The sequence below is a fragment of the Coturnix japonica genome, chromosome 31 (assembly GCF_054131305.1).
Source record: "Coturnix japonica strain WE chromosome 31, WE-NBRP24, whole genome shotgun sequence".
Lineage (NCBI taxonomy): Eukaryota > Metazoa > Chordata > Aves > Galliformes > Phasianidae > Coturnix > Coturnix japonica.
In genome coordinates this window covers 5,746,279-5,874,841 of record NC_140693.1, presented here as the reverse complement: position 1 = coordinate 5,874,841, position 128,563 = coordinate 5,746,279, and the positions used below count along the sequence as shown (strand labels likewise).

Below are 128,563 nucleotides of genomic sequence, written 5' to 3'. Positions count from 1 at the left end.
AGGTTGGAAAAGACCTAAAGCATCATCCAGTCCATCCACCTACCACCAGTATTTGCCCACTAAACCGTGGTAAGAAGCCATTCAAGAATTAAGTACTTTCCCAAACATCTAAGGTTGCAGATACTACCAGAGTCAAACACCGTAGGTTTTCAAACCTCAGTTTAATTACATGTAGATTACCTCACTGTACTGTAGGTTTTCGAACATCAGTTTAATTACATGTAGATCACCTCACTGTACATGAGCTCAAGTCCTTTGTTCTCCAGCCCAGATTCACTTAAGGAAGCAGATGGTGTTTCTCTGTGGTTCACAGAATCACAGAATTATCAAGGCTGGAAAAGACATGGAAGATCATCCAGTCCAACCATCACCGATACTTCCTGGCTAAATCATATTCCTCAACACCACATCCAAGCATTTCTTGAACACTCCCATGGTCGGTGACTCTACCACCTCCCTGGGCAGTGAATTCCAATGCCTGACTACCCTTTCCGAGTAGTAAAATTTCCTCCCAAAGGAGGAAATACTGTTTTCCCCAAAGGGGAAAAGGAGCCCTGCAAGGGGAAAAGGAGCCCTGCAAGGGGAAAAGAGCAAGGAAAAGCAGCCCTGAAAGAGAAAAGCATTACAGAATTGGAAAAGGAGCCCTGCAAGGGGAAAAGGAGCCCTGCAATGGGAAAAGAGCAAGGAAAAGCAGCCCTGAAAGAGAAAAGCATTACAGAATTGGAAAAGGAGCCCTGCAAGGGGGAAAGGAGCCCTGCAAGGGGGAAAGGAGCCCTGCAAGGGGAAAAGGAGCCCTGCAAGGGGAAAAGAGCAAGGAAAAGCAGCCCTGAAAGAGAAAAGCATTACAGAATTGGAAAAGGAGCCCTGTGTAGAGAGTGTTTTTTACAGCTAGCTGAGAAGTGTCGTAAACACGGTGCAGTTAATCAAGCAGCCATGCCACCTGCAAGGACAGTGAGATCAACAGGATGCCCTGGGATGGTGAGAAACTAACCATGGTTTTGTGAACTTGGCAAGGGAGTAACTTTCAGGATGATAACAACAAGCTGCAAAGATACTCGGGGATGGTATGTAATTGGGAACCAATGAAGAGCTCCACTTTTGCAATATGTATGAGCTAATTATCCGTATTATAAAGGTACACGCAGCCAAGGAATAAACGAGAATAGCTGATCATATGTCAATGACAGGTGTGGTCGTCTGCTTTTCTCCCGCCATTCTGCAACAATTGGTGACCCCCGACGTGGCCTACCAGGAAGGATCGCAGCAGCGAAGGTGTTCGGATTCTTAAGCAGCGGGGATAGCATACACCAGGAAAAGAAGGTGCAGGTGCTCTACATGACCTTATAGAAGGGCCTAGCTGATACGGGCCGACGACGTCCTTTAAGGCTGCAACAGCGCGCTGACAAATAGGTATGGGAAGGCAAGTGGTTTATGAATTATTTTCTTGCTTTTTTAAAAAAAGGTGTCAGGTATTTTCTTGTTTTTTGAAAAGAAAGCGTCAGGTTAAGGGGACAGACTTGCAAAAGGAACTCCCCGAGTTATTAGCGTATGGGTATGCTAAATGGTTATTTCAGAATCCGCATTTAGTGCATGATCTTTTTGAGTGGCGTAAATTTGGAGATGCAATTTTTCAGGGAATATTAGATGGGGATAAAACAGCTAAAAAATGCGGGAAGTGGTGGCGTATGATTTATAATGATGTGTTGCTACATCAGGCAGAAAAGAAAGCGGCAGAGCAAGCTAGTGCTGTGCAGGGGAGGAATAAGAATTATAATGAGTGGTTGGATTGCCCGGTGCCCCCTGCTGTGTCCACTGTACAGTTGCCGCTGGCCGCCGAGCCTGCATTGCCGGTGGCTGCGGAGCCGAGTGCCCCGTCTCCGTCTCCCGGCACGTCTGTATCAGACGAGCCGCCTGCATCGACCATGGCGCTACAGCCGGCCCCCTCGACCCCCCTTTGCAATGAGCCGCTCCCTGGGGCACGGAGTGCCCTGGTGGAGGCCGTCGCGCAGGAGTGGGAGGGGGCTTGGGCTGCGCTGGCGCGGGCTTGTTTAGAGGCGGGAGACGGTGAGGCGTTGGAAGCGGTGCAACAGATGGTGCTGCCGGGGGGGTATTCGCCTAATGTTGCAGGCGGGACAAAGGCTACTATCAGTGCTTTAGATTGGAAGTTGTTGTCACAATTGCAGTCTACGGTCAGTCAGTTTGGAGTAAAAAGTGAGCCAGCGAGACAGATACTGGATTATACCTGGAGTACTCAGGTTTTGTTGCCATCTGATTGTCGTTTGATTTTTTCGCAGCACCAACAACTGCTATTTAATGCTTATTGGGAAGAGATGTGCCAACAGAGTGCTGCAATACTTAGGCAGCCCGGAGATCCCTTGTATAATGTCGCCGTTGAAGAACTTTTAGGGGTGGGTCCTTTCATCCGGACGGAGGCCCAGGCTTTATTAGGACCAGTTAAATGTAGGGAGTCAATGTATCTGGCCAGGCAGGCTATGGATAAGATCAAGGCACCAGGTGGGCTGCCGTCTTATATGGGAATCCAGCAGGGAAGAAATGAGGATTTTGGAGCGTTTCTAGATAAGGTAGCTGGAGCCATAGAGAAGGCTGGAGTACCAGAGTACATGAGGGAAATAATGCTAAAACATTGTGCACTTCAGAATTGTAATGCTACAGCTCGTGGCATTCTAAGTACTTTGAGGAGTAACTGGACAATAGAGGAGGCGTTAGACAGATTATCGAGTGTGCCCACAGGGGCTCAGGCTTTCATAGTTGAGGCTATTAAAGAGCTAGGGGCAGGATTAAAGGCACAGGCTGAGGCTTCTCAGAATCAAGTGTCAGCAGCTCTTGCACCCTTACAAGCATCTGTGGTAACCAGTGCAGGCCCAAGCACCTCTTTTAAATGTTTCCGGTGTGGCACTAAGGGACATTTGCGACGGAATTGCCAAGCTGTCGGTGTGTGGTGCCAGAACTGCCGCTCGGACAACCACACCACCGTCACCTGCCGTCACCGGTCAAGAAACCTCCAGCCCAGCGCACGAAAGAACAGCGGCCGCGCTCCGACACAACCAGCCATTCCCAGCCAGCGGCCGCCTGCCGCCCCCCCCACGTCGCTCACCGCGTTGTCGGTCTCTACGGCCCCCCCGCCCTTCAGTCCGCCTACGTCGCTCGTCGCGCCCCCGCCCTCTGCTCCGCCCACGTCGTTCTCTGCGCCTCGCCATGCCACCCCCCCCTCGTCGTGCACGGCTGCGTCTGTGCAGCCCATGTGTAACGTAGTTAAAGACACGGACGGACCGAAACCAGAGGATCATTGTGATCCCGGTCCAGTAGATCCAGAAAGAGAATCGGACGCATTTCCTCCTGATGATACTTTGAAGGGAGCAGGAATGACAAATTTCCCTACAGCGTACTGTGATGTCTTAGAGCAGTGCAGAAAAGAAACTATATTAAGGGGTGATGCTGACACGTTGCAAACCTTTCCTAATCAGGTCCCCCATTTGGAATCCCTGCTTTGTGAGGCAGTGAAGGAGCTAAGGGAGTCAGTGAGAACATACGGAGTTCAGTCAGCCTTTACATACAATCTTTTGGTTGCAAACAGTGACAGTTACTCTATGACCCCTCACGATTGGAAAACTGTGTTAAGAATGATCCTCTCTCTTATGCAATACACCATGTTTATGACTGAATACCAGCTACATAATTTGACTGATATCTTTTTGCCTCAAATTGGGACAAATCCATGTGGCACAGCACCTCTTCAACTGTGTCAGACAGATGTCACTCATGTTCCTGAATTTGGCTGTCTAAAATATGCACATGTAATAATAGATACTAATTTTTCTTACGTATTTACCACAGCACATACAGGTGAACACAGTCATGACACCCGTAAACACTGGTTATCTGCTTATGCTGCTATGGGAATCCCACATACTACAAAAACAGATAATGGGCCTGCGTATACCTCTAAGGCCACTCAAACTTTCCTCCAAGAAGGGGGTGTTAAACATACTACGGCCATTGCTCATTCTCCCACTGGACAAGCTATCACTGATCACATTTATCAAACATTGAAATCCATTCTTATTATTATTAAACAAAAAAGGGGGAATATGGGAGACACGCTACAAGAAATATTATGCAAGGTTTTGCTTGTTTTGCTTGTGCTGAATTTTTTGAAAATATTATGTAAGGTTTTGCTTGTTTTGTTTGTGCTGAATTTTTTGAATCGTGATCATAGAGATACAGCTTATGTGGATTGTCATTTTGAGGCTTCCCCAGTGCTAAAGGAACAGCCTATGGTTAATGTTTGGAATATGGCCACAGGACTTTGGGGCTGTCCCCTACCACTGACAACTTGGGGTCATGAATATGCTCGTATTTCCACAGGGACTGGCCCTATGTGGGTTCCAGCATGATATCTTCGGTCTCATCTGAAGGCAGAAAATAGCATCCAGCCTTCATAGTAATTGTAATTGTGTGTTTCTTACTTAGTGATATTGCTTTGTACCTTGCTGTGTTATAGATAATATTAGTAATAGTTTGACATAGTGTGTGATTTTCTGTTTTACCAATGCAGTCTCAAGATTTAGAGTTTAAGGCATTAGCTAGGATGTTGTGTGCTTCTTCTATTTTAGTAATAGATCAGATGTGTATTAAACAGGATTTGATCTAATCAATGCTAGAATCTACAGGAATAGCTCTTTTAATGTTTTAGTACTGTTTGGTTATGATATTATTAGCCTATTAATTAGCTTTTCTTAATTTGCAAAGACAAAACCTGGAAAGGAATCCCAGGCAAAGAGATGACCCTGTATCATAGAATAGATACCTCTCTTACATCTAACTAACTGGGATTTTTGAAATATAACCATGCATCATTTTAGACAAAAGTGCACGCTAATAGAACTAAATTTGATAGTTTATTCTGTTTTCCAAGCAGGTGTTCCACTTGGGCTCTATATCACGCACTGGCCATGCGGATGTGGTGTACAACTGGAAGAAATCCTTCAGACCCTGAATGCAGGAGAGAATCTGTGATGGGTGAGAGAGGAAATGTGCACCTTGAAGCAGGGGACGCCCTGCTGGCACTACCTGTCGCATCCTCCACCAACATGGCTTGCTGTTTCTCAAGGGTCAATAAGTAATAATGCCCCTAGTGATACTCTAGTACGTTTGTCCTCTAAAATTGGTTCTATTTGACATGTTACTTCATAAAATTGCACGATCATTAATCAATTATTAGCCCAGATAACTCAGTCGGTAGAGCATGGTTATGAGCATCTTAAAAGCATTTATTGCACAAATTTTAGTGGTCATTAAAATCAATATATCAGAGTATATGAAAATTGAAGACTTTTCCTGATCAGTTACAGATTAACACAATTGGACCCTCATGGATTTATTTTCAGTTTACAGAAACTTAGGTTGCAGTACAAACATGTTTGTTCTTTTTAGTGGGTTTAACAGTAATGTTGTTATGTTGTATTTGACTTGTCTCTTTTTTCACTTTTAGAGTATTGTCAATCGAGGCCTTGATTGAGTTATAATAGTTATGTTATTAATTTAAGTAGTGTTGCTATTCTATAGGCAGTATTGTAAGAAGAATTCTATGGAGCGTCCGTCATGGATCCAGATGAGAAGTTCACAGAACAGCAGCTACGAAGCAGTATAAAACTACATGAGAACTGATTGAACAAATGAACTGAACTGCTTGTTAAATATGATTAATCGGTCGTTAAATCAAACCCCTTTTCAGCCTAAAAGAAAACGGGGGAAATGTAGAGCGTGTTTTTTACAGCTAGTTAGCTGAGAAGGGTCGTAAACATGGTGCAGCTAAGCAAGCAGCCATAACACCTGCAAGGACAGCAAGAACAACAGGATGCCCTGGGATGGTGAGAAACTAACCATGGTTTTGTGAACTCGGCAAGGGAGTAGCTTTCAGTTGATAACAACAAGCTGTTAAGATACTCGGGGATAGTATGTAATTGGGAACCAATGATGAGCTCCACTTTTGGAATATGTATGAGCTAATTATCCGTATTATAAAGGTACACGCAGCCAAGGAATAAACGAGAATAGCTGATCATATGTCAATGACAGGTGTGGTCGTCTGCTTTTCTCCCGCCGTTCTGCAACAAACATCTATATACAAATTTAAGAACACAAAGGAGTAACTGTTACTGTTTATTAACAACCAGTTTTAATAATACGATAAAAGTATGTCCTGAGAAAGGGGAACAAACATGCTTCTTCAAGGTTTTTTAGCTGTTCTGGATCTCAGCCGTCGCTTGATGATCAGATGATCACTTTCCTTCTTTTGTTCCTCAGATTCCTGAAGAAAACATTTCAAAAGTTACTCATCTTTTTACACAAGACTGACAAGCTCTTCTTGACCCACGCAAACATATTTCTTCCCCTAAATGGATTTCAGAATGGAATTGGCTTATTATATTTTATTCAGAAAACTATGGGATACCGAGATCATTTTAATGCAGCTTAATCACAAGGAACAAATATGGAGAATGTACAAAATCCTGTTTATCTTAAAAAAGCACACACATCTGAGGAAAGCCTGAAGGCAGCTTTCATTTTGAAATACTTGTTTTCAAAAGAGTATTATAATACTTGTTTTGTGAAACATGAAGCGTTCAGAAAACATTTTTAGCCTCAATCCCTGTAGCTATGACTTGCCCAGAATTTCAGTTCTCGGTTCAGTTCCATGTTCTCAGAACTACAGTGAGAAAAGAAATTCTCATCTTCTTCATCCTCTAACAAAAAAAAAAACATTTTGGTTTCTGCCCCTATCATTCGTCAAATCATCAAAAAATTCAGAGGGATATTACAGTATGGGCAAATGATCACTATGCTGAACAGAAAAAGGACTCTAATATAATTAAAAGATGCAGTTCCAACAGAGCAAGAATGTTCTTAACACAATAGCTGCCGACAGAGTCATGAAACTGGCACATCAGATCCTTTGCAAGTTGGCTTAGACAGGAGATCATAGTTTAAGCATACCTAAAAAGCTGTCTAAGTTGTGCTCTAGAAAAGCGTGTAGTAGAAAAATCCCACTCCGACACACTGAAATTATCTATGACTCCAAATTAGAAGACATCTCCGTGATTGCTACATCACCTACTTAGTAAACTGTAAGCCAGCCAAACACAGAGATCTTTGAGGACAAAATAAAACAGAACAGCAGGAAGACCAACAAGAATGACTTGGTAGAATAAAGAAATACCTCAGTACTTTCAACCTCCCCCTGCAAACAGATGAAACCTCCAGTCTGTTTGGACTCCTTAGTAGTTTATTTTAAGCCAAGACTACAGTATAATCGCTTACCGAAGAAGCAGGTATATCTAGAGGGCCAGAAACGACAGTGGAATACAGCTTCCTTTTGCATCGTTTTGGCTTGGTCTCTCCTTCTTCGAGACTTTCAGGTTCGTTTGATTTAGGAGAACTTACTGCTGACATCAGCTTCTTGGCTAGAAGAAATTTGTTTTGATACATAAACCAATCAACTTACTGGTTTTGTGAGTCTTTAAATCAATGAATGCAAAAAAAGCTTTGTAACAAACTTGGTTTATAAATGACACGTAAAATTTAAGTGAAAATACTCAGAAATTGTATGTGTTCATCGAGGTTCTTTATTGCTTCTATAGCTGAAACTGTTTATAGGTTCAGGTACGGCAGCTTAAAGCACGCATTAAAATGGAGTATGAAAGACAATCATGGCTCAGAAGTCGCTGGAAGTCAGAAACTTCAGCAGGAGTTAAACAACAGGCCTAACTTTCGTGCTGACAGAAGCACAAGACAGAACCAACTTTCTCTGTATACTTGTAGGTTTTCACAAATGTAATAATGAATCTCTGAAGAGACGAATAAATGCATTTACTTCATAAATCAAAGGACAACTTAACATGGCAGACAAGTCTAAGAACACATACATTAATAGCCTACAGCAGAAACAAGCCATTCTACAATTTCTAGAAAACATGGAATAAAACTTATTCTACACCAACCTTTAGAGTGTATAATAGAAGGAGAGCTTTGAATAAAATCTCCAACTTTTTGCAGTGTTTCATCCTTCTTTTTAGTCAGTCTTGAAGCATGTACTCGCTTTCTCAGGAAGTAGTCTTTTCCGGATTTCTGTTCAACAGAGATGTGAACATGTGAAACAAGAGCATTGTTTAAACTTCATTTTAGTTCAACGTTATTTTAAGTTGACATTTTGAGCTTTACTACTGACACCTCTGTTCATTATGCTGATGATACCACAACGGCAAGTAATGTAGACAATTTTATACCCTTTAGGGAGTTGTCAAAATCTCAGCTATTTCAAGGCATACGTTTCTTAAAGTTTCTTAATAAGGCAGTAGTTTCTTTAAAAGTAGCTCCCAAGCTGTGGAGTTGTTTCTTACATAAGCTGTTCTAATTACATAAAATAAACAAACATACAAAACAGAAGACAACAAATGGGAAAAATCTACTACTCATACTCTGACCATGCCAAGGATACTGCTATCACATGTGAACGTCTGTTTTTAATAACTGCCATGCATATTAATGATATGAACCTTAGTTTAATACAAGGGCTTCACTTACAAAAGCACACGATAATACACTAAAGCTTCTCTTCCCAACTATTCAGTGTGCAATATCCTTCCCTCCAAATCATTACACAGTACAGCCATTACACGCTCTGGGGACAGACTGACTTGCCCTTTGGTTAGCTTATGGAATTTAATAGGAAGAGCTCATAAGCATGTAAGATTCCCATTCAGGTATACACATAAGGATAAGACACTGCTTCTTTCGTGTGACCACACAATTACAGGAAGTCCCAAGCTAGCTTCAAAACTAGAACAAAAACCAACCATTTTCTCGTTACTTGCAGAGGGTGAATTAAAAGCCATGACAGATTTTGTATTTTTCGTGTTCTCACTTTTCACAAAATCCTGGGAAAATAAGACAAGTTTCAGCCATGATTCTTTTGGAAAGAACAATTGATGTCACAAAAGTGAACACTTTAAACACTTTTGCTAATAGTAGGGAAGTATCTGCTAGTGGTAACTATTCCACTGTAAATCAAATAATAAATAAGCATTCAATTATAAAAACAGGACATTAAGATATCAGTATTAGACATCTCATGATGTCTAAAAAGCTGATTTATGTCTACAGGTTTCAAAGAAAATACACAATGGAGTTAAGAGAAATTAAAAAACCGTGGAATTGCTGAACCTGAATATACACAAGGAACAAACTATCACTTATCTACAGGCTATGGTTCCAAAGGTAGAACATCTCCTCTAATTCCTACTCAAACTGGTTATTTCTCTTTTAGATTAATGAACTATTTCTGTCTTCTACCTTTCACATCGCATAACTCACCTTTGTTCTTCTGCATCAGCTCTTCTTCAGTTTTAAGTAGTTTGGTGTTTTTCTCTGTTAGCTCTTCTTTGGTCTCCATCAGTTCAAAGTTAGTTTTCTCCAGCTGCTTTTCAAACCAGCCAATATCTTCCTTCGGGTCCTCCAGGGATACAATGGAACTATGTGCTGCCTCAGCTTGCTCTTTAATATCCATGACATCATAATGCACAGAATCAAGAATGCCCTCAGGATCAACACAGGTGTCAGGCACTATGCTATGTTCTCCACCCTGAAACGTAATTTATAATCAGTTAAAACTGGTGAATAGCTGACTACATAATAGCTGTTATTTCTACAGATAGTCTGGATAGCCACTATGAAGACAGCCATACAAGAAGTTTTTAATTTCAGCTTCAAAACCCACCTCACAAATTCACATACAACATGACAGTGATTCGTATGGGGGGAAGATAAGTGGCATTCTAGTAACAGCTAATATATTTTATAGTATTTGATGACCACACTCCCCCTTTTCTTTTTTTTTTTTTGTTTTTTTAAATATTACCCCAGATTGATCTCCTTCAAATTTAACGTACAAGTTCGGACTCCCCTTTTCTTTGTATACAACGTAAATTTTCATTTTGTGTTGCAGAAACAAGGAAAACGCCCAAATTCCCAAAGCTTTCTGAAACTGTTCTTAAGGCTCAGCAACTATTCCTGCTAGATGAAGAATAGATGTATCTTGCTCATCATACAGCAACACAGCATGCACTTCTTTGTAAACAGCCTTGTGTTTCTATAAGATGTGCCCATAACATTTAAATAGTAAAAAGGAAAATATTTAAGGAAAAAAAAAAAGGAAAATATTTAATAAAAAAAATATACCAGGGTGTCATGGTTTAATAATTTTGTAATTTTGCTATCAGTATCACTCCTGTTAAGGAGCTATCTTAGGTTTGCGATTCTGCACCTGTGAGCTTGACCTTGAAAGTCCAGGCGGACTGCCAATACTCCGGTTTATTTTATAAACACTGCTGAGCTTTGGTTTTTTTTTTTCACTTTTTTTCCCTCTCTATTGAAAAAAAATAAATAAATAAATGTTCCCTCTACTAAGTGTGCATTATAAGGTACTGCATTTCATTAGTTCCTCTTTTACGGTGCTCCAAACATATTGGACCATGTTTAAGCTAGCCTATTTTTCCTATGAAGTTATAGGAATGTATAATACATTGAAAGCATGGTTAGCAACACTTATTTGGTATTTGCATGCAGCTCCAGAGGGAGCAACTAATGCAACCAATAGTACGGATATGGTGGTTTTTGAGCGTGCTTTTCCTTTTTTCTTTGCATCTTTTAAGCAGTCTTCGACTGACCAATTGTCCCAGTGGACCACACTGTCAATCGTATTAATCTCCCTGAATTTGCTGTTGGTTATTGTAGTGATCTCACTCGGTATCTGGATTTATAACATCAGGAGGAAGTCTTCCTTACAGTCAGAGAATACTGAGTGGCAGGGAGTGTGGAGAAACTTTGGAGAGACTTTTAGAGGACAGACATCTTTAGTGTCATGGAGCTTTACTCCTGAACACTTAAAGAATCCTGAGAGTTTGACTGCATATTTGAGACAGGAATGTTGTGGCTCAGGCAGATCTAAGGAGGCACAAATGACTTGGGGCCTAGCTAATGCTTACCAGGCCTTATTCAATACCATTCCTGAGAGGGAAGATTTTGAGGTTGAGAGAGAGAGTCTCGGGGCCGAGAATGAGAGTATCCAATCCAAACTCGACACTCTCCAGTCCGAGCATAACGTCCTCCGGTTCGGGTACAACACTCTTCAGTCCAACTACGACAGCCTCCAGACTGAGTTCGGTGCTGTCCAGAAATATAAAGCCTTGGTGGACACTGGTGCACAATGCACCCTAATGCCCTCAAGTCACCAAGGGACACAACCAATATATATCCATGGAGTGACTGGGGGTTTACAAGAACTATGACTATGTTGGAGGCCGAAATAAGCCTCACTGGTAAAAACTGGCAAAAACACCCTATTGTGACTGGTCCAGAGGCTCCATGTATACTGGGAATCGATTACCTTAGGATTGGATATTTGTAGGATCCCAAGGGGTATCAATGGGCCTTTGGGATAGCTGCTGTTAACACAAATGGTGTTTATCTGCTGTCAGCTTTACCTGATCTGTCAGATGATCCTTCTGCTGTGGGGTTGCTCCAGGTAAAAGACCAAGAGGTACCAATTGCCACCAAAGTGGTTCACAGACGGCAGTACCGCACCAATAGGGACTCATTGCTCCCCATTCACAAGCTAATCTGCCAATTAGAGAATCAGGGAGCGATTAGCAAAACTCACTCGCCTTTTAACAGCCCCATATGGCCAGTGCATAAAGCCAGTGAAGAATGGAGGTTGACGGTGGATTACCGTGGCCTAAATGAAATCACACCTCCATTGAGTTCTGCTGTACCAGACATGCTAGAACTCCAGTATGAACTGGAGTCAAAAGAAGCTAGGTGGTATGCCACCATTGACATTGCTAATGCCTTCTTTTCCATCCCATTGGCTGCAAAATGAAGACCACAGTTTGCTTTTTCCTGTAGAGCTGTTCAGTATACCTGGAACCGTTTAACTCAAGGGTAGAAGCACAGCCCAACAATTTGCCATGGGTTGATCCAAGCTGTCTTGGAACAGGATAATGCTCCCGAACACTTGCAGTATATTGATGATATTGTCGTGTGGGGCCATACAGCAGCAGAGATTTTCAAGAAAAGAAAACAGATAATCCAAATTCTTTTGCAAGCTGGTTTTGCCATTAAGCGCAGCAAGGTGAAGGGGTCTGCCCAGGAAATCCAGTTCTTAGGTGTAAAATGGCAAGATGGGCATCGACACATCCCAGCAGATGTGATTGAAAAAATCACTGCTATGTCTCCGCCCACCAACAAGACAGAGACCCAATCTTTTCTGGGAGTAGTGGGCTTTTGGAGAATGCATGTCCCAAACTACAGACACATAGTGAGCCCCCTCTATCAGGTAACACGGAAGAAGAATAATTTCTCATGGGGTCCTGAGCAGCAGCAGGCTTTTGAGCAGGTAAAACAAGAGATAGCCCGTGCCGTGGCCTTGGGGCCAGTACGGACAGGACAGGATGTAAAGAACATCCTCTACACTGCTGCTGGAGAGAAAGGTCCCACTTGGAGTTTGTGGCAAAGAGCTTTAGGAGAAACCCAAGGCCAACCCCCAGGACTTTGGAGTTGAGCATATAAAGGGTCTGAGGAGTGCTACACTCCAACTGAGAAGGAGATCTTAGCCGTGTACGAGGGGGTTTGGGCTGCTTCTGAAGTAGTTGGGACAGAGGTTCAGCTCCTTCTAGCACCTCGCTTGCCTGTGGCCCCCCTGTCACGGACACAGGTAGATTTTTGTTTAAACCGTGACAACTACCCAGAATGCAGCATCAGGGAATTTTTGCCTAGAACTCTGGAGGACTATTTGTAACTCAGAAAGGTCAGAGATAGAAAGTTCACACTGATTTCTGGGTCACCAGCCTCACCGTACATCAGCATTTTTGGTTTTTAAATGATACATAAAGTTCTCAATGGCACTGCTCTAGTCGGTAGTTCTTTCCCTTTCTGTGCAGCTTGCTCTGTGCATGGCTTGTGAACCGCTATTCAGGCCAGACAGCTGCAGCCCCAAAGACCTGCCATAAATGTACAAATTCTACCAGGATAATGTCTTGGTAGTGGAGAAACAGGATGCGCAGTCATATGCCTCTCACACATACCTTGTACAACCAGCTTGGCTCTGGACTGGGCATCACCAATGTCACAGGTGTACACGTCACTGTCACTTTTCTCCAGATTTTTTATGCACAGCTGCAGGTCTCGTCCTTTCTGTGCCCTCTTGTATTTCCTGCCAGGCCTGAGCTAAGCAATGCCTTTCCTCCATATGACGAAGGATGCGGCTTTCTCGCTCTGACATGTAAAAAGTGCACTTCCACTTTCTTCAATTTTCAAATCTGAAAGCTCCTTGATAAAGTAATTAGGTTTTTCTGGAAGGAAAAAAAACAAAGGATGAGGGTGTAGGACAAAGGGATTTGTTACCCCAACAAGTCCCAAGCATACAGAGGTGTCCTGAATCTCCTTTGCCCTCATTTCAGAATATCACATAGAGATGCAAAGAGTCTAAGAAGACCACAGAGTCCACCCATTTACATAGGTTTGATAATTCCAGTAGATATCTGGAAAGTTCAATACCATTATACATGCGCTGGTAGGATCTCATCTGATAAACTGCATATAGTTTGATTACACATATTCAATAGAGACTAATTCAGATTGCCATCTTTTCTTGGCTCACTAACACCCAAGATCATAGAATCATAGAATGATCACAGAATCATAGAGTGGCCTGAGTAGAAAAGGACCTCAAAGAACATCTAGTTTCAAACCCCCTCCAAGGGGTCACCAACCACCAGACCAGGCTGCCCAGATCCACATCACACTGGAGAATCATTCAGTTTCCAGATTATTTTAAGGAAAAGATTTTAATCCATCATATTTTCTGAAAACTAAGAATTGATCCTGCTCAAGGAAACAGAAGAGAAAAACATCACCCACAGGCTGCAGATATTTACCTCGACTTCTCTACATGCCATCCCCAGTGTGCTTTTCAACTCACCTTGCACAGTGACCCTGGCTTTTGTTATGGAGTCCTCTGTCTCACAGGGGTACTCCCCACTGTCCTTGGCAGTAGAGTCATGGATGATCAGAATGGCCCCAGTTCCCTCCTGCTGCAAGTCGTACTTCTGGCTTTTTCTGATTGCTTTGCCATCCTTGTACCACCTGATGTTCAAATCCGGTTTTGACAGCTCACAGCTCAGGCTGATGTCCTGCCCTGCTGCTGCTGTCTTATCCTCCAGCTGTTTTGAAACCTCAGTAGGTTTTCCTGGAAGAAAACATTGCTTTTTGAGTAACATACACTTAGGGTAGGATGCCTCTCTCAAAATACATGCATCTACATGCTGGAGATAAGTTAGAGAGGCACTTGCAACAGACGCCATCCTACAGCCAGCAGTAATCTGCAAAGTACAGACAATAGAATTCCAGGCAGCATTTATTCTCTCTTAAATCTACCCAATTGAGGATGATGAACCATGTCTGAAAACTGCCTCTTTCTTCTCTCCACTCATCACACTGGGAGCCTCGGATGATGCTCTCAGATGCACATGCTCTAGATAGGAATTTGTTGTACAGCTAGATGATGTGAAGGCCATCCCTTCAGCTTATACTTAGAGGATATTTGCTCCCACAGTTCCCTCAACAGAGCATTCCTGATTTACTGTTAATGAAACAAGCTGTAGTCAGATGCCCATTTCCAACACTACCCCAGTGCTTTGGGTAGTTCTCACATTTGTGTAAAATGTTTCCTCCTTTTACTTATTTTTAAGAGAAATTCTCAGTGCTTCGAGGTTCAAGTAGAAGGTTGCTATTCACTTTAACCATATTATGAGTTAACTCTCACGACAATCTTATCAGAAGACAGTTGAAGGAATCAGGCCCCAGAATCTCTCCCATCTCATTACCTTTCACAGACAGAGAGGCTTTGGAGGTTAGACCACGGGCAGTAAAAACAACTTCCCCAGCGTCAGTAGGAGTCACACTTTTGATAATGAGAGTATATTTCCGACTCACGTTAGAAGCTTTAAATCGCCCACCATTTTCCACTCTGCTTCCATTCAGTGTCCAATTGAACTCATCTATGCTTTCATGGGACAGAATGCATTCAAAAGTACAATCTTCTCCCTCCTGGATTTCAGTGTTTTTCAGCCGTTTGGTAATGCCAATATTCAGCTCTGGAAGGTAAGAGATAGGTTAGTATGAGGTTTATATGGAGAAAAGGCATTTGTGACTGACATGAGTAGCTGTACTGGTGTTTTAACTCAGGATTTGCAGAACATGGCTGCATTCCTTACTGATGTATTCTCTAAGACATTCTCCACTCAGAATTACCAGAAAGCTATAAAAAAAAAGAGACGTGAATCTCTTGTCTTTGCTCTGGAAGAACTACAATTAGAGCAGCTCAGTCCATGGAGCAGAATGAAGATTCAATGAGCTACAGAGGGAAAAACCTAACAGAGAGGACAACTCTAGGATGCTGCGTGAGAAAAAGGGTTTTGCCTATGACAAGAAATTAAATGTTTCTATTAGCTAATTTCTTACCATCCTGCCCCTACACCATTTCTCCATTTTAGGGATGTTTAGAAAGGAAATATTTCCAGGACATTCTTGATGTGTTTGGTGATTTTCAAGGCAAAATGAGATACATTTACATGAAAAGCAATGGGAATTTTCCAGACATCACTGTGCTAAATTGCAGTAATACACTTCTATTGTAGAAACTATTAAGGCTCGTGGGGGAATAGGTGTAAGACATAGTGACCACACTGAATGTGCTTTCAGCACTCCTTTACTTTCCACAGTACTTACCCTGAATGCCGACCTTTGATTTGGCAACATCAGTGCCAATATCACAGGTATAGAAACCTGCATCTGACATCTCCAGGTCATGGATAAGGGGACATAGGGTCTTCCCAGACTGTACCAGCTCATACTTGTTGCCAGAAGTGAGCAGAACACCGTCCTTCTTCCACACTGGTTTGACCTTCTCTTTAGAGACTTCGCATTCCAATTTAATCACACCCCGCTCCTCACCAAAAACATCATCCAAGGACTTCATGAAGACAGCAGGCTTCTCTGCAATTAAAAAGGCAAAACAGAACAACGTGATACAGAAGTTGAGACATTTCCAGTTGCTTTCAGATTTTTAAAGAGGGATAAATAAATCTTTACCAGCACTGACAACACCAATATAGAACATAAAGCGGTTTCATGTGTGTTGACTGAATTCACTTTATGGAATTCTGAACTAATGAGTAGGAGAATACAGGGAACAGGAGGGACAGCCTGCATTGCTTTGGGTGGGACTGATATCATATGAAGTAATTGGGATGCAGCTCTTCTAAAGCTGGAGAGCTGGCATTGCCCTCACATGGAGCAGAGCTCATACAGCAGGCCACAGGATTAAGAGGATAAGCTGCTGAACACTTTTCATTTTCCTGTTTTATTGACTCCTCTTATCTATCTTCTATTTCACACATCAGATGTTTATACTGGGGAAAAAACTTCCACCAAATGCAAAAGAAAGGAGAAAGAGGAAATCCTTCAAACTCTGAGCGCATAGAGTAAAAGAGCTTAATTGCTGGGGAGAGCAGATTAGAATCACAGTACCCTTAGAATTGGAAGAGACCCTTCAAGGCCATCTAGCCCAGCTCCCCTGCAATAAAAAGGGACATTCACAGCTAGATCAGGTTGCTCACAGCCTGGTCATTAGTCATCCCAGAGGCAAAACACACACTGAATGATCTCTCCCTGCAGTCATAAATCCTTGGAGACAACAGCATTGACACTGCATGTTACTGAAGCAGTAAAAGAAATTGCTCTTGTAACTCTCCTTGTGCTAAATAAAATGATGATAAAAAGCAATGGAATGCTTTGGCAGGACACCAAAACCATCCTCCTCCGTTGATATCTGCTGCAATGGAACCTTCCACTGGAAGAAAGCCTCTGATGACTTGTCACTCCATAGAGGTGAGCTTTAGAAGCAGGACTGCTGCACAATAGAATGAACTGGAGCTCCTTAGCATCTCTTACATCCAGGAGGGGTGTGATCAGACCCACCTATCACTTTCAGGTGCGCTTTCTGACACCGTGTCTGACTTCACTGTCACTGTGCCAGCATCCTCAGGCTTAACCTGCTTCATTGTCAGTGTGCAGCAATTGCCAACGTTCTTGATGTCATTGTAATTGTTGGTGTAAAGGAGGTTGCCATTCAGGAACCATTCCATGTCCTCGTCATTATGGGACAGCTCGCAGGAGAAGACAGTAGAGCTCTCTTCTTCAATTTCCACATCCTGCAGGTGCTTCGTTACTTCTACATTGCGGGCTGTGGGGAAACAAGGTGAACTGTTACCACTGTTACTATAAATCATACTGGGATGTGGTAGAATGGTTGGACTAGATGATCTTTGTGTAATCTTCTCAGTGAACATTATATATTTATAAAGTTAGCAGGAGAGAATGGCAGAAATCAACCTCAAGAAGAGAAATCTGAGGTGAAATAGGACATGGAAGAGGCCACCCTCCCTGCTCATACCTTCAGCTGTCAGCGTGGCCTCAGTCTCTGCAATTCCTGCCTTGCACTTGTACACACCAGCATCATCGGGCTTCAGCTTCAGAATCTGGAGCTCTGCTGAATGCTTATCCCTCTTGATCTTGTACTTCTCAGAGGGCTTGATGAGTGTGTGGCCTTTGAACCATTTCACAACCTTTGGAGAAGGCCTGAAGTCACAGGACAGGATGACAGAATGACGTTCCAAAGCTGTCTTGTCCTCCAACTTCCTGGTGATTTCTATATGGTAATCTGCAAAGCAGGGGTGGAAGAAAGGATGAGGACAATTGGAAGAAGAGGAAAGTCTCTTGCGTGTATTCCATTCCAATTAATGTCATGTTCACAATGGTTCTTTGAACGACTCTAAAGATAAAACAAACGATTGTCTATAGGGAATGCCATTGACTACATTTCTATAAAGTAATACTGTATATTATCTACCAAATGCAAGGTCCAGCTCTTGTTCTGTGCTTATTAAATTGCTCCCAATTGTTGAGGCTTTTATTCAAATAAGAGTGAGTTGAAAATATAACAAGTACTTTAGGATGTGAATGGAGACTCTTATGCTGGGGACAACAGCAGATAAAAAGCCTGCAAGTTTCTTTCAGATGAAATCAATGACAAACTGCATCAAATTTAGGTGCTACCAAACTTAAACTTGTCTACTTCAGAAATACAATTAATTTCACCTGATTTGACTTCTTTGGTATAGCCAAGGACAAAACCTCAGCTCTGTAGATCTGAATAGTAAGCACATCACAGCTATTCAAACAGATCTTTTACTGAGATGCAGCTGTCTCATTTAGTGTCCAACGGCTTTGAACTGGAAATGGAGCAGACCCTCCAGACACACACACAATATTTCAAAGACCCCAGTGAAGGAAGACTGTACGTTAATTAATTCTTCATCTTCATGATGTAAACCAAGCCAGGATATGTTACCTCTGACAAGCAGACTGGCTGTGGATTTTGATTTGCCAATTGAGAACTGAATGGTGCTTGTCATATCAGTGGTGGTTTTCGGTATGGTCAGCTGGTGGATGGTGCCTTCTTGCTGCATAATCAAGTTTCTGCCAGCCTGTAAGACTTCCCCACGTAGGAATACCACTTGGGAGGTTTCACAGAAGGAATGGATATCTCGCATTCAAATTTGGCTTCTTCAGGCTCAGTCACATCCTCATTACACAGCTCCTTTACTAGATTAATGGATTGCTCTTTAAGAAGGATGGAACAAGAGAAAGCAGAGATCTAGAAGGAATGTAAAAAACCCTTACATTATCACTCCACTTACTCATGTCAGCATTACTGCACATGAACACTACACCTATCAGCTCAGAATGCCTTGAAACATCATTAAAAAATAATAGAAAGAAAGGAATGTTGTTAAGAAGTCAGACAATAAGATTGACAACCTGAAAAGTGCCCAGATCTTCTGATTCCCAGTCCAACATCTAAATCAAACCATGACCTTCCCATCCCGTTATCAAACCCCTCACATTACAAAATGGAAAAGAGGTTCAATGAAACACGGACATTGACAATTACTTTGGTTAAATACAGCATCTTAGCTCTGAACAACAAGTTTTCACCTAGTAAAGGTCTCTGTAGCTCAAATGTAATGACTCTACTTAGGAGAAATTCATTTTCCAGGAAGTTCTTGCCCTTATAATGGTAACAGTGGCAAAGCTGGGGACTGAACTCTTGAGTAGTGTGCTAACTCAAATGTCTCCCTTTTCTTTATCACACTTAACATCATATATATACCCTAACATTGTATATATTAAAAAAAAAAACCAAAAACAACCCTGTGCTCTTTTCAAACAGCAAGAGAAAATGAAGAAAAAGTCAAGCTATGTGTTTTATCCCTCAACGTTCAAACACAAATCTGAAGTTTAAAAGTAGAAAATCAACCTCGTAAGAAAATAATCTGTTCTACTTAGCAAAAGTAAATTCCAAAAGAGAAGCTGGATATTTTGTGGGCAGAAAGGTAGGTAGGTAGGAGTTTTTATTTCTGTGAGAGGTCCTGGTGGCGTTCAACTTTTTTGACATTCTTGCAAATGATGTTAGCTTGTTCCACATCACTTGTTCCACCCTAACCTCAGTCCCAAAACAAAAGGGGAACTCCCTTCTGAACCTTCTTCACTTCATTTCAGATGTCCTTTCTGCTTCATCTCCAACCCACCCCCCACTCAGGAGAAAGATCTCCGTCTTACACCCTACCATCTTGCCGCATTCTGATGTTGTCATCAGCCTTCAGCTTGTTGTCATCTTTGTACCACTGGCTCTGAACCTCATCTTGTGAAATCTCACAGACAAAAGATGCACTCCCATATTCATTCACTTCCACATCTTCCAGTGCTTTAACAATCTTGATATCTCCAGCTGTGAAGCACTAGAGATATATTTGTCAGGGTATTTCCAGAACTGAGTGCAGAATCTTTTCCTTACACATATTTGCATAGAAAATAAGTAGGATTATGTTTTATTCTAAACCATCATCCATTCCTGAGTCATTTCCCTTTTCAACACAGTCAATGCATTATTGCCCTTGAACTTAAAGATAGACTTACTAGCTACAATGGAGCTCCCTGCAAACAGTTTTCATGGAAACCAGAACCTCATTTATTCTAAAAACTTTCAAGCAAAATTAAGGGTAGAAAAACAATAGAACTGACTGAATCTTTAAGGTCATTTAGTTCCAGTCCCCCTGCTATAGGCAGGGACACCTCCCTCCACACCAACTCTTCTCCTCAGGGTCAAGGCTTCTCTCAAATCATTCTCCTCTAAGCCTGTGCCTGTGCTTGGGATTGCCCTGGCCCAGGTGCAGGGCCTTGTACTTGGCCACACTCAAGTTCATGAGGCTGCCAAGGGCCCACCTCTCCAGCCTGTCCAGGTCCCTCTGGGTAGCATCCCTTCCCTCTAGCACATCAACAGCACCGCTCAGCTTGGTGTCATCTGCAAACTTGCTGAGGCTGCATTTGATTCCACTGTCCATGTTGCCTACAAAAATATTAAATAACACTAGTCCCAACTCCACCCTCCACCTGGACACTGAGCTATTGACTGCTGCTCTCTGAGTGTGACCATCCAGACAGTTCCCTATCCTGCAACTGGTCCATCCATCAAAACCATTATTCTCCAGTTTGGTGACCAGGATGTCATGCAGGACGGGATCAAATGCTCTGCACAGGTCCATGTAGATGATGTCAGTTGCTCTCCCATTATCCACTGATGCTTTTACTCCATCATGAAAGGCCACCAAGTTTGTCAGGCATGGCTTGACCTTGAGGAAGCCATATTGGTTACCACCAATCTCCTCATCTTCATTTTCCAAACTATGCCAAGGAGAACTAGACAGAACTCTACAGTGTCGTGTCACTACAAACCTGTCTGAATCATTGGCTTCTCTGCATGCTCATCACTCGTCTCTCCTTAGCTTGTGTGCCCACAATGCATGGGGAATGTCAGCCACAAATCTTACCTAGGGGACATCTTTGCTTCAAAATCCTTTGAACATCACACAATCCCTTTTAACTGTCCAGGTCTGCACTTATTTATGTCAGAATCAGACCATATTTCTGTGCTGCTATTTCCCTTTCCTTCTGAAGGGCCTGGATACAACTTGGATTAACCTCAGGAGCAGAGTTCCTGCATAAAACAGCCTGTACTGAAACAGCAACCCAACCTGGTTGCAGACTGAGAGAGAAAATGAGAGTTCACCACCTGTGAATAATGAGACTTCTCTTATTTCCCTGGGAAGTAATGCCCACTTCTTTTACTGTGACAGAGCTCCTTCCCATCCTAGAAGGGAAAATATCAAGTCAAATCTACATTAGTCCTTCCATCTCTGCACTGGGCAAAGGCAGCCTTCAGATCTATGCTTAATTCACCCAATTCCCTAGAATTAATGGAACTGTGCTTACTGGAACATATGCTGAAGCTTAAGCACAGTGCAGTGTTTTCAACATGTAGGAATGGCTATAGAACATGCATAAATTCTTGCTGACATATGACAGCTTAAAGCACTGCAGAGGACTGTTAATAAGCCCGTTTGGACATCACCTTGAATAAATGACGTTATCCCCAAGTAAGGGAAGGAACAGCTGAGCACCGGGGAGGTACACAAAGGGCCAGAGCAAATTCTCACACTGTCAGGTGCAAAGAAAACTGAGATTTCACCCTAAAACCCAGTTCACAACAAGGCTACAAAATCCTGGCTGAGAATTTCTGAATGCTCACCAGTTGTTTCCAGCTCGAAGGTCATCTTCTGGCCAGCAGCCTCGCAGATGTATTCTCCAGCATCTTTCTTCTCCAGCTGCTCCACAACCAGACGCCGTGTTTTGCCCACACATTCCAGTTTGAACCTTCTGGAGGAGGCAAGCAGTCTTCCATCCTTGTACCATTTTACTTCAGTTGGATCCTGTGCTACTTCACAGCTGAGGGAGGCACTTGCTGCCAGGGCAACACTCACCTCTTTCTGCACCTGCTCCTGGTTTATAAACACAGGTTTTGGCTCTGAGGGAAGAAAAGAAAAACAGAAGGACTGAAATGAGACCATCTTGCAGGTTTTTATGTACAGGTTGGAACAGGTTTAGGTTACCACTTGTGCCCAAACTAATAGCCTTCATAGAGAATATCAGCTCTTCTGTTGAAACAAAGTGTCAAATCTAGGCAAGAAAGAACCTAGGAACTGAAGGAACCAAGAGGGTCCTTGAACACCATCCCATGGTTGCAAGTCACTATGCAAACATATTGAACCCAAAAGAACATCTGTCCTGCAGGCAACCAAAACCTGAGTTCCTTTTGCTTAAGACCCACTGTGAAACATCAAAACACATAAACATGTGATAGTCAAACCACTGGCTGCCTTTTCATGACCCAGAACAGTACTCCTGGCTTCCTGAACAGACTCCTCATGGCCTCTACCATTGCCACAACTGTGACTGTCAAAGGCACAAAGGAAATATGCTCACCAACGCAGTCCTTTGTTCTTTGTGTGTGATTTGCAGATATCTATCTTACTTTGAGCTCTGGGAATAGTCAGCTCTACCAGGTCTCTTACTGTGAGTAGCAGACTCACCTATCCAGATGCAGCCTCCAACATAAAGGCATAGTAAAAAGGCAGTGTACTACTAGGAGAAGTTCCTGCTTCTCCTGCCATGAAAGGCTGCACGTAGAACATGCACTCCAGCCTCACTGCACATACTTATCTTAGTCAAATGTTTCTGTGAACAGGAATTACAGTTTGGGATCTCAGGCACAGGAGAGATTTGAATAATATCTTGAATATTGCTTCCACTGTACATATATCAGTAATTATTATTCTACAGACAGACTGAAACAGGTCTTTGTGCCATACTAAAACCAAATACTTTCTACAAACCCAGGCAGTCAAGTATAGGGAAAAAACCTCAGTACAGACTACTGCACCTGGATCACTGTATAATAGAAACTAGATTTTACTCTACTGTTCTCTGCTGTATTTCAGACAACACCTGTCTTACCTGTGACATGAATCTTGAAGGTGAGTTTCTGGCCAGCAGCCTCGCAGCTGTACTCCCCTGCATCTTTCTTCTCCACCTGGCTCACCACCAGCCGACGCTGTTTGCCCTCTGACTCAGCCTTGAACTTCTTGCTCGAGGTGATCAGTTTCCCCTCCTTGTACCACTTCACCTCCGTCTTCTCCTGGGTCACCTCGCAGCTCAGCGTGGCATTTTCTGTTGGTGCAGCCTTCACCTCCTTCTGCACCTTCTGCTTGTTGATAAAGGCATCCTCTGCTTCTGGAATTGAACTGGAAAACATTGGGTAAAATATACATTAGATATGAGCAACTTGTGACTGGAAGACATTAAAAGTTGCTTCTATGTTGTATTGGACCATTTCCTGGAGCAACTCTGCTTCACAGTGTTTATCACACATTATAATGCATCCTCAGCACAGTCCCTATGGTCATCCCATCCCTCTGGGTAGTCTTTACTATCAGCTCGGACTCCTAATTTTCAGATTTCTTCTAATGAAGACAATGACAGATCTTCATCTGTCTGTCTTTTTGATATTGCTCCACTCTGCACTGGAGATCAGCCAAATACAGCTCAATTATGAAGTGAAGACCTCAAAATCAGGAAACCATAGAAATTTAAGAGCAGAAAACCATCTTTTGACTCTACCCTATGGCAATGATATAGCCCTTAATATGGTGAATATTTGGCCTACATTAGATTTTGTAGCTCGGTTTTATGCATAAAGCATGGTTTTCTACTCTCAGCAACCCCTGATTCTTCAGAGAACTGGCTGAGGTCATCTCCTCTTAATACCTAACACATATAGAAGAAAGTGTTTAAAGCCCACCTTACCCTTTGTGTCAACAAATGGAGTTAGCATCAGAAAGATAGCAAGTGTAATTAGTTAGGCATACACACTTCAGTTAAGGTGATTCAGTTAATCACTTTGCTAAGTGGGATCGATTGATACATTGAATCTTTTATTGATTAATTTAATGACTGTTTTATCTGATTCTCCTTTTACCAACAACTGGTTGCTGAGAGCGTTCATGCTAGTTCCTATTTGAGGCGTGGGAGAACAGATAAACCCTAAATAAATGGGCTTCCATTTCTATTCCATGGTTTGCCCTACAAAAGGCTGTAGAAGTGCAGAATATTTCTGACGCACTTACATCATGGACTTCTCTAGTGCTAGCCAGCTTCTAACAGCAGAGCAATTTTGAATAAGCTTCCTATGCTTGTTTGGGTCCCAGGAAAGATCCCAGGGTCCTGATGCTGATACCAAGATAGAGGCTCCAAGCATGAATGCAGGACTAGCAGTTGTGAGGGGGATTGACATTGCCTTTTATTTGCAGTGGAGACATGGAAGACCACTCATTCAGATCATTCATGCAAGCATATTCAGGCATACCCAGCTCAGGTGACCGGGAAGGCTCCTGCTCCCCAGCAGTCATGGCAAACCCTTCCAGGACCTGTCCCCTATCTCCTTCCTCCCCGCTGTCACTCTGTGAAGCCTTCTGCTGCCATCCCTTTCCCTTCCTTCATGACTTTCTCCTCTGCATGCTGTCTGAATTCTGAGTGGCAGCAGCTGCCCCGGAGGGTAAGTTCAGCTCAAGTTGCTGTGCTGCTGACCGTTGCAGTACGTGCAATCCCAGGATTCACACCACAGCTCTACCACCAGCACTGCAGTCCACTGAAGGCGAGGGAGCAGGGCAGCAAGTCAATGCAAGAATGCAGTTGATACACTCTACATTTGATCTCCCTGCTTGTATTGACTGCAGAAGCATCATTCTCTCCGCCCATCTTCAACAGCCCCTGTTTTGACTGATGATTTTCAGGGAAGGTTCAAGTTGGATGTTAAGAAAAACTTCTTCTGAAGAGGAGTGGTGATGTGGTGGCACAGCTTTGCAGGGAGCTGGTGGGGTCACCATCCCTGGGAGTGTTCAATAACCATGGAGATGTGGCACTGAGGGACGTGGGCAGTGTGCATGGTGGGATGGGTTGAGGCTGGATGTGGGGATCTTTGTGGTCTTTTCCAACCACAATGATTTGATGAAGATCAGAAGGGTTGCTTATTAGCAAGACAACAAACATGGCCTAGACCAACCAGGTGATGCAAAACTTCTCACAAATGCAATGGAGCTTTGGCCCACTTCAAATAAGGATTTCATCGTGCACCACAAATACTGAGACAATGAGATGGCAGAATCAGCCCTTTTTACTCTAGTTTTCTATATGTTTCCAAGGTGTGCAGCACTTGTTTCTTTTAAGCAAGAAGGTCTAATCTGCATCCCACAATGCTCAACACTCAGCACCTAACATTCAACATGTCCTTAAAATGGGATTGTTCTGTGCTGCCAGTGGAACCCTGGGGTAGAGGAACCCTGAAAAGCTTTCTGAGTGCAATGGTAAGAGGACAAATTAAGACTCAGGAAGCCATTGCACTTTGGGAGAAGCTAGTAAGATGAGGATTTCTGTAGTGAAAGAGCCAACCACTCCAAGAGTACTCATAATCCCTCCTGACTTTCACACCACATCATTCTGCAGTGAGGGCTGGACTTGCACGTCATGTTACAGTGGTACACATGAGAAATACAGCAACGGTAGCTAGGCAAGCACTCCCCACGTATGGCAGAGGAGGAGGTATTACATTACCCTGTGCAGCCATGAGCTCATCCGGTCTGAAAGAGAACAGAAAACCTTTGGTTTCTGAGGCAAACAGTTAATAATAGCCCTCAGCTAGCAAAATTCAAGTGTAAAAGCACTACATTTCTGGGTTTTCTCCCTACACCTCTGCAATAAGACGTGGGCTGGCTTTGGCTGCTGAGGATTAACTTGGTTGATTCCAGCTGTTGCCATAGTCTTTCTGTCATTGTTCATATTTCATTTTCTCTGACAGATACCTCCCAAATCTACCCTTTCTGTAATCCACTATTTGCTGAAACTGCCAGTTTCCTGAGCCAAAAGCATGAGCTACACAACTCACGGAACAGATCCAAAGGCCCCAGAATCACATCCACGTGGTGTGGGAACAGTAAGAGCTGATGGTTTAGAGTCTACACCACAGGCAGCAGCAAAACTGTCTACTACAGGAGCAGAGATACATTGCACACCAGGGACTGAAGGAGCAGAATGCCCCAAGATGGAGAGAGCAAAGACTGCAACCTTTACAAGGGAACAGAACGCAAGCTATGCCCTGCAAGGACACCAGGTCTGTGTGAGCAGAAAGGCAGTAGACTCCCAGTACAGTTGCTCCTCCACATAGCTGATCAAATGCCAAACCTTGACCAGGATTAAGCTCCAATGTGTTCACTGCCATAAGAAAGAAGAGGAGAAAACAGATTCCCTGTCCTGATCAGCTCAGAATACAAGACAAGAACTGTAAAGTTAACAGAGAACAAGCTGACTTATGAGCAAAAACCAGCAGAGTGCAGCTACAAATAAAACAGAAGACAAACCCTCGTCATCAGCCAGCTCACTAATGGTCACTCAGAATGCAGCTGATGTGCCCATGGCTATCTGGAGTCTAAGTTAAAATTTACCAGATCTTGTGCAGAATATACTGACACCAGAGCAATCTCTACTGCAGCTGGAGTGAGAGATCTGCCTCCATGCTAAACTCTCAGACTAATGAGAAACGTACAATTAGAAAGGTATCAATGGATTCATGACTGGTCATTACATTTACAGAACATGGAACGAATGGTCGTCAACGTGCGATTCAACAAGCCAAAGGCAAGTGCAATGCCTCTGACTAAAAGTTCTTAGGACACCAACAACCAAACCTCAGTGCAGCCACAGTAGAGATCTGTAACTACTACTGTTGAAATATCAACTGGTAGAGCAGTGTTGCACATTGTACAAATCACAGTTGGACATCCATGGACAGCTGATGATAAAAGTAGTCGTAGGGGAAGAGCTGGATGAAACACTGTTAAAAACAAATAATCATTTTAGCTGCACGTTTGTAAGCATTTCTTTTCATCCTCCCCAAAACAGTTTCATGGCAGAATCAAGAGGACACATTCACACAGGCGTTTCCACAGCCAGACTATGGAATAATCAAAGAATATCAACCAAAATGTGTTTCCTACCAGTTACATGAATCTTGAAGGTGAGTTTCTGTCCAGCAGCCTCGCAGCTGTACTCCCCTGCATCTTTCTTCTCCACCTGGCTCACCACCAGCCGACGCTGTTTGCCCTCTGACTCCACCTTGAACTTCTTGCTCGAGGTGATCAGTTTCCCCTCCTTGTACCACTTCACCTCTGTCTTCTCCTGGGCCACCTCGCAGCTCAGCGTGGCATTTTGAGTCAGTACAGCCTTCACCTCTTTTTGTACCTTGTCCTTGTTTGTAAACACGTCTTCTTTCTCTGCAGGGACATCACAACAGTCACACCGTTTTCCTGTAGTCTGCTGCAGACCTTACTCCAGTTCCCCGTTTTCACTATACTTGCCCTTCACTGGGAGCATCGTGATGCCTCATTAAGACAGGAAAATGCTTTCCCCTCTATTTTGCCTTGGGAAATGATAAGCATATCATTTCATTTCATATCATATCACATCATATCACAAAGCTAAACATTTCGCAGTCTGATTGCAGATTTGGACATGAGATTTAGAACACCTGCATGCACTGCTGAACCTCCTCCCTTATCTTTTTTTCTTCTGATGTCTCTCTACATTTCCAGTACATCAGAAGGGAACGGCCCTCTAGAACAGGCTGCCCAAGGAGACTGTGGATGCTCCATCCCTGCAGGCATTCAAGGCCAGGCTGGATGTGGTTCTGGGCAGCCTGGGCTGCTGCTTGGCAACCCTGCACATAGGAGGGGGTTGGAACTGGATGAGCACTGTGGGCCTTTGCAACCCAGGTCATTTATGAGTCTGAATAGTGGCATTTTCCACCTAATTGTGTCATGCAAATTTTGTAACCAGTTCCCTTCAAACACCTCCCCTTTTCTCACTCCTTGCATGCCCGGTGTGCTCTTGCACTGTAACCCTGCAGACACCAGCTGACTACAAGAGCTGCACAAGTTACCCTCCTTGCCTATGGTTTGTTGCAGTAATTCATTCCTGGATGGAAAAGCACATGTAGAAAAGTGTTGCTATGACACTAGATGACAAAGAAAGTCCTATAGCCAAAATGTTTTGCACCAGAGAGGCTGTCAGTTGATCCTCCAAATGCAAGACACACCAAATGAAGCGTTCCTTTATCTCTGGGATTCCAAGCATTTTCTCACCTCTGACTTTCACTTGGAATGTTGCTTTGTCATCTTTTGTTTCACAGCTGTAGCTCCCTCATTTTGACCATGAGCTTGCGGTACGTCCCCTGGGAGATGATGGTTGTCCTCTGGTCCTGCTTCACCTCTGTTTGATCTTTCTTCCATACGACAGCTCCGCTTGCAGCTGACACCTCACACACCAGCTCCAGGTCTTCAGAAGGACTGACTGATATTTCTGGAGTCGTTTTGGGCTTGTTGACAAAATTAATGGCTTCATCTGAAGAAAAAAAGAGAAAGTGGTTTACATCCTGACTCAGGCTTATTCAGCACAGCATGAAGATACAGTTAGAGCTGATTGTAATGTCTCTGCTCATTACATTTGGGTGATCGAGTTTCACCTCTGGAGGTACTCACATACAAACGTGTGCTTGATTATCCTGTGTAAGGAAAGAGTAAGTTCTATGCAGACAGTTCTGATGTGATGAGCACATCAGTATTTCATGCCCTTCATTCCATCCAGACAGAACCTGCCTGAGGAGCAAGCTGATGGCTGCCAGCTACAGGCAGACCTAGCTTAGCATTGCATTTCTTAGAGCAACAACTGTTGCTTTCATTCACTGAATATACCAAGGCCAATTGCTATGCCAGGAACATTTATGGCATCAGTGAACAAATAATTCGTTAAAAATTGTAATAGACAGGAGACATCTATTCTTTTAAAACTAGGTGACCAAAGAAGAACAGTCCCTCTAGAGTCAAGCTGTGAAGAACTAATAGCACCAACCAATATCACATAGATAGATTACTTCCCTGCCCTAAGACCATCTTGCGACCATTTGGTGCTCCTAATTAAGCCCTCTTGATGGCATTTTGTCTGAGCCATGCAAAATTTTGTGATAGGAGTTACTGCTAGTGTTCCCTTAACCCAACACCAAAGTAGGAGGTATCCATTCTCAGGGAATCATGCAGGCTTCCTCTGTATTTGATGCTCAGAGACAGCCCCAGAACTTTTAAAATCTTAGCTTAGCTCTCATCCAATAATGTTCATCAAACAGTGCAACTTGTCCTTTGGGGATGCCTTTGTTCTGCATCAACCAGTTCCAACGGAGTCTTCTTGGCTTGTTTTAGATCAGTTTTTCAACAGATAAAGCCAGGGTCTTTGAATTACAAAGTGAAATTGCAGAATGCATGATTCTCAACCAAACAGAACAGGAGGTGGGATGCAGGGTGAATACCTGAACCAACACCACCTGCAAGCAATCCTTCAATATCTTAGGAATCTCTAGCCATCCCAAATCCAGTGTTGTGCTTGATCTATCATCTCTGCTGAGTTTTTAGCTAGCTGATGGTGAGCATCATGGTGGTGATGGGTGAGCAGTCGGACTAGAGGGTCTTAATCAACCTTAAGGATCCTGTGATCAGAGGAACGTGAATGTGCTGTTAAAGGTCACAAGCGCTGTACTGCAGCATGAGCATACACAGCGAAAGGCTTTCAGTAGAGCTTCAGTTCATAAATGAAAACTGGGTTATGGAAAATAGGCTCAAAATAGAAACCAGAAAACAGATCTTAACGCCAGGTTCTGTGAATGCAGCCAGCTGAATTTCACAGATATTGAATTTCAATGACAATTTCTTGTGTTATTCTACCCTCCAGCTCCACCCTGAACAGGAACATGTCAGTGACAAGCATTACTCCTCCAGGCTTGACCTGACAGTGCTTGACTTGTACTATGAGCTAATGCCAGGAAGAGCAGGAAAAGAGTTTCATCCACGTGCCTTCTCCTTCCTTAGTAAAACCAGTGTGAAACTGCAGCCACGTCAGGCTGAAGGAGACGTCTCAGATGTCCTGCCTGGATGCAGGAGGTCACGTGTCAGAGGATGTCTGGCACGTCAAGTCTCATGGCAGTGCAGTGCATGACAAACTGCAACAACACTTTCCTGTGGGCTCCTTTGGGCACGAGGCCCAGCGGGTGACACACCTCTGGCTGCAGCTCTTCAGAGCCTCCCAGCAGCCACGTGATGCCCATGGGAGAGACACAGCTGACCCGCACAGCAGATGATTTACCAGCTAGCTCTGGTTTACAGCAAGAGAAGATACAAGTGGCGATGCTGAATGGTGAAATACTGCGAGTGTGTGGCATGGGTATAAGATTGGTGAGCCTGAGGATGTTCAAAGTCAGGCTGGACAGGGCTCAGAGCACTTGGTGGAGCTGCGGTGCCCCTGTTCATTGCGGGGGGAGTCCAACTAGCTGACCCTTAAGGGTCTCTTCCCTATCTATGAGATACACGAAAGCTGATTCTGCAGTAACCAAGCTACCAACAGCAGTTGTTTGTCTTACAGCTTGCCAACACAGATTTTAAAATAACAGCATTGATTACTCATTTGATAGTCACATTACAGTGCAAAGCACATGGAAACGTCCATCACCTAATTCAATTCTGAGGGCAGACCTGCCAGTATGAAATATTATGCTAACATGACTGAGAGAAGAAAAGCAAAATTAAGACTAGCTGACAAGCCTTGGCAGGAAGTTCTGCTCTCCATCAATTTAGTCCCATTATTCAATTCTGTTTGGAGCTGTCTCCTTGCCTCTCTGGAGTTTGTTCTTTGAGAAGAAGCAATTAAGTAAGCTCTCCAGTGCCAAAGTGCATACACTACTCTAGGGCTTTGTTGTTTCTCCATGGACCAACAAGGGTGACAAGCCAGCAGAAGATGATGAAGAGCCTCATGCATACTCAGTGTGAAAAAAAAAAAGGCAGTTGTTGCTGGGAAGAAGGTGCATTTGCATTTGTGTCATCTGCAGAGGGTACTGCAGAAATGGAAAGTCTTCCACTGGAGCAAACAAAGGGCTCTCATTTATTGCAATCAAGGCCCAGCGTGTGGATCTCAGAGATCAGACCTACACCCTGCAGCAAAACAGAGACCTGCGTGGGAAAGTTCAGTTTCTCTCTACATCTGTGCAAGAAAAAGCCCACCATGGAATGACAGCTAAGTAGACATCCCTGTGAGTATTCACAGGTCTCTTCTACATTTGGGATCACTGCTACAAAAAGAGCTGTTGACATCATCTCTCGTGGCCACCCTGAGAGAAGAGCAGGAAGGCTGGGATGCTCTTTTTCCTATCTTTCCCTTGATTTCCTCTATATCTTAGGGACGAATCACAGGACAGAACACAGAAATCAAATGGCTCTACAAAGCAGATTGGCCAGTTCAAGTCAAAACAGCCACTGAAAACACCCCAGATGCTGTCTGACAACAGCTGGACTGTTGGGGAGTCAGGTGAATGCAGTCTGCTGGCCCTGGGCAGGAAGAGGACAGCCCAGACTGTCACATACCTTTCACTGAAAGCTGATAGAGCATTTTATCCCCCTCACAGATGCACTGACAACTTCCAGCATCATCCATTGAGACGTTGTGAATTTTCAGGGTGTGTTTCTTCCCCACAATGTGCAGTTCATATTTTTCACTGTCCTTGAGCTCCTTCCCATCCTTCATCCACTCCACAGTAGCACCTGTGTCTGAAAGCTCAGCCTGCAGTTTGGCTTCCTCACGCAGCCGAGCGCAGATCTTTTCTACATCTTTGCTCTTCTTGGTAAATCTCACTGCAGCACCTGTCAGGAGCAAAGGCCTCGTTATTTCAATTTATATCAGGCTAACGTGGTCAATGTTTGCTGCAACATCTCTGAAAAAGTATCACCTTCTGTTCCTGCACTCATCATTGTGTCAGTGCTGAGCAATTCAAGATATTTCATTTGGTCTTCTTGCCGGATTTACTAAGTAAAAATCAACCAAACATCTCCTTCTACTGATTAAGAATGCTCTAAACATGCTTCTGCAGAGGTTTCCACCCAATGACAAACAGCTCCTCCCATCATGAATGTTTATTTGTTCTATTTTGTCATGCAAAGCTGATTGATAGAGATATTATTGGAATGATTGCTCCCCTACTTCTAAACTATTCCAGTGCAATCAGAAAGGCTGTCTGAACCTGGAGCTGAAAGTACTGCTCTATGGTGATGCAGTGGTAAACCTGCTGACTGAATGCACTGGCCAATAGCTGTGAACTGCAGACATTCATCAGCTGGCATGAAGCAATCTGGTTCAGATACCAAGCAGCTGGGTAGATTGGCTTACCCTACACTCAGTGCTATCATGTTTAGGTCATTACCAGGACTCACGTCAGTCCATGTGATGCAATTTCAGGTATTTGGTACAGTCAGTGAATGCCTACAGCCCCAGTTCTAATCATCAGATCACAGCAACTATGCCTTGACTGTAAGAGGAAAGGAGAAGGATCAAAGCAAATACCTCTCACTCTCATCTTGCTGCTGACATCAACATTTTTGGCAACAAATTTCACTTCTGCTTCATCATCGTTCTTGGGGACGTTCTTTATGATTAGGCTGTGAGTAGTTTGGGTTCTCTTGATGATGCAGGTCTCACTTTCCTGTAAGACTTTACCACTGAGGTACCAAGTGCCGCAACACGTTGTTGTAAGGTCAATAGTAAACATGGCGTCCCCTCCAGGTACAGCTTCACCAGTTGTTAGGGGGGATTTCACAGCCAGGACTGGGTCTGAGGAAGAACAACATGTTTGTCTTAATGCTCTTTAGATGCAAGTCTGGTATCTCATTTAGAGATGGAAGATTAAATCATAAGTACATTTCTACTTCTCCCTTTGCATGAGCCCTCAGTACAAAAAAGACATAGAGATTTTGGAAAGGGTCCAGAGGAGGGACAGGAAGATGATCAGGGGGCTGGAGCACCTCCCCTATGAGGACAGGCTGAGGGAGTTGGGTTTGTTCAGCCTGGAGAAGAGAAGGTTGCGGGGTGACCTCATTGCAGCCTTTCAGTACCTGAAGGGAACTTACTCCCAGGAGGGGAGTAAACTCTTCGAAAGGGCTGATAATAGCAGGACTAGGGGAAATGGTTTTAAGTTGAAGGAGGGAAGATTTAGGTTGGATGTTAGGGGGAAGTTCTTTACTAGAAGAGTGGTTAGGTCCTGGAACAGGCTGCCCAGGGAGGTTGTGGATGCCCCGTCCTTGGAGGTGTTCAAGACCAGGTTGGACGGGGCCATGGGCAACCTGATCTGTGGGGTCTCTATGGGGATCTATGGGGTCTCTATAGGGATCTATGGGGTCTCTATGGGGATCTGTGGGGTCTATGGGGATCTATGGGGTCTCTATGGGGATCTATGGGGTCTATGGGGTCTCTATGGGGATCTATGGGGTCTCTATGGGGATCTATGGGGTCTATGGGGTCTCTATAGGGATCTATGGGGTCTATGGGGTCTCTATAGGGATCTATGGGGTCTCTATGGAGATCTATGTGGTCTTTGGGGTCTCTATGGGGATCTATGGGGTCTCTATGGGGATCTATGGGGTCTATGGGGTCTCTATAGGGATCTATGGGGTCTCTATGGAGATCTATGGGGTCTTTGGGGTCTCTATAGGGATCTATGGGGTCTCTATGGAGATCTATGGGGTCTTTGGGGTCTCTATGGGGATCTATGGGGTCTTTGGGGTCTCTATGGGGATCTATGGGGTCTCTATGGGGATCTATGGGGTCTATGGGGATCTATGGGGATCTATGGGGTCTCTATGGGGATCTATGGGGTGTCTATGGGGATCTATGAGGTCTCCTGGGCAACCTGATCTAGTAAAGGTGTATGTTTGGTAGCCCTGCTAGGCAGGGGAGTTGGAACTACATGATCCTTGAGGTCCCTTCCAACCCAGGTCATTCTGTGATTCTGTGATTCTGTGATTCTGTGATTCTGTGATTCTGTGATTCTGAACACCCACTGCTGTTACTGCTGCCACGGCTCAGCTCTACTTGTGACGTATTTATTGACCACTCAGAAGCTACGACAGCAAATCAGCAACAAGTACATTCGACTTTCCTGCCACAGGAACTGGTAAAAGGACTTCAAAAAGATGGAGAGCATTCGCTCACCGGGGTTGTACCTCTGCAGCACGCACTGAGGATGGCCAAGCTCAATAAAAGGACTCTGCATCTCATGTTTGTTTTGTTTTGTTTGTAATTGTTCATATATATATATTTATTTTAAGGTGCGTATTAAAAGTTTATATTCCGCAAACTACCTGGGTTTTTCCTTGCATCCTGTGACCACAGTGTCTGCTGACGGCACATCAGGCACTTCAAGCAGAAGTGCTTATTTCACAGTGGACTTTAGACATTTATCGTTCAACCTGGCAAGTGTGTAAAGTTGATCACGCTTCTGTCTCATTTCAGTCTCAATAGCTGAACTCTTAGCCGGACTTCAAATAAAAGCCTGTTAGAAGAGAGAGCAAAAAACTGATAATAATAGTGCTAGCAGATTCAATATACTAAATATATCTGGTGATAACTGGAAGAAGTATTTACTTTTAAATTATTTCTAATCAAAATTGCCTACGTCCCAAGCTGACCTCCCCGTCTGAATAATCCCATTATTTCAACATACCTCACATACTGGACGGTATCTTCTCTTGTTATGCAGAGAGTGCTGGGGTCAAAAAAGAAACCTCTGCTTAAAAATACAGCAGCAGGGAGCACGCAGCCCTTTCAACAGACAGGACCACTTTGAAGTTTAATACAGAAAATCTATTTGATATTTATTAAACTTAGTTTCTCCAGTTACAGTTTTGCATTGTACAAAGCATTTTAATGACACAGTAGTTAAAAAGATCTTTACAAATTGAAATGTGATACCCTTTTCTCCAAATATTTTAATTGCCATAAATTTGTTTAAAAATACACATTAAACGCATGTTTCAGACACTAAACTTTCTATAATCTCAATACCACAAAATACATAGAATATACTATACAGATGTGGAAAAAATCTAGTTAGTATATAATACTTTGCTCACCATTAACAGCTTTATTACGTGAAATGCACATACTGACTTAGAAATCCTAATTTGAGCCCCAAAGTACCCTTTGAAATTTCAAATGTATTGCAACAAATAAAATCACAGTTGGTGTGTTTCTTTAGGTTTTGGTTGAAGACGGACGCCTAAATATTCCCACAGAAACAAAACGTAACACATGGACTCGTCATGTACAAAGTGTGAAACAGAGACATCCCATTAGTTACTAGCAGTACCTTTCTGTATGATTCACAAGGGCTTCATTTATGAGAGACAGGTGAAAAGTTACCTTCCCTCACCCACAAACCCTCCCCCAAAAAAACCCTTCTTCATCAAATAATAATTTCAATTAAGATAAAGGATTTTTAATAAATATATAAGCACTTTATCCTCCATATACAAAATTTCTTAAAACAATTTAAAAGGGGGACCAGATACAAATGTCAGGAACTGTGCTTGCAAAAGTCACGCCTGGTCCTTAGAGTTGAGTTTTCAGATGTGTAACATCAATGCAGCCGAAAAGAAGCGCTGCAGAAGTACTGTGCACCCAACAGCACCGATTCCCCGGGCTGCATATAAAAACCAAGTCGGGGAACACTGCATTCCAATTTGCCCGTATCAGCTCCAATAGCAAACGCAGAGAGGTATGACAGGAGTAGGTACGTTTCCATTAAGTTTCCAGATGAAATTAAAACTTTTACATAAAGATGGCCTATATAAACCCTAACGCTGTAACACAGCATTTCAAATTGTTCAGTATAGTGTATTCGACTGAAACTCAGCTGAGATCGGCAGAGAGCAAAGAACTAATGCTGTCGATAGCTGATCTAGCAACGACCAGAGCTCGTATTGAGAGAAAAATGTACTTATTACATCGCTAAGCCCTCCCTCCCTGCCTCCCCCCACCCCCAACACTGCTGCTTTCAAATGGCATCATGGCATCAGAAACCAATTCCTTGAAAAGTAATGGAGTTTGACATACATCACGATTCCCTGATTGATTGATTGCTTTTAGGTAACTTTCACACTGTGGAGATTTGCCTCCTGGAACAGCTCTGTATTTGTCTGAGTTGGCCACCAAAAGCTTTGGCTAGTCTTCACACTTCAAGATATCCAGCATTAACATACAGGTTTCCATAACACTGTTTCATTAGATGGAATAATTTAAACCCTGACCAAAATTTTTGTCAGAAATCTAGAAATTTGGAAGTTGCTTACTCCCCAATGGGTAATTCAAACTTGACTTGCTCAGGCCCTTAACATAAACGCTGCGGTGACAGTAAATATCTGTTAGGTAACTGAAATATTAAATACAGCAAAGATAGTCTCTTTTTCCAATAGTTTCCCATTCTGGAAAACTACATCATTATCTGCCTACGGCTTTATTTTACTTGCCCCGGGCAAGCACAACATTCCCATAAAGTACTGACTCTGTATGTTGGGGCCATTCATAAATACATTTCAGGGCTTTTTTTTTTCTTCTTCTTTTCCTTTGTTATCACAGCAATCTAAAGGAATATACATTGCACTCCTGTATAATATGCAAGATTTATCACCAGTAAGATGGTGACTCAGCACTCAATAAATAATATATCAATATAGTCAGTTGCACCATAATCTAAAAACAAGTATAACATATACTTTGGACAGACTGATTTCATATATATATACATATATATTAAAAGACACATACAATACAAATTGCATACTGCCATCAAAAGCCAAGAAGAGCCATTCACACGCTCTACTTTATGGCTAATAGTTTCAAATCAAAATAAAAGTATCGGGCTGTTTTACTCTGGTGTCCTGAAGATTTGTTTATAAGTATAAATGGTTGCACCTTACCATCTAGGAACCTGCAAATTTCACAGCAAATCCAAATAATAGTGATATCTGAGCAAGCCTAGTCTGATTAAGCCATTTTTAAGATTCACCAACTGGGACCACGTTCAGTAAGGGAATTAAGATCTCAGTGTTGATATGTGCTTAAGATCCAATCGTCTAGGGAATCGTTGAGGAACCTGGGAGTGAGGGATCCCCTCCTCAGCCACCAGCGCAGCCTGCCTTAGTGCTGACGCTGTCTGCATTTCCACTGCTGTTGTGTAGAGGTTAACAAAAGGACAGAGTTGGACTGTTAGTCTGCATCGTGGCACCGGGATGGAAGCATATTCAGTATTTGCATTTTTTTAATTGCTATGAAATCTGACAAAGTACACAACTTCTGTCTTAGAAACAATGGTAAAGCCCAAATCAGATATGCTTTTGGAAGCGTGAAATTTAAGTGTCTCTGATTGAAATAGCCACAGATGAGTAAGGCATTTTTCAAATAACAAGACCACTGTGTATCTCCCATACAGACAGAAAACCTGGGCAGCACTCCAGGGAATGTTTCCCTGTGACGGATTCTGTCAGCCATTTCAGGTCCACATTTTAACACAATGTAAGAAGTCTTTCAGTTACCCAAAGACCCATTGACCTGGGGACAAGCAAAACATTTTTGTAAGAGACAACTGCGTGTAACACCAAAAGGTATTTGTGGGACTCTAAGGAAATAAAAAGAGAAAATAAATGCCCAGAGATGAGACCATTCCTGCTTACAGTCATGGTCACGGTGCACAAAGGAGCAAGCTGGAAGCAGCCGCACCGGCCGGTGCAGCACTACACAAAAAAAACCAATTATGAATGCAACTCCTACAAAGGTATTTTTTATATAGCGTCAAAAGAGTGCTAGGCACTTTAGAGTATTAAAGGAAAAATTAGTTGACAGTGTCCTATTAACCAGGATGCAGAGTCTGAGGGTACAGAGTTTTGTCTCTAACAGCAAACACGAAAAGAATGCGATCTTGCACAGTGATTTAATAAAAAGGATGCTCCAACCAACAGACCTGATCAGTGATTCAGCTCTAACGGGAAAAGTCACAGGTCCGCTAACCAAACACATGTTGGTTCGTATGTAGCAAAGCTCTTCTGGAAGTACAAAACACGCTGGAACACAAAGGAAGCTCTACGAATATGCAGCTACCTTTTAGTAGGTTACTCATTTCAAAACTTCTAAACTCTTAAAGCCCATAGGACATACTGCAGTACTAAGTAGCGTAGAATTCTATTCCTTCTTTCGAGGTTGCCATGATTTTGGCACTTAACCACGACGACACAAAACTTTAGTGCAATATTTTTTCCTGAACGTGCACGTTCATCTCTGGTACAGAACTAAGGGTTAAATGGGAGATAAAACAAAGCAGCATTCCACAATCGCACTCTAAAGTATTCAGAGCTTGACTCTTTAGAAGACCACTGCAATGAGAAGTCAGTTTGCATGACAGACACTGGTACTTTTGAAAAAGAAATGGAATTTTACCCAAGTACTGCAGAAGACCACTGCATACAGTACACCTGGTCCTGCTGTAAAACATCTTGTAAACAGTTCATAAAATCTTCATCTAAAAGTAAGGCATAAGGCACACCAGACATGTTAGGGGCACTAAACAATACTGAAAGCAGTAGCATGTTAAACCTTTGACTCAGACAAGCACCTCATGTGGAAAGGTACTTTGGTTTTGAGAGTAGTCGACTGCAACTCCACAAACTGTTTCTGTTACACCAACTCGCTTCCCTCTCAAATGAATATTCTGCTCCATCAAATGCATCAAACACGAATGGGACCTTCATTAACATGGGGTAATATAAGTTTTAAATCCATTCTGCATCAAAACGATTAGACAACTTCCCTGTAATAGCAGGTGTGCTCCCCCACCCCACAATGGCTGTTGCACTGTCATGCTGTAGTGTCCATTAACCACCAGACATTTTTTCAGGCAGAAAAAAAAATGGACCTCCGTCTCTACTTAAGATTCCTGATTTTCCAGTCAATGAGAAAGTTGCAAATGGCAGTTCTGGTAGGAATTTAACTACTGTTGGTTTTTTTCACCACAAAACTGCTGATTTTGCAAGTGTCAAAAAATGACAAACAAAATGCATTTTAAATGAAGAGAGATTAAAAAAAAAGCACAAGATTGTCCATTTCAGAAACCTTTCCTATATGCCTTTCCTATCAGACCGAAGTTCATTCCTACACCATTACTCTGATATTACATTGAATGCAAATTGTTTCATGATTTGCTATAGTGTTAACCAATGGTTTGAAACTGCCTTGAAAGCAACCCAAGTCAGAACCAGCTAAATATTTTTCCATATAAATTTCTTTAAAATTCATTTAAATGAAGTATTTTAATACGTAGAAGAATATCTGGAATTTTTTCTATTTAGTACAAATCCTGCAATAATAAAACTCTAGCTGTCATTTATTAGTTGATCATAGGCATTAGGCATGAAAAGTATGGTGTTTCTACACGTTAGAACCTATCAATCCTAATTCCTTTTACAGGTTCTACCACCACAAGACATTACAGAGTAACAAAGCTCACGGAGTACTTAAATAAAGTGTCTATGTTTAATTTTTCCTAAGTACTTGGAAGGGTAAAATTTAGGGAAGAAACAGCTAAAAACTGCCCAAAAACTGGGCTTTTCAAAATTAAAATTAAAAAAAATTAAAATAAATAGGATTTAAACCGACTATTTACGTATTGTGACGGGAATTCCAATGACTGATCCATCCATGATAGATTAGCCAAGCTACACCTTTATATGTCGCAAATTTTAAAATATTTAAATAACTTAAAAAGGGAATACTGAAGGAGTTCATTAACAAGATCGTTTTGGGTTAAAACACAAAACACAAATCAAGATGGGAGACATGTGAAAGCATTCTTTGTTTTTAGTGTCAACTAAGCAATGTGTTATGGCAGTCTTCCTTATTGACATGACACAGTGTTGTGGAGATAAATCAGAGGCAGCGAGAAAAATGTGTTCAATTTTCCATTCCTTCAGTTCGAAGTATCACTTGGCATCCAGGCGCAACCAGTGTAGTCCCTGACGGGTGTAACGCACTAGGTCTGTCATGATGCTCGAGTTAAAAACCAGAGGGCCCATAGCTTTATCCAGTTCGGCAAAGAACTCTAAAACAACAGAAACACAAATTAGGCACAGTCGTTCTCATTGGCTGCCGTAAGTGAAATATTGCTCTCCCTAAAAGAACACCACCTCAGCACAAACATTGCAGATCAAGGCAAAAGAAATGAAAGACAGCTGAAGATGGCAGAAGAAAGAGAAAGAGATCCTTTCTAAGCCCATTTCTTTACTGTTTTGCAGAAGGTAAGCATAATTACACTGTGGCCTAACTGTTACAAAGCATTCTTGGCCTTCTCCCTCGAATGTGTATATTCACTCCAGGATTTCAGAAAAGGAAATGCACCAAGTTCTACTTCCTAAAGAGAAAAACTTGCAGGAAATGCAAGACTTATTTATTTATTTTAAGCATAGCTGGTAGGAAATGTTATATCTCCAACACCACCTGACAACCAGGACAGCCAGCCCAGAGCATCGCTGTCACCAAAGGAATTACTTTCCATCTTTCTTTTACAAAGGACCCAATTATTTATCATTATGCACTGTTAACTCCAAAATTGAAAACCTGTTAGAATTTAACACAATGTATACATCTTAGGTTACAACTTGCCTTTGCCTACCCTTACCTTTCTGTTCTTTAGACAGCTGTTCAGCTTGGTCCCAAATTTCAGTGGCATAGAGGAAGTTGGATGTAACTTGGACGTAGCTGGCTGCCATCTGATGGATCCTCTGGGGGATCGTCACCGAAGACCCACTCCCTGAAGGGTTGGCTGCCCCAGAGGAGTAATTTCCTGAATTCCCTGGAGACAGCTTTGGAGAGACTGGAGACGGCATACCAACAGGCTTGCTGCTTATCCAAAGGAAAACATTACATTGTAAAACACGCACACAGATATGTCAGGTGTGTCATGCAAATGTCTTCCTACAGCTCAGAACATGGGATGCTAAGGCACTCCTGCTTCACACACTGAGAACTCAGGACTGGCCCTAAAACAAGTGAGCTTTTGAAAACCTCTCATGTTCCTCCAGCTCCTGTATTTTAGCCTCACAGCCAAATCAACATGCAGCATCTTTCAATCAAATCTGTTGTTTAAATAAATTGAACCTCACATAGTAATAATGAAAAAATTAAAGCAAGGCAATTATACATTTATATACATATATATATACATATATATACATAAATATACATATACAAACTGCTGTTGTATTTTCAAATAACATGATGCATATCTGAAATGCCCTCCTAAAATTCTGGTTTTTGTTTTATTTTGATAATCTATAAAAAGTCTGTTGTCAGGTTTCAAGAACAGAAGTAAACTGCTGTATCATGGAAGAGCTTACTGTGAAAGCACTTGTAGCCATCTGGGCTACAAGTGCATCACTGCAGCACTAATAAAGCTATTGTTTTGAGAGCAAAAGCATTACATAAAACAACAAACCACTGAGACAAGTGACCTGTGTGTTAAGGACACACTGAGAAGTTTTTTGTTCATTCCTCCCAACAAGGAGTTGCCTGAGAATATCTCTGTACAGCACATTTCTCAACCTCTTATCAGAACACTTACCTGAACAAAGGGATCAAAATCTAGACCTTAGAACAATTAGAAATTAGAACAAAAACAACAGAAGCTCAAGAAAGTAAAAGCTGCTCTTTGAGCACCTCAAACTCACAGTTTATGTGGAGAATGAGCTATAAACATAGAAATACAGGTAAACTTTTACTACCTACCTTCCCATACCAGGTGACGGTGCTTGAGAATTATTATAGGAATTCTGTTGGGAAAAAGTAAACGTATGTTTATACCTCAGCTAATTATATTTTATCTGGTTGTTTAATTGCTCATTTCTGAACATGAGTTCTCATGGCTTTTCTTTTAAGCATATAATAATATCAAAATATCCTAAATAATATCAAAGTACTTTCAAAATTGGGAAAAGCATCCATTTCACTGATGACTAAGACACAAATCATAAAAGTTTTAACTTTGTTATATCAACAACAAAATTAAAATTCTCTTTGAAGCCAACTAAATTTACTAAAAGCTGCACCAAAATATTAATAGGAAGCTATCATTAGGACCAATGGGTTGATGACATCATAGTCATGCTGTATCCTCCCAGCTTTAAACTGCTCAGCTTGAATGTACTTTCAAGGTGCATTCCTAAATTAGGGCATACTGGAAGTTCACGTGCAGCAATCTGAATACCAGGCAGAGGAATTTTAAGTAATGTAGAGCTTCAATTTGATTAGTTTTTTAATATTTGAAGAAAATATATATCCAATTACCTTCAGATGTTCAGTCAGAGTTTTAGAATATTTCAATGCACTTTCCTTTTTCAGTTTGAAAAGCCTTAGGTATAGTAGAGATTGGCACCGAAGACTAACCAAAGACAGAACAACAAAACATTTCCAGTTAAAGTCAAGCTTATCACAACATACCAAAAGTCAAAAATGGAGTACCCATGTTTTTAAAAGCTTTTCTCTCCCAACACTAAACAGCCAACTGTCAAACTGTAACTAGACAAAGTCCCACACCACCTTTACTTCTCAAGAAAGTAAAGAACAGTTTTGTGCCTTAAGCTGAAACTAGGTTGCAGTGACTTTACTGATACAGCCTTCACTTTTTTCTCATGTCAGGACACACTGAATCTGGTGCATGCTGCTATAGTCCCCCCTCCCTTTTCCACCTGACACAGTCAGCTTTGTTCAACTGCTTGCTGCAGCCATTTAATTAGTCCAGAAGGCAAATGACAATTCTTAACAGCCATTTCAAGTTTTGCCATATCACTGTGTGAACACACAGCAAAGACCCCAAACCCTCCTTCTGCTACTCCTCCCAAATCCAATAGATAATTTCCTTTCCAAGAAAGTTTCAAAACAGAACTGGAAATTCATTCAAATGAGTAAAGCAGTGTGCTCTGATTATGTTATTTTACTAAAATTAAAGCCAAGACCAGACAACAGTTTGCTTGTTAATGTAATCTCAAAGTTTCCCGAAGCATTTAGGTCACAGCCCAACATCAGCTGACCATGCAACCAACTCAACAGTAGTCTGTTATTTTGGAACACTATAATTTACAAAGAGAGCAAATGAAAAGCTCAGTTCATCAACAGTAACTTTATCAAAACACTAAGGATAATGAAATTCACAAAGGCACCTCTATCATTTTTAGCCATATTAACAATTCCATTTCATGCGACAAGTTACCTATGACATCGCGTTCTAAAATAAAAGCAGTAACTGACAGAACATTATGGAAGTCAAAGTTGAAGTCAGTCAGTCATTTTCTTAATAGCTGAAAGACTTTGCTGTTGTTAACAAGCCCTTACAGTAATCGATCTATAGCATCAATGGTACTGAACAGTCAAACAGAAAACTCCTATTTGGTTCAAAACACCTGAAAACTCAGTGTAAGACAGCATTTCACAGACTGAAATCTGTGTGTGTAATTAATCAGTGTGTAATATAAAGTTCAGGATACACGTACCAAAGCACTGCTAGCCTTTTGTCTGCAGCCGTAGCATCTGGTGCCAAGTAATTCTTCAGTTTCATAGTGTACCTATAAACAAATCACCAACAAGAAAACTATCAAGTAAATGAAACATTATACAATCATTTATCAGCCACCAAGTTCTTATGAAATTCAACTTTCAACTCCTTCACTGTTTCAGGTCTTTCCCTCAGACCCTAAACAGAACGTGGCTAGGCAATAATTGGAATAGTTCTGCTCTGCACATGTCACAAATTGTTAAGACATCACAAACTTTGGAATAAAGGATCTCAGCCCTCAAGAACACACTTGAAGCTTCAGTAACTGGAACAAAGTGGCTAGTGATCCGTTCTTAGTGCAGAGCAAGGGACTCCAAAAGTTAGTGGCAGAACATGAGTAAAATGCAGAAGCTTTGATTTCCAGCCCTCTTCCCCAACCATCTGAGTTCTGTGTGTGCTTTACAGCGCTTACTTGATTAATTCCACAGTTTCTGAATACATAGTGAACGGGGACTTGGATTCCTGAGCATTTTTCTCCAATGCATTCCCACACTCAATGAATGACACCACTGCATCTAGGTAGTACACAGCCTTCTCAAACCTGTCAGACTGAGAAGATTGGATAAAAAAAAATAAGGAAAATATTGAGAGGAAATACCAGAAAGTTCTAGTACAGACAGGCAGCAACACAGCACAAGCAGTAAACAAACCCCAGCATAATGTGCAAATACTGGATAAACATTGTAGATTTGCTTACCAATGCATCTGCATTATGTTTTAACTTCTTTGCTTGCTGTAAATAATGATCAGCTGAGTAAGTCCTACAATAGAAGACACATTTAAGGAGTCAGACCACCTACTCTGTACTTCCTTTTATGACAAAAGTTTGTTAATGTTACAGCTTTCACTTCATCCCCCTCTAACTCAAGTTACAATAACAGGAGGTACTGCATCACAATCCCATTTGGGTTCAAAAAATGAAGGCTCCTCTTTGCTACCAAAGACAACAACTGCTCACCATGGGCAAAGCAGACTCTGTTAAAAGAGAACAGGCAGCAGTGATATCCTGAAAGTGTGTGATGGATACATCAACACTTAAAAACAGGACAACCCTGGACTGTTTAGATCTACTGTTTGGTCCATCCACACTCTGCAGGAACACACAGGGCAGACTAGAGTTTCTCCTCAAGGAGTGCACCATCTGCCAAATATTTGGTGCACAAAGCAGGCAAAGAAGCACGTTGCTGCAGAACAGCATGCAGATCTCCAGAGCATGAACTAGTATTCAGCATCTTTTGTGAAGCAAACAGGACAACCCTTCTCCACAGAAGAGCTCACTGTGCTGCAAGATTAGCACCCCCAAAAAGGGAAAGGCACCCTCTGCTTTTCTTACCTGTCATCAAAAACAAGTTTTGCTCTTCTGGACTTTGAGCTCTCTGTAGATGGAGCAGAAACAGGAGGGCAGTCCGATGAATTGTTCAGAATCTTCTCCTGAAAGGAAAATGGTCACCGAATCATGTCAAGACTTTTTTTTATTTTTATATTCTCAAAGACAAAGAGGAATTTACTGTACACATTTTTCCCATGATTTCACACTCTGTAAGCAGTAAGTTCAGTTTAGTAGCTGCTTTAGCTGCCATTCACCATACAATAACACAGTTTCCCTGAGGCTTTCATCTCATGCTGGCACAGGGGATGACACAGAGGCTATAATTAAGCTGAGCCCTACTACACGAGGAGATCTCCCTTATTGCTAAATCATGATTTTCCACTCTGAACAAAGAGGCTATATATACTTCTATGACTTCTCATGTCTTTCAACAATAAACTACTGAATGTCTCTGGGTAGAAAAGATTAGTATTTCAGAAACACCAACTTCAAGGAGAAATAACAGCTGTCTTCACAACATGCTGCCCTTGCTCCCCTTAATTTTACATGGCTCAATGTGACACTTCAGGCTAAAGAAGGGACATCAAAACATCTTGTGAATTCTAAGTGAATCTCTTCTCACTAGATCAACAGCATAAGGCAATTTCCCAGCTTCAGTGTGCTTTCAGTTCTTTGGAGTCATCGTGACCAAAGGCCAATTACACAGAGTATTTAATAACCTGCCTTTATCAGATCCTTGCTAATCACAAGGATCTCAAAGTTGCGAGGCACTGCACTTGCACAGCAATGCCCTAACTACCAGTGTAACATAAAACACCACCAAAACATGCAGGGAAATGCAGCATTTCCAAAGTATGAAAAGAAAAACATCAAACAAGTTAACAGCTGGTTTAGGGACAGTTCTATGCTGATGAATAAGGAAAGGCCAGAGCAGCAGTCTATGATGCAAATCTGCTATCTACAGGCTTCCTGTAAGTGCAGACACCGATGCACACAACCTTCCCAGGTTTCTAAAATTTCACAGTAATGGCATGTAAATTAATCCAGCAGGTCTCCCAGTTTAAATATTGCATGGACTCCACCCTAATGACTAAGCTACTTTCTGCCACTGCCGATGGCAATTTGCTGCTTCACTCCTCCCCAAATCAATTACCCTTCCTGAACACTTCAGAGCAATCAAGGAGAAATGGTACATTTGGAATCCCAAAGATAAAGGTGAAATCCCTCCAACTTGAACATATTACACTCAAATCTGGTTATACAACAGAAATTACTCTATGAAGATACCCAGATGTGCTCACAAGTTTACTCCTGTCCAGTAATACACAATTATATACTAATGAAAAAGCACATTACATATCATGACCTTACACTATCATCATCTTATAATGTTTTTGAAACCCTTCAACTACATATGTTCTTAATCTAAGTTGCTTAAAAAACACTTTCTGCATCACCTTTTCCACAGTGTTTTCTCTACTCTAACCACAGAGAGCTCTGTACCATCCTGATCTGGAATCAGATGAACCTTTCTAGAATCCTAGGGTGAAAAATGAGAGCCACAGCTTTGTATCTCAGCACTGTGCACGGACCCAGCTCCTGTTCTCCTTAAAACGAGGACAAGATCTGTACTTGCTCCAGCGACATAAGAGTAACCTCATTATTCATTCAGTGTGAGCAGATTTGTAGTGATATTTCTCATTAACAAATTAAACAGCAAATACGCAGCATCTGTCATCAAAAGATGACTAAATGCACTTTAGTAATTAACATAAATATTTGGTAGGAATAAACATTAGCATTCGACAATCTCTCCTAAGTTATTTTCCAATTTAGAGTCTAAGCACCATGGTACGAAACAAGGCAAATCTGAAACTAATTACATTTCAACAACTGCAAATTATTTAGATGACACTGCACGTCAAAATGCAAAGCCAAGAAATAAGTTCAAGGCATTCACAGAACAAGCCCTTTACCTTTGTTTCTTTAGCACTGCCAGAACCTTTTCTCTCTATCTTCCTCTGTTTAGAAGATGAGCAGCTTTTACTGCCACTGCTGCTGTCCTTACTAACATTGCTGCTGGACTTCAAGGATGATGACTGACTGGCTGTCCTCTTCCGGGACCCGTGCTCTTGTTTGGAATCCTTCTGAAGGACTGGGGCAGCAGGAGATGGCAGTAAATCCTTCTCTTTAACAGCACTTGGTTTTAAAGACCTGGACAAAATGAATACATTCAGTTTTGTTTTTTACTTTTCAAAATAGAAATAAAACAAAAATCCAGCATCACTTCTTTTTTTCTCTCCACACCCTTCCCCCATTTAAGCCTTTTCCCTCTCCCTTCCCCCCCTCCCCCAAAAAAAAATAATAAAACAAGATTTTTAATGTTAAACATAGCAAGACAGATTCAGAGGAAGCAAATTATCACCACAGTAACTAAACGTTACGAAGCCTGATTAAACTAGTTTTCACCACTTTATCTGTTCTGACCTGAAAACGCAGAAGGCAAGTTCTAACCATAAAACCACATCCCTCAACAGTTCTTAAAAACACCCTAAACACTTGTAATGTTAGAAATGAATGCCAGCGTTAGCGCCAGTCTGTCTATTGCAGACAAGTCAGCCTAACAGCTCAGAAAAAAGATGGCCCAGATAACTGTTCTCTAGAAGCCATTGGCCTTTTGGTACAGTCTTACCTTGGCTGCTGAGGATTCCAGTTGCTAATTCTGGCATCCCTTTTCACAGAGAACAGTACACAAAATAACTACTTACATGAAGTTTTTGAAAAACCATCTTGTTGCATTTAACCAAGTGCCCTTCAGAAAATCACACCAGCAACAAAACAAAATATCAGGACTAAAGGAAAAAAAACATGACAGACGAGCATCCATTTTTTCTACATTTCTTAACAGAAACAAAGAAGGCATTTAACTCAGAAAGACTTCTAGCATCTGTAGCCAGAAGCTGCAGCTTCTCACACATCAGTAATTCAACAAATATTCGCTGTAGAGAATTTTTTTTCCATGATATAATTATACCAGCTGTCTGTTGTTTGATCTGAAAAAGGTGAACCCTTCATAGTAGGGTTTACCTAGTCAATATTTTCAGTTATGGATATGAATTTCCACCAACAACTAATGGAAACTTCAAACTGAAGAATCAGAAACCATGAAATATTACCCACTGATTAGTAAGGAGACATTTTGTTGTGGAGGAAGGAGAAGAAGGTAAGGGAGAGATGGATACAGGCATGAGTCTTCTCCTTGATCACTCTGAGCCTTCAGTGCTGAAAAGACAGGCAAGATACTCACTCCCTACTGCTAGAAGTCTTGTGTCCTGATGGAGCTTTTTCTTCCAGTTTTGTTTTCTTGCTTTCACTGGCTCTGTTTTCATCCTCATTCTGAATACAGCAAACAAGAAACACATCCAGATAAATGTCTACATTTACAGCTTCACGAAGACAGTAATTTTTCACATTTAACGGATTTAATTCAGTGGGCGTCTTGCAGCGTACAGAATAATACCTGTACAGGCTACAGAAACATCCCCTGAAGCAACTACCTTGTATCATATATTTGAAAAGTGGCAGTCTCAAGTTGTTCATTTTATAACACGCATATCACTATGAAATAACAAAAATCTGCCAAAGGCTTTGGTACGAAATCAGATTTTATGCTGGGGAGTCAAACACAGGTGTCTTATGAATGCCAGGAACTGTAAAATCCATGGAGTCTGTAAGAGATGTCGAAGACCAGATTTTTATATAAACCTAATCCTAAAGTTGAAGAGTTTAAGAGGATACACAATCTGTGCTACCTCCAGGAATGCAAGCTACAGTGCTAACACATCTAAAGGTACAACCCTCTGCCTTTCATGAATGAAAACTCCAATATTCCCTATTACAACGGCACAGGAAGGATCAATTTATTCTACATAGAATAGGTAGGCAAAGTAATCTCCTAAATTACTGAGCCACTGCAGTGAGGTATGACATTGGTTACTGGGCCATATGCTTAACCCCTTTAGCAAGATACTAAAAGGCTAAGATAACAGGCAAGATTTTATTTACGATACTGTTACCTGTTTATGTTTCCTTTTGCCTTTTGTGGAACTCTTATCAGAAGGCTGCTTCTGAGATTCTCTTGCATGCTTCTCTGGCACATTTTTCTTTTCCACTTTGGGCACACCAGCATCCTTGTAAGGCTTCCCTGGTATTCTTGATAAGAGGCTCAGGTATCCATTTTGTGAAGGTACCCACTTCACAATAAGTGGGTACCTTTCATCAGGATCGCTGAGTGGTGAAAGAAGCTCTTTCTCTTCCATAGGAGAGAACATTCTTTGCCGAAAAAAGCTGTCATCCTCCTCCATGGAAGATTTAACAGGAGTCCTATTGCTCTCGGAGTATTTGGGTGTTTGTGATGAAGGAGGCAGGCTTTCATTTTCATCTGAATCAGAGGATGAGGTATCTGTTTCTATGAATTCCCTGGATTTCTGGGCAGATTTGCTTGAAGCCTTGTATTTCTTTTTCTCTGTTGTAGGCCAAGGGGAAGATTTGGGCTCTTTCTTTATATTAGGTTTTCTGGAACCTTTAGTGGCTGCCTTATGCCTGTTTGAAGGTATGTTTGTTGCCATGTCTACTGGGGTTTCACTTTCTATTTTAAGACCTCCTCTAGGCTCTTCAACAGATGTCTTTTCTGCTTTCTTGGGCTGCTTTTTACCCACGGTCCTCCTCTGTGTTGAGCTGTCACTCTGGGCAGGTGATTTCTGCGTGCCACGACTGCTCTCTGAGCCCTTTTGGGTGGGTTTGGAATCTCGCCCTGGTGTTGAAGAAATCGAGTCCTTGGATCCGCTTTGATCAGCGTACCCACTTCCTGTTCCCTGATCCCGTCCCTCTTTTTTGTAGCCTTGTGAGGATGGGATGTTGCTGTCCACAGAAGAAGCTGGTGACACTTTATGTGAATTAACTTTGTTCAACCAGTTATCCAGTTGCCACTTGTTTGTTGGCGGTGGCTCCGGCTAAAAACAAATTTCAATAAAGCACTGTTAGATACAGTGTTTCACGTGGCTTCCATCTTTTCTGCAGCCCTACTGTGCTGCAAGCCAAAGCAAGAGGTGCACTTGAGCATCTGAGGTCAGTAACTAATGAAAAATGCATATAACTACAGATAGCAGGTCTGCTTTTTCCTTCAATCAGAAGAACTGCAGTCCACAGGAAGCACTTGCTGCCATGGCATTCCAGACTAAAAGCTACTGGTTTTTAAGCTACTGTTCCCATGTCTTCTGCACTCCAACAGATAACTATGGTAAAAATCACCTCAAATAGCAAATGTGTGCTTATAGAAAATATAGTTATCATGTCAAATTACAGGTACTTTAGCAAAAGAATATGTGGAAATATGTGGAAATAATTCTACACTTGACAAGTTTTTGTTAAAAAAAAAAAAAGAGACCGAGAACATGTTCATTTTTTTCTGCTTTTAAAACTCAGGATTAATGCCTGATGACAGCCCAAATGCGTGACAAATCCTACCTCAGGGGATGCACTCTGTGATGGTTCATTAGCTTCACTATCACTGGAACTGCTTTCACTTTCAGAGTCAGATCCTGAACTGCTTTCAGACCCACTGTGGCTGCTTGAGTCATCCCTTGAATTATCTGCTCCTTCACTGTTATGTTGTGAAGGTTCAGAACTACTGAAAACAAAAAGGAAGAAAAATAAACAAACATTACTCAGTGCAAAGGCATCCTGGAAGTTCTTCCATTAGGAAGAATAAAATGTAATATTTTAACTAACATTTGTTAAAGAGTTCAACTGAGCACAATTCACCTTGTTCCCCTCCCCCCTTCACAATGTTGTCAGTATAATATTTGCAGAATATGTGTTGGCCACTGATTAAACTCTAATCACCTTCTGGTCTAATCAAAGACAAACAACTAACACTGATTTTAGAAACGAGAGCAAGCCAGAAGCGCTGACTGGACCAAACATCACTACCATTGGATTGCAGCATAGAAAGTAAAGGAATGCCTACCTTCCAGGTGTGCTCCTTGGAACTGTTTTATCACAGTCCTGCAATTAAGAAGAAGAGCATGAGGCTTCTAGAAGCATATGCAATTACACTGCAAAGTATTGATATCAAGTCTTAAAGATTCTAAATACTTAGCCTGAAGAGTGCTCTAATTCAGAAATACAGAGGTTTAAATTTGCCTGCCTTTGGCTTGTACAAAAGGAAAAATAAATCACAGTTCTTTTATCCAAGCTTTTACCACAAACGTGTCATCTCAGAACCCTCCATATTCTGACAGTAGTTCTGAGATTTCCTATTTTCTCCACTCCCCCATGCCATGTTTTAGAACCAGATGATACAAATTTTTACTGTGCTATTCCAGAAATGTTCTATGTCCCAGTAATTAAACAACTAAATGCACCATCTTCAAGTTTTCCATGTGAAAAAATAACAAACAGCGGAACTGAGAACAGCAAAAAAAGCAGCATGGACTTCTGCTGGGTAGCACAGACTCAAGAGGTATGTTTAATTCAGCAGGCTGAACACCATCTCTGGCTGGAGATGCACAGAGTTAATATTGCCAAGGAGCAAAAGATACGATAAAAATAAAGGAGCTGCTAGACTTATAGTTACAGAAACAACCTGGGAGTAAAAGACACACACAGCAGCTCTTATCCCGAACAGTTGCTGCATGGACATCTGTGTGCCATGCACTCTTTAGCCAGCATAGAACATGAGGGGCTCTCCCTTAGGTGTCAGCCCATTGTGTGTGTTAGGAAACTGACTCTGTTTCCATTCCACATTTAGAGAAAGCCCATTTGAAATCATCAAAGCATGAGTCCCTAGGTAAAAAAAAAAAGTACTGTTCTCACAAAACCAGATCATTTTCCTCACATTTGCATTTTAGAGTGCCTGAAGTTTGTTTGAAAACTTGCTAATTGTTTTTCGTACCTCAATTGCAAATTCTCCTTCAGCTGTTCAGTTTGCTGTTGGACTACTGAACATTGCTGATGTAACAAACCATCAATACACTTGGTTTATTCTACCGAATCTTTGGTATCTTGTGAACATACCTGCTCTCCATCGCTGTCTTCGCTACTGCTAAGTTTTAAGTCATCTTTCAACATACTAAGTAAGTAAAAGGGAGAAAGTGAGACAAGTTTTTCCATGTAATTTAATTACATTCAAAGCACTCTTCTATATTCCAACAAGTTACTGTTTATGCTACAGAGCTGGGTGTGTGGGTGAAATCCACAAGTTACCATTTAAAACATTTAATGTCTAAGAATGGCAAGTTAAGTCATTCTTTAAAGAAAACTACGGGCTGTAGTGCTTTGATTCCTTTGTTCGTTCTTTAAAGTTTAGAAAGGAATTCTGACACGTTTTACTAATGCAGGTGGAGCTAAAACATCTGCGTTCAACCTCTTACACACCACGGACAAGAATACTGTTTCCCATTGAATTAAGAAATGTGATTGCTTCATGTCTTGTGGCAAAATCCCAACTGTTCGACATCATAAATTTTCTACTATTCTTCAAAGGTATAATTGCTCCTATTTAGGGTAGTCATACATACACATACTATTTCATGACACTGAAAGTACAGGAACACAAAGAAAACATAGTGGCGTATTTGTGCTTATTTAAAAACACCTTCGTTACAAAAATAAAACGTCTTACTCTGTCTGGTTCAATTCACATCTGGAGAAAGAAGATAAGAAAGGATTAGAATACTTCCCAATTTCACAGTACAGCTGTTCTACTTATAATCTGAAAAGAAACAGCAACCTCGAGAATCTACTTAGACATCTATTTTCAGCTGCTACCCTTATCAAAAGATGCATTTATCTCACTTTTTAACACTTTCTTAACAGAGCACAATCGCTTTATCGGAAATTCTATTGACACAGCAAACATCTCCTCACCCCTCTTCCCATGCACCTCACTTTAACTAATGTGAAGTGCTAACTCCAGTTCTTGCACCTTCCTACACCCTCCCATTCTGGAACCAGCACAGCCCTTTCATAGAGGACTACACTGCTATAACAAAAGAAAAGCCAAATGATGAACTCCTACTGCTACCACTTATTGAAGTGGCTGTGTATAAACATCTGAAACCTCATGTTTTAAGGAACTGACATAGTCTATAATAAATAAATAAATGAACAAGCCACTCTTCAATTATTTCCCATTTCTTTCTCACAGATGATTTGTTTTTTAATCTTATTAATACTAAAAATGTAAACAGAAAAACTAAACTTCATTTCGTAACTGCATCACAGCAAATACTAACTTAGAATACCTTCAGAATCTGCAGTTGCTTTCAGTAAACATTCCATCAGGTGGAATGGGCATTTTTTGTTTGGAAATTGTATTTAAACAGAATGTAATCAATTTTCAGGTATGAATAGGGCAGAAGACAGTTAGATTCTTCCTGCTGCTTTTTTATTTTTTCTTTCTGATGTCTGATTAATGAAGCATAATGTTAGGTCTGTGTACGCAACTAATAAAAATGCCTGTCAGTCACTTAAGAGAATGAGTAACTACTCGTACAAACTTAACTAGATCTCAAACTTAATTTACTGTCTCCTCTAATAACAGAACAGTTCCTCATCCTATTTGTGCAACTGCAACAAGCTGCTTCCAGCTGACAGCTTAGCAATGCACGTTTAGTAAATCCTGTCCCATCCTGCCCATTCTCACACACTGATACACTTCCAGCTCACCAGCCAATTCCTAGGGCCAAACTCCTGCTCAGTATCCTACAGCTGAGAAGAAAGCAGGGGGATGGAAGGAAGGCACAGCGCACCTGTTACACCGGTGTGCCATTATTTGCCCTACTGTTCCTGAAAATAGGTTGAAATCAACTTTTTTTTCCCTCTCCTGTCAGTTAAGTGTAAAGCATGACAAAGAGTGTGCAAGAACTGACACATTCTGGTAAAGAAACAGCTACTTCCAGAATCTTTTAAAAGTTGACTGTTACGTGAGAAATGTTTTCTCAACTGCTACTTACGATTTGGATTGATGGCCATTGGATGTTTTTGATGAAGGATTATATCGTTCTAGAAGGAAAAAGAAATAACGCTGTACTCTTTTGAACACAGACAGCAAAACAGTCACTGCAAAGTGGACAGAACTAAACAGGCTTAGCCAAACAAACTCAAGAATGGCGGAGTGAACAGGAGAAAGAGGGACCAGCTGACGTCAGGTGCAGCCTCTCACACATTGACCAAGTGAGAGAGGAGCAGAGACAGACTGCCAAGAGAAGCAATGACCTTAATCAAGAAAATCTAGAAGGCTTTTTTAAATCGTTGCTGTCTAAACCAACACACACTTAATATGTTTCTGAAGGTGTGAAAAACTTCTGCTTCTATCAAGGTAGGATACAAGTGACAATCCTGTAGTAAAAGAGGATAGGTCTAGCTTAGATATTAGGAAGAAATTCTTTAGTCAGCGTGTGGGGAAGCCCTGGCACTGCTGCCAGAGAGCTGTGGGTGCTCCATCCCTGAAGCCAGGCTGGGTGGGACCTGGGCAGCTTGGTCTGGGGGGAAGCTTGGAACTGGATGGCATCTAAGGGACCTTAGAGCCCAAACCCTCCCATGAAAATTATTCTATTACCCTCTACATGCTGAGGAGATCAATTAAATCAAGTTTTTAATCTGTTTCAGCATTCCTACGCAGCTTTTTAGTGAATGAAAAGTCTTTAAATCCAAAAAGCAAACTCATAAACCAAACCCTACAGTTAGAACACTGTGATATAATCTGCTTTTTGGTTTGTCTTCTTTTTCCTTCCCTGTTCTTTAGTTCTAGTAAATTACTAAACATAGCACAACAGAAACAATATCTGAGGTTGTTGGAAGTGTCACAGAAAACTGAAAATGGAGCTGAGAAATGGTTCTGTGTTTTTATCTATTTGGCCTCCCTGATGACATACCTGAAGATCAGCTGTTTCCAGAATGTAACCTATTGGCTAGCCTTATGGAATTAAGTTTTAATTTGTTTCCTTAATTCCCCACTGTATTAGGAGTTTAGATTAAGCTGCTTGTGAATACCTAAGAATAAACCATTCCGCTTTTACTATTTAATCTGTTTAATCACTTTGACAGGGACTGGTAAGACTGTTGGAAGGCAACAGCACAAATCTAATTCATTTTTGCCAGATATGTTACCTGGTTAAATGCTTCATTTCAGTAATATTCAAAATGAAGACACAGTCAAATAGGAATAAAAGGTGCATTTGTCTAGACTTTGGAAATACATTCTGGGATAATACACTCAAGAATATTAACAATTCTTGAGCAGTTCTCTTCAATTTTCATATCCATAATGCGAAAGTGGACAAGAAAAAGGAAGAAAATGCATTGTGCTTTTTCTATTAAAATATGAACTTCGTTGCTTTCCAGCATACCCAGGGGTTTTCTCTGTGGGTGTTTTCACACTCAGCTATTTTCAATCATATCAACCAAGGAAGCCTATTTTTCGAGAATTAAAAAAATAACAACAATTTAAAGAAACAATTTTATTTTTTTCCCCTTTTCTAGAAGTTATGAGTGAGTTACACAACAGTTATTAACTTTCCAGTTCTCAGCAAGAAGCCACAAATAAAATCAAGTGTTTATTTCATAAGTCTTGAGAAAATACGGACAATTTTTACGTGCAACCCATTCCATTACCAGCCTGGAGAGGTCTCATGATCTAATGGCCTGACTTCTTAAGGGGTACTAAGAATACTCAGTTGTACCAAAAACACTGCACATAGGAAAGGAAGTTTAATGTACTTACTCTGTTCTCCAATGCCAAAACTGGACTGTTGAGACTCCTAAGGGAACAAAAGATCACAGGAGTTTTTTCAAAGGGAATTTTAACATCTCAAAAATCATGCCATAATCAAGCTATTGTTCTGACTTTAAAGGATGGCACATATCCTTTAAAAAACAACAACAAAACAAAACCAACACCTACTCCCAAAGAAAACCAACATGCTAAAAACAAAACCCAGTGGTAACAACCAAACAGAAACAGGGAGCCCTTTCCTGGGCCCAAGCTGCCTTCCCCAGCAGTGACAGAGCAGCGAGTACATGGGAAGAGCATCCTTAGCTCATCTGTCCCACTGACCCATCTGTCCCTGCTTGCTTGCTTGGAAGATGGGCCACGTGCAGTTGTCATACACAGTACCTGAATCTCCAGAAACTGTGCAACTTCTGCAAACCCTATCTTCCCTTTCTCACCTTCATCCAAATCCTCATGTAACTGAGCAACCTGGCTGTATAAAAGCCAACAGACAGTGATAAATACCTGCCTCGATATACAGTGGATTTGCTGTCTATGAAACTAGCCTTGAAAGACAGAGCCTCGCCAATTCTAGCACTGGTAAGATCTCTGTATTCCTGTTCCAGAAAACCCAATTCTGCCTCCTGAAACACAGTACGTTATCAAACACTTGAAATGTTAAAAAATAAATAAATAAACAAATAATCAGAGAGTATTGTGTTACTGAAAACCTACTTCTAAGCTAGTGTGCCATTTTAAAATAGGACCTTCCTGACCTCCTTTTAAAATGAGGACAACTGCTGACCTTACGCATAAAAACAGAGAATGTTTGAGTCAATTCACCAAGCTGATAGATGTACTCTGTGACAGTGAATTGCAGGGGTTTGGGGCACAGCTGTACAGCAGTCTTCACAAACAGCCAGCTCACTGACGTGATGCAATTTATAAATGCAGTTTCCAATTGTAACTTCATGAACACACAAAAGCTCTACCTGGCAAGGCATACTTACATATATCTGACTTCCTTTAACATTTTTATTTCAAAAGTGGCAGCAGTTGAAATCATGACTTGAATGAGTATTGTCAGTGGAATGGAGAAAGAGTGCAATTTTCTCAAAAACAAAACCTCTTAGGGAACTTTAAGATGTTCCCAATGCCCTTCATCTTTACTGACTGAAAGAAGAGACATTAAAATCAACCTATGGTTAAACTGCAAAGACAAGATCAAGTTGCAGAAGTCTTCTTACTTCAACAGAGAGCAAAAGCCGTACTCTCTTCAGAATACAAACTGATTCTTATCTTTCACACAGGTTCAATGAGTACAAGCATGATTCCTCAGTTTCCTTTTTCCTGTCAACTAAGACAAGTAGGTAAATACTTGATAAAAGTACCTGATAAAATGTAGGTAAAACCAAAAAAAAGACCCTACAGTAATCAAAATACCACATATGCAGAACGACTGCGCTGTGCTGAGCACAAGATGAGTAACTGGGACTGTTCTCATCAATGTACATACCATAAATTCTACAGAAAGTGTCTGCCTCAGTGCTTACCTCAGCCAGCTTCCTATTTCTAAGGCAGTATTCCAGTTAAGGGCACTTTAACGAGGTGTTATGCTTAAATGTGCAACTTCTTCCAAATAACTCACCATCTATTTTGCCTCTGAATACACGTCTCTCAGAAACTCAAAGATTAATAAAGAAATAAACAGAAATATATATATTTTCAAGTCCAATTTCTTGAGAAAGAAGAAATTAAGAACATTTTGAAGGATGGAAATGCTTTCCACAAAAGCACAGCAGATTGCTGAAGTTAAGTGGAAGACACTTCAACAGGTAAGAAACCATTGCTTGGACTCTGACACAAAATGGTGATTAGAATGGTAGTCAGGTACATAATTCTTACCTGTCCATTTTTGGTTTGGCTGTGGTGAATAGGATCCATTTCCATTTAATATCTGACAACCCAGGTCAGACCTCACTTTTAATTCTCAGAATAAAGTTTCTGGATCACAAGGATCACAAGGGATCGACGCAACTGACTGCTGCCTTCACAACTACTACAGCACGGGACACTGAGCAAACCCAGAGACCAGTGCACCTCTTCAGAGATGTCTGCAGGTCACCGCTCAGGTACACAGACATAACAGCTGTCAGTGACATCACACTCCCTGTTCTATGATGGAAAGATTCCATCCAATAAGAAACAGCTGCATTTCTGAATATATTTTACAAACACACCAGTCCTCCTGCTCTGCATTTTTTGACTGTGAACCCCTGGCTTTAAAGACTTACACAGGATGAAATTACAGAGCGTTAGGTGATGGGATAACATTTTTATCAAGAGTCAGGAATCTGTTTTTCACAGCACCCATAAAACTTTTTATGACCTATTTTCATGAAGTTTTATCTTCTGATTCAAAGACTTCCTGATAATTATAAGATATATTTATAGTAATGCAGACAGGCCCCAGTCAGGATTTTGGGTCCCTGCAAACACTTGCTGCACACAGGGAAAATGATCTTATGCCAGCAATCTTAGACATAAAATCCACCCATCCACCAAAACGAGCCTCATTTTCTACATGTAGGCAAAGTGTACCAGACTTCTGCACACAAGAGAAATGCTGTGAGATGCTGCAGCATATAACTTGTAAATAAATAGAAAGTTAAGGAGAATAAGATTTTCTAGAACAGTGTAGCTTGATTCAAGTAAACCAGCGCTGTGTTCAGCCTTCTGAATTCTGTTCCGGGTCTAGGCTGTACAAGCCTACGGCTCACTAACTTGCTGGAATTTGGAGAAATCCCACTGCCAAGAATGACAGAGGGGAGAAGGCAGAGGAAATTACAGACTTTGGAAACAGAGAATTTGACAAAGTTCCATGGCTAAGATGTACGCACACAAAATAAATAGGCTGGCAGAAAGTTGAAAGGCTCAGGGCAGCCATACATGGAATTTTTTCGCAAACTTTGTGAAGAAACAGAATCCAAGGTTGACAGATTCAGAAAGAAAAACACAGCCTCCCTTTTGTGTTCAGACGTCAACAAGGCTGTGCAATATTATGCAGTTCCTATCTGCAGCACAAAGGCCTTTGTATTTCTGCACACTTTCTTTCCCCCCCTGAATCAAACAGCCACTGAGAGAAGAACGTAGGCAACACAGGTTGCTGACACCAAAGCTGCCCATAGCTCTGGGCTACCCAGGCAGTGACAGTACCAGGACCATCCAACCTTCTGTCAGCCTGTGGCACTTTGGTGGATGTGCACTTACAACACACAGCCTGGAACATTTGGCCAAAAAGCAACCATGAGTTGTAGTCGGAGCCTTTTGGAAAGCTCCATTCACACACTGCTCTCCTGGTACATCACCAGCTCCAACATCTCTCCCACCCTGAGATAACTGCTATGAGGCACTCATGAGAACATTTACTTGTGGCCAAACATTCTAAATTACAGAACAACTTTCTTTTTAAACTGGATTGTTATTAAAGAGTAATCCAACTTGTTTATTTGGGGGTTTAAAGCTGATTTTCAAATGGGAAAGTAATTTCAAAAACATCCCCATGTTAAGAGGACAAGAAAGTTGATGACAGAGCATTTACGTAACAGCAAAAACTGTTACAACATTTCATTAGAGATCTCAGGGAGAAAATCTTAAAGTATTTCACTGAATGGTTTGGGGAATAACTTGGATCAAACAGGAAACAAAGAGCAGTGAAATGGTGATTCAAAACCAGGAACAGTGGAGTCTTCATGATTAGGAAGGCAAGTTTTAAAAGGCATCCATAACTTCTGCAATACAGCGTTAGGCCACATCAGCAACCCATTTCAGAGATATGTTGAGTCTTGAGAAGAATTCTATTCTCAACTTAAATCAACTGCTGATAATCAGTAGATACAGGAAGTAAAACATGATTTCATATATTAGTCAGCTGCCTCAAACCAAACTGTACTTGCTAAAGTTGCAACCCACAACTATCTCCCCTGCACACTCATCAGCCAACAAAATACTTCAGATTACAGAGCAGCTTTTCAAGGCAAACAATCACCAGTGCCAGTGTGACTGAAAGCACTGCTGCTGAGGGTGCAAGACCCAGCCCTGGGAGGACTTCGAAACTATGAGGAAAGTTCAGTTTAAGCAGAAAAGTACATTTAGATTTCTTAGTATTTACCACTGCTTGCCAGATAGAGGTAAGCAATACTTGCTTCTGTACACAATGGTACAAAGTATCCCCCCTATAAAGAAAAAGGCTCCATGGCATTTTAAAATTTCACAGTTACCTTTAAAAGGCTTGAATTTATGAAACAGAATTTAATACAAAAAGGAAAGCTGCCCCACATGTGTCTTTGCAAATCACTCTGTGTGTGTAAACCAGAGGAAACAAAACAACATTCTTTGTAAGAACATTGTTGTGAAGATGCGACAATGTTGTGAAGATAAAAAGATTCCAGGTATGGAAACAAACACAGAACTACACAGAACTCAATATAAAAGAGTTCCAAAATCCTGACCTCTAACAGGATCTATTCTTTTAACAGCATTCAGTACTTGACCACAACACTGACCTTCGTTGGAAAAGGAAATTTTGATGGTTCAGTTTTGCATGGTGTATGAATAGCAGTCAGCGGAGGAGGCCAAGAATGGGTCATCTCCTGTAACCAGAACAAAAAAGAACAGCTATTAGCAAAGCAAAAGCACAAAGATTCCAAGTTACAATCCTGGTTTGAACAGCAACCACCTCTCAATTCGCAGTTCACTGCTCATACTTCACTAAGCTTTATATTCAAATCTTCATTTCCCAAATGTATAATGAAGATTTTGCATAAAAAGAATTTCTACCCATGAGAACAGATAGTTAAGACATAGCAACCAAACAAGAAAGGCACAAATCAATGGAATTGATTTGCCCGAACAGAAACTAAAGTCTGATTACTTCAGGCTGTGAAGAACATATGTGAGACTAAGGGTAAAAAGAAGAAACCTGGAAAAGGGAAGCACAGAAAGTTTGAAGAGAAAAGTGATAAATCAAAAGCTTGAAGCCAGAAAGAAAGTGTGTTGTGTTCACTCAGAGCATCTGCAATAACCGTGGAGTAATGAAGATCAGAGCAAGTCAGTGATGCAAATGCTCACAGGGCATCCAGTGACACCTTTGTGACAGCAGACATGAACAAGGGTCACACAAGGGATAAAAAGATTTGAGAAAATAACACAGGTAGAAGAAGAAGGGTGTGCTGCTGGATAGAAAAAAAATATTATAATCTAAACTGATACTGGAATGTAAACACTCTACTTTGGTGGAAGAAATGGTTAACTCTGGGTATAATAGCAGAGGGCTGGGATAGAAGAAATGCAATTCAACATGGAAACCCAGGAGATGATTATGCCCAGCACACACAGCTCTACTTCCAGTGTTCCCCAGTCTACCTACTTTAGAGGATTGATTGAGGAGTCCTCCTGTAATGAATTGCAGTCAAACCAATTTGAAAGGTACTAATCCACTGTAGAGCACTTTCCACCTCCTTAGTAACGTTTGTGTATTCAACAAATAAGTTATGAACAAAGCCCAGAGAACTTACTTTTAGAATTTCATCCACGCAGCTCACATCACCAGATGCTGATGCCTAGAAATCAAAACTCAAGATTAATGTCTCCTATAACAGACCTTCTTTAAAAGATCCCAGGGGTATGAAGCAGTTAAAAATAAACTTCAGTCCTTATCATGATTCATCTAGACTCTATAGAGATACAAACAGATCTTGCTAATTCTTTTCAGCAACATTAATTTTAATATCAGATAGATTCAGATTTTTACAGGATGAGTCACATCCAGTTATGAAAAGCAAATACATCAGATCTATAAAACTGCCACAGTAATCTCTTACTTTTCATTTGACAGTTAAAGTGATCTTAAGCAGTCAGAGACACTAAAAACTTCTGTGAGAGGGGGAAAAAAATCATAGCTTTCAATCATTCCTGTTAAGACGCGACTGGATAATATCTGAACTCAAATGGATGACCATGAATATGCAGTAATGACAAAATGCATTATCAAGTAAAACATAGATGACAGCATGAAACTAGAAACAGCAATAACTATGAAACTATAAATCATTTGCATCCCTGACACTACAAACAGAAAGGAAGCAAAGTTACTGCACATTTTACTGCACTAATGTTAACATGTGAAGTCTTCCAGAATATGGAAATAATTTATTTTTCAGCTCTCCCTATCTGTTTCCTGGATCTTATTTTGCTCTTTATTGAAATTCCAGAAACAAATGGTTGTCAAACAGTACAAGATGCAATGACATTTTATTACTAAGGCACTCTCCTTGTATGTGAGCTACAGTCAATTTCTGTGCCCAACAGTATTCTGTATTCAGCACACCTTATGAGAAGTCTGAACCTTTTTCAGTTTGGTGTGCTTTGGGGTTACCTTAGTTTGCTTAGGCGAGGCTATCTATAAATTATTACATTCTTCAAATGAAATTCTGAGTTAAGCAGAGGATCTCTTGTCTAGGACAACATGGCTCCCAGAGAAGACAATACACGCATACAGGTTGTCAAAATAGTTGTGAGTATCCTACTATTTTACCAACTTCTGACTATAATTTAAAGTACTCTAGGAAAACTTGTTAGTCTGGGTTAGGTTAGCCTTTCTCACTACATCTCATCGGCTTTGCTTAACAAAAGCCACAATCTCCACATGGAAGAAGCATTTGTGCATTTCCCAGTGAAAATACAGGCCTTCACTGTGGAAATTTAAGATGCTTTACTTAACAAAATATAAAATTTACAATAAACTAAGTTTATTGGGATTTTAAAGAAGCTGGAAAATCCCAGCCCAAAGGGACTGACATTCAAGAATCCAGTAAATAGATAACAACTTACATCGAGTGGTTGAGAAGGTATTTTCAGCTTGGTTAGATGTGCCTTGCTGCTAGGCTTCAGCTCATTCACACCGCTGCTGTGAGTCTGACTACTGTAGTGTTCGGAGGATAACTTTGGTTCCATGGATTCCTGTCCATCCATTGGCCTTACATAAGCAGTGGGTTTCTGTAACATTGAACTGGACTTGGACATGAGTGAAGGTGGAAAAGACTGGTTAGAGTGCTGTCCACTTGAAAATGAGGGTACACGTGAAGGGGAGTCCCAGTTGGCATCCGGATCCCGGGGAGATTTTGAGCGTTGATGTTCTTTGCTGTGATGATCGCTTCCATGAGATCTCGAATGACTGGAGCTTAATGAAGAAACAGCAGGAGGTTTCCCAGGGCTGGAAGAACGGGATTTGGAGTGTTCCGATCCATGCTGGCTTTTTTTGCGACTGCTGCTGCTACTGTACGAGTCACGGTCATGCCTCTGGCCACTACTGCTAGTGTTATTGCCACTGCCACGCTGACTGCTGTGGCCGCTCTGTAAACCCGAGGACCGTTTCTGAGATTGCGAGGAAGTGCTAGGTGCTGGTCCTACAGGAGTCCATTTGCTACTCTGATGTGAACTAGTATTATGTCTCTGATCACCAAAGAAACTTTGGTTTGATTTTTCATCTGCTGTTGATGGTACGGTAGGTTTGGGAATTCCAACAGGCTTTGGTAGCGATCTATCTCCTATAAGATCATCCATTTCATCATAATTACCAAGCATGCTCTGAATGCGACTAGATAATTTGTCTTCTTTGCTGGTCTGTGAAAAACATTAAAGAAAATGCAAAACACAGCTTTAAAATACACAATTTCATTTTTGGTTAATTGACTTGACAACTATTGTAATTAATCTAAACTTTAAGGCTAAAATCATGGCTAACATCCAAGTCTTTTTTTGTTAGTGCTCCCAATTCCCAGGTTTTGTTCTTTAAGCAGTAATTTCACTCCCTGTGGCATGAAGAAAAGATGTACTTCAGTAGCACTTATCCTTTTCTTATGCTGATCTCTAATTACTGAAAAATCACACTGGTGTTTTCCACCTTCCCCACCCTTTTATGGGAGAAGCTGTTGCTCCCAGTATGAACTGACTGCCCATAGTTATCCATAATAACAGAGCCATGTAAGGAACAGATTATGCCCCACATTCTTAAACCTTTTAGTGTTATAAAAACAGCACCAGTGTACACCAACACCATCTCAGAAAGATGGCAGATAAGCTGCCCAACTTCCTCTGCTGACAGAAACTCACCATAAGGGTCAACAACACCACTGAGTTATTTCTCTATTTGACTATCTGAAAATTGGAAGGTATTTATTTTCAAAGTCTGTTTCTGATCTTTATTTCTTTTCATTAAATCTTATTCTCTCCTTTTCATCATGAATTCTTAAATGTTGAAAAGCTGGATAACTTAAAAAGTAGTCTGTCTGTGTGCTTCAAACAAAGAAGTAACTAACAACTCTATTAAAATCTTTGATCAAATTTAAATGCAACTTTGCCCAGTTATCATTTTCTCATTGTATTTCATATGGCCAACAAAGTATCTGTGAAGAAGATTTATCCTTCAGCCTGGGAAGACACAAAAACACCCAGGACACAGAACTCTAAGAAAAGCATTATTTAAAGCATTGCTTTTTAGGGAGGCAGGTGAAAGGAAGCAAACTAAAATGTCAGCCATATCTATTTATCAAAGACTACCAAGGGCTGAATGAAAGAACTGCCATTAGCAAATAAAAAACCACTTCTATGTGTTCTTCTGCATACAGGCCCCTTTAAAACTGCCCTCTTGATTGCACGTCAAATAGGATTTCCTATACAGAGGAGATTACCACTGTCTTAGCAGAGGCTGAGAAGACACCTGTTCATAGAAAATAATGACTAAATCCCTACAGGCAGAGAAGAGAAGGAAAAAGACCAAAAATACTTTGCAATACTTCATACTTATTTTGACAGTTTACACTTATTTTGATAGAAAGAAAGCCAAATGAAAAGTGTCTATTGATGCCCAATCCATGCTTATTCTCTAAAAAATGAAGCCGTTGTTAAAATCTACACAGTCAATAGAGTTTTTAGTCCCATGCATTAGAAGGTGAAGGAAACAGGCAAGCAGCCACACAAGTGAAAAATACTAATTAAATGGCCTGAAGATCCCTGTATCTTAAACCCCTACAGACAAAGAGTCACAGTGACCCAATTCTCCCCAACCAACCACAGTAATGCAGTTCTTTCCCTCCCTCTGCTCATCTTTTTCTCCCTCAAATTTCCTCTTTCCCCTGAGAGGCAGATGAATTACAGCTGACTTCAAATAAATGGATCAATCACTTCACAAACTCAGTTCTGTTATTTTCTTATATTCCAATTCTCATTCTGGGCAAAGAAAGTGGATTTATTTAATCTGCAGCCAAATTCTAGGCCTTCAGCCAAGTTTCAACAGGGATTTTAAGTAGTACTTCTGTACAGCACCACTTAAATTGACCAAGAATAGTTGAAACACTAACCAGTGCTTCAAAGAATGTATAGGTGAGCTGCATGCAAGACTTTAAGAACTGTAGACATTGTCACCTTAAAGTCTATAATGTATTGGTCAGACAACGCTTTACTTAGCAGTAAAATAACATCAGCTCAACCTCACCACTCAGTTATGTAATTTTTAATTGGTATTTATACTGGCATAACTTGTTGCCAACACAGTTATAGGGGTTCTTTCCTGAAAAACCAGTTGGGGTTTTTTCTGTTGTTTCTTTTTTGCCCTTCAAATCAGTTTTACTGTATCCCCACCAGCTTTAGTTAGCTTCATACTTGTAGGTTTTAGTTATCAGGCACAGCAAACAGAAGGGAAGACAGGAATCAAAAAACTCACAACTTCCCCCCTGAGGGAGAAAAGTCTTCAGCTGCAATGTTTGACCTCCCGCAAACAAAACAGAGATAAGGTGCAGCGACTCGGCACGGACTCAGATGTGAACGATCCAAATCGTTTATTACAAGTTCTCACATCCCTTATATACCTTCACAAGTTGTTATTTTCTAACTTTCCCATCCGCCCTTACAACTTTCCCAAACATCTTACATGTCAACAAAGCATTCTACAAAACACTTTTCAACTGTCCATGCAGGCACATAACCAATCAGAGCTGTGAGATTCTTCTTCTCCTTGCAGAGGTGTCCTTGGTTCCCATGCTGTTTATCTTGCTCCACAGCTGCTGCTCTGAACAGCTTTTCTTGTATTCCCACAATTCCCCCTTTTTTGTTTATTGACAAGCTACTACCATACTATAAAATAATAACGCTATTTATATTAATAACATAATCATTATAACTCAATCAAGGCCTCGATTGACAATACTCTAAAAGTGAAAAAAGAGACAAGTCAAATACAACATAACAACATTACTGTTAAACCCACTAAAAAGAACAAACATGCTTGTACTGCAACCTAAGTTTCTGCAACCTGAAAATAAATCCATGAGGGTCCCACTGTGTTAATCCGTAACTGATCAGGAAAAGGCTTCAATTTTTATATACTCTGATATATTGATTTTTAATGACCACTAAAATTTGTGCAATAAATGCTTTTAGGATGCTCATAACCATGCTCTGCCAACTGAGTTATCTGGGCTAATAATTGATTAATGATCGCACAATTTAATGGAATAGCATGTCAAATAGAACCAATTTTAGAGGACAAATGTACTAGAGTATCACTAAGGGCATTATTACTTATTGACCCTTGAGAAACAGCAAGCCATGTTGGTGGTGGATGCGACAGGTAGTGCCAGCAGGGCGTCCCCTGCTTCAAGGTGCACATTTCCTCTCTCACCCATCACAGATTCTCTCCTGCATTCAGGGTCTGAAGGATTTCTTCCAGTTGTACACCACATCCGCATGGCCAGTGCGTGATATAGAGCCCAAGTGGAACACCTGCTTGGAAAACAGAATAAACCATCAAATTTAGTTCTATTACCGTGCACTTTTGTCTAAAATGATGCATGGTTATATTTTCAGATCCCAATTAATTGGATGTAAAAGAGGTATCCGTTCTATGATACAGGGTCATCTCTTTGCCTGGGATTCCTTTCCAGGTTTTGTCTTTGCAAATTAAGAAAAGCTAATTAATAGGCTAATAACATCATAACCAAACAGTACTAAAACATTAAAAGAGCTATTCCTGTAGATTCTAGCATTGATTAGATCAAATCCTGTTTAATACACATCTGATCTATTACTAAAATAGAAGAAGCACACAACATCCTAGCTAATGCCTTAAACTCTAAATCTTGAGACTGCATTCACCTGTATGTGCTGTGGAAAATACGTAAGAAGAATGAGTATCTATTGTTACATGTGCATATTTTAGACGGCCAAATTCAGGAACGTGAGTGACATCTGTTTGACACAGTTGAAGAGGTGCTGTGCCACATGGATTTGTCCGAGTCTGAGGCAAAGAGCTATCAGTCAAATTATGTAGCTGATATTCAGTCATAAACACGGTGTATTGCATAGGAGAGAGGATCATTCTTAACACAGTTTTCCAATCGTGAGGGGTCATAGCGTAAGTGTCACTGTTTGTAACCAAAAGATTGTATGGAAAGGCTGACTGAACTCCGAATGTTCTCACTGACTCCCTTAGCTCCATCACTGCCTCATAAGGCAGAGATTCCAAACGGGGGACCTGATTAGGAAAGGTCTGCAACGTGTCAGCATTACTTCTTAATATTGTTTCTTTTTTGCATTGCTCTAAGACATCACAGTACGCTGTAGGGAAATTTGTCATTCCTGCTTCCTTCAAAGTATCATCAGGAGGAAATGCGTCCGATTCTCTTTCTGGATCTTCTGGACCGGGGTCACAACGATCCCCTGGTTTCGATCCGTCCGTGTCTTTAACCACGTTACACGCCGGCTGCACAGACGCAGCCGCGCATGACGTGGGGGGGGAGGAGGGCAGAAGCGGCGCGACGAGCGTCGTAGGCGGAGCGAAGGGCGAGGGCGCCGTAGAGGGCGGCAACGCGGCGAACGTCGGGGGAGGAGCGAACGGCGGGAGCGCGAAGGGGGGCGGGCGCGGCCCCTCGTCTCCCTGAATCGCGGGGGGGTCGGAGCCGCCAGTCGGATCCGGGCACGGGCCGCTTCCCGCAGCGAGAGGCAGCGGCGGGGTTGGGACGGAGGGCGGCAGGGAATGGTCGGAATAAATTCTTTCCCGTCGTGATTGCTTAATCCCTTCCATTATCCGGCTCCAAACGGGCAACAGCTTAGCAGCCGTTCTGTCTTTAGCGAGAGAAGCCTCGTAGAGTTTTGAGCCGATTTTGTCCCAAAGTTCTCCATCGAGAGAGAACTCAGTTTTTGGAAATTCAGGGACATTTTTGCTTATCCATTTAAGAAGAGTAGCTAATGCTTTAGTAGACACAGTCTTATCCTGATACGGTAACACTGACCGCAATACTTCGAGATTTACTTTCTGCTCCTTCGTTAGTGAGCTCCCCATAGTTCCCGACTGCTCACCTTCTGTCCTGCAGAACGGTGCGGGTGCGCGCGAAACAGTCTCTCCGAAGTTCAGTCGGGCGACGCTGCCGGACCGGGCTCGCTCAGCCGCGGGTTGATTTGCTCCACGTGGTGGGCACCATTTGCAGCGACTCGGCACGGACTCAGATGTGAACGATCCAAATCGTTTATTACAAGTTCTCACATCCCTTATATACCTTCACAAGTTGTTATTTTCTAACTTTCCCATCCGCCCTTACAACTTTCCCAAACATCTTACATGTCAACAAAGCATTCTACAAAACACTTTTCAACTGTCCATGCAGGCACATATCCAATCAGAGCTGTGAGACTCTTCTTCTCCTTGCAGGTGTCCTTGGTTCCCATGCTGTTTATCTTGCTCCACAGCTGCTGCTCTGAACAGCTTTTCTTGTATTCCCACATATGTGCAGCAATAACATCTGATTGATGTCACTGTCACATTCTCTTTAGTTTCAGAGAATTTGATAACCCCATCAGATACTGCTGCTGTGAGGAGAATCCCTATTTGTTAATCCAAATGGCATCTGTTACTGGAAAAAAGTAGAGACATCATTCCTCAAAGATGCAGTTCATATACTGTTGTTCATATATTCCCAGCTAGACATGATTTCAAGTACTCTGAAGATTAAAGAGGAGCTGTTTTGTGTTTCAATTAAGAAACAATTTGAATCAAACAATCAGCTTGCCTGCTCCTAAGGAATTATATTCTCGGTACATATATTTATGCCTACACAAATTACCTTTTGTGCATTCTCCTGAGTGTGTGTGGCATGTAGCTGTGTGTTGAGCTGCCCAGTGGGTGCTGGCAGACACCACACCTCTGTACTCATATTTGGGAGGAAGACGTACCAGCAGCTGCCCCTAAGAAGTGTATTTATTGATGCTTGTACGCAAGTATGTCATGATGACCCATCGCTTCAGTTTTTCCTTCTGATCTCTTCCCCTCCCCTGCAAATCTCTGCTGAAGGCATAACAGTCCTTGAAGTATAGTTTTAAAGCAGATAAATGATTTCATTTAGGACTCGCCATAGATCCCTTTTTGTACCCAAGCTATCAAGACCAGACACTATCCTCTTCAATTCTGCTAAAAGAGCAGAATGATACAAGTACAAGAACAGAGGTAAAAGTTGAATATGACAAGATTCATGTTATAGTCAGACATCAATTATATTACAAAAGAATTTTCATTTGTGTCTCTAACAGCTCTAGAAATAAACAAAAGGAAGGCACATATGATTTAAAAGTTACATCCGATTTTTAAAAGCCTGCTTTAAAAGTTCTGATTCCTATAACATATGTAAGAGCATTGAAAGTGGAAGAAGCACATGACTCTAAATAAGTACACAAAGGTTTAATGCAATACAGGGTAGGCAGTGTAACTGCCATTAGTGAAGTTGCAAGAGCAATTGACCTTATAGGACAATGATATTTTAAGTGTCTATAAACTGGTAGTAAAGATGTTTCAACATTAAGTGCCCATATAAGACTTCAATAATGTTTGCGGGGGTTTTTTTGAGTACTTCATGTTTTACTACACTGCATTTCTGGTAATAACAGAGCAAGTAAAACACAGCTTAAGATTTATAGCTTAAGATGGTCAAGAAATAAAGTCAAAGTTTTCTTTAAACGTAAATTATTTCTGCTCTCAAAAAATAACCTTAAATATCCATTGTTCACTATGCTCTCAATAAAGCAGTCTTTAATGAGACACTAAAATTTGTTTGTGGAGACTTGTTTTGTAACAGCACTGAGGACAAATCTATTCTAGCGTCATGTACAACCGTAACAGTGTTCCCTTTAACTTATCATCTTACACTACATTTTTAAATTAGAAAGACCAGATTATCTTTAACTAGCTAGTCAGCTGCAGCTGATGCGCTGAGGACCCCACAACTTCAGGTTTCTCACTCATATTGTGGGAATGGCTCTTCCTTACAGTTTCAAGCACTCAGGACTGACGAATGAAAACCTAACATGATGCACTCTGCCACAGCTACTGAATGAAATCTTGAGTGTGCAAAGCATCTGACCCAAAGCCCAGATGTAGACATGAGAGGCGTGCAAAGCGTTTCCATTCAGAAATGAGCATAACAAAGCAACTTTGATTTCCCATGAATCTGACGTCCAGGATGATCAGAAGGGTGAGCGAGCACAGTGATTTTCAACCTGAGATCCATCATCCAGAGACACTGAGCCTGTTGGCCCAAGCCCCATCATCAACTAATGCAATGTGGGACTCTTACAGATGCCATGAATTCTGCAGGTTTCATTAAATGCCAGCAACTGACCAAAACATTCACAGGACTGCTCGTAAGTGTGGAATTTTGAAAGGCACAAGTTTCCCAGCCAATCAGACTAGTTTTCATATCTCCTGAGCATTATGTACCAGCATTTCCTATTTCCCTCTGATATTTTTATAATAGAAATTTATTACAAGAATTTAAATTAGCATCAACAAGATTAGTTAAGAGGTTTGTGACTTTACTAGTTTCTAGAGCATCCCCCTCATGTGATTTGACACGCGGCTGAAATTGGTTAAATTAAGTCAATGAAAAAGGGCTTGCATTACATATTTTGTTCAATTGCATCTATGCAGATTCACAAATTCTTCTTGCTTATAAAATGAAAGAGTCTGAAGTTAAATTGGATTTTATGTCATTTCCTTTAGGTTCTGCCCATACGTTAGTACAGTGAGGTTACAAGAGTGTTCATGAAGAGCAAAACTGCTTTCCAGTTATGATTCTATGAGACTGGGCTCTTCCTACCTCCTCTCTTCACAGCAACAATGTGAAATTTAATTTAATCTATTTCAGAACTGCAAAGACAAGTACTTTTTAGCAAAGCATAAGAGGGTTATCACTTTGAAGAACCACATTAGGCACTATAGTTCAGTCTTACACAAGAGATTAATTGACATGTGCTGTAGATTAATCAGAATAAGGCTTTTCATTACGAGTGGCCAAACATAACCAAATCACTTTGGAAGCAAATTACTGACTTGCCTAGAAATATATATGCAACAATTGCAAGTTTATTATTGCTGCTTGAGCAAATGAAACAGCCTTTCAAAAACATTTACCTTGATTCTACATGAACCTCCTCTCACCTGCAGAATGCCTACATTAAAACTAAAACTAATCAAAAGCTACTCCACACTCAACAGAGTACTAAGTTGTCAAGCACAACTGGCATTCTCCTCTCAACAGCAGTGCTTGAGTCAAATTTCTGGCTGAAAAGGCTGCATCCTTTCATATACATCCAGTTGATAAACTGTGTTCTACAAAGAGAAGTTTAATGAACAGGAAGAAAAGAAATGGAAATAGGAAAAAGAAACCACAGTTCTCCTTTTGTAGTATAGCCTTGTAACAAATAGTGCAGCGAAGAATATAGAAATTCTGATCTTTTGTCACCTGTCAAGGAATCCAAAGGAGGCAATACATGTTGTTGACACTGTGAAACCCAAACTTTTTCGTCTGACTCTCACACCCACTTTGCCCATTTTCCATTTGTTTTTAAATAAGGTCTGGAAAAAGCCCATAGAGCTACCACAGACTAAGAGCACAATTTAGGGCTGTAACACAACAGAAAGCACAACTACAACAGCAGAGGAGCAAGATCACAGGCTGCAACAAGTGAGGATTTGCTCAAACACAGCAGACACAGAAATAAAGAAAAGTAGCTACTTACTTTGAGAAGGCCTCAGGTATACAGGAATCTCCAACAAGATATCCTCACTGTGATAAAATGTTTGCTCATTAAGACCGGGATGTGGTAGCATTGTGGTGGAGTGCTTGTTCATTAGGACCGGGATGTGATGGTGGAATATGGAGGCCACAAGGGTTGCAGAACACTCTAATTTTATGGGTAGATTGTGTACTCTGCATAGTTACAGGCAAAGCGCGCCCCGATGGATACAAAGTTTCACGGAAGGACCAACCAAGGAACGACACACCAAGTGGCACGATCACGACCGACCAATTAAAGGACAATACACTCGGGATGGACCTTACAAAAGAAGTTGCAAGGGACGGGAAGGTGCGGCAGTTGGAGGAACGAGGATTCCCCTGTCGCCCAGCGCTGAATTGCCTTTTTGTTTTACCCGCTACAATTAATAAAAGTTTCTAATTGGAACATTATCGGCTCATTGCTTGTAAATTGATGACAATTTGGCGCCGTGACTCGGATGGGAATACTGGCGTGGGTACGAGCCTGAGGGGGCGCCCCGCCTAAATAGGTGGCCTCGGCTCCTATCCTCCCGCCCTACTCCTGCCGACGATCCGAAATTTAAAACACAAAGGCAAGTAAAAACCGGTTAACCCTTTAAATTTCGTGCACGAAAGTCCGGACGAAGACGCAGGACAGGTGAGTATAGTCCGGTCTGGGTTGGGAATCCGGCGTGTGGCGAGTGTTGTGTGCTTGTGAAGGGGGGCCGGCAGCCAGCACTAACCCGAGCGAGTGTGGACCCCACAGTAGTGCGGTTCCCATTGCCCGCGAGGGCGTGGGCCACGACCTGGGGGAAGCGAGTGAATGCAACACTGAGTGAGGGCACGCCGAAGGGTGGGTACAGGGTATAAGCGGGACCCTTTCACCACCACAACCCCTAGGGCTATGGGCTCTATGGAGGGTTATTCTTTGGTATTCCCCTAGAGCTACGGGCACTAGGGATGATTATTATTATTTAGGTGTTCCCCTAGAGCTACGAGCACTAGGGATGATTATTATTCAGGTGTTCCCCTAGAGCTACGGGCACTAGGGATGATTATTATTATTTAGGTGTTCCCCTAGAGCTACGAGCACTAGGGATGATTATTATTCAGGTGTTCCCCTAGAGCTACGGACACTAGGGATGATTATTATTTAGGTGTTCCCCTACAGCTACGGGCACTAGGGATGATTATTATTATTTAGGTGTTCCCCTAGAGCTACGAGCACTAGGGATGATTATTATTCAGGTGTTCCCCTAGAGCTACGGACACTAGGGATGATTATTATTTAGGTGTTCCCCTAGAGCTACGGGCACTAGGGGGAGCTACAGACGTTGAATAAAACAAGAGAGCAAGAAGTAAAGAACGAGATGGGGCAGTGTAAAACTAAACCACCCACCCCTTCTAAACGACCATCCATTCCTAAGGACTCACCTCTAGGGTTCATGCTAATTGCCTGGACGCACTATCCAGGAACAAGAAATAAAGATAAAGCAAAGATGATTTATTATTGTATAGAAATTTGGAGCGGACAACAAATTGGCCCGGCAGTATGGTGGCCTAAGTATGGTTCTAATGAAGATTGGGTACAACAGCAATTAAATTTTTGGGTAAACTCCAAAACCCCTTTCAATCAAGAAGAAAGTGACTATGCAGCAGTATGGGTCACTCGCCCAGAGGGTTTAGGAGTCCCCATTTTTAATTTGACACGAAAAGAAAAAGATGTCGAAAAACGTAAACCTCGAAGGGAAGAGGAGGCCTTAGTGGGACCCCCACCATATGCTGTACCACCAGCAATTCCCCTACCTTCTCCTCCTCAGTTGGATCATGGGCAGATGGATTCGAGAAAGGGAGAAGTACAAAAGATAGAAGGGGGAGGGCCTGTGACACGGGCAAAGGCACGACAAAATAACCTCTACCCTTTAAGAGAAATGCCCATGGGAGGTCCACAACCTCAGATGGGGTTTATATCAGTGCCCTTAAATTCAGGGGATGTTAGAGATTTTAAGAAGGAAATGGGTAATATACTAGAAGATCCCCTGGGGGTGGCAGACAGAGTAGATCAGTTCTTAGGGCCAAATGTTTATACCTGGGAGGAACTACAATCTATTCTAAGTATACTGTTCACAGCAGAAGAGAGAGGTATGATTAGGCGTGCAGGGATGCGCATTTGGGATGCTCAACATGCCCACGGGCCCGCTGCGGATATTAAATGGCCCTTACAGAATCCGCAATGGGACCATCAAAATCAACATCATAGGACTCACATGCAGGACCTGCGAACTATCATTATCCAGGGCATTAGGGAGGCAGTCCCAAGAGGTCAGAATATAAATAAAGCTTTTAATGAAAGACTAAAGAAGGAGGAAACACCCACTGAATGGCTAGAAAGGTTACGCAAGAATTTACAACTATATTCAGGATTGGATCCCGATACACCGATAGGCCAGGCTATATAGCTGAAGCCTTGGGAATAAAATGGGAAGAACATACTCCCTGGCACCCACAGAGTTCAGGGCGAGTAGAGAGAATGAATGGGGAACTAAAAAAGCAATTGGCCAAATTAACACTAGAGCATTCCCCTTGCCCTCTTAAACCTTAGGGCCCAGCCCCGGGCTGACATAGGAATATCTCCCTTCGAAATGTTATACGGAATGCCATATGATGCAGGAACCCCTAAAGATCACCCGGGGGTGGTAGATCAGAACATTCAAGCTTATATCACGGAATTAATGAAGTATAAACAGGAATTGTGGAAAAAGGGACAATTGACTCAAAGACCCCCTCTTGACATTACCCTCCATCAGATAAAGCCTGGAGATTGGGTTCTGATAAAGACCTGGAGAGAAACCACACTGCAGCCTCGCTGGGAAGGTCCCTATCTGGTATTATTGACTACCAATACTGCCATCAGAACTGCTGAAAAAGGATGGACACATGCTAGTCGTGTTAAGGGTCCAGTACAAAATCACGAATGGAGAGTCACTAGTCCAGCGGGTGATTTGAAAGTAAAACTGTCACGAAACCCTCCGTCAAGGAAAATGAGAACATGAATTAACAATGATTGTATAAACGTATCAGTATAGAATTTAATGTAGAAGGGAATATTTTGACTATTGTGAATGCAACTGTTGGGATATGTTTTAGAAAGGTAGTGGACCCACTGCGAAAACAGGAATACACAAATTGGTTATTAGCCTTCAGAGTGGCCGTGGAAATTTTAATAGAAGGGGGTAAACCTGGGGGTGAATTTGGATCCTTACCAGCATCACTTAAGTGTATAACCAGTGGGAAAAAGAATAGGGTGCAGTACCCCAAAGACCCACTTAAAAGGGAAGCAAAACCAGCCCCTCCTGAAGAATACTCTTGCTGCCGAGAAGATTATACACCCCATGGCTCGAGGCAACCGAGTCGATGGGCGAGGCAGAGGAGATAAAACATGTGGAGGAGTCTGCTCCATTATGAATGAATCCAAAGATTTAGGATCCAGAAGATACCCCAAGACTGGAAATAACTCCCCCGAGCAATTAAAGACTCACTACTGCAGTGGGAAAACTGCCTATCTAAAACTAGCTCAATTGATAATAATATTAAGTCTCATTAATGAGGGTTGGGGTACAGAGGTACAGACACATGAGCCATTTAAGTGGTCCCTAATCAGAGGGGAAGATCAGAAGGTGATAAGCACAGACGTGACCCCAGGCGCTCCCATCCTTAAAAGTCAAGTATGTGACTTAGTACCAACACAACCATGCCTGAATCGCAAGGCAATCTATGCTTGCCCAGCATCAAATCCAGGGAAAAGTTATTGTAATTACCCAGGGGAATATTATTGTGCATACTGGGGTTGTGAAACGGTTTCACTGGGATTTCTGCCAGGGGGGGGACAAGATGAATATATAACAATTAGTTGGGGTCCCTCAGGTTGTACACCTCCGACTCATGGGACTCACTCTGGTGAAGTAACATGCCAACATTTAGAGATAAAAATCCTTAAAACAGAAAACACAGTGTGGTGGATAGGAAAGACTTGGGGGGTACGAATGTGGGAGCCTGGAAGAGACCGAGGGGGCCATTTCCTTATTAAAAAAGAAAGAGTTCCGCCAGACCCCCCAATAGGTATAGGACCTAACGTAGTAATAAATAACAATCAGAATAAGACAGAAGCTGTTACTGTAGGCCCGACCGAAGCAAGCCCTTATATTACCGAATATGGCACCCTTTGGAAAATAATTCAGTCTAGTTTCAAGGTGTTAAACAACACCTACCCAGAATTAACTAAGGAGTGTTGGCTATGCTATGATATAAGACCCCCTTTTTATGAAGCAATAGGGTCCGTAGCGAAGATTAGGAGAAGAAATGGGACTAACCCAGCAGAGTGCCTGTGGAAAAAGGGAAGGCCTAATGTTCCAGGGATAACTCTAGCACATGTTACTGGAAATGGTGTGTGTGTGGGAACTGTACCTCTAGAAAAACGACATCTATGTAATAAAACTATAGAAGTACAAAGTCAGGAGAAACCCTCAGACTGGCTCCTACCCGCAGACAATGCTAAATGGATATGTGCCAAATTAGGGGTCACTACATGCTTATCGACTAAGATATTTAATCAAACCACCAATTACTGTGTACAAGTAATTATAGTTCCACGAATCATATATCACCCTAAAGATTATGTGATCAGTCAACAAGAAACCTCTGAACATCACCTGATTAAAAGGGAGCCATTCACAGCCCTAACCGTTGCAATGCTATTAACTATAGGAGGGGCCGGGCTGGGGACTGGAGTAGCATCTTTAATAAACCAGCCACAGGGACTGAAAACCCTTAGACAATCTGTGGATGAAGATCTACAGAAAATAGATGAAGCCATCAATGCGCTTACAAAATCGGTACGGTCTTTATCAGAAGTAGTGTTACAAAATCGAAGGGGGTTGGATCTTCTCCTATTGCAGCAAGGGGGACTATGTGTGGCTCTTAAAGAACAATGTTGCACCTACGTTGATCAAACGGGGGTAGCAATAGATACAATGGCTGAACTAAGAAAACAGTTAGAACAAAGAAAAAGAGCCCAGGAGTCTCAAAGAAGTTGGTATGAGAGTTGGTTTAATGGTTCCTCCTGGTTCACTACATTATTATCCACAATAATGGGACCAGTTATTATGATAATATTAGGTTTGACCTTTGGACCCTGTATTTTAAATAGACTAATCGTTATCGTTAAGAACAGGCTAGAGGCAGCCCACCTAATGGTAATTAGAGAAAGATATGAACCCCTTGATGGGGAACGAGAAGAGGATGCTCTAGAATGGAGTCGACAAGAACTAAAACGGTTTAATGAGCAAAACAAAATAGTACAATAAAAGAAAAGGGGGGACTGTGATAAAATGTTTGCTCATTAAGACCGGGATGTGGTAGCATTGTGGTGGAGTGCTTGTTCATTAGGACCGGGATGTGATGGTGGAATATGGAGGCCACAAGGGTTGCAGAACACTCTAATTTTATGGGTAGATTGTGTACTCTGCATAGTTACAGGCAAAGCGCGCCCCGATGGATACAAAGTTTCACGGAAGGACCAACCAAGGAACGACACACCAAGTGGCACGATCACGACCGACCAATTAAAGGACAATACACTCGGGATGGACCTTACAAAAGAAGTTGCAAGGGACGGGAAGGTGCGGCAGTTGGAGGAACGAGGATTCCCCTGTCGCCCAGCGCTGAATTGCCTTTTTGTTTTACCCGCTACAATTAATAAAAGTTTCTAATTGGAACATTATCGGCTCATTGCTTGTAAATTGATGACACTCACCTTCACCACCAACCCTCAAGTGAGGTGTTGGAAAGGGTAGATCTTGGCTCCAGCCCTTCCAATCACTCAGACACATTACATGCACTTAAGCTCCCCTGGGTAGGCCCTGCCTTCCCACCAGGAGCTCCGTCACTGGTGCAGGCTGTGACTCAGCAGTTCTGCTTCAAGAGTATCTATGGGGAATGAAATAGAGAGAAACTTACCAACCACTGCACCGTGAAATTCCACAACATGAAGAGTATTTTCCTGAGTGCCACACCACAAAAGAAAAACCTTCATACACGTGTCCCATTTTTTCATAGGCTATTACTTTGGTTACATGCTTCACCCACCAGAAGGCAAGTTCTAGTTCAAATTCATTTTGATTCAAGTTAATTAGCATCCTTTTCATGGAAAATTATCCTGTGTAACTGCTGACATGTCAGTGCATCACATACTTGTTGATCTTTGTTTGGAAGCGGAGAAAATACATTTTTATGGCATTTCAAAAGAAAAGTACATCCACGTGGAAAAAAAAAATCACACACTTGACTATAAAACACAAAAGAACTTCACGTGTACCAAAGCAGCAGCATCTGTACACTCAGCCCAGAAAATAATGTTTCTTTCTTGTGTAAAGTGCAAGTTTCTAGCACAAATTTACTTGGTGCAATTTTGTTCTGGAAAAAAAAAAAAAAAAATGTTAAAAACTGTTTGGATACACAGTGAAATCAGATGCAGTACATCTTTATTTTTAATGGAATAATAATTGTACCCAAATTTCATATTCAGCCTTTGAAACATTTACCAGGGAAAAAAAAAACCAACAAAGTTGTGCTGTGAAGGTTTTTTCAGCATGACTCATATTGCTGTCATAAGAGTAAAAAAGTTTGAATTGATTTTGGTTGTATTGTTTCTTTATCTATAGCGATTGTCTGTCCTCTACTATCTATCTGGCCACCTACTACTTGTGTCAAACGAAGAGATCATCTAGCAAGTGACCCCTGACTTTGATTAGGACACTGATTGCACTATTACCTGATTGCATATTTGTATTCCTTGTAAAAGAGTCTGAACTACAAGAAGAAAGTATCTAAGCTCAATTTTGAATGAAATATTTTTGTTTTGTTTTGCAATAGATTCACCTCTCCTAGCACCTATATCACACCATCTTCTAGAAGTAAACAAGTGTAAGCCTTAAGTGAGATCTGATTTTGTCACTTATCATCTAGACACAAATGGACACAGAGCAGTCTTGTAAATAAACTTACAGATAAACAGGTAAAGGGCAAAGACCAAAGATTTCAAAACAAGGTTTATATGAATAACGTGTCCTCTCTATGAACTCTGTTAGACAGTGGATTGTGCACATATGGGTTTTCCAGGGCATAGGACAGGATATGTCAGTCAGAATAAGGTCATGAGCCCAAATGCTGACAACTACATTGCATGTGGAACACAGAGCTCAAATGCCAAGACTGGGACTCACCTTCTGGCATAAACCACCCACGAATCCCAGAGCCAGCAACTACCAGCAACTCATGAGAAATGAAGCTTGCCAGCACGGGTACAACCTGGAAAACAAACCAAGGACTGATTGGCCAGAAATTTATTCCCACGTAAGGAGTATGTTATTTGATTTCCATGCCATTGTTCTTCTTTTCAGAGGAGAAGCTGAGTTATTCAAGCTCAGTTTCTCTTTGTACTTATTCAGTTCATTAGTTAATGAAGGCTTCCTTATATTAGTTAAATTCAGCCACCATTCATCTACCTGTTCCAGAGTTCACAACAGATGCCCTCTGGCACTTCACAAAGACCAGAATCTGCCTCAAAACAGGAATAATATATCTTATGAAAATGGAGATGCTATTGTTCATATGCTTTACCCCTGACCTATTTCCTCTGCACTCACAGGGCTGACCTGTTCTCTATAATTTTATACTGACTAAAGCAGTAAAAGGCTGAAGTTTATTGTAATATTCCATCAGTCTTTGTTTAGCCAGAAAGGAGGAAACTGCATTCAATCTGTTTGGGTTCTTACTGAATAGTGAAGAGCTCTGTACTCATCCAAAAGCTGCAGGTTCCTCTTCCTCACTAGCAAACACTGATAGTCAGTTCCCTTCCTCAGGTCTTTTAATCCCTATTCTGCTACTACACACACCAGCTTCATTTATACCCCTACAGGCCACCTTCAGCTCTTCTCTTTCAGTCTTAATTAAAGCAAGTGGGTGCTGCCTACCTGTAAATCTTTCCCAGACTCAAAGCTGCTTCTTCTTCTCTTATTTTAGAGATGCTGATGCACACATTTTCATACTCCCAAACTGACTATCCTTGCTGGCAATCCTAACTCATTGTTTAACAGTTTGTACGGAGCAAACTCTGAATAACGCACTGATGTGTCAATTATGTGGGGTGGCCACAAACTGCTTGCTGACATTCTTGGCAGTGCCAACACACTGCCTGCCTCTTAGCTAACTTAAGTGCTGCTGATTGTTAAAAACTCCACATTGACACCATGAAATGTGGGAAAAGGTACAGAGCTGTGGACACCACCTCACTGTGGGAGCAAAGGGGAGCCCTGCTGGTGGAGTCTTACTGATATTCAATCCCCACAAAAAAACAGAGCTTATTCCTACTCAGAATGTAACTGATCCAAGGCTTTGCAAACTTCCTACTTAAAGATTAGAGACTGCCTGACTCTAACATGGGCCATCCCAACCGTCTCAGTGAATAATGGTGCTGATTATGGATCAAAGTCTGGTAACTCAGCTTTTCCATCAGCAAACCCACAGAGGGCTGCTTTCAGTCACCTTTCTGACCAGGGTGTAGGATTGCGCACCAGAAAGTTACCACGTCACTCACTTTCCGTGCTTGAATGTGAACTTCAGGATTCTGCCTTAAATATCCCCAGCTTAGGCATAACCCACTGCTCACTTGTTTTGAGAGCTTCTCTCCTGATTTGCTCAACACAGCAGACATAGTTATTTCCTAATTGCAGACAAGCTCCAGATGTAGGTCAGGGAGTATTTAGCTAGAGGAGGCTAATAAAACAAGTCCCCAAGTGATGGGCTTGTCTTTGTTTCCCTGACATTGCTTACTTTTGAACATCAGAGACTACGAGACTGTTTTGGTACAGGAAGTATGTTATGGCTGATGTAGCATAAAAAATACTAGCTCTACATCCTTCTATTTGGGCTTCAATAATGTCAGAGGGCAGAAGTGACAATCAATGTATTTTGCATTCAGCAGAGATGACAGGCAGCTAAGAGCAATGGACAGACACAACATGGCAGAACAGAAGGTACTTGCCTGGAATAAATATCGTCTTTGCTCCAGGCCTTCAAGAAATAACATTTCCGGTTTAGATTAATTCGTAATGCACAATGTATGATTGCAGACCTTGCTTTTGTACACAGACCTGGCCTTAAACATTGTTTGAACTGGTGCTGTCAGTCCTTTCTTGATCATTAAATTTATTTCCTAAAACTTAAGAAGCATAAATGAAAGGCAGCTTCTGAAAAACAGTATTCAACATTTTTATAGAAAGTAGGTTTCTGGCTCTGCTCTTACTAATGCACCCTTCAATCATAAATAATAAAACTGGTGAGTTCTATCTCTTTTTCAGAAAAGTTAGACGGAACTATCACCCAGTGTATACAAAATAGGGCTTCAAAGACACCCGCTCTGTAACATAATAGAAGAAATGGTGCTGAATGATGGATGGGAATCAGTTAAACTGATTTCTGGGACACGTTGTGCATTAATAAATCAGAGGCTGTGTGTTCACTGAAAGAAGCGTAGGAGGCACATTAAGAACTTTTACGGGAGTAAAGAAAAAAAAAGTTAACACTGTATTTCAAAGGAACCTACAGGAGGATTAGTACTAAAATCTTTTTATGAGCACTAATTCTGAGCACTTACATGAAGATCAAGAAAATAGTCAGCTCCACAGGAAATCCTGAAAGTTAATTTTTTTAGAAGACACTGCCACATTTCACTGCATTTAATGACAACCACGCGCTATTTCTGAAGCGCTCTTGCCCAGCTCACAGCAAAGGTATTAGTTCCAACACTGATTGCTAATTCTAACACTACAAAAACACCTTCCTGCTTAGCAAGAACACAGCTTCAGAAACCAAGAGAAAAGCACTGAAACTAGAATCAAATATATATCATCATGGATCCCAAGAAGTGCCCGCTGCAACACTATATTGTGAGCAGAGAGAGAAGCCTACAAGTCCTCGTGACTTGAGTCTGCAGACAACCTCAGTGCTATCTTATCTTCACCTTCCAAGTGGCTGGCTGAACTACATTTAAAAAGGAGGAAGAAAAAAAAAGAAATAAAACTCCTCCCAACCTGAACCAAAGATTGACTCCTTGCAGCTCCCAGGGACACAGAACTTGTGTAGGCAGAGAAATTTCACCGGAAAAAGGAAAAAAAACAGATATTTTGTCTTATTCATTTACAGAACGACCCTGCTGCTAATAGCACATTGAGGGTGCTGTTAGAGGCTACAGAGCAAAATGATTAAGACAACCATAGAACAGCTATATGCTAGGGAAACAACATTTCAGTTAATAAGACAAGATGGTGCAGAAGTCTGTGAACACAGAACCACTCTTCTGTCAATAAACTCTTACCCTGTTTTCCTACTTTATTCAATTACAGACTCTTAGAATAAATGTACCACCATATAGTAGGCTTATAAACCATTCAGTTAAGGTAACCTAACCATAAATACTTCCATGATTTCAGTAAATTGGAAAAAAAAACACGGTAAGTGAATACAAAATATGTCCTTCATTTACTGTCATTGTAATATAGTCGAGCTACAACACAATCTTCATTTAGGCAGCTCTAGGTACTAGACCACTTTCAGCAATGGACATGTTATAGCACAAAGAAACACGGGTTTCTTGAAAGCACTCCTGCATCAAAAGCTTAGCATTGTTATGGAGTGGATCGTGTTGTGTATTCATCCTACAGCTCATAGGAGACACATTTTCTAGAAAGCTAGAGGTTAGACAGCATTCTTAAGATGAAGAGCAGGCTGTTATGAGAAAACATAAAAACATGATTTGAGACAACTAAACTAGAAATTTAGAAATATATTGTAAGGCTTATAAATAATTGAAAAGAGAATGTTCCAAAGTTTTGATGTGTCATAAAAGCTTAGTTTAGAAGGTGATGAAATTATTTCAATTAAACAGAACAAATGTCAGCCGTGAATGCCTAAGCATTTTAATGTATTCATCCTGTAAAAGTACGGTGCATGCTGAGGCACGGAGGTGGTAGGGGCTCGCACAAAGGCAAGTTATTTGTGAATATAATTTGGACTGTACAAGAAATACGTTCCCAGACTGAGGAAGAGTTTCTCAATACAAAATCTGTAAAAGCTCCAGTGTTGCAGTAGAAACACCGACTTCAGAATGACAATATACAAAGATGAGGATGCAAATGGTCCAAAGCTACCGAAACAGTTTGGTCATAGCAATAGAAAAAAAAACTTCTTTAACTTGATCCTAATGCATATAAAACAGTTTTGGAACAGACTGATTCCATCGTCTTAAATGGTAGCACTCCCCACCCTGTAAAGGATACAATATTTTGTCTAACATAGGAGAAATATCTAAGTACCTAGTCAGTCCAAAGACAACATTCCCCTCAAGCAAAAACATGAACAAGGCAAAGAAGCTACGCACAAACAAATACAGTGGGTAAACCTGGTACTCAGATTATTTCCCTTTAAGAAAAAGTGACCAGAGAAAGAAAATAATCAGAAGGCAACAAGCTTTAAAGTAAACAAAAACAACCTGCTGCTTGGGCACTTCAGAAACTATCAACTGTAGGACCCCAAAAGCACTTCAGAATACAGCTGGTTTTGATACCATTTCTTCTTCTTTGAGCCTGATTCCCTCAACCAACCATATCATTGAACTTGATACCAGATTTATCATATTTGCTAAATAGTGAGCATACATTACATACAGGTGAGTAAACAACCTGTGATGGTGCCCAATACTCCAACCTGTGGAATCCAGAGATCCCAAGCTACAGACTGTGTCATATGCATGTATTCAGTATGCTGATGTACAATGTGCATTGTTAGTTACGATACATGTTCAATTTGGCTGCATCTAACAGCAGCACCATGGACTCAGCTGATGTTATATTACCTGTAGATGAAGGTCTTAGGAAGGTGGCTTTGTCACATTGTAGAGTGAGAACCAAAATCAGTACTTCAGGAAAGGTCTCTTTCAGGCAACTTCGTATTCTTACACATCTTCCTGTAGGAGAGCAAATAAATGGATGATACTTGTAGCTGCTCACAGCAGTTCCTAAACACCTAAGAACAAATGGATTTGAGTTATGACAATCATATCAAACAGACAAACATACAGAAAAATATAATACAAGCTCGAAGCACTAAAGAAGAGTCTTTATTACTGGTATTTAGCTTCTCCCAGTATCTTCCAGTCATTCTATCCAGCCAAAAACCAAAGCTTCCAGATCATACAAATAAAACCTGATTCCTTTGCTCCACAGTAATAATAATGTACTGGACTATATTTCATAGAACTTATTTGTGTCCTGCGAAACAGACTTTTCCATGACTGCCTGTTGTTAATAACCTCTCATGGGCTCACGGGAAACCTCAGTTTATGGCACAGCGGGAGAAATGTCTCCAAATAATAGTTTCATTTTAAACTTCTTTGGCAATCCAGCCAGGTGCACCAACCTCACTAAGGAACAGGGATAGAGTTCCATCTAAGAGACTGTCAGATGAGTGGTAACTCACAAAGCCAAGGAAAATGGGTATTTGGTAGGTAAAATCAGGCCTGTTGGAGACTTCACATGGGACAACTGGAAATATCAAAGGCTTGCTGAAGTGCAAGACTGAGCACAGCAAACTGAGAACAGACTACAGTAATAGCACTTAGGGAATGGTGGAAGCTGTTACACAATCATTACAAACAGAAAGAAGGCAAAACACTGCAGGTATTCAGCAATTTGTAAGAAACAGCAGCCTCTGACAGGGTGTGAGCTATGTAGACAAAGAATGATTATGGATCTTCAGGCTACAAATGAAATTCATTCCTGGAATTCAAGTGGAGAGCAAGCCAAACTTTTGTGAAGAAAACTAGGAGGAGGTCTCTTCATCACACAGAGAGAGGAACAAATTGTGATACTTAAAAAAAAAAACAAAAAAGTCATGAGAAGCATAGAAAAGGGGGGAAAAAATCTTTCAATAATAATAGATGAGTCCAGAATAATCAAATGAAACACTTGGAAAATTTAGATATATGCAGCCATAAGCATAAAGCATAAGCATAAAACTACTTAAATCTGCTTTTAATTTCTATTGTAATTTTTATCTGCCCAAAATGGCTATTAGAGTTTGCTGAACAGCACAGTCATTGATATGTTGATACATGATTACACAAGGCACAATGTCACATTTGGCAATCCAAATCGTAATTAATGAACAGTCCTTGAAATAATACTAACTCGAATGATCAAAATTTAAAGTGATGAGCTGGCAGAAGGAAGCAGCATCCCATGATTTCTTTTCCACTGAACCATGAGATCTACAGGAACAAAATAGAAAATGAAAAATAAGGTTTTATGCAATCAAATTAAAGACAAAAGCAGAGAAGAAGAAAAACAATAACAGTTTCTTTATCATCCCGAGCACTGGTAGTAAGAGTAACTTATTCCTCATAGCCTGGAATGTCATGGCTGAAGCTGGAATCGAGAAATCAACAAGTCACAATCAGCATCTGGTTGATGGCCAGAAGGATGCTCAACATGTATTCCGGTATTAAAGACAATCTACAAGCAGATAATAACGTTGCAGCTTGCCTTGCCTAATGGTGTCCAGTGAATCCATATTTCACATCCCAGCCACACTTCTTGCACAGCCATCCTTTACATGAGGATTTCATACATTACAGAGGTAGTTAATCCGATACCAGCAGAAAGCACTTCCAGGCCTCCCATACATGCAGCAACCTATAGTAGCAGTAGCTGCATTCAACTTATAAAACTAAAACCAAGAGCCTCCTATTTCTAGGAATATATTATATGGCGAGGTACAGAGTAAATGAAAAATAACTTGTATCTTTTCCTATGTATCATGGATTTAAGTTTTAACGAGAGCGGGAAAAAAAAAAAACCACTTTTATAGAGGATTTTACTAAGATGAGTGACACTGTTCTAATTACATTGAATAATCTTGAACCAAAGAATTTTTTCCACTTCATGCCTTTAATGGATTTAAAGAAAATAAAAAATAAAAAAGAAAGAAAAAAAGAAACCCACAAATTACCTTAAGAACTGAATAGTTCTGACGATTAACAATATTTAACCAGAAAAATACTTCAAAGACATTAAGCATCTTTCCAAAATCCCATTCACCCAGCCAACAGGAACAAGCAGGTTGGTTCTGCAGAACAACTAGCAAGGATATGGCCTGCCTCACTGATTTCCACAGGAAAGCTGACTTATCCCAAGGAAGACAGTGAAATGGCATCTGAACTCCTTACAGAAATGTGAAGGAGAACTCTATGGGTGATTTTAAGGAACTCATCTGAGTTCAGACTCCTTCCACAGCATCCTGCTGAAGACCAAGGAGATTTTTTTGCCTAAGGCCCTGAAGCCAGCTGCTGTGACAGCCTGTGCAATGGGGCAAAGACATATCTGATTGCTCTGGATGTCATGGTTTAATAATTTTGTAATTTTTGCTATCAGTATTCCACATCATAACATCATATGAAGCATGAATAATTTTACTGAATCTGCAACTTACAGAAGAAGACTACATCTCCCAGGGAACAACACGATAGGTCACGGGACCTGGACTCTATATTAACTCAGTCGCAGAACAGACTGACGTCTTTCGAGTTCTGGCGTTCAGGGGAGTGTGTGGGAGCCTTCAGCCGTTCGCCTAGATTCACAGTAGGCCTCTCGGTTACGGGACTCATTCTCTCTCCTATTTTGCTTGATTCGTTAGCTCAATTTTCAATTATATTGTATTATATTGTGTTATCCTGTATTTCGATATAGTATTTAGTAAATAAGTGTGCCTCCTTAGATCGTTGCCGCTGTTTTCTTTTCCTAATTAACTTTTTCCTTTCGGCCTAGGGCCCCTCCGGGGCCTACGGCCCCTGTCACGGACGCAGGTGGATTTTTAGTTCAAACCGTGACAGATTTTGGTGGAGAATGCGGGCAAATTGAGTTGCTGTTTTTTTCTGTGTTTTCTTCTGTTGCTCTTTTAGCTTTTAACAGAGCTACGAGTTTTTTTCCCTGTTAAGGAGCTATCTCGTGTTTGCGATTCTGCACCTGCGAGCTTGACCTTGAAAGTCCAGGCGGACTGCCAATACTCCGGTATATTTTATAAACACTGCTGAGCTTTGTTTTCTTTTACTTTTTTTCTCTCTATTGGAGGAAAAAAAAAAAATGTTTTCTCTACTAAATTTGTTTTACCAGGGACTGTGTGCCATTGGTTCCTTTTTTGAGACGCTCCGAACATATTGGGTCATGTTTAAGCTGGCCACTTTTTCTTATGGAGCTATACAATTGTATAATGGATTGAAAGCATGGTTAGCAATGCTCACTTCGTATCTGTATACAGCTCCAGAGGGAGCAACTAATGCAACTAATTATACAGAAATGGTGATTTTTAAGCGTGCTCCTCTTTCTTTCTATGAATCCTTTATGCAGTTCTTGAATGATCAGTGGGCCACACTCTTAATCTCCCTGATCTTACTGTTGATTATTGTAATAATCTCACTCAGTATCTGGATTTATAACATCCGGAGGAAGTCTTCCCTAGAACCAGAGAATAGTGAGTGGCAGGGAATTGAAGAGATTCTCAAAGGACAGACATCTTCAGTGTTATGGAGCTTCACTCCTGAACACTTGAAGAATCCTGAGAGTTTGATTGCATATTTGAGGCAGGAATGTTGTGGCTCAGGCAGATCTCAGGAGGCACAAATGATTTTGGGCCTAGCTAATGCTTATCGGGCCTTAGTCAATACCATTCCTGAGAGGGAAGTTTTTGAAGCTGAGAGAGAGAGTCTCAGGGCCGAGAAGGAGAGTCTTAGAGCTGAGGCAGAAAAACTTTGGACTGAGAAGGTAGAGAGAGAAAAAGCTTTTGAAGCTGAGAGAAAAGATCTCCTGTACCAACGAGACTCAATCTGGTACGAGAAAGAGAATCTTAGAGCTGACGCAGAAAAACTTTGGGATGAGAAAAGCTCCCTGCAATCCCAACTCAACACTCTCCAGTCCGAGCACAGCGCCCTCCGGTCCGAGCACGACACTCTCCAGTCCGAGCATGGCGCCCTCCAGTCCGAGCACGACACTCTCCAGTCCGAGCACGGCGCCCTCCGGTCCAAGCATGACACTCTCCAGACTGAGCGCGATGCCCTCCGGTCCGAGCACGACACTCTCCAGTCCGAGCACAGCGCCCTCCGGTCCGAGCACGACACTCTCCAGTCCGAGCACAGCGCCCTCCGGTCCGAGTACAGCACTCTCCAGATTGAGCGCGATGCCCTCCGGACCGAGCACAATGCCCTCCAGACCGAGCACAACACTCTCCAGTCCAAGTATGACACCGTCCAGTCTGAGTGCAGCACCCTCCAGGCCAAGCATGATGCCTTCCAATCCAACTGCGACACCCTCCAGTCCGAGCACAACACTCTTCAGTCTGTGCATAATGCCCTCCGGTCCGAGCATAACGCTCTTCAGACTGAGCACAATGCCCTCCGGACCGAGCACAACACTCTTCAGTCCGAGCATAATGCCCTCCAGTCCGAGCATAACGCTCTTCAGACCGAGCACAGTGCCCTCCAGACCAAGCTCAACACTCTCCAGACTGAGCACACTGCCCTCCAGGCCGAGCATAACGTCCTCCGGTTCGGGTACAACACTCTCCAGTCCAACTACAACAGCCTCCAGACTGAGCTTGGTGCCGTCCAGTTTGAGCGGAACGCTCTCCGAGACCAGCTATGTGCCCTCCAGGGTGAGTTGAATGTATTTAACCAACTACCAGGGGCACATGTAATCCAATTGGGCCAGCCATTGGGGGCACATGTAGTCCAATCTGACCAGCCACCGGGGGCACAGGTAGTCCAATTGGACCAACCATCTGGGACACCAGATACAATGTTGGTTGCCCCTGTAAGAGGGCGAAAGACAAAACAAGTTTCAACTCAGTTAGAGAAAATGCAGAAGGAGTTAGAAGAGCGGAGGGAGTTAGGAGAGCAGGACTCAGGAGACTCAGGGGAGCAGGGGGAGTCAGAAGACCAGAAGAAGTTGGAGGAGCAGAGGATGTTAGAGGGGTATAAGAAGATGATAGAGGAGCAGAAGATGATAGAGGAGCAGAAGATGATAGAGGAGCAGAAGAAGTTAGAGGAGCAGAGGAAGTTAGGAGAGAGGAAAAAGAAGGAGGGTTACCTGGAGGAAATAACACAAGCGTCAGGGTCAGGGTCAGAGTCAGAAGAGGAGCCAAAAGCTACTTTTTCTTTACGAGAATTTCTCAAGTCCAAACGTATAGATGGGGCAGCCTCATCAACACAGTTGCCACCATCAACACCTGGGACTCTTGATAGAGCAAAAGGTGAGCAAAGTATTACGACCATTATTGATCGATCTTTTAAACTGAGTGAAATTCGAGATCTAAGAAAGGATTACACACGTCAGCCAAAAGAAAATATGGTCACTTGGTTACTTCGCTGCTGGGACAATGGTGCCAACAGTGCATGGCTCGATGGCAGTGAAGCTCGCCAACTGGGTAGCATTTCCAGGGACCCACGTGTGGACAGAGGTATTGGCACATGCCAAAATCGGTCCTACACCCTCTGGAAGCGGATGTTGATAGCGGTAAGAGATAGATTCCCCTTTAAACGGGACTTGGAGCCTGAGAGAAAGAAATGGACTGATATTGAGAAAGGTATCCAGTTTTTGAGAGAAAATGCTCTAGTGGAAATGCTATACAGCCGCGAGTTCAATCGTAATGATCCAGACCAATTACATGATCCCGAAGCAGTCCGCGTTCCACGACAAATGTGGCGTGACTTTACAAAAGCAGCTCCAGAAAAGCATGCCAGTGCACTTGCATTAGTATATGGCAAAGGGGACAGGAAACCCTTTGTGAATGAACTAATTGGCAGACTTCAGGAACTTGAATTATTTATAAGCGCCACAGAAGTTAATCTGTATACTTCAGCCATTGTCAAAATTGTGGAAAGGTTAAACGAAGTGGAGGGAACACAAAATGATATTATTGACAAATTGGCTAATGTGCCTGATGTAGATGAATCCACGGTGGTACAAGATGATGGAAACCAGGATTTCCACAATCGCCTATTGAGGAAGCTAAACAACATGAGTTCCTCTCGACCTGTATCATCGAAAATCTCAACCATTAAAAAGAGACGTCCTCGTATTCAAGCAAATGACGATGATAAGTCACCTCGAATCAACAATGAGACTACACATCTTGCCTTGTTGCTTTTCCTCTGTAGTCATGGGGAGGACATGAAGAAGTGGTGTAATTCATCCACTTCTGCACTTCAGGCACGAGTGAAAGAATTACAAGGTGAAACAACTACCAAGGTGAACTCTTCCAAGAAGGGGAGAGTTCCAGTTGCTGCAAGTCAACGAGGTAAACAATAGAGGGGCCCTGCCCCCAGCCAGGGGGGGGAAAGGGACAACAGAGTATACTGGACTGTGTGGATTAAGTGGCCTGGCACATCTCAACCACAGAAATATAAAGCCTTGGTGGACACTGGTGCACAATGAACCCTAATGCCCTCAAGTCACCAAGGGACACAACCAATATATATCCATGGAGTGACTGGGGGTTCCCAAGAATTGACTATGTTGGAGGCCGAAATAAGCCTCACTGGTAAAAACTGGCGAAGGCACCCTATTGTGACTGGTCCAGAGGCTCCATGTATACTGGGAATCGATTACCTTAGGATGGGATATTTCAAGGATCCCAAGGGGTATCGATGGGCCTTTGGGATAGCTGCTGTAAACACAAATGGTGTTAAGCAGCTGTCAGCTTTACCTGGTCTGTCAGATGATCCTTCTGCTGTGGGGTTGCTCCAGGTAAAAGACCAAGAGGTACCAATTGCCACCAAAGTGGTTCACAGACGGCAGTACCGCACCAATAGGGACTCATTGCTCCCCATTCACAAGCTAATTCGCCAATTAGAAAATCAGGGAGTGATTAGCAAAACGCACTCGCCTTTTAACAGCCCCATATGGCCAGTGCGTAAAACCAGTGGGGAATGGAGGCTGACGGTAGATTACCGTGGCCTGAATGAAGTTACACCTCCATTAAGTGCTGCTGTACCAGACATGCTAGAACTCCAGTATGAATTGGAGTCAAAAGAAGCTAGGTGGTATGCCACCATTGATATTGCTAATGCCTTCTTTTCCATCCCATTGGCTGCAAAATGTAGGCCACAGTTTGCTTTTACCTGGAGAGGTATTCAGTATACCTGGAACCGTTTACCCCAGGGGTGGAAGCACAGCCCAACAATTTGCCATGGATTGATCCAAGCTGTTTTGGAACAGGGTAATGCTCCTGAGCACTTGCAGTATATTGATGACATTGTAGTGTGGGGCCATACAGCAGCAGAGGTTTTCCAGAAAGGAAAACAGATAATCCAAATTCTTTTGAAAGCTGGTTTTGCCATTAAGCGCAGCAAGGTGAAGGGGCCTGCCCAGGAAATCCAGTTCTTAGGCATAAAATGGCAAGATGGACGTCGTCACATCCCAGCAGATGTGATTGACAAAATCACTGCTATGTCTCCGCCCACAAATAAAACAGAGACCCAATCTTTTCTGGGAGTAGTGGGCTTTTGGAGAATGCATGTCCCAAACTACAGCCACATAGTGAGCCCTCTCTATCAGGTAACACGGAAGAAGAATAATTTCTCATGGGGTCCTGAGCAGCAGCAGGCTTTTGAGCAGATAAAACAAGAAATAGCCCGTGCCGTGGCCTTGGGGCCAGTACGGACGGGACAGGATGTGAAGAACATCCTCTACACTGCTGCTGGAGAGAAAGGTCCCACCTGGAGTTTGTGGCAAAGAGCCTCAGGAGAGACCCGAGGCCGACCCCTAGGATTTTGGAGTCGAGCATATAAAGGGTCTGAGGAGCGCTACACTCCGAATGAGAAGGAGATCTTAGCCGTGTATGAGGGGGTTCGGGCTGCTTCTGAAGTTGTTGGGACAGAGGTTCAGCTTCTTCTAGCACCTCGCTTGCCAGTAATAAACTGGATGTTTAAAGGACAGGTTCCCTCCACCCATCATGCTACTGATGCCACTTGGAGTAAGTGGATTTCATTAATTACTCAGCGAGCTCGAATGGGAAAACTCAGCCGTCCTGGAATTCTAGAAGTGATCATGGACTGGCCTGAGAGTAAAAAAATTGAAACACCACCTACAGAAGAGGTATCACGTGCTAAAGAGGCACCACCATACAATGAGCTACCAGAAAACGAAAAGAAATTTGCCCTATTCACAGATGGATCATGTCGTATTGTAGGGAAGCATCGCAGATGGAAAGCTGCTGTATGGAGCCCCACACGACAAGTTGCAGAGGCCACTGAAGGTAAAGGAGAATCAAGTCAATTTGCAGAGGTAAAGGCTGTTCAGCTGGCTTTAGATGTAGCTGAACGGGAGAGGTGGCCAATGCTTCATCTTTATACTGATTCACGGATGGTGGCAAATGCCTTATGGGGGTGGTTGCAACAGTGGGAGGATGATAATTGGCAACGAAAGGGTAAACCTGTTTGGGCTGCTGAACTGTGGAAAGACATTGCTGCCCGAATAAGGAACATTGTTGTAAAGGTGCGCCATGTAGATGCTCATGTGCCTAAAAGTAAGGCTACTGAAGAACATAAAAATAACCATCAGGTTGATCGAGCTGCCAAAATTGAGGTGGCTCAAATAGACTTGGACTGGCAGAACAAGGGTGAATTATTCCTAGCTCAGTGGGCTCATGAGACTTCAGGTCATCAAGGAAGGGATGCAACATATAAGTGGGCCAGAGACCGAGGGGTGGACTTAACTATGGACGCTATTGCTCAGGTTATTCATGATTGTGAAACATGCGCCATAATTAAACAAGCCAAGAGGATGAAACCTTTTTGGGGGGAAGGGCGATGGCAAAAGTATAAATATGGAGAGGCATGGCAGGTTGATTATATCACCTTGCCACGATCTCGCAATGGTAAGCGTTATGTACTCACCATGGTGGAGGCAACCACTGGGTGGCTCGAAACATACGCAGTACCCCATGCTACCGCCCGAAACACCATATTAGGGTTGGAAAAGCAAATCCTGTGGCGGCATGGCACTCCAGAAAGAATTGAATCAGATAATGGGACCCATTTTAAAAATTCTCTTGTAACCACTTGGGCCAAAAATCATGGCATTGAGTGGATTTACCATATTCCCTATCATGCACCAGCTTCTGGTAAGATTGAACGATTCAATGGGTTGTTGAAAACTATGTTGAAAGCAATGGGTGGCGGAACGTATAAAAATTGGGAGAACCATTTAGCAGAAGCCACCTGGTTGGTCAACACTCGAGGATCTAGTAATCGCAATGGTCCTAACCAATCCAGCTCCCTACGTACTGTGGAGGGAGATAAGGTTCCTGTAGTACACATAAAGAGTGTGTTGGGAAAAACAGTTTGGGTCCTTCCAGCGTCTGGAAAGGGCAAACCTCTCCGGGGTACTGTCTTTGCCCAGGGACCTGGGTGCACGTGGTGGGTGATGGACAAAAATGGGAATGTCCAATGTGTACCACAAGGGAATTTGACGTTGGGGGAGTGCAGCCAATGATTTTCCTGTAGATATATAGGTAGAGTCTCAGAAAATATTTCAATTAGGTACAGAATAGTTCAATTAGGTATAGGACTTAAGATAAAGTGGATTAATGTTAAGGAAACACTTTTTTCTCTATATACCTTAATTAGGCATTCTGTAAGCAAGTTTTCCATCTGGACTCTATATCCTGCACTGGCCATGCATGTGTAGAGCACACATGGAAAGAAGTATAAGTCAAAAGGAAATCTGCTGTGGTGGCTGGGAAAAGATGAGTGCACCTTGATGTGGGGGACGCCCTACTAGTGCTGCCTTTTCCCTCTACCGCTGACACGTTTTCCTTTTTCTGGCAGTTTTGCCATTTTCTCAAAATTAATAAATAGTAGGTTAGGTTATAGAGTTTTGTTCTCAACTTAGGGATTTGTATGGAATAAATATAAATTGTTGAGAAAAAATAAGGTTGCTAATTATTCACAATTATACATATGAGTGTGTATGTATGTATAAACATAATGTAATGATGTAGAATAAGGGGTGGAATGTCATGGTTTAATAATTTTGTAATTTTTGCTATCAGTATTCCACATCATAACATCATATGAAGCATGAATAATTTTACTGAATCTGCAACTTACAGAAGAAGACTACATCTCCCAGGGAACAACACGATAGGTCACGGGACCTGGACTCTATATTAACTCAGTCGCAGAACAGACTGACGTCTTTCGAGTTCTGGCGTTCAGGGGAGTGTGTGGGAGCCTTCAGCCGTTCGCCTAGATTCACAGTAGGCCTCTCGGTTACGGGACTCATTCTCTCTCCTATTTTGCTTGATTCGTTAGCTCAATTTTCAATTATATTGTATTATATTGTGCTATCCTGTATTTCGATATAGTATTTAGTAAATAAGTGTGCCTCCTTAGATCGTTGCCGCTGTTTTCTTTTCCTAATTAACTTTTTCCTTTCGGCCTAGGGCCCCTCCGGGGCCTACGGCCCCCTGTCACGGACGCAGGTGGATTTTTAGTTCAAACCGTGACACTGGATCTGGATCTTCAGGATGTTAGGTCTCACAAAAACTACTCAGTTGCCTTTTTCAAGGGGCAGGAAAACCCATAGGAATGATACCAAAGCTTTGGTCAGTTACCTTGACATTTCCTATAATACAAGCCAGGTTAAAAAAAAAAAAAATAACAGGAAAAAAAAAAAAAAATTAACAGAAATCTAACATTTGCCTTGTTTCTAATGTTGAAGGACAAATGAACAAAAATAGAAGTGTGGTTTTCTCTTTAATCTTCTCATTTGAGGACCAGACCTAAGAGGTTTCTCACTCTATTCTGCAGTTTTAGACGAGACAACCCTGTGATGAAGGCTCTGCTCTTTGAAGAATCCTTCAGACCTCACATTCTCAGAGGAGAATACAGACAGAGGGACACATTTGCTACAAAATCCTCCCCCTTCTGCATGGCACTCCAGCTACTTTCAGATCTTGGTCCTTTTCTCAACCTTTGGGAATACCCTATTTAGCTTCAATAAGGATGCAGTTTGGGTAGTATTTCCTCTCTACCATCTTCTCCCCTCCTCTACTGAGTGCCCCAATTTCACTGAACATGCTTGAAGTATAGATGTCTCTGTGAGAAAGTTATTAAAAAAAAACCAAACCAAATCACCTTATATCCACAGTCAGGTCACAGACTGAAGAGGTAAGATCTGGACTAGAAGCACTGCTGACTTCCTAAATCAGTTTCACAAACCACACCAAGCATTCCACTGCTCTGCACCAGCCACCCAAAAGATAAACTGAGGAGGGAAAAGAGAAATAAAGATAAGGTGTGATCACCACGAAGAGGAGAACTGTACACTCAGACACAGAGCGCCTCTACAGTGACACAGGTTCATGCAGATAAATGCATTTCCTCAGCACTTCAATAGAGATCAATAGCAATCCCTTGAGATAAACACCGCAAACAATATGCCACCACGGGAATAAATCAGAAGATTAGAAGCAGAAAGGATTATTTATGTAAAAGAGCTGCATTGCGTTTATTCCTTGGTTTGTGCAGCAGGTTTCTGAACGTCTCTGAGGAATTCTAAACTGTTCACTTAAGGACTGCTCATTACTTATAGCACTGAAAGGCAGCCACCCTTTAGAGGCCTTTAGAGGCCTGCCGCTCTCTAGCCTCCACTAGCAATAGAGCCAGCATTGTTATCGTACATTGTTCTTTCCTTGAAGATGTGGCCATGGTTTTCAGATTATACAAAGAAAAGTCTCAGTCCTTTATTGCATAAGGAGAAACATGAATGCACCCTTATGCCAAAAAACTTGATAGCTACAGGACTGACAGCTGGTGTGAGAGCATGATGACACCACTCACTCACCACCTCCCCTCCAGTTGTTTCACCAAATACGACAGTCTTAGCAGACCCTGGCCTGTAGCCTTGGTAGAGGCAGATTTGTCCAGGACAGGTTTATGCAAGATCAGGTATTTCCACTGGATGTAAGACACTTTCAAGCTGGCATCTAAGAAACGCATCCTATGGAGAGAGTTTATCAGGGCTCCTAAAGCAGTTTACAGTAATGGAAAACCAGTTCCTTAAAAGACAATAAAATAAAATAAAATAAAATAAAATAAAATAAAATAAAATAAAATAAAATAAAATAAAATAAAATAAAATAAAATAAAATAAAATAAAATAAAAATAGAAATAGGAAGAAATCACACACAGCACAAGTGTTCCTCGTGAAAGGTGCTAAGCCTTTGCAGTGCTGCAAGGAGTGCTGTTTCGTACAGTCCTGTTTTTAATTCAATTATCTCAAGCTCTGCTGGAGGTAAGGAAATGCTGTTTTGACACAAAGGCTTTGACTTCATATGGTATACAAGGCTAGAGATGGTAATGTTGGGCCTTCAGAAAGCTTCAACTAAAGTCACAAAATTCAATGAAAAATAGTACGGATTTTCCTTTTTGATAGGCGCAAGGATTATCTTCCATCACTAGAAAAAGCTATAAAGTTATATTCTGTGAGAATACCTTGAATTGATATTTCAAAGGGCTTCTTTTGAAAGAATGATTTATAGATCACAAAGATCAATGGGTCTTTTATCAAAGAAAATGGATTCCTTTTCTGAACCACAAAGAAAAGAATAATGACATCCTAGACCATATTTTTGAAAGTTGTGTACAGCCAAGAAGACAATAGCTACAGCAGGTTACCACTTTACAGCAATGCAAACAACTCACTAATTACAGATGAAGTCCTTACGGTGCTTTGTGGAAGCCAGAAAGCAAAAGTTATAGTGCAGGAAAATTCACACTGAGAGTTATCTTACTCACTCAGCACATATTAAAAATTACATGGAGGTTTTCACTAATAAGTGCATATGACATAATAGAAAAATGGATACAAGTGTGCCAGTGTGCACACTTCATATCTTACCAGAACTCAAAACATGCATTTATGTTAAAGCATGCTCCCTGTATGAATTTTAAGTTACCTACTTCTTGACCACATCCCCTCCTCAGCTCAGCAATGAAATTCCTATCAATTTTTATTTGGATAGCCTGGATAGACAGGCTTTCCAAAATTATTTTCAGTGCTCAATGTGGTGGTACAGTTGATCTATTTCCATCATTTCATGCGCATCTGCTAAAGCATTACTCATCACAGCAGACATGAGATTCCCCCATTAGTTTCCTATAGAAAGTTCCTCCAACCCACCAAGCCCCAACCTTTTTCTGCAGCTCATGAGCTCACAGAACAGTCTAACCCATAACCCTTGGCACTCGACAACTGAGCTAAGTCAGGCTTAGCAAGCAAGAAGAAAAAGAGCATATTAAAATAACATAATGCAACCTGCAGCACGGCTTTTTTATTAGCTTAATCAAATAGACATGATAGTAAAGAAGATAAAATTAAGAGTAAATCCTTACACAAGTTTATCCCTTAGATTCCCAAGATATCCAAGGACAACATTATTTCTCCAATATTTTTATCAGTGCTTATTCCTCAAGTGCAGCATCACATTGTGCAAAGGGTACAGTCACAGGTAAGAAAAATCTTACTTCTTTGCTGCTTCCCTTTGTCTTTTTACTCTTCTTGTCGTCGAAAGCTTTGTTCTTTTGGGTTAATGTGGCATGTCTCCAACACAGCCTTGGAAAATGACTATAATGTGATTTGGGTTTGGTGTCATTAAACCTGATTACCAGGGACTGCTCATGAAAATCCATAATTACCACACAAAACAAAAGAGACTTTTGTTTTTGTTTTGCTGGGGAACAACAAAGAGCTTCACTTCAATTTAACTATTTGGAGTACTCAAGAAAAGTTAGTCATATTTTTCTCCCTCTGCACTTCTCTGGGCTTTGTAAATATCATAAAATACCAAAATCTGCTGAAAACATCAATCTTCTCTCAAAACTGATTTCTTATATAATGCCAAATATACAGTCTTTATTTAAAAAAAATAAATAAAAATAAAAAGCCCTAGAGAACATAATGCGTCTTGATGGATGTGCTAGTGCTTTGGGTACAAGCTGGACTTTATGATTAGATCTATAATAGTGGAGGAAAAAAAGAAAAGTTGGCAATATCAGTGTAGTAAGCATTCAGATAATCGAACTGCCTCACCCCCCAGAACAGCAGTGTTGCAGGAGACATTAACCAGTAGCATGGTTCTCCTCCCCAGTTTTGGGGCAGTTCTACTACCATGGCTGATGGACAAGTGATGTCCACAAACCAGGAAAAGCTGGTTTAAGAGGCTTATAGTCTCTCCAGTTGTGTTAGATTAGAAGTTTATGTGGCCACAACCCTGGTTTTAAGCTAGTGGGTGTTCTTGAGCTACAAATGCCACAGACTCCTCCCCAAGCAGCTGTTATATCTGCATCCAGGGTTGTTCACCACAGGGTAAATACTGCCCCATTTTGACACTGAGACACACCAGGAATACCTGTGCAAAGCTTGCTGAACTCCATTCAGACACTTGATTAACTGTCCTCTATCTACCTGAACAGCAGGGTCTGTAGGCTGGGAAGCTGCCCTTGAAGTGCTCTAACATGCAAATTCAGCGCTGTAGGTGGAAACACTTGCTGTAAAATAATGTTTGAGGAACTATCCAGCCCTAGGCAGTGAAGCTAAAAGACACTGACAATCTCAGTTGTAAAGTGAGAAATGTAAGAGGTAGACCAAAGTCACCTTCACGGTGTATGAGAGAAGTAAGCAAACTCTCTGTTGATTATATTAGAAGCAGGTAAAATTCCACTCACACATTTGCCCTCCACATGCAGGATGATCACGCTATCTAAATATGTGAAAAATAGCAAGTTTACTGCAGAAGCTCTTGGCTTGCCTCTCATGCACAGATTTGTAGGTACATGCAAGTACAGCTGATAGATTAGCTAGCTAAAAATTCCACCACTCCCTTCTGATCCAGTTTCGATTAATTCATTAGAAACAAATACCTGCATATCCTCCCCCTGGCCAGTTCCTTTTCAGCCCCACTGTATCAGAGACTTAAACACTGGGAGCCAGGTGAGAGCTTCCTAAAGCTGGAAACTGTCAGCAGTTCAGACTGAAAAAAGCCAGACAAACGGCTCCTGCATTTTCTAACCACTGAGAAGCTTTGGCTGCATGAGAGGTATTTAAGGCACCAAAAAGCTGTATGGTCATGTACAAAAGCACCAAATAACCCAGAGCTTCCATTTGCTTTCCAGTGAAAAAGAAAGCAGAACCTAGCTTACAATATGAAGGTGCATACAACAGACCTGGAGAGCTTTATCACACAAATCGAGTTGGTGGAAACAACCTCTTACACTTGCCACTTCCCCGTCATCTAAGAGTATTAAAAACAAATGAAAACCCCACCTGTTGGATTAACATTGAACCCGGACAAGGGACGATCACTTAATTTAGTAGAAAGTTTAAAACAACCTTCAAGTATCGTCAGCAAAGGCAGTGTAGAAATTCTCCTTTTTGCATGACACAGTTCTGCCAATTAGCCGAAAACTGCAATTACCAGTTCTTTGCTTTATTATTTGTGAAGAACCTAAACTTTCTGAGGATGATAAATGGCCTCGTGCAAAATGCAATGCTCAGTTCTGCTAAATTTGCACTTTTCTGTTGGTTTTTTTTTTGTTCTTGTTTTTTCTTTTTCTTTTTTCCTTTAACTATTCTTCCATGTCATCTTTGAAGAGAAAGAGGCAGGGGCTGCTGGGGGAAACAAGGCAACAGGACACATATCAGGGCAGAAAATGGCAGGGAATGGTTTAGAGAAGAACACAGAGCTGTTCTCATTTAGCTCGCTGACCAGGGCCAAGGCATATTCCTACACCTTCATTAATTAAACAGAAAAGTTAACATTGTTAGCAACATTAAGAACAAAACCTCATTTAAATTGTTCTGAAACAAAATTAAAAATAAAAAAATAAAAAATAAAAAAGCCGATATATTCAGAGGATGACCTTTGAGAATTCTGGCTTCATTAACATTTCAAACAGCAAAGCACAAAATTAAGACAGGAAATAGAATTACAGAGCTATTTGACTGCAGAAGTATATATCATTAGCATGCCCATAATTAACAGGATACCAGTGTTTGTCCCATTGTCTCTGCTAATAATGGTGTAACATGCAAATGGGATTTCTCCTAAGAAAGTTAAAGGGGATATTTAAGTTCATTCCACGTTTCAAGCATACAAGCACAGCCAGACAAGCCCCTTTCTGCTCTGTGAAAGGGATGTCTCCATGCCTGCCTGCCTGCCCTCCCAGACTCCCACAAAACAATTGCAGAGGGAGGGCACCAGCTGCTGTGCTTGAGGCACAAAGGCCAGCTATCCAAGGTCAGACATCTTTTCCCACCTCACCACAGCAGTTAATTCTTTGGGGAGCTACCAGTGACCCACTCAAGTGTCATGAAAAGCAGTTCAGAGGCTAACATCACCCATCAACATGATGCCCTACAGGATAGCAGATATCATTCCTCTTACGGGGATCATATTCCTTAGACATGACAGCACAGCTCTGCCTGTCTCTTGTTCAAAATGCTGAGCTCCCATGACATCTGTCCATGACAGTTGTAAGCAGCCACACATCTCCACCGCCCTTACAGTGCTTGTAACTGAGCCTGCTCTTCTAAATGCTTCGGGACTTGGGATCCTGAAGCAAAAGGAGAAAAAGGCATAAAAAATAAAGCTTTACAGGCAAAATACAATTGACCACCCTATGTTAACAAAGGACTCCACTCTGGCCTAATTCACTAGAATAAGACATGAGTGCAACACACTGAAATCAGACTGAGCTGAAGTGCTACCAGGAGTCTTCCTCTGGCATAAATCAGTGAAAATGTCCACCTTTGGGCAGCACACTTGGATCCTTCATTAGACTGCAAACAACCAATTGATGTACTGTTTCCCCACCAGGCAGATAACAAGCTCCTCCTCCTTTACAGGGCAGTGTGCATGGGTTGGTTCATAGTTATCACCCCACTCTTAAGATCATTTCTGCTGTTTTCCCAGTCATACTCAGTAGTCCTCACTGCTGTGAAACATTGCTCTGATATTCTGCCCAGTCTCAATTTCATTCTCTTTCCCTGTGTTAGATCTTCTCAAACAGATGCTCTTCATGGTGTTTGTACTCCCAAGCTGTGGCACCTGGAGGCTGCCTGATTGTAAACTGACAGGATGTAGCATTTTTCCATCTCTCTTTCATCAGATCAGCCTGAAAATCTGGTAAGATCCATCTCTGCCTTGTGATAGAGAGGCGAGACTCAGCTCGGAGTTTCTGAAAGGATCCTGCTTCTTCTGAGGGCACAAGTAAAGGCTGGGTGTGAGGGAGACTTGAAGCATTGCTGCCAGCCCTATAATTCTACGATTAAACAAGTTACATAATTTCAGTCTATTCCCTCTTTACCTCTTTTCCATGCAAACAGCCTGAAGTAGCACGGAATGCAGCTTATTGACTTGTAAGGAATGGGATGGAGAGGGGTAGAGGATTATCCATCACCTCCCTTTCTTTACATTACATCAGGGCATAATTTAGATTATAAGTTTGCTAACAAACTCCTTGATAAAAAAAAATCAGACAGATACTTAGCTGGTCAGCTGTTTTGGTTGCATAATAAACATGGACAGAATTTCTCATCCTCAAGCCATTGTTACAGCACAAACAAACTAAGGGCTAAGGAAATAATTACTGTGGGGCTGAGAGACTCAATAAACAGCAGAAGCTGTGGGATGAACCAGATTTGTTGATCCCAGCAGATAACTACAATTAGGATGTAATATTTCCTTAAGTTTTTGTTTACCCCTTTATTGTTTATCAGTATTAAAAAGGCAATTTATACTTTGCAGTTCTCTAGATCGACCAGTGTATTTCACAGCAGGCAGGTGATATTAAACTGTCCATCACCACAAGCTGTCCTTTCCCTGTTCTTATATTATCAAAGCCTATTGAGATTAGAGCCATAGGAAACTGGAGGAAATGCGTTCATTTGCTTCAAGTTCATAAGCTTATGAAGTTTGATTCCTACACACCTGTAGTCTTCTTTAATAAAAAAGCAAAATCCCAGAAGTTCCTTCAATGGTAATGAAAGAATTTAAGACTGAGAAACATTATATGCATTTTCTGAACTTTTCCGAGACATCACAGAATGTCTTCCCAAAGTGCCCTAACACAGCAGCCAATTGGAAAAGAAACCTCCTAGAGGCTGACCTGTTTAAATGGGGAAGCCATTTATCCCGCTTGGCAAGATCACAAGAAAAGCTTCAAGCTGCTTTACTTTTCACAGATCCCTTACCCAGCGTCTCCCTCACAAAGCAGTCAGAAGAGTGGTCTGCAGGTGAGGGACGCTTCAAAACACTTCACTGGCTCCACATATGAGCACCCAAAAAAAGTCTTTCCATGACACATCAGAAAGCTGAACGGATTTCTGTCTGGAGAAACTCTCTGCACTTTCCTAGGGGTCTGAACCAAAACTTTGAAGCCAGGGAAAACCATATATAAAATAGATTAGGGCTATAGCTGAGTTTGAACCCATGGAACAGAAAGATAAATAAATAAGAATACACTGAAATAAATAGACTCATTATAGTTGCAACATATCTTGTTCTAGTCAGCTTAGGCTGTAGGATTAAACTGACCAATAGACCTTTTTAAGACTCTGGCAGTCTGGAGCCATGACCACTGAGCTGGGGAGCCTGTTCCAGTGCCCAGCCTCCCCATGGCTGAAGCCTTTTCCTGATATCCAACCTGAACCTCCCCTGTGTTATTATATAGTTAACATTCAGGTAAATTACTTAGCATGAGCTAATTCAAGTCATAAAATCCACAGGACATCTTGACACCAAAACAAAGAGAACAGCATAAGGAAGCAAGGAAAGAATAAGAAATTGCCCACAGAAAACTGCCCATGGAGCTCTGTGTCAGAACGTAGGCATATTGCATAGCTTTATTTCTAGTGTAGGCAGAATCTGTCTTTTTCTTTCTAGACCTCTTGTCAAGACCAGAGAAGTGGCTCTTCCAACCAGAGAAACTTGGGGAAAGAAGGCACTCTGGGCTGCCACATCCTTTTCTGCTCTCTGTGCTGATCAAACTTGGCCAAACTTTACCTTTGGATGCTCACTGACAAGTCCCTATTAGCACAGAATTAAAAGAATTTATGTGAGCATTTTTCTTAGAAGCCTCTACTAGATACCCTTTATAATTCCTAGTCAAAACCTCCTTTCTTCCCACTAAAGCCCCCTGCCACTTAAAAAGGAGAATTGCCTCAGGACAGATGTATCCCTACTGAGAAACCACTGAACACTTCCTGTCCATCCCTTAACTCATGAGTCACATCCTCTGGGGTGTCAGTCAAACACACTGAAATTAAAAGCTTTCACAGCTTGGAGAACACAGTGAAAAGGCAGAAATGTGAAAGAGTGAAGGATTGAAAATAGTTGCTCCTCAATATGATTGATTTTTAAATCCCCCGCTTCATACATATTAAGCAGCAGTCCTGCATATCCAGATGTATGTTTCAGTCAAGATGAATGGGCTCAATAAATCCAGTAAACAGGAAACTGTTGAGGACAGGTGGGCATAATTCTTTTTTCCAGCTCCAGTCTGCTAATTGATAAAGTATACGACTGTTGGCAGTTCATTTTTCTCACCCATTTACAGGAACTACAGCTACATATTCTTATGAAACTCCTCAGCAGCTTTAGACTGCAGAAGCAGGGGATGGGGGAAGCAAAACCTTGCAGTTTGATAAACATACTGGAGCTAAGTGAAGATCTAATCTGGTACTATGATGGCTGACATTTTTGCAGGGTGAGACCTTTAGACAGAATCTACATCCAGATGCTTCTGTTTTCAGAAGTGGCCAAAATACACATCCTTGTGCTTTGCCCTCCCACCCTCAGATCTGGTAGCTCACAGTGCAGGATGTGTTTGAGGACATCTTTGGTGGGATCAAAACCAGACCTCACAATAATCACATTCAAGTTAATTGCTGCTATTGTGCTTGAGCACAACATCAACTGGAAGTGTCCAAATAAGTACTTTCATTTGGTGCTGTGCAAACTTAAAATTCATTGAGAGCGTCTCCTACCAATGACTCATCAGCAGCTATGGCGAAAACAAAAGGTGCCACATGGGTTTCATTGTCACATTTTCTAAAGGGAGAATTGCCCAAGTGCAAAGACGAGACCAGCTTTCAAAAATAGTACAGCAAGATGTATCAGTGAAAAACACTGTCAGCAAAGTATTTGTTTCCCAGAGCAGGCAAGGACTAACACTACAGAAGCCATCTTATAAAGAAGACTATGAAGAATAGCAGACATTCTTCCTGGCAGGATTCAGAAAATGATACGTTACTGCAATGCATGGCACAAACAGAAACGAAGAAGCACAGCCAAGATGAGATTCGGAGTCTATGTTTGCAAGGAGCTTTTACAGAGTAAGGGGACACGCTTGAGATTAACAGAGAAGCTTATTAACAGTAAGCCACCTTTCTATACTTACAGAAGTATCAAATCTAATGAGCAGAGGCAATGCCACAGCAGCAGTCCACAGAAGGACCTCAAGTCCCAGGAAAGAATCCAGACTTCAAGGGGCACATGTTGAGTGTGTTCCAAAACTTAGCACTAACCCTGTCTGCTCATCCAATATTGTTCAGCAGCAGCAGCCATCACAGTAGTCTGTCTACTTGTTAAAGTTCACAGACAGCAACGGGAGAACCAAAATCAGTTTCCAGGAAGATATATTACAAAAAGAAACAAGCCCAGCAGTAAGAAAAAAAAATCCCCATCCACTGGTACTGTTGAGTACCAGTCTCCCTGCATAGATGTTAATGGGCAATAACAAGGAATTTTCATTCCCACAGACTTCATGTGTTTGAACCTCATCAAGTATACTTACAGCAACATAAGTAATGTGAAAGAAAAGGCAAACCCTGCGTTGTGACAGACATCCATGTCACCTTTCTGGTCAGGCTAACAGCTGGGCAACCAGCAAAGAAACCAGCTGGGAGGCAGCCAGGCTTGTTATCCTGCAGTAAAGATGCCATAATTTAGCAGGCACAAAGAGAAATCAGAAAGATTTATTTGAGACACTTGAGAGACCCCAGATAGTTTGTGGTAAAGGAGGAAGAAAAAAATAACTGATTTTTCAGTTCTTAAATGGAAGGGGTAAGATTGGGCCAAACACCTGCAGACATGAGCAGCAGTCACTCCTCTTCAGAGGCACAAATTAATCCACACAGAGCCCACGTGCAGCAGCAGGAGATACAGCCAGAGCTCTCTAGCTCTAGAAGGAAACTGTAGATGACTAACTGAGGGCCAAATAGTATTATCATTATTCACGTTGCCTGGTATATTACGCTGTGAGCGGTCCCTTTGGTTTCAATTAGTTGTTATCCTGATGGGTGCTGACTTAATAGCAGATAAATGCCCTTCCTTGGCAAGTGCTGAAATACCACCTTACGTGTTCCTACTGGATGCCTTATTGCTTTGCAGCTCATCAGTGCACTTGAACTGATCTCAAATAGGTCTCAATGCTATACCTCTTGCTTCAGAAGCCAGCTTTTTCCAGAGATGCATACCTTGACCATCAGCAGGACCCAGAGGAGCAGCTGGCCCAGGAACAACCCCAGCACTGAAGCCATAAAGTTCATGGATTGCTATCCCTCATCTTCTGCAAGGTACATGTTGGTGAAGTGTGGCCAGGAGGAGGAGGCTGGAGAAAACATTTTTGATGTCTCAGTTTTAAGAGAGAGATAGAGAGGTGCTGCAGTGTTAGTTACAGCAGAGCCAGTGAGCTCAGAAGCCACCCCACGTGTTTCAAAATGGAGCTGTTCTGATTTTATATATGCCCTCTGCACAGGGCTGTGTGAGGGTCAAACAATCCTAAGCAAAAATACTGAAGATAAACATAAACCTCCAGGAAGAAACATTTGTAAGAATCAGCTGCTACTTTTTCATTTCATAGCTTTTTGGGAGACTTTTACTGAAGGTTTTTTCATGGCTTCAAAAAAGCATGTTAAACACAGACTGGATGCCTTGTATTTATTATACAGCCACTCTAGCTTGCATGGGAACAAGACATTGTTTTGCATTACATTTTTCTCCTAACATCTCCATTTGTATACAACACTAATCTTGCTCCGTAGCAGGAACAGACTGGCATAATGTCTTCTAAAACTGCATGTTTTTCAATTCCAGAGAAGAAAAAAAATAAGAAAAAAGAAAGACCAACTTATTATTTTCTCCTCCTCCACCCCCATCTTCAACAGACAAAGCAGTTTTCCTATGACCCCAAGGAGCACAGGCCAACAGAGAGTCATCAGCAGAGCAAGCCTGGGGGCAGCAACATTATAGAAAAAGTTGAAGCCTTTGATGAGAAGTTCCCTTTTCATCTGTAACTTTAAGCTCTATCAATTGCTCAAACTGCTTTTTTCACCTCTGATGACTTTGCTGAGCAGAATGGACTTTTCAGCACCAGAGTGCCTAGGAAGACCCCAGAGGTAAAGCTCCAGGTAATATCTCCTACACAGGAGAAAGCAAAGCATGCTCCCAGCAACACCCGCAATGGTCAGCAGGGATTGGATGGTCATGCACAGCTTGTTTCCTTCTTTCCAGCTGCTCTGTTGGGCCTACCTGACAGGTGGGTAAGAGGATTTATCTCCCCTGTGGTAAGTAGGAAAGTTACATAGGAGTTCAAATTACAAAAGTTTTGACTGTATCATGTGCCTGTTCCAGCCTAAGTCTTAAGTAGCTGTCTGACAAACAACAGGTGCTTCTGCTAGCAAAACACATGAGGAAAGATGGGAAAAACAGTCCAAGGGAAATAAGAGGGGAAAGGCTTTACATCTTATGTGCCTTCCTCAGGACTTTATTGGTTGCAGGCTCACCATTAGATGCAGACTGGCTAGATACTGGGGAAAGCAGCCTAGCTCACTATGTCCACCTTGGAGCCAGTGACTTGTATTTTTACTCATGTATTTTTTAATGACTGAGGCCAAAAAACTGCTGGTGTAGATCTAGGAGATGCCAGTGACACCAGCTGGGGACAGCTAATAGAAATGTGTCTAAGTTCGTCTGCAAGAGACCATCAGAAGCCGAGGGAATGAAGAAGAGGAAAAACACAAGTTATTCACAGCATGAACTAGGCACTTCCTACGCAGTCACTCATGGAAATAAATAGTCCCATTTTGACTCTCAGCCATTTATAATCACAGAAGAATTGAAGCCTTGTTACCTTAGAAGCTTGTAGACATTTAATCACTCTAAACCTCATCATTCTTTGAAAAAGCAGCTGACTGGCTCCTTTCCTCTTAACCAAAATGCTGAACCTTGGTCTATGCATGCATAGCTCAGTTCAGAGCAGGGAGACCCGCACAACCCCAGCAACATCCAAGCATCTTTTCTCACACAGGGCTTTGGATGACCCAGAAAAGCTTGTAAAACAAGCAGAGATTTTCCTAATTAAATGGAGAGCATAAAAAGTAATCTAAGTTCTTAGAGAAATGTTGCAGTGTTTATAAAGGGAAGATGATGCTGTTCAAACTGCTCCTGTGAGGACCACAGGAGCAGCAAGTTTCCAGCATCTAGAGTATGTTTGTCTACTAGATACTTAGTAATATATCTATGTACACTTATTAGAAGTGAAAACATATACAAGCCTTGGCAGTCTAGACACCCGCTGTGGATTTAACACATACTGCTTCTATGCCCATTTATTTTCTCACATGCCTAGAGCGCACCCAACAAAGCCCAGAAGGCTTCAAGAAAAACCTTCTAGGGTGCAATACCACTGCCATAGGCAGAGGTAGAAAATAAATGACTTCAGGTGCTTTGGGAATATTAGTGGTGCTGCAGGCCGAGGGGCAGGCAGTGGAAAATAAATACAGCTAAGCAGTGGGAAGTAGATTACTTCTGCTCCTTCAGGTTTCCCACAGGGGAAGGGGATGGGAAATACAAGGCTAGAAAGGACTCCCAGAGTTACCAACACCCCTAGTTTCCAACTGAGGAAGTTATCCTCTTTCCTTTCAAACTCTTCAGCTCACCCTGCTAACATTGGGAAAAGCAAGCAGCGAGCTCTGGTGGAGTCCTGCACACCGGCTACCACCCACACCCCAGCTGGCAGCTCCAGGGCTGAGATATCTTGGCCAGAGAAAGGAAAAGAAAGCCTCAGGTGGAGCTCCTCTTGACTTGTAAAGCTGACACAACAGAGACTTGGCTAGCTTTAGCACATCAAGCAGGCAAGTTCCAGCCATGTGTCCTGCATAGCGCAAGTCTTGCATGGTGGAGCAGGAGAGAGGAGGCACCCAGACATCTTTTGCCAACCAAACTTGTGTTAAACAGAGCTAGGTACCCACCAAAACAGCATACATACACATACCTGCATGATCTGTAGCAGCTATCCTTTGGTGCAGACCTCAGAAGGGCTGAAACAGGGCCTGGGCAGGGGTGGGTAAAGGCCACAGGTGAGGCCTCACACAGCTGTTGGGGCAGAGGGGCCAGCGTGGCACTGGGAGGGGTCTTGCAGCCACCCTCACTCTCTGATGTCCCTCCTTTGCTCACACCAAGGAGTAGTTCACCACTTTTTCAAGTTAGTAGTCAGAAAAAATGCCGCCTCTAAGCATGTCCTTACCAGCTGTAGGCCCGCCCTTGGGGAGGCTGTTGGAGAGCCCGGATTGCCAGCACAGTGAATGTATGGCACCTAGGAACTGTTAAATCACTCTTCATCAATGATAATCTCTGCAATTGCCTTAAACAAGAGCAGCTTTTGAACAGTCCTCACAGGATGAAAATGCACGAAGACAAATCTTTGTACACTAACAGCCTTCCTACCCACCTGCCTGCACATTCTGCATTGTGCAGGGCAATGACTGCTCCCGAGGATTCAGACTTCCCTCTCTTATGGCTTTTTAAGCCACATAATCCCACAGGAAATTTAGCTATCTTTTAAAAAGCAAAAGGAGAGAAGAGAACACCAACCTCCAGCCCTCCAGCCCTTAGAAAATAGTCCCACAGACACCTCAAAATTCCAAGATAGGGTGAGGAGAACTAATTTGTTTTTTCTTGTTTAAATCTCACACTATGACATTTTTTGCAGCTGGCAGTGTGCTCAGCACTCTTCAGCAGAGCAGCCTTTCTGCATGCTGCAGTACTACCTCTGTGTCACAGGCAAGAGAAAGGCAGAAAGAAATGCATAAGCCTCTCCCCAGTTTCCTCCCATTCTCCTAAGACCTGTGGGTGAACCATTGAACCAGTTGTTTGGAAAATTTCTGCTCCAGCAGGCTTATTCAATCATCCCAAAAAGAGACAGAGGCGAATCTTCAGCTCTCTCATTTTGAATTCACTGGGGCATTCCCCTGTGGAATGTCTCAAAGTACCGAGGGACACAGCCTCTATTTTATCATTATACCCCAACAGTAGTGAGCCCTTCCCCCTTTTCCTATTGGCTGAAGTACTTGGGGTTCACGTTCTTCTCGGTTTGCCTGTCAGCCATCACCCCCAGTAGGTACCCCCCCTTGTTTCCTTTGGTTGTACAGACTTTGCAATCTGGGTTCAGAGTTTGTTGTTTTGCCCAGATTCTTCATTAACATCATATGAAACTAAAAAAGTTTCAACTCACATTTGATTTTTAGCTTTCTTAGTGGAGATATTTTTTGAAATAACACTGTGAAAACATAGGAAATAATTTTTAAAGTAGCACTTGGCTTTTTAACGTGAATAAATTTAAAACTCCAGATTTACTTTTAACTTCTTTGCTTTTTCATTATTAACTTTCCCATATGCTGTACTCATCATAGCCCGATGTAGAAATATGAGGAAGTAATTTAATATGAAGATGGAAAAGGCTTGGATAGATAGAGCAAGTTCAGTCAGTCTGTAGAAAAAATGATCTTGCAATCCTTTCTGACAATGAAGAATGAAAGAACATCCTGGCATTTATTCTTGTCTGGATATCTGGAAGCTACTGAGGGTCTAGCGAGATCGAAGAGAGACTTGTCAGGCACGATGCTCTCAGAAGAGAGTGGAAAGTTGTACAGCCTGCACTCCCAAGAGCAGCGTGACCCATCTTTATGCAGGATAAAGCATATCACTCTGTGCAACAGGAATCTGAACAAAGGGATCTGCAAAGTAAATGTGTTAGGTACAGCAAGCTCTGTATTTGGGGTTACTGTATTTTCATTGCATTGTGAGCACCCAGAGGTCACCTACACTTGCTCCAAATGAGCCCTGATTCCCACTGCACAGCACTAGCGGGAGGTGAAAAAGCCTCTGTGCAGGTGGAGAAGACCTTCTGTAACTCAGGAAAACAGGGCTTCATTGCACCCTGCTGCTAACACTCAGCAGCAGTGAGGCAGGTACAAGTCATATGTATTTGTAGACCAAAGGCTTTGAATTTTGTTATGAGAAAGGAAGGAAATACTCGATAAAATTCTACTTTTAAGACTACCTCTCATCCCAAAGTGGTTATCTAGCAAGCAAAAAGGTGTCTGTATTGAAATGCCAGAGCAGGCTGAATTCCTCTGCAGCTGTCAGAAAATGTTTGCTTTCTGCATAAGAAAAAGCTTAAAAGCCTCCATATGGAAGCAGGAAGACTTTTTGGCATTTAAAGAATTAGCACAGAGAAGAAATCTATGCTTCAAGATATTTCTAGGGCTGACTGCAGCAGAACTGCAGGAGGGAAAAAAAAGAAGGGAAAGCAAAGAAGAAAACAAAAGCATTAACAATATGCACATTGACAAGCTACCTGGACAGTGGAACAAAAGTATATTTGGGAGTGCCACTGCTGTGGCTAAACTAATCCAATGAATAAACTGATGTCTTAAACAGTGCTACACTAAAATGGAGCAAACACAAATTAGTGGCCGTTCAAGAATTGTACACAGAAGATGTTAATTGGAAAGGGTATTCAAGTAACGTAGCACAGCTTGTACTAAGTTATTTAGGAAAGATATTAGTTCTTTCCTTTAGGTTTATAAAAACATACACAAGGTCTGCAGCCTAGAAGCCATAGCCCACCTATGGCTCAGTCCTTGGGGAAAAAAAAATGTGATACAAGCCTTCCAAAACTGGAGGGATTCTGAAGACCACTGTTACCAAGAATAAGATGTTACTGAGCTAGATTTGCAGCCTCAAGTGAGTCACAGAAGAGAAGCATCAGTATGCTCCAGTTGGAGCAAAAGTGTTGGCTGCTTTCACAAGAGGCTGACTCCAATCTGAAATACAACACTGCCATTCTGCAAAACGTGTTTCTCCCTTCAGTCTTGATGTGATTGCAGCGTGGTGATATTCAGATACTATGAAGCTTAAATTAAGAGTCCATTTGCAGATGGGATGTTATTTGATAATCTGCATCTGTAAGCAAGAAGTTAGAGAAAATACAATGCAGAGCCAAGTTCAGGCACTGCAAACATGCTGTAGCAGTAATATAAAGGAAAACGGGGCAGAGGAAGAGAATATCTCCCCTCAGGGGAAAAGCAGTCTTACTGATGAACGAGATAAGACGATTAATAGCTAGAAGAGAGCAGATCAAAGGCTGGAAACTAAAATCAGTGTTAATATAAGCTGTCCACGCAGGTGACAAAAGCTCAGATCATGGTACAAAGACCAGATCAGATAAGAAAGAAGGCAGAAAGCTAACTTGCTTTTGACCCCTCTTTAAGACGGAAGAAGAAAGAAGCCTAAATGTCAGGCTGCCACACAGAGGGCTGCAGGAAGGCTCACAAGCCATAAAATCCAATCTAAGCATGCATGCAGGTAGCATTAAGGATCTTGTCTCTGCCAGCTCATAGCCAACCCAAACAAGGGCCAGAGCTTCACTTAGGAAAAGGCTTTTCAGGATCTTTCCTGAGGACAGAAAGCATTTGAGCCTCAGGACACTGGTACGTGTGTGCTTCATCTTGTGCCCACGGGCACGCTTTAGGAAGCATGAAGACCTGCAGGGGAGGAGCAGAAAGTCTGACTCCAAAGCTGGAAAGAGATGCTACACAAAAGGTCTTGAAGCACAAATATCCTTTAAACAACAATGGTAACGTGCACTGGTCTGCTCATAGCAAATATAAACCAGAGACAGGAATTTCTTCAAGGCTACTAAGGCAGAAAGCTCTGTAAATATTATCAGATGCAACAATGCGGGTTACAGTGAAATTTTCACCTCACCGAAGACAAAATACAGAGGTATCTTCAAGGGAGAAAAAAATCAACTGTAAGACATGGAGCCCTCATACCCTTCACTGAATACCCCATTGGTATTGGAGTTTAATAGTGCTGCTGGAGCCAGATGCAGCTGCTCATTGCTCTTGAGTTTTTTACTCAAGGGGTACAAAAGCTAAGGAATTGCCTTGCCAGGTAAGCATCCCTGCTAAGTAACCCTGATTAATCTATCAAATGATGACAGTGCTCTGAAAGGATGAGCAGCGCTGCGATCTTCATGGTTCAAGGCTTCACAGTTGAATGAAATCATCTCTTGTCAGCTTTCCGCAGGCTCTGTCAACTCCACAGATACTGCATCACACAGGTTGAAATCCTGTCTCAGTTAACAAATGCCCTTGCTATCTGGGTCTAGAAGCGTGCCTGGGAAATTTTATGAATGAGGTATTACGTGCTACTACATGAGGTACTACATGCATGGGGGTACACAGAGAATGCAAGAGAAGGGCACCAGTATCTGGAGAAACAGAATATTGAAAGCAGCCTGCAAAAAAGAGAAATCAAAGGTCTACTCAAGGGGAAAACAGGACGACATGGCACATGGGGTGGGCTTGCAAAGAAACCACTAACTCCCATCACTGCTGGATTTCCTCTCCACAGGTGGCACAGCCCTAAGCAGAACATCTGTATAGGTTGGTGACTTGTGACTGGTCGTGGACACCCAGTGCTACCTGAGCAGATGTAGGAAAAGAAGAAAGCCAACAGGGAAAGATATGAACAGAGACTATCTGGCTGGACTGCATCAGATACAGAGCTCTAAATCTGCTGACAGCCAGAAAGTCTGTTCTCCCTTTTAGCCTACACAGATGTTTTCGTTAAGGTATTAGGTACAGCTCATTATAACAGCATCAAGATGTTTGATCGAGCATTACTGTTTATGGCAGAGAAAGAGCACTAGCTAACAGGGAAATTGGAGGCTCTTTTTCAAATATGCTGTGACTAGCAAATTTTAGCAACCTATGCTGCGAAAACCCTATTTTTTATTGAGGGAACAACATGACCCCATTGTGACAGTATAGGTGTTTACCCGTTTTGCCTGGACTGCAGACACAAAAACAGCTTTCTGTACAACAGCACTTATTGTATTTCAGATTGTTCCAAGACGCCTTTTAGCAGACATACTGCTAATGCTGGAGATGCTAGATACACTGAGGTACAGCAAGGAATCAGTTAGCTGTAGCTCTTAGATATCCCATAGCCAATAGAGAAACACTGCCAACAGGACCCTGCTCTAGGCTCTCTGATGCACTGATGCTAACGGCAGTTTATCGAGATGATATGCCGAGTCTCCAGAGCAGTTCCCAGGTCCCCAGTTTTCCTCCTTTCTTGTGAGTCAGTTTACAAAAGCTGATTGCATTTACAGCTTTGATGAGCTCTGTGCATTCGTGAGAGCACAAATTAAATATTGCTTCAGCATATATGGGGATGTACAAAACCCCTTTGGTACACTGATGTTTTACCTCCACTCTTGCTGGAGGATTACATTTCCACCTCTCAGATACCTTCCTTCCCAGACCATACACATTGCACTAGGAACTCATTCCTGGATCTACAGCAACTTGTAATGTGTATGTAAGGAGAGACATCTGCTGTGGGGGCTCTCAGCCTAGCCCCTTCATGTGGTGAAGTGGTATCAGCCCTATACCAGCCCACACAGGAGCCCCCAGGTGCAGCCAAAATGATGCTCCCTGACGTCCCTTCCTATTCTGGTACTGAACCACCTTACAGCCTCTCTCCCCTGGGCCCCTTTCCTCAGCCCACACAGACACTGGCCAGCACAGAGAGCTCATGGACCTGTGGAAGCAATGTTTCTGCACCAGCTGATCCATGGGCAGCACTTGCTCATATGAAGAGCCTCCTCCTGCAGCCCTGTGCAGACAGCTGGGAGCTGTCACCCTTTGCCTTGCGAAGGCCTAAAACAGATGAAGTCTATTTGCTGCTGTAGCATCACTGAAGTAGCAGAATCCTCAGCAGGGTGATGGGAAAGCAAACAGTGAACTGATGGGCAGGACATCCACAGCCTCTCAGGGCTCTGTGTGAGATGCCTACTTTGTTGTCTCGAGGGAGGCGTGCTGCCTGAGGAGCCCATCTTATAAGAAAGCTGTATTTTTAAAAGCTATTTAAAAAAAAAAAGTCTTTCTAAAAAGAATGAGGGATCAGTGAAGTACAAAAAAAGGAGCTGTAATGAAAAGTGCATGAAAAAAACGGGATAGTAAGGAACAGAGAAACTATGCAAGCTCATTGGAGGTTGCTTTTCTTACCACATGTGAGTCTCCCATGGTTTGTTAGTAGAACCTATACCTGCAAGCAGGCACGGAGAAAGCCCACTGTTGTTAACACTGGGTAACCTCTTCACCTGTACTTGAGTTAGATGAGACTTCACACCAAGAACAAAAGAGAAATACCTTTTTGGCACAGCACAGACGTGCACTTGCATGTCTTGCCTGCAGCCAAAATGTCAAGCACGGCTGCAATAGGCAACCTCTAAGATCACCTTACCTTGAAATCTGGTTTCCTGAAAAATAGGGGGGCAAAATTTACCAGATGCTTTGTCAGATACTCGCTAAAATAACATCATCTCACAGTTGTCAAATGCCCACGGATTGAAAGGGTGAGCAGCAAACTCAGCTGGCTCTATTAAGAACCTTATGGAATTTTTGCATGAGTTTGTTCTACTGAAAATAGGGCTTTAGTTATGCTTGGAAGGAGGTGAAGAGATTGTTGTTTCTGCGTTTCATGCGGAAGAGCCTGAAGCACACCCAGTGACACTGCATTTCACTTACCTTTAAGCTCTGAATCTACCTCTGGGGACCATAAAGTTCATGCTGAGAAACAAAAACAGCAGAAGAAAGGCACTTCTGAGACAACATCAGAATATTTGAGAAACTCAATGGGGAGGCAGAGAGCACAGGAGTTTGCCATGCAGTCCTCTTGTCAGGAGTCTTTCAGAGAGGGGTGGATCTAGCAAATTAATGTTACTAGGATGATAAAGTTTCTATCACACTGGGAATGAAAAGGAAATCGCCCAGTAACAAAAACAGAGATGGAAAAAGATGCTAAGAGAACTTCACTGCAGCACTTTGCTTTCCTGTAATGCTTTCCCCTTGTCTCTGTGCTGGTTTCTTTTGATCTGTGGGTCTTCCTTTGTGTCAGCTCACAGTGGGCTGCCAGGAGGCTCAGAGAGTGGAGCAAATCAATTGGTTTGTGTGCAGGCTGGGAGGAGGTGGCAAGGTGGTTTCCAGGGACTGGCACAGCGAGAGAAAGAGTTGCCTTGGCCTTTCTCCACTGGCATCCCAGTGCTGCCATAGCAGAAAAACTTTGAACCAGAAGGTGTGCCAGCAATGCCCATGCTGTAGATCTGGCCAGCTTGGAAAGCACCAAGTAGGCTGGCAAAGTGTTTGTGCCATCTCCTTGGCATCATTGCCAAAACAGTAACGCAGAACCTAAAACTGGTGATGCTTCAGAAAAGAGAGAACAGCAACAGCCCACCGAATCTGTCTTCAGAGCACGGGAAGCCATACCCAAAATTCTGCTCCAGCTGACATCGCAAAGGGAAGCTTCATGTCTCTCTTCAACTCCTAACGCCCCACACAGGGAGAAGGAAGGGAGGCTGCTGCCCATCCCTATGAGCCTTGGCCTTTTGCCTAGGTGTCACAGTGCTGCAGAGGGAAGAAGGACCTTTCCCAAAATGAACTTTCTTATTATCACTATGACTTTTTAGAAATAAGCCAGTGGTTTCTGCTGAGAAATATTGCACTTTTTGTTAGTCAATAAGAAAGGCAATTGAAATCCCATTGCAGCCTCCAGCATGTAACACTCTGAAGGTTAGCTTCAAATGTTTCCCAGTGCAGAATTAACCAGAACATACATCATCGCTTTTACAGGCAGCATCATTTCTGATATCTCCAAAGATAACAGTATGGATCAGGGGGATTATCGTGGCATTAGCTGCTCTGATTACCTTCCCTACAGTTTAATAACAAGAGCACTTAGACTGTAGGTGTATCAACAGAGTTTTAGATTTGCGAGCAAGGAAAGTTGGGGGTTATTAGCAGAACAAGAGGAAAGAAAAGGTCACGCACTGCAATGTGCCTCTCAGGATGCAGCTGACATATTCAGTGGGGCAGGGAAGTGATTTTTCACTACAGCGTCATGAGTATTTTGACGAGAAGCAGTAAGGACTTTGAAGATCCATCTTGTCACATCCGGGCTGCTTTGGCTGCAAACTTAACCCATTAGAAAATAAGGCAACCACATTTGGCAACATCACCGCCTTTTAAAAACCTTACCTACGCTCTGCACACAGTTCACTTTGCTCCTGTTTATCTGCCTCTGTCTACAGTGACAATCCTGGATTGCACTGGTTTTATTTTAATCAGGAAGCAGACATTACTTCCCTGGAAATAAAAAGCCAGAAGATGGGGTCTCTGAAAAATGGTGTCTACTAGCTCCACTATCACTCCTCCTGCCCGACACCTTCCCCAAGGAGCTTCACTGCTCTCCCCAGAGGAACCACAGAATCACAGAATGACCCGGGTTGGAAGGGACCTCGAGGATCATGTAGTTCCAACCCCCCTGCCTAACAGGGCCACCAAACATACACATTTACTAGATCAGGTTGCCCAGGGCCCCGTCCAACCTGGTCTTGAACACCTCCAAGGATGGGGCAAGGAACCAACTGGTTGGTATTTTACTGTGGAAAACAGGGGGGTTGCTGAAGAACCTTAGAGCTAAAATTACAAGCTACCAATGAGATTAAACATTTTTCCCAGGCGCACTTACCAGAGATAATATAGAATAAGTTTACATTTCTATTGTTCCTGCTCTCTCTGCTTGTTAAAGTGCAGAAGACAATCCGTGGTCGCTTATTTTGTATCTAAGCAACTGTCAGACTCTATATCTACTAATAAGAAAGGGTATAATTATATGCTGCTACTTTAATTAGCAGCAGATGCCTATGTTTATGAAGTAAAATGTAAGATTTTCTGAAGTGCAGTCTTGCTTATATGCAAATTGCAAGAGCACTTTCATGGGTTTTTAAAGCTTTTAGTGGGCCCGGGCAGCTCAAGTGGGGAAGGGCACGGGGTTCACACAACACACTGTTGGTGCTTCAGTGCTTTGCTGCCCCAAAGGCCTGTTTGGGAAAGCTGTGAGGTGAGGGCAGATCAGTGCCTGCAGTGCCCTTCCGACACCACCAGCACTGGAGCAAAGCAGGTGGCTGCCCTGAGCCAAAGGGCAAAAGCTGCCTGCTTTGGGCACCTGCTATAGTGCCCTGGAGACGCAGCTGCAAAGCAGCTGAGATGGGGAAGAATCCTTAACGTCAATTCTTGATCTCATTGAGGTGCTTCAGCAGCACATATTGATGCAATGCAGCATTTCTTTTCAGAAGAAATAACAGCAGGACTATTGCTGAGGGGCTCTGCATGTAAGAGCAGACGAGAGCACCAACAAAACAAAATGAAACCCCGTCTCCATGCAAACATGTGCAGGCACAGTATATAAATGAGAATAACCTTGTCCAGGATAGAAAATACTTGTTAGATGAGACTCTAATTTCTGTTATTCTGTATTTTTAGTCTTGTTTCCATAGAAACAGCACTTGTGATGATACTGTCCTGCAAGGTAGCAAATGGATATACATAAGTGTATGTTTGTATATGCATTCCCTCCTACCTCCTGAAGCTTTGAATGTATTTGCCAGCAAAGTTGGAAGTTCCACGGATAGCCAGATGCAACCAGTTCTGGGAGAGCATCTGGGTAAGGAAGAAGTGATTGTGCAGTTCCCCAGCCAAAGAAATCTCATCAGAGGGCAGAGAGCCTGCCAAGAGGGGAACAAGAGGTGGGCCATGCCATTACTGCCGCATCTCCTTGAGCCTCTGTAGCAAAGCTCATCCTCGCATGGACACCAGCCTTACTGTCAGCCGTGAGCCACATGTCCATGGGAAATCTGCTCCCATGTCTGGAAATCAAGACTCCCGTTCAGACACTGGGAAAGTGCAAGAATCCCATGTGAAGGCTTGGCGCACCAACATAAAAACTGATGTCCGTCTTCCTTCTTTGCCCATCTTTTGGGGTCTCTTGCCTTGCTATGCGTGCAATTCACAGATAAAAGGTGGAGCAGCCAACCAAATTTGGCCCATTTCTTCAGCAAAATCCACTGTGCTACCTCTCATGGCCTTACATGCCAGATAAAGGACAGGTCAGATCACCTATCTAAATTAGAGAGAAATGCTGATTGTCTGCACTCATATTTCTCATTCTAGAAAGTTACTGAATCCTTTAGCATACCTTTATATTCCTAGATCTTACACCCCTCTGTAGTGGGTGTTATTCCAATCACAAGACTTAAGTTACACAAGACTGCACCCTAGCAGGCAGCAAGGGCTTGCAAGCACACAGCCCTTGCCTTTGTCTTCTCTTCCTGCACTTTCTAATCCCTAATCCACCCTCTGTGAGAGTTGGCAGCCACGGCTGTGCTTGCTGCAGTGCAGGCTGGCAGCAGAGACTCACGCCAGATGCTTTCCCACAGAGCCTGGGTTTGCTCTCACTCTCACTCCTCAGTTGTCAGTTCTCACTGAAGGTCACCCCAACAGAAAATGTCTGTTTGTGCTTGGCCTTCACGCACGTGGTGTTGAGGCAGCGCTCCTTTAGCAGGTACTGCTACGCGCACATATGGAGCAGAGGAAGCTGGCGGAGTGATTAAGCTGCATTAAAATGATCTCGGTATCCCATAGTTTTCTGAATAAAATATAATAAGCAAATTCCATTCTGAAATCCATTTAGGGGAAGAAATATGTTTGCGTGGGTCAAGAAGAGCTTGTCAGTCTTGTGTGAAAAGATGAGTAACTTTTGAAATGTTTTCTTCAGGAATCTGAGGAACAAAAGAAGGAAAGTGATCATCTGATCATCAAGCGACGGCTGAGATCCAGAACAGCTAAAAAACCTTGAAGAAGCATGTTTGTTCCCCTTTCTCAGGACATACTTTTATCGTATTATTAAAACTGGTTGTTAATAAACAGTAACAGTTACTCCGTTGTGTTCTTAAATTTGTATATAGGTGTTTGTTGCAGAACGGCGGGAGAAAAGCAGACGACCACACCTGTCATTGACATATGATCAGCGAATCTCATTTAACCCTTGGCTGCGTGTACCTTTATAATATGGATAATTAGCTCATACATATTGCAAAAGTGCAGCTCATCATTGGTTCCCAATTACATACTATCCCCGAGTATCTTAACAGCTTGTTGTTATCAACTGAAAGCTACTCCCTTGCTGAGTTCCCAGAACCATGGCTAGTTTCTCACCATCCCAAAGCATCTTGTTATTCTTGCTGTCCTTGCAGGTGTTATAGCTGCTTGCCTAGCTGCACCGTGATTACAACCCTTCTCAGCTAACTAGCTGTAAAAAACACTCTCAACAGAAAGGGAAAAACAAGACTAAAAGAGAAAAGCAGCAGTGAAAGCGAAAAGAAAGATTAAAGAGAAAAGCAGCAGTGAATAGGAAAAGCAAGACTAAAAGGGAAAAGCAAGACTAAAAGAGAAAAGCGAGACAAAAAAGGGAAAAGCGAGACAAAAAGGGAAAAGCGAGACTAAAAGGGAAAAGCGAGACTAAAAGGGAAAAGCGAGACTAAAAGGGAAAAGCGAGACTAAAAGGGAAAAGCGAGACTAAAAGGGAAAAGCGAGACTAAAAGGGAAAAGCGAGACTAAAAGGGAAAAGCGAGACTAAAAGGGAAAAGCGAGACTAAAAGGGAAAAGCGAGACTAAAAGGGAAAAGCGAGACTAAAAGGGAAAAGCGAGACTAAAAGGGAAAAGCGAGACTAAAAGGGAAAAGCGAGACTAAAAGGGAAAAGCGAGACTAAAAGGGAAAAGCGAGACTAAAAGGGAAAAGCAGCAGAGAAAGGGAAAAGCAGCAGAGAAAGGGAAAAGCAGCAGAGAAAGGGAAAAGCAGCAGAGAAAGGGAAAAGCAGCAGAGAAAGGGAAAAGCAGCAGAGAAAGGGAAAAGCAGCAGAGAAAGGGAAAAGCAGCAGAGAAAGGGAAAAGCAGCAGAGAAAGGGAAAAGCAGCAGTGAAAGGGAAAAGCAGCAGTGAAAGGGAAAAGCAGCAGTGAAAGGGAAAAGCAGCAGTGAAAGGGAAAAGCAGCAGTGAAAGGGAAAAGCAGCAGTGAAAGGGAAAAGCAGCAGTGAAAGGGAAAAGCAGCAGTGAAAGGGAAAAGCAGCAGTGAAAGGGAAAAGCAGCAGTGAAAGGGAAAAGCAGCAGTGAAAGGGAAAAGCAGCAGTGAAAGGGAAAAGCAGCAGTGAAAGGGAAAAGCAGCAGTGAAAGGGAAAAGCAGCAGTGAAAGGGAAAAGCAAGACTAAAAGGGAAAAGCAAGACTAAAAGGGAAAAGCAAGACTAAAAGAGAAAAGCGGCAGTGAAAGGGAAAAGCAGCAGTGAAAGGGAAAAGCAATACTAAAAGGGAAAGACAGCAGTGAAAGGGAAAAGCAGCAGTGAAAGGGAAAAGCAGCAGTGAAAGGGAAAAGCAGCAGTGAAAGGGAAAAGCAAGACTAAAAGGGAAAAGTGGCAGTGAAAGGGAAAAGCAGCAGTCAAAGGGAAAAGCAGCAGTCAAAGGGAAAAGCAAGACTAAAAGGGAAAAGTGTCAGTGAAAGGGAAAAGAAGCAGAGAAAGGGAAAAGAAGCAGAGAAAGGGAAAAGCAAGACTGAAAGAAAAAAGCATGACTGAAAGAAAAAAGCAAGACTAAAAGGGAAAAGCAAGACTAAAAGGGAAAAGCAAGACTAAAAGGGAAAAGCAAGACTAAAAGGGAAAAGCAAGACTAAAAGGGAAAAGCAGCAGTGAAAGGGAAAAGCAGCAGTGAAAGGGAAAAGCAGCAGTGAAAGGGAAAAGCAGCAGTGAAAGGGAAAAGCAGCAGTGAAAGGGAAAAGCAGCAGTGAAAGGGAAAAGCAGCAGTGAAAGGGAAAAGCAGCAGTGAAAGGGAAAAGCAGCAGTGAAAGGGAAAAGCAGCAGTGAAAGGGAAAAGCAGCAGTGAAAGGGAAAAGCAGCAGTGAAAGGGAAAAGCAGCAGTGAAAGGGAAAAGCAGCAGTGAAAGGGAAAAGCACCAGGGAAAGGGAAAAGCACCAGGGAAAGGGAAAAGCACCAGGGAAAGGGAAAAGCACCAGGGAAAGGGAAAAGCACCAGGGAAAGGGAAAAGCACCAGGGAAAGGGAAAAGCACCAGGGAAAGGGAAAAGCACCAGGGAAAGGGAAAAGCACCAGGGAAAGGGAAAAGCACCAGGGAAAGGGAAAAGCACCAGGGAAAGGGAAAAACAAGACTAAAAGGGAAAAGCAAGACGAAAAGGGAAAAGAAAAACTAAAAGGGATAATCAAGACTGAAAGGGAAAAGCAGCAGTGAAAGGGAAAAGCAAGACTAAAAGGGAAAGCAAGACTAAACGAGAAGAGCAAGACTAAAAGGGAAAATCAGCAGTCAAAGGGAAAAGCAGCAGGGAAAGTGAAAAGACAGACTAAAAGGGAAAACCAAGACTAAAAGGGAAAAGCAGCAGTGAAAGGGTGAAGCAAGAATAAAAGGAAAAAGCAAGACTGAAAGGGAAAAGCAAGACTGAAAGGGAAAAGCAAGACTGAAAGGGAAAAGCAAGACTGAAAGGGAAAAGCAAGACTGAAAGGGAAAAGCAAGACTGAAAGGGAAAAGCAAGACTGAAAGGGAAAAGCAAGACTGAAAGGGAAAAGCAAGACTGAAAGGGAAAAGCAAGACCAGAAGGGAAAAGCAAGTCTAAAAGGGAAAAGCAGTTGTGAAAGGGAAAATCCACAATGAAAGGGAAAAGCAAGACTAAAATGGAAAATCAGGACTGAAAGGGAAAAGCAAGACTAAAATGGAAAAGCAAGACTAAATGGGAAAAGCAAGACTAAAAAGGAAAAGCAAGACTAAAAAGGAAAAGCAAGACTAAAAGGGAAAAGCAGCAGGGAAAGGGAAAAGCAGCAGTGAAAGGGAATAGCAAAACTGAAAGGGAAAAGCAAGACTAAAAGGGAAGAGCAGCAGTGGAAGGGAAAAGCAGCAGTGAAAGGGAAAAGCAAAACTAAAAGGGAAAAGCAAGATTAAAAGGGAAAAGCAAGATTAAAAGGGAAAAGCAAGATTAAAATGTAAAAGCAGCAGTCAAAGGGAAAAGCAGCAGTGAAAGGGAAAAGCAGCAGGGAAAGGGAAAAGCAAGACTAAAAGGGAAAAGCAGATTAAAAGGGAAAAGCAGCAGTGAAAGGGAAAAGTAAGACTAAAAGGGAAAAGCAAGACCAAATGGGAAAAGGAAGACCAAATGGGAAAAGGAAGACCAAAAGGGAAAACCAGCAGTGAGAGGGAAAAGCAGCACTAAAAGGGAAAAGCAAGACTAAAAGGGAAAAGCAAGACTAAAAGCGAAAAGTAAGACTAAAAGGGAAAAGCAGCAGTGAAAGGGAAAAGCAAGACTAAAATGGAAAAGCAGCAGTGAAAGGGAAAAGCAGCAGTGAATGGGAAAAGCAAGACTGAATGGGAAGAACAAGAGTGAAAGGGAAAAGCAAGTCTAAAAGGAAAAAGCAGCAGTGAAAGGGAAAAGCAGCAGTGAAAGGGAAAATTAGCAGTGAAAGGGAAAAGCAGCAGCGAAAGGGAAAAGCAAGACTAAAATGGAAAAGCAGCAGTGAAAGGGAAAAGCAGCAGCGAAAGGGAAAAGCAGCAGCGAAAGGGAAAAGCAGCAGCGAAAGGGAAAAGCGGCAGTGAAAGGGAAAAGTAGCACAGAAAAGCAGCAGTGAAAGGGAAAAGGAACAAGAAAATGCAGCCCTGAAAGGGAGAAGGAGCCCTGAATGGGAGAAGCAGAACTGATAAAGAAAAGCAGCCCTGAAAGGGAAAAGCAGCCGCGAAAGGGAAAAGGAGACCTGAAAGGGAAAGGAACAGCATTAAGCAACACTGATAGGGAAAAGAAGTACAAAAAGGGCAAAGCACTGAAAGAGAAAAGGAGCCCTGAAAGGGAAAGCATCAAAGCAAGGGAAAAGAAGCGCGGAAAGGTAATAGGAACAAGCACAGGGAGCAGGCAGGTAGGCACAGCAAAGCAGCAAGCAAAGACCAATCTCTCAGAGGGGGCCTGCTAACAGGAAGCCCAGCTATTGCCCTCCCAAAGAAACTCCACCATTTTGACAGCCAAAACAGAAACTACGGTTTCGGTTCTCATGACTCTTCCCTGCGCTCCCAAATAAATGGTTTCGTGACATCCTCTACCACACTGCAACTGCTCAGAATAATCAAAATTATATCATTCATGACATAAGAAACTCACTTTTGCCTGGTGGCAACGACAGTCCATTCCCATCCTGTCCCTCCATGTAATGAACATTGCATTTGGCCTTCTAACAGCCTCCTGGATGAATCCACCAAAAGCAAGGAAGCACCCTGCCCTTACTCTGAAGAGAGAAAGAAAGCAAGGTTCATGGAAACAGGCACACAAGGCTCGCAACAAGACACGGTGCTCCAGATCATGACAGAGATAGGACTACCACAGTGCCCGAACATGATTTACCACTAAAGGAAACATCTGGGGGCACTTCACAACTTCAGCACAAGCTGTAATGGCTCAGCATATTTAGCTTTCTTATCGTTCAGCTGGAGAACGAGATACTCCGAAGTATCAGTCAGCAAGCACTCGGATGATCCTGCCCTCTGGTTTTTATGATGACAGACATCATTACTGCCACCTCTGACACCTTACCAGGAGATGCTTCCATTTATTAGCCTGGTCTTGATTCCTTCCATCAGCAGCTGCTCCTAAACTGACCTCCATTCATACAGTGATACCACTGACTTCTAGCACGAGCTGACCTGCAAGACAGAGAAGAGAAAGCAGGATGGCAACAAACACTGACATAGCACAATCTAATATTCTTGAACAGCCGCAAATGAGACAAAACAGGAGATAAGTGCATCTGCAGCAACACCCCAGTTCATAAAGAAATGCAACTCCAGCCTGGCCTCAGCAGCCCTTATATATTTCTTACACATTTGATTAAGCCAACTGCAATTTGAACCAGAAGAATTCACAGTCTCTTGCAAATGTCACCGTAAAGCAGAATAGGACACAGCAAAAGAAAAAAAAAAAAAAAAAGAAAAAAAAAAAAAAAAAAGAAATATAAAGAAAAAAGCAAGCCAAAAACCAGGGAATCAAAGTTTAAAAAACCACAGAAAACAAATAGAAAAAAAACACATACTATCTGTAACAGCAGAAAGACTAGCACAGTGTGAATATACTACAAAGGTAAGGAAAGAATGGCTCACCCACCACTGAGGATGGAAGTGCACAGAACAAACTCCACAGAGGAGAAACCATCAAAAACAATTCCACCCAGGGGCAGTCAGCCTTCAAAAATGAGCTGTAAGAGAGGTGCAGCCAGGCTCCATCCCTTCCAGTCACTCAGCTGCATTGCCCTCACCTGCACTAACCAGGGCTGACCAGGTCCCTTCCCTAGGTGATAATCAGTGGCTCAGACTGTGATTCAACAGTTCTTATACAGCGTATCTAAAGAAAAATAACAAAGCATAGATGAAAAACACAACAACAAATAAACCATGAAGGATTTTAGGAAATAACACAGAATTAAAAAAAAATAATAATAACAATAAAAGCAAAGAAAAAATAATAAACCAAACAAAAGAAAAAAACTAAGACAAGGAAAAACAGAAAAAAACTTATAAAAAAAACAAAAAACAAAATACAAAAAACAAAAAACAAAAAAAAAAAACACGACATAGAAAACACCAAATAGGAAAGAAAACCATAGAGCTGCAAAGGAAAAAAAATAACACAGCAAAGCAAAGCACAGATGATAAAAAACAACAAGGAAAACACACCTCCCTGACATGACATCTTGTCTCCTGAGCAGGTCACAGTGTCCCTCACTCAGATGTAGAGCAGGGAGGAAGCTGAGACCCCATGTGTTCCTTGCTGCACACTCCCATCTAAAAGGTCCATATGCTCCTTGGGAAGCACAATGCCACCTGGGGAAAAGAGAAAGCAGGAACAGGACATGCAGGCGGCTTTCACCCAGCAGAAGGCCAGATCCTTCCGTCTGTTATCCGCTCCTCTTTTTAGTCCTAATAGGGCCCCGAGGATACAGAAATAGCAGTGCTTAGCAGAAGGACTCGGAGAAGGACCGGTAGAAACTGTCAGGAGGACAACTGGCATCGTGTGGACACAAACAGGCTGTTGGTGCAAGGAAGGAAACGGCACCTGAGCATTTCACCAAACAGGTTCCCTCCTTTCTGTCTTCCTGCAAAGATACAAGGATAAAAACCTCATTTCCTCTGAACAACAATTGGAAACAAGACCAGAAAATTATTCATTCAAAGGCACTTCTAGGAGATGTATAACAGAGTCCTTCCCAGTTACACGAGCTTACGCTGTGGCCTTTGGAGAAACAAGCTGCCTTTGTGGTCCTGAGGGTTCCTTTTTGTCATCTGTTGAGCACAGCAAGAGAGCTTTTCTTGTACAAATCTATGCCCTGTGTACCTTTCTCCATCCCAAAACCTAGAGTTGCGGTGCAGACACTGGATGCTGACCAGAGCAGTAAAAGAACAGAAGAGGGGAAAAGCAGATACAGGTAAGACACCTAAAGGAAAGGAAAAGAGCAGAAGAGAAGGAAGGATACGGTTAAGAACAAAGGACAGAAGATGGAAAGTGCTATAGAGGATTGGACTGGACATGAGCAGATCAGAGCTACACCAAGGTGTGGCTTCTCCCTGTGTCCCTGTCCACCACTGGCAACATCCCCCAATGACAGGGATGATGCTGCCCCAGCAGCTGATGGGGTTGTGGTCTGGGGTTACGTTCTATGCAGAGCCTCCACAACCTGCTACAGACCTCCAGTTCCCTGCCACTTCTTTTTTTCAGGTGTCTGCACACAAGGAACAGGTGTTCTCTATGCCCTGCATGCTGGTAATTAGTGTGGGCAATTACTGTGTGGGAATTGGGGGAAGGAAATTCAGGGGTGGGATAGTGAGGAGGAATTGGAGGGGGCTGGGAAATTGTTTGGGTGGGATTGTAGAGATCAGATATGACTGCTAGGATGGGGGATATTTGGTTGGAAATACTGTCATTTCTATTACTCATTGCTTTGTGTGATAAGTTATTAAATGCTTTATGTTCCCTCTGCTACATCTCTGCTTGCAGTCATTTGTGCAGTGACAAAGGTCCTCAGCTCTACATGCCCACCTCCAAGGTAGGATGGAGCACCACAGATGGCAGTGTTCCACAGCTGCCACCAGCAGCCCCAGCTCGTCCCTCCACACCTGAGGTGTGAGTGGCTGTGAGAGGAATGAATGTCTCTGTGGAAGTGCAGCTCATTCCTCCCCTCTGATGGGGGCAGAAGGCATCTGCATTTCCCTCATGGCTCTTATTTCCTGCGTTACTGTGGGAAATGAGCTGAGCCACTGTGCCTCCCTACTATGGCAAGCTCTGCAGCTCTGCCACTGTCTTTATACTCAGCTGTTCCTGTGTGTAATGCTCCACACTTGGACCCTGCAGAGCCCAAAGGCCTCCTTGGTTGCTGTTACTCACCTGGACATTGAGGGTGCTGTGTCTCCAGTCTGTACCTGCTTCCAGGTGGCACTTGCAAGACACTGCGAGTCCACCTGGTTGGAACTGCAGTCAACAAACACAAATGTGAAAGAAATAAGAAAGGATTCTTTCATTTCACAGGCTTTCATCTCCATTGAAAGATGTTCTGCTGTGCAGCACAGCTGGGAGCATTTCATATGTGCAAAAAAGGGGGATGGGCCCTGGCTGTGCCGGGCCCCCTTCCGGCCCAGGCCCCAAAGCAGCCCCGACTGTGCTGGGTTCCCCTCTCACCTGGGCCCTGCAGTGGCCTCAGCTGTGCCTGGTCCCCCTCTGCTCTGGGCCCTGAGCTGGCCCCAGCTGTGCCTGGTCCTCCTCCATCCTGGGCCTCAAGGCCCTGCCTCTGCCTGCTCCCCCTCTGCTCTGGGCCCTGAGCTGGCCCTAACTGTGCCAGGCCCCCCTCTGGCACAGGCCCTGCCTCAAGCCCCGCCCCCTGTGGGCAGCAGTGCTAGTGCCTGTTGGTTTTGCTCTCTTCCCTCTTCTTTCCCTGTTCTCTTCACAAATGCTTTCAGATCCCCCAGGATGACGTGCACTGACACTGCTGCCTTCTTCCTGCACAAACTTTCTGGGCAGCTCAGCTTTTTCTACAGAGCAGCGTGCCTTTGGAAGTGCTTGGAGGATGTAAACTAACAGCAAGAGAACACTGAGCTCTTCTGGGTCTTTCTAGACATGGCAAAGAGACAGGATAGTGTGCTCAGCCTTGAGTGGTTGCTTGTATGCAGAAATCACAGTTGTCAACATCTGTGCTGTTTTGCTGTAGGCAGTAGTGTGTGACAAGAAGCCTACAATTATCAATTTAGTGAACGTAATTAATTGTAACAGTTCCCCTTTCTTCTTCCCTTGACACTTGGGTTATGGAGTTCTCCTATGCTATGTGCCGGTGTAAATCTCTGAGCCACAGCACTGTTGCGTTTAGCAAAGCTCATGGCAACAGGCTTTGGCCAACCTCAGAGCTACGTAGATGATGATAAGATATCCAATGATAGGAGGGAAAATGAACAAGCTCCAAGGTAAGTGTTGTTTTTTCCTTCTAGTCAGCACGCCATCACTAAATCTTCCATGCTGTGACTTTTATCTTGATAGTGATGATCCCTTAACCTCACACCTTTAGCACAGCACTTTCTGTGGAGATTCCCACCAGTGACAAAGTATTAGTGCCGCTTTTCTGCCTGTTTCTTTTTTGTCTGTATTTTCCAGAATGTGGGTATTTCTTTCATTGCCCACAAACACTGCCCTATGCAGGAGGAGGCAGGGACAAGAGTCAGGAGCAAGGGCAGAATAGTTTCTCTGTTAGTGAATGGAATGCCAGTGTTTTCTGCATATGGACTTGCCATAGTGCTTCTTACAAGGCCTAACAGTGGGATGAAATGTGCCCTGAAGCAGGTGTGCTTGCAGGAAGGCAAAAGAGAATTGCAAATAATGCTAAGGGGTCACTTGGGATAGGAGGAGGGGAAACAGTTTCAGGCAGAAAGAGGGAAGATTGGCTTTGGATGGTGTCACGGGTTACTTAGATTTACCTGTGCCCGTGACAGGGGAAGCCACCCCCTGGGCCCCCCCCCCTGGGGCCCGGAAAGGAGGGGGAAAAGGGGAATGGGATAAAACAGCGGCAATCTAAGGAGGAAAAACTTATTTTACTAAATATGATATCGAAATACAAGATAACAC

The 128,563-nt window shown here is 42.2% G+C and overlaps 5 protein-coding genes and 3 long non-coding RNA genes across 9 annotated transcripts; 2 read left to right on the top strand and 6 right to left on the bottom strand.

Annotated features, from left to right (window-relative positions):
• Window positions 1-5,673: 5,673 nt before the first annotated feature.
• Window positions 5,674-9,716, bottom strand: LOC146755705 (kinesin-like protein KIF20B). Its single transcript, XM_085525327.1, has 4 exons — window positions 9,394-9,716; window positions 8,877-8,957; window positions 8,022-8,148; window positions 5,674-7,484 (listed from the first exon to the last, which is right to left on the bottom strand). Exons 2-4 carry the CDS (start codon window positions 8,913-8,915, stop codon window positions 7,312-7,314), a joined length of 339 nt encoding a protein of 112 aa, XP_085381453.1. The 5' UTR covers window positions 8,916-8,957; window positions 9,394-9,716; the 3' UTR covers window positions 5,674-7,311.
• A 1,756-nt stretch (window positions 9,717-11,472) lies between these two features.
• On the bottom strand, window positions 11,473-14,299 carry LOC146755704 (uncharacterized). The gene is made up of 3 exons (XR_014937974.1): window positions 14,057-14,299; window positions 13,161-13,427; window positions 11,473-11,697 (listed from the first exon to the last, which is right to left on the bottom strand). It is a non-coding gene; the product is annotated as an uncharacterized LOC146755704 (long non-coding RNA).
• A 605-nt stretch (window positions 14,300-14,904) lies between these two features.
• LOC146755703 (obscurin-like) lies at window positions 14,905-18,842 on the bottom strand. The gene is made up of 5 exons (XM_085525383.1): window positions 18,548-18,842; window positions 17,591-17,857; window positions 17,116-17,380; window positions 15,865-16,131; window positions 14,905-15,230 (listed from the first exon to the last, which is right to left on the bottom strand). Exons 1-4 carry the CDS (start codon window positions 18,747-18,749, stop codon window positions 16,098-16,100), a joined length of 768 nt encoding a protein of 255 aa, XP_085381509.1. The 5' UTR covers window positions 18,750-18,842; the 3' UTR covers window positions 14,905-15,230; window positions 15,865-16,097.
• A 16,072-nt stretch (window positions 18,843-34,914) lies between these two features.
• On the bottom strand, window positions 34,915-63,507 carry LOC146755702 (AF4/FMR2 family member 4-like). The gene is made up of 20 exons (XM_085525326.1): window positions 62,713-63,507; window positions 61,398-61,442; window positions 60,387-60,473; window positions 55,834-55,870; window positions 54,065-54,113; window positions 52,732-52,752; window positions 52,125-52,179; window positions 51,076-51,113; window positions 50,574-50,736; window positions 49,124-50,059; window positions 48,355-48,443; window positions 47,024-47,261; window positions 45,051-45,148; window positions 44,415-44,478; window positions 44,130-44,266; window positions 43,656-43,727; window positions 42,454-42,547; window positions 41,896-41,939; window positions 40,790-41,010; window positions 34,915-40,213 (listed from the first exon to the last, which is right to left on the bottom strand). The coding sequence occupies exons 1-20, from the start codon at window positions 63,463-63,465 to the stop codon at window positions 40,095-40,097; spliced, it is 3,360 nt and encodes a 1,119-aa protein (XP_085381452.1). The 5' UTR covers window positions 63,466-63,507; the 3' UTR covers window positions 34,915-40,094.
• A 2,228-nt stretch (window positions 63,508-65,735) lies between these two features.
• Window positions 65,736-69,086, bottom strand: LOC146755701 (uncharacterized). Its single transcript, XM_085525370.1, has 3 exons — window positions 68,997-69,086; window positions 67,033-67,813; window positions 65,736-66,660 (listed from the first exon to the last, which is right to left on the bottom strand). The coding sequence occupies exons 1-3, from the start codon at window positions 69,084-69,086 to the stop codon at window positions 66,563-66,565; spliced, it is 969 nt and encodes a 322-aa protein (XP_085381496.1). The 3' UTR covers window positions 65,736-66,562.
• A 2,900-nt stretch (window positions 69,087-71,986) lies between these two features.
• Window positions 71,987-77,739, top strand: LOC146755699 (uncharacterized). Its single transcript, XR_014937951.1, has 2 exons — window positions 71,987-72,618; window positions 77,490-77,739. It is a non-coding gene; the product is annotated as an uncharacterized LOC146755699 (long non-coding RNA).
• On the top strand, window positions 72,963-74,419 carry LOC146755700 (uncharacterized). The gene is made up of 2 exons (XM_085525338.1): window positions 72,963-73,117; window positions 73,165-74,419. The coding sequence occupies exon 2, from the start codon at window positions 73,331-73,333 to the stop codon at window positions 74,417-74,419; it is 1,089 nt and encodes a 362-aa protein (XP_085381464.1). The 5' UTR covers window positions 72,963-73,117; window positions 73,165-73,330.
• Window positions 77,740-77,773: 34 nt separating the features above from the next.
• On the bottom strand, window positions 77,774-124,791 carry LOC146755698 (uncharacterized). 2 transcript variants are annotated; one of them, XR_014937949.1, is made up of 6 exons: window positions 124,719-124,791; window positions 124,001-124,110; window positions 123,572-123,695; window positions 83,929-84,039; window positions 79,241-79,325; window positions 77,774-77,945 (listed from the first exon to the last, which is right to left on the bottom strand). It is a non-coding gene; the product is annotated as an uncharacterized LOC146755698 (long non-coding RNA). The 2 variants fall into 2 exon arrangements; XR_014937950.1 differs by lacking the exons at window positions 77,774-77,945; window positions 79,241-79,325; window positions 83,929-84,039 and adding an exon at window positions 118,844-119,161.
• Window positions 124,792-128,563: the final 3,772 nt, after the last annotated feature.

What these genes read in the sequence shown, in the direction of transcription:
- LOC146755705 (XM_085525327.1), bottom strand. Translation starts at nt 8,915, where the DNA reads ATGGCTTTTAATTCACCCTCTGCAAGTAACGAGAAAATG. An exon ending in CTGCAAGTAACGAGAAAATG is followed by an intron (nt 8,149 to 8,876) that starts GTTGGTTTTTGT and finishes TCTGTTGAACAG; the next exon opens with AAATCCGGAAAAGACTACTT. An exon ending in TTCTATTATACACTCTAAAG is followed by an intron (nt 7,485 to 8,021) that starts GTTGGTGTAGAA and finishes AATTTCTTCTAG; the next exon opens with CCAAGAAGCTGATGTCAGCA.
- LOC146755703 (XM_085525383.1), bottom strand. Translation starts at nt 18,749, where the DNA reads ATGCGAGATATCCATTCCTTCTGTGAAACCTCCCAAGTGGTATTCCTA. An exon ending in AGCCAGTCTGCTTGTCAGAG is followed by an intron (nt 17,858 to 18,547) that starts GTAACATATCCT and finishes CCTGCTTTGCAG; the next exon opens with ATTACCATATAGAAATCACC. An exon ending in AGCGCACCTGAAAGTGATAG is followed by an intron (nt 16,132 to 17,115) that starts GTGGGTCTGATC and finishes TTTTAATTGCAG; the next exon opens with AGAAGCCTGCTGTCTTCATG.
- LOC146755702 (XM_085525326.1), bottom strand. Translation starts at nt 63,465, where the DNA reads ATGCTTGGTAATTATGATGAAATGGATGATCTTATAGGAGATAGATCG. An exon ending in AATTTCCTTTTCCAACGAAG is followed by an intron (nt 55,871 to 60,386) that starts GTCAGTGTTGTG and finishes TTGTTCCCTTAG; the next exon opens with GAGTCTCAACAGTCCAGTTT. An exon ending in TGTGAATTGAACCAGACAGA is followed by an intron (nt 52,180 to 52,731) that starts GTAAGACGTTTT and finishes TTACTTACTTAG; the next exon opens with TATGTTGAAAGATGACTTAA.
- LOC146755701 (XM_085525370.1), bottom strand. Translation starts at nt 69,086, where the DNA reads ATGAGTACAGAGGTGTGGTGTCTGCCAGCACCCACTGGGCAGCTCAAC. An exon ending in CTCAGGAGAATGCACAAAAG is followed by an intron (nt 67,814 to 68,996) that starts GTAATTTGTGTA and finishes CCCGCGATTCAG; the next exon opens with GGAGACGAGGGGCCGCGCCC. An exon ending in ATTTTCCACAGCACATACAG is followed by an intron (nt 66,661 to 67,032) that starts GTGAATGCAGTC and finishes TTTTCCAAGCAG; the next exon opens with GTGTTCCACTTGGGCTCTAT.
- LOC146755700 (XM_085525338.1), top strand. Translation starts at nt 73,331, where the DNA reads ATGGGGCAGTGTAAAACTAAACCACCCACCCCTTCTAAACGACCATCC.